Source organism: Pinus tabuliformis, chromosome 7 (genome assembly GCF_031772625.1).
Source record: "Pinus tabuliformis cultivar Carrire ecotype Pingquan chromosome 7, CPIR1, whole genome shotgun sequence".
Lineage (NCBI taxonomy): Eukaryota > Viridiplantae > Streptophyta > Pinopsida > Pinales > Pinaceae > Pinus > Pinus tabuliformis.
In genome coordinates this window covers 754,532,548-754,676,726 of record NC_142293.1, presented here as the reverse complement: position 1 = coordinate 754,676,726, position 144,179 = coordinate 754,532,548, and the positions used below count along the sequence as shown (strand labels likewise).

The 144,179-nt window shown below is 37.5% G+C and overlaps 1 pseudogene; it reads right to left on the bottom strand.

The window, feature by feature from the left end:
* Positions 1–33,797: 33,797 nt before the first annotated feature.
* On the bottom strand, positions 33,798–118,089 carry LOC149249718 (putative polygalacturonase At1g80170; annotated as a pseudogene).
* Positions 118,090–144,179: the final 26,090 nt, after the last annotated feature.

Genomic DNA, 144,179 nt, shown 5'->3' with positions numbered 1-144,179 from the left:
TAGACGGCATAATCAAGCATTAAAGCATAAAGTAGAGGACATAAAAAATCTCAAACCTTGATGTATCTCAAGGGAGGCTAACTTGTCTGCACAATCAATCTACTTAGCATGATATAACTTCCTAAGACATCAGCTCAAACACAAATAAGATCATGATATCCATAACATTAACTAACTACCATGTTCACATCATAAACTCATAAACATTTGTCATTCATGCATAACATTCACATATGTATGATCAGTCTAGATTGATACAACAAAATGTCACAAATAAGTTGACTCATAACTTAATGCCATAACCCTAACCATCTGCATAAGCAAATCATGATACATATAACATCAAGATATTAATGTTATAACCCTAATAATCAAGTTAACTAACATATAACAACAATAAGTTAACATATAACATACTATTCAACAACATATAACATAATCATAGAGATAACTACAAGTTAACATATAACATATTCATCAATGACATATAACATAATCATCAAGTTAAATATCATAAAACAAAATAGCCATGCATACAACCACAGGTTACTATCATTCATGATTATCCGATACATGTGAATATGACTACACTAATCAACTAGCATCCATCATGTATGTAACCATAACATCAATAGAATGAAGGCATACACATAAGCATAATGCATACAACAACCCTTAACCTAAATACCTGCATGCCCAACATACAAACATATATGAAAACATGCTCTTTCCTCGAGGTCCAATCTGCAACTTCACTCTAGTAGTCTGCATCTCCTGCTTCACCTCAATCAACACATCAGCATCATAACATACCAAAAACATCATGATGACCTGAAATGCCTAGAATGACCTCATAATTCATGTCTGGACTACCATACATGCATAACCATAACCATGAGAATTAATGCATAACAACATATAGACACTGACATGCATAAAAAATCATGTACAACCGACATGCACTCATAAATAATGCATCCCAACAACAACATCATCAACACATAACATCATGCAGGACCATACCAATAGTATATCCTAATCCCATGCATGACGAAAACGACCTTGACAACATCATACTTTTCCCATAGAGAGCGCAACCTGCTTTGATACCACTCTATAATTCCCTCCTCCCACATCTACCCAAGTAACCAACCAACCAGGGTAAACATGTGACAATAAGTTACTATGATATGATTTGACTCAATATGTGTCAATTAAGGAAGTGGAATCGATGGAAACACTGATGATGTAATCTAATCTTATTTTATTATTTCCACTATTATTTTAAAATTTCTTTAGGAGGCTCAATTTAGACCTCAAAATTCCCCTAATCCACTAACGATTATAGATTTTGGTAACAAAAGTGCTAAGATCACACAGAATGGAAAATTCAAAAATTCCAATGCAAACAAAAACCTCATAAACACATACAACGTTCACCAATCATTGTAAATTTTCTCTCTTATTTTTCAACCATGTCTTGTCTTTGCTAAAAAATACTCAATATACTATCAACCTTCTCAACGCTACTTACGCTTACATAAAATTTATTTGAAAATTAATACCATTTAAAGAGAATGTATGAATGTACAGAACAACTGTGTGTGAGATGGAAATGTTTGGAACAGATGTGGGAAGTGACAAATATGTATAGAGAGAGAAAGATGGAGAATAGACACCTACACATATTTACCTTCCACATTTCTCTTCTGCATCTTTAGCATCTCCCGCTAACATAACAAGGAAGGTGTTTTGATTGATAAACTGTAAAGGTAAATCATCTTAAGTCATGGTAACACAATTAACAAACTTGAATCATCATATGCTCAAAAGGAAAAAAATAAATGTTTCAATATTTAAGAATACTCACACCATACAAAATCAAGAACAACAATTGTTGAAGTGTCCATTATCTTTGACATTCATGATTTATTCAAAAGCACATCCTTGTTTCCAATCAAGCCTAAATGGAACATTCGGCCTATGTTAGTTGTTGATAACAAGGAATATAATATACAATGTACCAAAAAACCTAAAAATTTGAACATAGATAAGAGTTTCCACTAATCAAAATATGAAATATTAAAAAAAACATTATTGTGATATACTAAACTATTCACTTACAACATTTATAATTTAAAATACTAAACCCTAATTTGTCTCTACCTCCTCGCACCTAGATAATGATTTTCCATCAACAATGAATTAATATTTTATGCCAGTAGCTTTATGTTAAGCACATTCAATCCAATTGAGCTAATTTTCTCTTGTTTCACTAGATATGTTATACACCATATATTGAATTTCTAGACACACATGCCTTTAGTTGGAAGGAATGAACAGTTGAGTTGGAACTTTGAAAAAAATGAATAGTTATCGAATTTTGGTAAGAGAATTACTAATATCACACACACTAGAAAATTCAAAAATTCTAATGTAAAAAGAAATTATCATCAAATTTCTTCAAAATAAAACACCTTAGAGACACATGCATTATTCGCCAATCATTGCAAATTGCTTCTCTCTCTTATTCAATCAGCCATACTTTGTCCTTTTTTTAGAAATACGTAATCTACTATATAGCTACTCAATGATAATTACACCTAAATAAAGTTTAGTTTAAAAATTAATCCCATTAGAAACAATTCATGAATGTATAGAAAAGGTGTTGCATGAAATGGAAGTGTGCAAAAGAAATGTGCAAAGCAGTGAATATGTATAGAGGGAGGAAGATGTGGAATAGACACCTACACTTTTGCAGCTTCCACACAACACTTCTGTATCTTTCACATCTCATGTTGACATAACAAGGAAGAGGCTCTGCATGTAATAGATTGTAACTAGAAATTAGCTTAACTCATGGAAAATACTTCAATATTTAAGAAATATGCTCATGACATACAAAAGAAAGAATCATTATTGTTTAATCTTTTCTTGTCTTTCACTTTCAGGATATCTTCGAAAATACATCCTCAATTTTAAATTGAACTCTAATGGCATCTCCAACATATGTTAACTATCAATAACAAGGAACATCATAGTACATTCATATGCCATAATCATCTAGATATTACACTTTTGTCTATTAGGTCCCTATAATACTAGTTTAGTCCCCTTATTTTTATTGCTATTGTAGCCCCCTTATTATTATTGGTGCTCCCATGTAGTCATCATATTGTCATTGTTGTGCTCCATAGAAGCCCAATATTTTTATTGTTGTCCCCTTACCTTATTATTGGTATGTAGGCTTTGATTATATTGTGACCCCTTAGACTCTTATATATACCAAGGAGGTATCATCATTTGTATCATCGAAGAATTGCTCATTTATGTAATGTAAAGGTGTTACCCCCCTCAAAGAGGCTAATTTTCAAGTCATTTATCTATATTTTATTAGTTTTGTGATTTGGTTGGATAACATTGGGAATTAGAGCTTTAGATTCTAGTTTTTTGTTACTTCAAACTTGTCATCTTGGAGTTTTTTCTATAGCTTTTTTTCTACGAAGCTTCAAAAGATTAAATTTCAACTACGTGGATTTAAAATCTTGGTGAACTTTGTGTAAAAAATTTAGAACTTGGTTTGATATATTTTCTAGGTTATGATCCAAAGAAGTTAGGGTTTCTACATGCTCCAGAATTCAATCTTAAATTGGCAACCCAGGGAAAATAGTCATAAATTTTTCTTCAAGCATCAAATTTGAGTTTCATAAAAAGTGATAGAAATTACATGAAATATAGTTTCTCATGTATTTTAGGGTCTAAGGTGTTACTAGTGACACATGGAATTCCATACAAGTTTGCTCCATTGAAACAATCGATAATGAGGTCATCGTGTGAGATTTGGCATAACCTTATATTGAAGAATCCAATCTTGATCTCGCTTGTGGAAAAAATTGTGCATTATCTCATCCTTTTAAATCCAATATATGTGATACAATATTTATGCAAATAATTCAAAAGTTACATGGAAACCCAACAATTATTGTAAGTGATAGAGGTCCCATTTTTACTATAAATTTTTGGATGGAATTATTTTATTGTCTTGGTATTGAATTAGCTCATAGATTATCTTATCATCCTCAATCTGACAAGAAAATTGAGATAGTGAAAAAATGTTGGGAAGGATATCTTCGTTTCTTTGTATTTGATAAAAAAACACAATGGGTCAATTGGTTACCTCTGGTTGAATGGTGGTATAAGAATTCCTTCCATACTGCAACAAAAATAACCCCATTTATGGACACTTTATTGTTATCATCCATCGTTGATCACATAATATTTAAGAGAAAATTATAAGGTTCAAGAAGTGAAAGACCACATCGAGCATCAACAAAAATTTCTCCAACTATTTAAAGATAACCTCACTCTCGCACATAATTGAATGAAACAATAGGCAAATTAGCATTGCAATGAAGGAATTTTTGACGTAGGAAAATGAGTATTTTTACGGCTACAACCATAAGAAAATATGTCCCTCAAGAAATCTAAGAAGGATAATAAATGATCACCCAAGTATTTTGGTCCTTATAATATGTTACAAAAGATTGCTACTATGGCAGACAAATTTGAAATTCTTGCATCTTCTCGAGTACATCCATATTTCCATATTGTTTCATGCTTAAAGAAGGTTATCGGTAACAACCTCCTAGTTCAAACAATATTTCTAGAACTTGAAGAGGAAGGAAAAATCATAATGGAGCCTGAAGCAGTCACAAAAACAAGAATATGACAGCCCAAATTTGATCAATTTCAGACTATCTAATAAAGTGGAAGAACTTACCCGCTGAAGTTTCCACATGGGAGGATAAGAATTTTATACATAAGCATACATAATTACTCAAGCATTGAGGACAACACTTTTTCTAAGGAGAAGGACATTTTAGTTCCCTATGATACTAGTTTAGTCCCTTTATTGTTATTTTTAGTATGTTCTTGTTATTATTATTGTTGTTCCCATGTATTCCCCATATTTTTATTGTTGTGCCCCATAGAAGCCCACTATTGCTATTTTTTTCCCTTACATTATTATTTTTATGTAGGATTTGATTATATTGTGACCCCTTAGACTCCTATATATGCCAAGGAGGTATTGTAATTTGTATCATCCAAGAATTGTTCATTTATGTAATGTAAAGGAGGTTTCTCCCTTGAAGAGTATAATTTTCAAGTCGTTGATATATATATATATATATATATATATATATATGATCTAGTTGCATAACATTTTCACATAGACTTATTCCCTAGAAACCCCAATTTGTCCCTTACTCCTCACACTTGCATAATGATTTGTCATCACCTCTATCTTCATAAATTTGGATATCTGGGTAGTTTCCATGTGATAGTTAGAGATTCCATTCAAGCCCACTTGAAAGTCGAAGATGTGATGTTATGCGATGCTATATTTGGATATAAAAGTTTATGTAAGAAAACATAAGCTCGAAAAATACTCTTTTCTTTTAAACGCACTATGCAAAGAGAAAATCAACATTTTGGCAAACTAAACAATCAAAATTATTTGTACACTCAGATCCTCCAAATACCCCTAATACAGAGTCAACTAATGAAATCTCCTAACAATATGATCAAATGAGCTAATTGTATCATTGGAGATATCCTTTGCTAGTCATTTATGCTTTGTAATTAAAAATACTTTCTTAATCAATGACCTTCACAATGTTTTTTATCTATATATTTCTTGTTTCCCTACATAATTAGCATGTGTTACTATTTCACAGGTGAAATATGTTACACAAGATACATCATATACACATGTGTATTCTAAGTCATAGAAATGTAAAAAATGAAACAAATATGAAATATTTTTGTCAGAGAACAAGCCAACATCGATATTTTTTACGATCTTGATCCTCTACTGATGATTCCAATTTAACCAAACTCTATCTTCATTGACCAATTTCGCACTAGTCTGGGTATATCCATTTCCTCCTCACTTATATTTCTCATAAATAAACATGCCATTTCATTACAAATGTTTTCTCTATGGAATAATCTACAAACTTAACATAGGCACTAATAGGTTCATAACACCAATTTTCATCTTCATTGAAAATATAATTCCTATCCCATTACAACACATTCACAGAATGTTATAGAAACATTTCCAATAACCTATGATTAAAGTTAACTAGTGTATATGATTAATATAAAAGAACTCTAAAGATAAATATCAATCTTTTCGGCATTGAATTCGCCGAATGCATGCATGAACAAGTCATCTCCTTGCATTTCATTTACTCTTAAATGCTATGAAATGAGTATTGTTTTGTGAAATTATCAATAATCCTTGTAGTTGTAAACATATATCCTAATTGTGTTCTTTCTCTCTTTGTGTACTCATGCTTCAGGCTCTATAATACTTTTTAGGACTCAATTTAAGTTATTTGAAATAAATGTTATCATATGGAGACAAGAAAATATCATCCATGGATGTTTGCAATTGTGCTTCAATGAATAGAGGCAATGAAGAGAGTTGTAGGCACATATGATAACTAGAAAAGTTACATATTTTCATTGAATTAATATTCCTATAAATTTCCCATTATACTTTGTGTACAGTCATGTTAACATTTCAACTTTCAATGCCATGTACAGTATATAAAACATTTACAAATTCCTTAAAAAAGGTTATGTTTCCAATTTTCTCATGCTAACTTGTGAAAGCATCCTCTTGGATTGTTGTAAAGTTTGAGAGATTGGTCTCAGTTCAGGGCCTAGTGATCTAGTTTGGATTGGGGTGAATGCTGAGAGACAAGGAGACAAAAAATGCCTCATGGATAGTGAGGGATTTTGGATAGCATTCCAAGTTATATTTGGTTGTGTTCGGAGCATTGGTTTTGGTTTGATCACGGTTTAGTGAGGGTTGAGGTGGTTTAACGTTTGGATTCGCTTGGTTGTTCTTAGATTGGTTGTTCTATGAGATCCCACATTCATGCTTGGAATATGGCACGAGAGTGACTGGCTGAAAGAGAGATTTGGTTCAGCCATGTCTATGGTCAGGTGGTATGTGGAAGTCCTAAACTTGGTTGGGTTTTCCTATGATTAATAAAAGCTAAGTTCTCCTACTTTTCACTTATTTATATGTGGATTTAATGGTTGTCATATCTCTGATATTTTTTGGTTTTATGTTGGTTATAAGCATGGTTGAATGACTGGTTCATGTCATGGCTATTTCATATATTTACTTATAAATATTAAATGTATGGATGCGAGACATAATTGATGATGTAGTAGTTCAATGGAGAACGAGGTGATCCTTTTGGTTATGTTTCATAAGTTGTTTCAGTCATTTATGCTCTGTCTTGTCTCCTAGACTTGTAGGTTGCATTGATGCCAAGTGTTTCACAGAATGTCAGTCTCGATTGGGGATTCTTAGGCTTAGTCCTTAGGGTGATTTTTGATTTATCAACATTCTTATTATGTTTTTAATGAATTCTAGAAGTTACAACAAGCTTTGGGCAGACGCCAAGATTCTAGGCTATAAAAGTGGCTTAAATCTCAGGGTCACTGGCACAAAATTGGTAATTTTGGTCCACAGTCACTGGCAGGTAGGCCTGTGAGAGCGACTTTGGGTTTCTGGTTACTCCCTTGCCCATAGCATGAGAGTGTCTATGGCATAAGAGTTGTAGAATAGCAATCGGACCCAGTTACAGAATGTCTGAGTGGTTGACTTGTTTCCTGAGGTTTATGTTGATGATGTTGGATGATTGTAGGTGATGTTTCATCCATTCCGCTTCCTTAAGGTGACATGGGAGGTCAAATCTAATTGCAGTAGCATCTCTCCTCATGTTTACCCTGGTTGGCATGGCTACTTTGGGTAGACCTGGGATGGGGTGTTACACAACAACTCCATAAATCTTCTGGGATACTCCTTATCTGTCATAGAACCCATCCACAACTCATAAAACTCCTTAGCTTTGTCATCATAGTACCACTCAGACAAGTACTTCTTGAAGAAACTTTCACATGCATGCCAAATCAACTCATCGTCATGTATGTCCTTGACATTCTTCACGTCTTCCCACCAAATATCTACGTTACCTTTGAGACTGAGAAGGGTTATCCTGTCTTTCATGTTTTCTGAGTAATCATGAAATCTAAAGAATTTCCTCATGTCAAGAAACCAAGCCTCTGCATCTTGTGATTTCTTCATCTCTCCATCAAAGATAAGTGGCTTTGCCTTCATTAACTCATCTGGCAAGTATCCCCTATCATTCCTCATGTATGGATGATAATGATGACAAACATGATGTCTATCAGAACCATAACTAGAGTAATACTTTTGTCTGTCACCCCTCCTATCTGGAGTGTCCAACATCCTGCCATATCTTATAGTGTTAGATCTATTTGACCTATGTCTACTATGAAACCTATCAACCATATGCCCCATTAGTACTATCCTCATGTCCTATTGATGGTGTTGGACCCGCTAACATGTGAAGGGGATCTCCCTGGTAATAAGTCCCAATTAGACCTCAGACCATTTGGTGTAGGAGTCCCAGCAGTGGTTCGTAAGGCAATTCCTTGACTGTGATGTCACACAAAGGCAAGTAAGATAACTATGTCAGTAGCAAGGGTGTGACTCATGCAGTGAGTCAAGGAATGACTATGAGAGGTTCCAACACTTTAAAGGGAGAGGAAGGTGAAGGTGAGTTCTAGGTTGAAAGGGATCAGTCCCAACTTGGCTAGGAACACACAACACAAAGGACATGCACAGCTTCCAGCAGAGCAGTCGACACGGATGTGGCAATACCAACATACAAGGTAAGATAACATGAACAACACTCATGGATCAGTTCAAGACGAGTGTGACGGTTGATATAACCAGGTTCATGAGGAAGGTATGTCTGATGTCTGGAAGAGAAGTTGACACGGACGGCGACAACATTAATAACATATGAAACACATTAACGATAAGATTTATATAATTTCATGTGAATCAATTCATACACAAGTACGTAAGTTAAACAACATATATCATTAAGGAAACTAGAGAAGTCCAACTACAATAACAACATATGCATGAAAATGTGTTGGCTTTTATTATATAAAGAAGTGTAAGTCACAATCATACAATACACCATGTAAACCTACTATCCCTATTAGTAGAACGTTACATCCACATCCTCCTGCTCCTCCAAAGAGATGTATTATCTCCATGGAGTGGAGAAGCCAAGGCGTGTTACAATACTATCCAAGCCTTCTTCAAGATAGTCCTAGTAGAAGCTTGGCTGACCAAAAGCCTATACAATGATTTGTGAGGGATTATTTATAGCAAAGGGTGGGGTGACCCTTGACATTCCCCTTTGTGACATTTCGACTAACCTCATCACTCTTCACCTACTATATGACTATTTCATCCAACTGTTGACACTCGAATTACACTTGACATGATTCAATGTTACAATGCACATGTACTCATGCAAGACAACAGGGCTTGAGAAAGCCTTGCAAGACATCATTGGCACTCAGTCTGCTATGGTGATACCAACTCTTTGACATGCTTGTGATGGTGAAGATGGTGAGTTGATGCCAAGCGTGGTCATCCGTGATGATGTGCATGCACCTCATGGTGACATCGTACTGAAGCAAACTCTTGTCTCCGTTGCAACTGGTGCATTGGTTAGGCCCCTTCATCCAACTCGTCTGCTAACATGTGCATGGTCTTCTTGGGTATGGTTGAACTGGAAAAACACTGATGCATAGTGTCCCTGCTAATCTTCAAGTGTGTGTTGGTGGTCATGTGCATCAACTTGTTTAAGTGCATGTTCAGCCCCAGTTGGACTTGTTTCTTGTCTTCACCTTGGTGAGTGTGTTGAATGGGTTGGATTGCATGCATGCACTCAATGAAATGCATGTTGTTGGATCCTTTTCATGCGATAAAAAATAGTGCTCACTATGTTTGCTCTGTGTCCGCTACTGGGATGGATCCTTGACTTGTATTGGCACAGTTTCATGCGTGAATGTATGTTGCACCCATTCATGTTCATGTTCCTACTGCAACTCATTGGCCTGTCTATGTAACTTCATGTTCTTCATGAGTTGCTGCTTCGGCACATGCAACTCATTCTTTATTCCATCTTCTACCTTCACGCGATCTTCATGTCATGTCGTCACTTCATAGTTTGAGTCTACAAAGTTTCTTTCAATATCGGTGGATATGCTTGATATTGCAACTTTTCTCTGCCTCTATGTTTTCAACAACCTTCCTCTTGCATCCACTACATTCAAAAGAAATCTATCAGTCGAAAACCAAAATGAACATGAGAGCTGACCTACAACATGCCTAGGTGAATGATCGTGAAGGTTGTGCAATTTCGGCCGAGAGGTCAGGAGACCTACTACCAAGACTGCACAAGGCACAGTCTGGGCAGCTAGGAAAAAAACTAACTGCTGGAACTACAAAATGCACAATCCAGTTGGGCAGTTGGCTGTTAGGGTTGTGGAATGCGCGATTCTAGCTGGGAAAGACTACTGGCCTAGGGACATATTTCTGCAAAGTTTTGGTCCAAGTAGCCACTAACCTCAAAAAATGCATAATTCAATCTAGGAGGCCAGTGTTGGACTAGATTGCACAAATCTGGAGAGGAAGGTGAGCCTTCCTTCTCCATATTGTGCAATTCTTCCTTGGTGAAGACAAGGACTGGGCCAAGGTTGGCCCGACTCGCCAATGGGAAACTGAAAGCAACTAAATCGATGAAATGCATGGCGACACTAAGTGATAGCAGAAGTGATAAACAATGCATGCAAAACATGAATGGATGATTGAGAAAATGGATCAACATGCATGTGGATGAGGTCGTTCGCTGGTTGGGTGAACGTCCATGAAAAATAGTTTCATGCATGCGACAGTAGTGAGATAGCAATGAAAATTGAAACAGAGCTAGGAAAAGATAGAATATATGTAAACGATATCAGGCGTTCAAAGAAATCATGCAAACAACACTCGCACAAGCGAATACACAAAATCCAACTGAAATGTAGCACAAGGCATGGGAAGCAATCTTACCCCAAAATAGTTGAGCTGAATGTGCGAGTTGATCCTAGATGTGATGTGCGATGTCACAGCTATAAGGTTGATGTGAGGAATGGGCTCTGTATTGTCCATTTGATGATTTTTGATAACATCGAGGTTATGATGCTCATGACACAAATCTAGGAGGAAGCGACACTTGGAGGGAGGTTTTGGAATTACTCTTTGCATGTAACCTCCAACTGATAAACATAGATCCCTAAAACAAGGGATGCCTTTGCATGTAGCCTTGGAAGAAGCAACGTATGCATGCAAGTTTGTTTTACTCAGTCCTGGAGGGAACTAGTCAACTCAGCTACACATGCATGTGACTACTCGACTGCTGGAGAAAAATGCACATTTCTAACTGTAAGTTGGGCTAATTTCCCATGGATTGCGAAATTTCTAGGCCTAATAGCTAACTGCTACCCAAATTTGCGCAAATCCTGGGTTGAGCTGTCTGTTGATGGGAAAAATTACACAATTCATGCTGGGAGGGTTGGCTGGAAAGATTGTGCAATCCTGGAGCCTAGCAGGATGTCGGAGGGAATGGCTAGTTTCCCTCCAGAAATGCACAAATTTCACTAGGAAGTTGCTCAGCCTGTAGCTAGACCAAGTCCGAATGAGCAGCCCATGAATGGAAAAGATCAAACTGTGATCGATAGGCTACCTTTGAGAAAGAAAGACACTGAAGCTTGAGGACTTGACAAAGCAAGGCAAGCTGCTATGAAGGTTGGTAGGGAGGTTCCAAAACACGCTAAGGAAAAATTTTGGAGGGTGGTTGTAGCTGCTACAACATGTCCATGGCTGATCCGAAGAGGTCCCTGTCGCTGCAAATCTGACATAATTTGAAGTAATATCACATTCACCTATGCTTATTTCTCTTGTGCCTACATGATTTTGTCATTGTTTACTTTGCAACTCCTTATTTCTTCCTTCAAGCTTCTCAATGTGTCTGCCAAGTTAGAAGAGTGCCCCACACCACGCTGCCCATATGATGCATAGGGAGATTCTATGTAGTCTACCACCTTGCTAGCCATCTGGTCTCTTTCATGCAAGGCATACTACAACAACTAAACCAAACCACCCTAAATCAATGTACCTTAGCATACTCAGGGAGGATACCTTGTCTGCAAGATCATCAAATCAACGGATGCACGTACAACATAACCATAATAACATATAGACATATATCAATAAGTGCATCAAGGCATAACCATCATACTAACTAGGGTCTAGTCATCATTGCAAGTTCATATCAATAATGCATGCTATGACCTCATGCATGACAAAAACCAATATTGCAGTATACATATTTCCTCATGCAACTATCCACCTACATAAAAAAAAATTTAATCAACTACACATGTGCATAACTACATGTAGTCAAGCCTAAGCGATTAATTCTTGTAATCAACCTAAAATACTAATGCATATAATAAAATAATCAAGAATGCAACCCAAAATACAAGGATGTAATCAAGATACATATAATTGTATAACCATTCATATACCCATGACGATGCATTCCATAAAATTGGCATAAATTCCCTCATGATAACCTTGCTACTACCACGATCAATATGATGCAGTGCAACAAGCACATGGAATGCAAGTGTAAGAGCCACACATGCAATTGGAATGCATGCATGACCAGCACATTCACCCATACCTGTAGCACTAGATATGATCCAAAGAGAGAACAACCATGCTCTGATACCAATTTGTATCACCCCTTCCCAAGTCTACCCAAAGTAACCATACCAACTGTGGTAAACATGAGGAGAGATGCTATTACACTCGGACTCGACCTCCTATGTCACTTTAAGGAAGTGGAATCCATGGAACATCACATATAGTCATCCAACATCATCAACATAACCCTCAAGAGAGAAGTCGGTCACTCAGACAGTCTATCCCTAGGTCCCACTGTTATTCTATAGCTCATAGGCCATAGTCAATCTCATGTTTCAACAAAATAAAGTTAAAACAATTAAGACACTGGGTCTATTACAACCTTTATCCATTCCAGGCCAATGTTGGGAGGAGGTTTCAATGGATTTTATCACAGGTTTACCCAAGTATGAGGGAAAGAGTGTCATCATGGTGGTAGTTGAAAGACTTACCAAGTATGTACACTTTGCTGCATTATCACATCCATTTAAAGCCAGTACAGTTTCTACTGCATTTATGGAAACAATTCAAAAGCTACATGGAAACCCAAAGATTATTGTAAGTGAAAGAGATCCCATTTTCACTAGAAATTTTTGGACAGAATTATTTTCTTGTCTTGGTACTCAGTTAGCTCATAGCTCATCTTATCATCCTCAATCTGATGGGAAAACTGAGATAGTAAACAAATGTTTGGAAGGATATCTTCGTTGCTTTGTATCTGATAAATAGACACAATGGGTCAAATGGTTGCCTCTAGTTGAATGGCGGTATAACACTTCCTTCCATACAGCAACAAAAATGACCCCATTTATGGCACTTTATGGATATCAACCACCATCCATCACATCATATTTAAGAGAAAATTCTAAGGTTCAAGCAGTGAAAGATCACATCAAGCATCAACAAAAAGTTCTCCAACTTTTAAAGGATAACGCCACTTTGGTGCAAAATCGAATGAAACAACAGGTACATCAACATCATAGTGAAAAATGTTTTGATGTAGGTGATGGGGTATTTTTACTGCTACATCTCAAGCAAGCTATTTATGAGAAGGAAATGTTGGAAATACTACATGCACTTAAGAAATGGTGACCTTACCGAATGGGAAGACACTTCAAGGTAAAAATGGATCATGATAGTCTTAAATACTTTTAAGAACAACTATTATCTTTAGAAGAACATAAAAAATGTGTGACAAATATGTTGGGTTATGACTTTGACATCATCTATAGAAAATGGAACCAATATTTTGTTGCAGATGCACTCTCAAGAAAGGATGAGGATGTGGAAGCATTGTTCTGTGCTATTTCTATTATCCAACTGGATTGGATAAACAAAGCAAGGGATGAATGGAAGAAGGACGAAGAAGCATGGCCACTTATTCAAAAGTTGCAAAAGATCCCAATTCAAACAATATTGCCAGAAATTGAAGAGGAAGGAAAAATCATATTGGAACCTGGAGTAGTCACAGAAACAAGAACACGACAGCTATGAAATCGATCAATTTCAGAGTATCTTATCAAGTGGAAGAACTTACCCGCTGAAGATTCCACATGGGAGGACAAGAATTTTATATAGAAGCATCAAGAACTACTCAAGCGTTGAGGACAACACTTTTTGAAAGAGAGGGGCATGTTAAGCCACTATACTACTAGTGTAACCCCTTATTGTCACTAGTACAACCCCCTTATTATATTGATGTACCCATGCAGTGCCCATATTGTTATTATTGTGCCCCATAGAAACCCACTATTTTTATTATTGTGCCCTTACATTATTATTGTTATGTTGGCTCTGATTATATTATGACCCCTTAGACTCCTATATATAGAAAGGAGGTATTTTCATTTGAATCATCAAAGAATTGTTCATTTATGTAATGTAAAGGAGGTTGCCCCTTCGAAGAGGCTGAATTCTAAGGCGTTGATCTATCTTTTCTATCTTTTCTTGAGCTGGTTTCATAACACTATGGGAAAGGGAGCGACTAGAAACCCAAAGTTTCTCTCACAAGCCTGCCTTCCAGCTACTATGGACCAAAATTGTTAGTTCTATGCCAACAACCCTAAGATTTAAGCCACTTTTCTAGCCCAAAATCCCAGCCTCTACCCAGAACTTGTTGTAACTTCTAAAATTCATTAAAACATAATAACAATGATGATCAATCAAAAATCACCCTTACGACTAAGACTGAGCATCCCCAACTGGGACTGACATTTTTTCAAACACTTGGCATCAATGCAACCTATAGGTCTAGGATATAAGACAGAGCATAAATGATTGAAACAACTCATGAAATATAACCAGAAGGATCACCTACTTCTCCATTTAACTACTACATCATCGATTAGGTCTTACATCCATCCATTTCACAGTTACAAGTAAATATATGAAATAACCATCATATGAACCAGTCATTTAATCATGCTTATAACTAGCATAAAACCATATAAATATCATATATATGAAAATGATTAAATCCACATATAAATCAGTGCAAAAGTGAGAGAACTTAGATTTATTAATCATAAGAAAATCCGACCAGGTTCGGGACTTCCACATACCACCCAACCATAGACATGGTTGAACCAAATCTCTCTTTCAACCAGTCACCCCCATGCCATATTCCAATCATGAATGTGGATCTCATAGAATAACTAATGCAAGAACAACTAAGGGAATCTAGAGGTTAAACCGTCTCCACCCTCACCAAACTATGATCACACCAAAACCAGTGCTCTGATCACGACCAAACAAAACTTGGAATGTCATCCGAAATCCATCACTATCCTTGAGGAATTTTTCGTCTCCTTGTCTCTCATGCTTTATTTCAATCCAAACCTAGATCAGTAGTCCCTAAACCAAGACTGCTCCCTAAGGTTTTACCGTGTATCGCTCCAAAATCGGTCAAGGTATTCCTAGGCCTTTGGGAATGAACCTTGGGACCACCTCCACCCCAAATTATGAAATCCATCTCGCAATTCCAAAGCTATAAAACCAAAATAAACATCCCAACATACCATGGCATCTGGAAAAAGGCTAGGCTAGGCTCAAAACCAGTGTCATAACCCGACAATACCATGCCACCAACAACAAGAGAACCATACACCAACATGCATGTCCAAACCAACTAGGAAATCACACATGCGAAAGGTTACTTGCAAGTATGCATGTTAAAGCTGCTTGATCCTACTTTCCTTTCCTTGATCCTTTCTTTCTTTCCCTTTTCTTTTCTTTCTTTCCTTTCCTTGCTCCAAATTAGAGTGCTCCAAGAAAACTCTAAGTGACCAAGAGAGTGACAGAGAGAGAGAGAGAGAGAATAATGAGAGAGCTCCAAACTTGAACTTTACAAAAGCCATGAACTAATCCTCAGAAGCCTTTTTATGCATGAGGCCTCTAATTTCTTCATTTCCATTATTTTCCTTCAATTTCCTCCTCACATGCAACCTGTGACCTTTTACCTTCTTTTTCTCCTAATTTCCTTTATTTTCATAAATAAATGTGTCGAAATGCCTTTTTTTCCTTTTAATTCCTTTTCCTTAGCCTTTGCCAATTTCCTTATCCAAAACACACATCCAGTGATACTCACTAGGATATATTTGCCCAACATTGAGCTTGGAATAAGTAATCCTTGACCGTGGACTTATTTTTCCTTTATTAACCTTTATTAGATGAACTTTTCACCAGGGTTGTTACAGTGATATTTAAGATATAAACATCCAAACAACTATTAAATATTAAATAAGTCTTATTTTCTTAATTAAATTAAAAATTTGTTGGTGTAAACTGAAAATATTTGTTAATCATAGCCAAGAAAAGGTATCTTCATATTAGAGTTGTTTCATCTTAAACGAAATTTTAATGTTAAAAAAAAAAATCATATAATTTTACTTTTCAATCAATTTTATAAACGTAATTAAAAATTTATTTATTTTTTAAATTAAATGTATAATAATAATAATAAATTTGTAAATAAATATAATTTAATATTATTTTAAATATTTTATTAAAAGAGAAATCATGGTTTTAATTTTGTTTTTGTATTCAAGGAAAAAGTTGTAATCTTTTTTATGCATAAAAAGGTTACATAGTTGATGTCAAAACATTCTCCCAAATTCCTCACATATGAAAGGGTGAGGTAAAATTCAAAAAGGATTTGTATCATGGGGCCTCCATAGGCCCCTAAAATCCGAAAATATCAATACATCCATATATATCAAAAATATATACAAATACATTCCATCAAGTTGTCCCATAAAAAATTTCTAAAGCATATAAAATAAATAGCATGTAACTAACGTGTAGCTAAAAAGAAACAGACATATAGTAGAGAAAAGGGATTAGTAAAGAAGGAGATCAAATCTCTAAAAAGGATGGATTACGTAGTCAATTTTCGCTCCATCTAGATGCTCCTTGACCTTCCAATATCCCAAATATTTTTTGGCTCCCTCATTAGAGAGATTATTTGCAAGAACATTTCTTTCCATGTATATGTGAGCTCATGAAATAGAGTAAAAGCCAATTTCAGCTGCAAAATATCCCCTAAGAGTGTGGGAAGTGTGTGATTGTGACAACGTTGAGTGTAATTGAACCAATTCACAACACTCATACAGTCTCAAAATATCTAAATAAAGTGAACATCATGTTCCAAATCCCAACATGGTAAAATGTTTAAGGAGAAGGGATCACAAAATTTTTGGATCCATATCCTAATCACACTGCGGATTTTAGAAATTTTTTCTCCCTAAAAAATAGGGTGATTCCACCCCCACAAGAACCATTTTTTGTTGAGTCCCCATCAAAGAAGGCCCACATCCTATTGTGGTTGATAAACTCATCTACAACATGGCGAGGAACATGAACCCAGTCATTTGTGGGTAGTAAAGAAAGGATGGCATGGGCTTGTGCAGAAAGGAGTTCCAGGAGTAAAGTAGAATCTTGGAATATTAATTTGTTCCTGGAAAGCGACAATCCTCATCAGATGAAGTCATAATACATCTTACCACCTCATCATGTGTGGACTTCCACCAAGAAGACTAAGCATCCATGAATGAGGCACCCTTCCAGGGTAGGTTACAATTCAAAGAATTTTTAACCTTTCCCCAAACACTCATAGAGACATGACAATTTTCACCATTATTTTGCATACGATACACCATCCTGGCCCTTCCATTCTCCTCCTTTGTAGATTTTCCCATGTTCGGAATTTGTATTTCATAAGACACCAGAGAAAGAGGTGGGATTTTGATAGGAATAACAACTTACAAATAAGTTTGTATCATCATTCAAGAGCCACACCAGGTATGTATTTTATTTGAAGTTCATAACCAGCCTTGGATGTGTATATACTAGTCGAATCAAGAGCCTAAATTAATTGTCCTCCTTGTCTCTTATTTGGATATGAAACCTAACAAGGTATTGGATATAGTTTCCTCACATAACACCATATTAACCATCCAACTATAGTTGGTTAGCCCCCATCCATCCATGATTCCAAAAATAGGTCATTCCCACATCCACTACCTATGATAAGAATATGTAACCTTGATTATTTAGCAACAATACCAATTCCTTATGAATTATAAAGGCCTCTAAACAATCCACCTATGGATCACTCCCCAACCTCACATGTTCGTCATTTCCAATAAATTTTTCCAATCCGTTTCCTATTATTGAAAGGGAATCAATTACTGCTTTCCAGATTATTGATGGATCATTGGTGTGCTTGTTCTTCTTTCTTGTCCATTCCTCTAAAGGCAGGGGAAATATGTATTTCCTATAAATGACACAAATCCATAAGATAGACATAGATATATGTTGAGAAATGGAAACAAGAAATTACAGTTTAATTTTTCCTTGAATTAAACTGTGAATTAAAATCGAATTCTATTCTCATAGCAACTTTTAAATAGTTAATTAAGTAGTCTTTCTGTAGTCATTTATATGTTCTCCCTAAATTTTATGGGTCCAAAGATTAACTCAATTCACTGAGTTATTGTCAGTTAAATTAGTTCTAACTATTTGTGGAACTAATAGGGGAATAACAGTCATTTGGTACACGAGTGCATCCATAAGTTTTATTCTGGGTAACTGAATATTCCCTCATGAGAAACTCATGCATGTCAGTTCAAAGAAAGACCCAGTTGAGACTAGAGTACAGGGACAATGTACTATCAGTTGTATGATTTACTGAGTTGTCAATATGATGCATGCAATCAGAGAAGGACCTATGTTTGTATTGCACAGTTTTGGAAGTATGAATTCCCTTTAAATATGTGTTATTCATCCTATGAATTGAGCAAGGAACTAGGGGCTTGGAGAGATACAAAATAGGCTAAGGATTTTGCTTGAGCTAGCTTGTGAGCTGAGAGTTGATTATACTTATGTGGAATTGTTCTAGTGAGAACAAGATTTCTATCTTCACTCATATTTATGATTTAATGCAATACAGATAGACAGGGTTTTGAGTAGCATCTTTCCCCATGAAAACTTATTATGTTATGTTCCATTGATTTGTATTCTTCTTGTTCATATTATTTTCATCGATATATTGGCTTCTGTTGGTTGAAAGTAGAAGTATATTATTGTCCTATGCTTTAGTACATTGCATGAGCTTTTGAATCTACAGGAAATTCTACATGGCATCAGAGCTAAAGATAGTATACTAGAGGAGATTTCGAAGTTTTTTGAGTTTAGGGATACAGGTGAAATTTTAATTTGCATTACAAACTTCAGGATTGGCAGATGGAATTCCACGGTTTGCGGCTCAAGTATGTCTTTGATGGAATCTCGAATTATATAGCCTTGAAGGACAGGATGGAGGCCATGTTGGAGGATAATGGCTTAAAGGAATTCATTGATCAAGACATTCCTAAGCCACCAACAACGGATGCAAAAGATCTAGTCGAATGGAAGAAGTGTGTGGCAAGGATGAGGCGAATTATCCTTGAGGGAGTTCAAGACCATATTGTCTTGAGTCTCCATGGAAAGAAAAATTTGCATGCTATGTGGAAAGCATTGACGTGCCTATTTCAAATCAACAGTGACCATAGGAAGTTGGCACTGAAGGACAAACTTCAAAAACTCAAGATGGAGGCGGGCGACTCAATTCCAAATTACTTGACCAAGTTCACTCAATGTCAACATGAGCTTGGAAGTGTTGGAATCACTATTTCCGAGGATGATATGGTGAGTCTTGCTCTTGAGGAACTCCCAAAGAGTTTGTATATCTATCAGGACTTTGTCAATGGTTGGGAGAAGTTTCCAAATTAGGAACGACTGTGGTCAGATTTGATGTAGGAGGAGATCAGGAGCAACACTGGGGATGGCTCTTCATCAAAGACTGATGATGAAGACAATTTTTCCTTAGCAATTAAGGCGGTAAGGGGAAAGGGAAAGCTTCCCATTCCAAATCCAATTCTTGTCGTGTAGGTAAGAAGAAAGACATGACGAAAATTAAGTGCTTTCATTTTCATGAGATGGGCCATTTTGCTACAGATTTTACACTAAATAAGTCCAAGAAGAAGTCTTCAGGAGGAGCAGTGGGTGAGCCTTTGGCCTCTCAATTCGAATTGGATTTTTCCTTCATTGCATGGATGGTGTCATCAATTATCGGAAGTGTATGGTACTTAGACAGTGGAGCTTCATTCCACATGACTGCTGACAAGTTATTCAGTGACCTGGAGGAGAAATATCTCCAGATGCATATGGAAATGGGTGACGATGGGAGGTATCGTGCTACTGGATTAGGCACGGTTACTTTTCAGAGGGAGCATGGGGATCCACTCACCTTGAATAATGTTATGTATGTGCCTAGGTTGAAGAAGAACTTGGTATTCATTTCCATGCTTGAGGATAGAGGCTTTGATGTTATATTATCGAAAGGAAAGGCATCCCTTCAACACATAGCCATGGGTCAAGTAAAGAAGATAGGGATTCAAGTGAAGAATATTTATAAACTAGAGGTAGAAAATTGTATTTCTTTGAGCACGAAAGCATAGATGGTGTAGATCCAAGACATCGGTGAGTTGTGGCACAGGTGATTAGGTCACTTGCATCATGGGGCTTTGAAGATCATGCAGTAGATCTCCATTAGTTTTCCCAAAGGTACGCTAGAGCAAGTTGACACATGCAAGTGGTGTACTTGGGTAAATACACCAAGTCTTCCTTTCACGACAGAGACAAATGAGCAGAGGTTATTCTAGAGCAAGTCCATTCAAATGTGTGTGGACCATTCTCAATAGCATCCACGGCCAAACACAAGTATTATGTTATATGTGTTTATGACTTTTCTCAAAAATGATGGATATTTTTATGCAGAAAAAGGATCAAACCTTTACAAAGTTTTGTGAGGTTAAATCAATGGTGGAGAAAGAGTCGAGCAAGAAAGTTAAAGATCTATGGAGTGATAATGGTGTTGAGTATGTCTTAAATGAGTTTAAGAACTTATGTGTAGCAAAAGGGATTAAACGGGAGTTGACGGCACCCCATAACCCTCAGTAGAATGAGGTGGTCAAGAGGAAGAACATAAGCATAGTAGTGGAAGCGAGGGCAACGTTGCATGATCAGGGTCTCCCACTACACTTGTGGGCTGAGGCATGCAGCATAGCAGTTTATGTTCAGAACCGTAGCCCACATCAGATACTTGGGAGGAAGACACTAGAGGAGGCTTATTCCGATAAGACACTAGATGTTGGCCACTTCAAGATTTTTGGGTCATCATAATATATTTCCATGTGACCAAAGATGCATGGAAGAATCTTGAGCCGACATCAGAGTTGGTGATATTTGTGGGGTACACTGATACACCTCACAACTATGGGGTGTACCTGTTGGCTAGCAGGATGACGGTGGTTCGCAAGGATGTCAAATTCCATGAGGAGAAGGCCATGTGGACTTCCATTGAGATGGAGTTTTAGATATATGTAGTTGAGGAGATTTTAGCTCCTAAGTTTGAGGAGCTAAAGATTCATGTGGAGTAGCCACATGCAGAGGATTCTAGAGTGGATACATCCACTTAGGGTGAGTCTTCCAAAGATGGGATTAAGCACACCAAAGAGGCGAATAGATTGTTTTTAGATGCTAGAGAGAATGTGGGAGCACCCACATCACAACAAAGATATAGGTGGTCACCTGAAAGGTACACTGGATATATGGCTTTTGTGAGCAAATGTGTTGTGACAGAACCATCTTCCTTTGAGGAAGTAGTGTAGCAGCCGATTTGAGTTAATGCCATGGTGGAGGAGTATGACTCCATAGTTCGTAATAGTGTTTGGGATGTGGTCCTGAGACCGGAGGATAAGTCTGTGGCGAGATCCTGTTGGATTTACAAGGTAAATCAAGTTGTATATGGTAGTGTGGAGAAGCATAAGCCTATATTTGTGGCCCATGGATTTTCATGAGTAGAGGGGACTGACTATGATGAGACCTTTGCTCCTATTGCAACTTACTCATCGATCAAATCTATATTGGCACTATCAGTGCATATGGGGTGGAAGATACATCATATGGATGTAAAGAAAACCTTCCTTAATGGCACAATTAAGGAAGAGGTGTACATAGAGTAGCCTGGAAGGTTTTGAAACCTTCAACCATGAGTCCCATGTGTGACATCAAGAGAGCATTGTATGGGTTGAAGCAAGCACCTCGTTCCTGATACACCAGGATAGAAAACTACTTCACCGAGTTGGTCTTCACGAAGAGTGAAGAAGATGTTAACCTGTACTACATAGTGGTGGAAGGTAAATTGTTGATCAATGTACTTTATGTTGATGATCTCATACTAACGGGTGATGGTCAACTGATCAAATTTTGTAAGGAGGACCTTGCAAGAGAGATTGAGATGAATGACTTGGGGCTCACACATTACTTTATGGGATAGTTTCTTGGTACAGTAGGAAACATAGATTGGTTGCACTCAGTTCGACAGAGGCAGAGTACATGGTTGTTAGTCAAGAAACATGTGAGGCCATCTGGATGAGGAAGATCCTAGTTGGTATATTTGGTCATCAAAAGGATCCGACAGTGATTTACTATGATAATTAGAGTTGTATCAAACTCTATGAAAACCAAGTTTTTCATGATAGGTCCAAGCACATTGATATTCGATATCATCATCTCAGAGATTGTGTATTGAGGTGGATTATGTTGTTAGAGTACATTCCCATGGAGGAGCAAGATGCTTAGAGTTTTACAAAGGCATCGTCAAGGTAAGTTCAAGTTTCACAAAGATAGGATCAGGGTATCAGATAATCCTTTTTATTGAAAGGGAGTATTAAGAAATGGCAACAATATATTCCAGTTTAATTTGTCTTTGAATTAAAATGTGAATTAAATCCTAATTCTATTATCATAGCAACTAGTAAATAGTTAATTAAGTTTAATGAACTTAATTAGCTTAGTAATTTCGAGTTGGAAGTCTTTATGTAGTCATGTAGATGTTCTCCATAAATTTTAGGGGTCAGGGATGAGTTTATTTGATTTGTAACTAGATTAACTCAATTTACTGAGTTAAGGTCACTTAAATTAGTTCTAACTATATGTGGAACTAATAGAGGACTAACAGTCAGTTCATGTACTGGTGCATCCACAAGTGTTACTCCAATTAACTGAAGATTCCCTCATGAGAATCTCATGCATGTCAATTTAGAGAAAGACCTAGTTGAGACTAGAGTGCAGGGACAATGTACTATCAGTTGTATGATTTACTGAGTTGTAAATATCATCGATGCAATCAGAGTAGGACCTATGTTTGGATTGCACAGTTTTGGAAGCATGAATTCCCTTTCAATAAGGGTTATTCACCCTAGGAATTGCGCAAGGGAATAGGGGCTTGTGGAGCTGCAGAATAGCCTAAGGATTTGGCTTGAGCTAGCTTGTGAGATGAGAGTTGATTATACTTGTGTAGAATTGTTCTAGTGAGAACAATCCTTATATTCTCACTCATGTTTCCAATTTAATTCAATACAGATAGGTGGGGTTTTGAATAGTCGCTTTCCCCAGGAAAACTTATTATGTTATATTCCATTGATTTGTCTTCTTCTTGTTCATATTGTTTTCATTAATCTATTGGCTTCTGCTAGTTGAAAGTAGAAGTAGATTCTTGTCTTGTGCTTTAGTTCTTTTCATGAACTTGTGAATCTACAGGAAATTCTAGAATATAAGCCTTCAACCAAATTTTTCATCCAAGAACTTTGAAAACGTAGAAAGATATTTTAGTCCCCAACCTCCCCAAGCCTTTGGAGGAGCTATTTTGCCCCATCTAACCTAGAAAAATGCATGTTCATCCTTCTCTCCTACCTAAAGTAATCAACAACATAATTTCATAATGTTTTCCAATATACCTTTCAACACCCATGTCAGTGCCATCTAATACATAGGTATAACTTCTAGAACATATTTGAGTACTAGTTTTCCCACCTGAGAGAACCACTTGACACTAGTGATTCAGTGTTTTTTCTATCTTTGCCAATAACCAGAGCTAATCCATATTTTTGTAGGAGTTTGGCTTTAACATGAATCCTAGGTATTTAATGTTGTCCTAAAACGATTTAATATAAAAGGGAAGTATAGTATGAGAGTTATGGCTTTTAGCCCTGTTCATTCATGTACAAGTCAGAGTTGATTTTTGTAAGTTTATCAACATCCATGTAGCCTTCTTGAAAAGAGCCAAATACTCCTTTACAAAATTTAGATCCCTCCAGGAGCCATTACAGAAAATTAATATGTCATCCACAAAAAGGAGATGATAAATGAAAATATTTTCTACCACCTCTATACCCCATAGCTCTCCCCTATATTTCGTTGCATGCAACAACATACTCAAACCTTGAACAGCCAATAGAAAGACGATAGGTGAAAGGGGGAAGCCTTGTCTAAGACCTCTCTGAGCATTGAAAAAATGGGAGACTACTCTGTTAACCAATATATAAAAAAAAATGGATGAAATACAACTCATAACCTAGTTAATAAAATCATGGCCAAAACCCAAGTGTGTGAGTATCATACGCAAGTAGATCGAACTCACCCTATCATAAGTTTGGAGAGGTATATCTTTTCAATGCAAACCTTCAATATTTTTTGTTTCATGTTGTTGTTGATGGTGCTGGACCCGCCAACATGAGGGAATCTTCCCGGTATGAAGTCCCAACTAGACCTCACACCATTTGGTGTATGAGTCCCATCTGGTACAATGGCCCGGTTGCCATTATCTTAAAGATCTGCCTCAACTCTTGCTTGTTAGCACAGGAGAGTGGTTTTCTTTGTCTTCAAGAAGTGAGGTTCGTGTGCCTGGTGAGTGTAAGTGTCACTTGTGTTAATGGTTCTTTCACTATCGAGGGAGAGGGTGAGAGTGGGTTCTAGGTTGATTGGGAGCAGTCCCAACACTGCTAGAAACACACAACACAATAGGACATGCATAGCTTCTGGAATAGTAATCCACATGTATGTAGAAGTCACAACATACAAGGTAAGATAACGCGTACAAAACTCAACGGATCAATCCAAACAAGTACAACGGTTGTTACAACAAGCTTCATGTGAAAGGTATGTCTGATGTCTGAGAGAGCAGTCTACACGGGTGAGACAGCATTAACATCATATACAACACATTTCCATTAATAGATTATGCATTATAACAAATGAAACAATTTAGATGTAGAACACAGGTTAAAGAAACATGCATTACAAGTGTTAAAGATAAGTCTTATAACAAATACAATACATGTGTGAAAACGTGTTGGCATGTTAACGGGCTTCTAAATTAATCGAAAGTTCCAAGACACATCATTACACCATACATCACTAACCCCAAGTGTGGGGCATTAGAGCCACTACTTACTCCTCAAAGAAAAGATTACACTCTCTTGGCTATGTGGGAGGAGCTGAGGTGAAAAAGTCCTTTTCATGTACAAATGAGGGGGTATTAATAGCCAAGTGTGAAATTTATCGTTGTGGTTGTTCGACTACCCTCATGGCTATTTGGATTCCATGACTTTTCGACTTACATGACTCTTTGTTCAATAAGTGGGTCTCTTGGACTTCCACATTACATCACATTGATTGACAACATAGCCCATAGTGGAGATGTGGGCGACATGACTCATGACATGACTCGACATGATTTGACATGATAGTGCTGGTACATTCATGCTACTGCTGGAGTGCATGTCGAGCTACAATGTTGTTGGGTGATGGATGTCTTCATGGCGTATCACAGCTTCACCTCTGCATGGAAAAGTGCGTGGATTCTTTGATGGTCCTTGGTTTGCTTGATAAAGCTTTAGCATGTGGTTCCTTGCTTGCATGTTGGAAGGCTTGACAAGCTCATTTGTTCATGAAGGTGCATGTTTGCTGCATTCGTCTACTTCAAATGCTTCATTCGTTCGTCCGTTGGTGAACCTATCCTTCTGCATGTGCTCCCTTCATTCATCCCATTCATTGTCTTGCCATGGTTTTTGGCATACCTATACCTGCAGTCACTCATGACGAGACGACAACAAATCCAAAACCTCCTATTCTACCATGGCACATAATCATTTCAGATGCAGGTGACTAGGAGAGGTTGCAAGGTTTTGAAGCAAGATGATGGCTCGACGCACTATGCAAGAGTCACTGAGTGGTGGAGACAAGTGATCTTAGTCAACAACGACTGCCTGCGAGGTCTGCTTGACTAGGAGGAATAATTATGCAATTTTTTGGAGGGACAGTCTGGGCTACAGTAAGGCAACATAGGCATGGTCTATGCCATTTTAAAAACGAACAAGCAACAAGGGATAGGCAGCCAAATTTGCACAAGTTTCTAGAGGAATGGGCCTAGCTGCATGAAGGGTCAGCATGCAGAAATTGCATTGTTTTCAGGAGGAAATTCCCAGGAGACTAACAGCCAAAACTGTGAAATTCCCAAAGGGAACTCGCATTTGGCTGCTAGGATCGCTGGAAGGAAAAACTACTTAATTTCCAGAGGGAACTGGCCATTGGCTACTCAATCATTGGCAACAGAAACTAAGCAATTCCAGGAGGGAACTGGCAGTCTACTGCTAGGAGCTCCTAGCAGGGAAATTGCACTAAATATGGGAAGCCAGCCTGCTGATCATCTCTGTAGAATTTATGAGCTGAGTAGACTGCTAGACAATAGAAGTCCTTCTCATGAGAACTCCGTTATTTCTTGGATGAGCAGCCGGTGGACTGTCCAAATGACTAACTGGGAAAATTGCGCAATTTTCTAAAGGAGAGCGGGATGGGCACTTGATGTCTGTCTAGCCTGTCTCCACACTTTCCTCAGTTAGTTGAGAAAGTGAGGTCAGTGGCCTCTGCGTAATTTTTTAAGGGAGTCAATCCCGGGGTGACTGTCGGGTCCGATTGTTCGGGTGGTCAACATGGAAGTTGATTGAACTTCTTGCGGGTAGCGTAGCTTGAAAAGACTAGCTTGGTGCTTCTGCGTTGTTCTGGTTGACAGTCGATCGAGTTGATGGCAAGGTGATGGTCTGGCTCTTAGAGGAGATTTGGGTCATTAGGACTTCAGCAAAAATGACTAAGTGTGTGAACGATTGAAAGATGCATAGGTGATCATGCAAACACACACTCACATGACTCGATGACGAAATGACTCAAACCATCCAGACACACATGTTCAACATGACTGACCAATGGTGCAAGTGACAAGAGTGGCACTCGTGATTGACCGTTAATTGATCGAAATGATGCTTGCACAACAGTGTACGTGACTTTGTGTGTGAGTGCAACAGATGCTTTCATAGCAAAGATAACAATCACATACGAAGTGAAGACTTCGAACATAACCAAAACATGGTCGCAAGCATGACTTAGACACCAACATGCAGAAACTTGAATGAAATGAACAATCAAGGTGGATGTGAGGACTCACACAAGCTCACGAAGAGAACCCTTGTGTGTCCAATCTTCAAGTGAAACTCTCAAAGGAGTCTCCGAAATTCGTGCAGGCCAAAATTTTGGAGGGTGGTTGTAACTGCTACAATAGTTGTGTAATCTTTCCTGGGCCACACCAATGGCTTCATCAATTCGTGTACCTTCCAAAAAACTAAACTATTCCATTGATACATTCCTTGAGAGAATAGGACGCAGACGATTGTTGACAATTTTTGCTATGACTTTATATACATAGTTACATAGAGAAATGGGTCGGTATTCAATAAAGGATGATGGAGCATCCAATTTCAAAATGTGTTATGAAGGTAGATTTCATGGGATCATAGGTGCTACCTTTCCTTCTAGAGTCCTCAATTAATTTGAGCAAATCTCTACCAAGCACCTCATAAAATCCAAGAAAGAATGAACAACAATCTAGCCATGTTGTCCTAGGCTTTTATCTTCCTGCATTCCTTTCAGAGCCCCTTTCTAGCTCCTTTTTAGTGATAGGTGCCATAATGTCCCGATTATTGACATCTTCATCACAATGAGGAAATTATTGTGTCAAGTGCACCAATTCCATGATAGTGCTTTCATTGGGATCTTTGAAGAGGCTTCTAAAATGATCACGTTCAGTTGAAGAAATCTCCTCAAAATACTTATCCAAATTGCCATCATCCTTTCAGATTTCCAAGATAATATTGCAAACCTTTTGCATAGTTCTGGAAAAAATTAGTATTGTTGTCACCACTTTTCAACCTAATCGCCCTACTCTTGAGTTGTCACTGTTATCCATATCCACTATAATTTTTTGTTTAATGGCTTCAAAGTTGATAATCCTTCATTTTTTCCTTCATTATATCATATTTCCCTCCTTCCAAATAATTTAGGTAGCTCAATTTCTCCTCAACTAATTTGACCTCCTCATCATCCCTAAGTCTTTTCTATGTGACCCATGCCAGAATGGCTTGCTTAGTTGCCTTAAGATTTTCCATGAAATTTTTAGCTACAAGAATATCCAATGCATCACTGTATGGAATCCATGAGTCTTTAATCAACTATATGTAGATTTCATCATTTAGCCAAGAGGGGTTGAATTTGAATGGGTTTCCATGCTTCTTTGTCACCCTTGTAATCTCTAGAAACACTAGAAAATGATCTGAGATCCCACCATTACCAACCCATTATTTGAACATTTGAATTTTTTCAGACAAATCTTCTACCATTAACAATATATCTAATTGCTTGGCCACATGGGAATTCCCAGTCCTTCTATTTCTCCAAATTGGGGAAAGACAAATGGTATTTGTGACATTGAGGCTTGATTCTGTCATTAAACACATGAATAAATCAACCATTGAATTAGGGTAAGCCTTAGGGCCTCAAACCTTTTGATGCACCCAAGGAAAAATTGATATCTCCCCTAATAATGACATTGTCCTTCTTCGGAAATGACTTATTCATCAAATTTGACCCAAACAATCTTATATCATGGTAGGGTCCATAGAAAGTAACAAAAGTAAGGTCCATACTTAATTCAAACGAATATATATCAGCTCCCAAAATTGATGATGACCCCCATGTACTATTGAATTTATCATCTTTAGGTTGAAACCTAGAGCCACTCCTCTCGAGTGGCCTTTCACATCTATGGCACAAAAGTGCCAACCAGGAAAAAGTTTGTTAAGGGCTTCACTAATTCTATTCCTGTGACCTAGTTTTTCTTGCAACATTAGGATGTTAGGTTTCTCCACTTGTGTCATCCTCTTTAGGGTCATTTTTTCTTAGGGTTGGCTACGCCTCGGTAGTTGAAAGAAGACTAGATCATTATGAAACTACCACTGGGGCTCACGCCACTCCTGTCCCAATCAATGAATTATGTTTCCAATAGTTAGGAGCCAGAAATAAATCCATAATACGCATTTTTAATCTATGTTTCCAGTCACAATAAGGACCCACCATCAGGATAATAAGTTATTGAGAGAAGGAAAGTCAAAAATAAATAATAAATACAAAAGGAAGCCTAAGAAAATTGAAGGGAAGAAAAAGTTAGTTGCACAATAATAAATAAATAAAATAATCAATTAAAATAGAATATTAAAAGTAAAATAAAGTGAACAAAAATAAGTAAGACAACAAAATAAGAAGAAATAAAAGTACTGGGAATAAGTAAGACTTTTGTTTTCCGTCTACTATGTCAATTTCTTCCTTTATTTTTGCCTTAGAAATGAAAGACTTCTTACCCCTGGATGCTCCAGGGGGACCTTTTGGGGCAGTGGCACCCAAGCCACCAATTCCATCCACCAAGAAATATTGATGAGGTCAAAGGTTATATGGCTTCAAAGGTCGTTTTCCAATTTGAGATGAGGTCTCTAAGAAACTATGTGCACAGGAAGATGGAGATAGTGTTTTTGTGGACTTAATTGTGCTAACAATGGGTCCATTGGATATAATAGTGTTAGGAGAAATAGAATATGAGGTTTTGGATGGACCAGGCACCAATAAATCAAATGAAACCATAACACTCAGAGAGGGGAGATATTGTGGAGAAGTATATGTACCCAAGGAGAGAAGAATGATCCCATGGTTAAGGTCTTACTCTCGCTCAAGAACCGTAGGTTGGGACATGTTGTGCTCCACTATATTGTGAACCAAACCCACTACGTTCTCCTTCCTACATAGTTAGTTCATCCTCTACTAGGTCATCCTTAAAGCACCTGATCTCATTTCATGATTCCCTTGGCAACTGGCTCACCCCCTATTCATTGTCCAAGTTGGAACCAAAAATCATGTTTCCAATACAATGGCATGTGTGGCATCCAAATAGCATGTCCTTGTAAACCACTTACTAAAGATTACTTAAACCACTATATTGTATGTTAATTTACTCAAAAATCCCTTCTCTGGGGTCCAACTTGACCATAATACATGCCACCAATTGAATTCCTATAGCTCGAAATGATAAATTTTCTTCAAGGAAAACTCCCAACTCATTTTTGATTGCCCTAAAGACATCCATAGTCCATATAGTTAGAAAGGCAATGTAGGTAGCTTAACCCATACTCATATGGACCCCACCCTTTCCTACCAGGCATATTGAATATTGGAGTCCATAACATCAAGAGAAGATCTAATGCTAATGCTCCAATTATATTCCAATTATATTTATATTTTAAATTATATATATATATATATATATATATATATATATATATATATATATATAGCCCTAAAGAGATCCATAGTCCATATAACTAGAAAGGAAATGTAGATAGCATAACCCATATTGATATGGACCCCACTCTTTCCTACCAAGAGTTGAATATTAGAGTCCATAACTTCAGGAGCAGAGGAGATGATCTAATGCTAATGCTCCAATTACATTCCAAGTATATCTATATTTTAAATTAATTTCATATATATACTCGTACATTCATCAAAATTGTTAAACATTTGTGTAATTATCTAAATCTGTAGAGTGTTCTTTTCAACCATCATATCTAAGAGTGTATCATATTTTATTATTTCATTGTATTGTATTAATCTAAATTTTTGAATATATTCTAACGTTTCTAGTGTCAAAATTGACAGTTTTTGTTTCACTTTTACTTATATATATAGTTAACTAGTAGGGATTGTGTTGCATCCAATAGCACTAGTTCTTAGTAGTATTCACATATCAAAAGTAGATACCTTTTTTTCTCTTTAAATAATATAGCATCCTTAATTTTAATTTATCTATTACTAATTATAAACAGATGGTAGGGATTTAACCTCCATGGAATATCCTACATTTACTAGTAATATTCATAATTCAAAAGTAGATATCCTATTTTTTTTAATTAATTAGGACCACTGTCATCCAACAAAGCCAGCGTGCGTGTGAGGAGAATGGCTTTTTCCAGGTACAACCTTGAGGAGAATGGCTTTTTCCAGGTACAACCTTGAGGAGAATGGCTTTTTCCATGTACAACCTTCAATCTCCACTGCCCCAAGTGATGATTTCTTTTTCCTTGATTTATAGGGATTTGAAGTTTGAATCCCATGATAGCCCCAAATAAACTACCCATAGATCCACTGCCTCAATTATGGACATTAATTCTTCATAAATTTTCTCTTCAAGTTCAGTATTAATATAGTTGAAGCATGATATGATCAGATAGAAAAACATGATGGGAATCGCCAAAGAATTCTTTCAAATGCCGATGGAGGATCGTGCATACCTCTACTCAGACAATCCAAAGCAATTGGCTCGGCTTGCTACAAGCTTCAATATTCACAAAGATGAGGTCCTTAACTGGAGGGACTATCTGAGGCACCCTTGTTTTCCATTACACGAAGTCATCGACTCTTGGCCTAAAAAACCTGCAGCCTATAGGTAGCCATTAAACCTTATGTCAACCATTAATACAGCAATCATAACTCGTTTGGCTTAATATAATATTGAAGCTTTTGTTACAGGGAAATTGCAGGCAATTACGCTGTGGAGGTGAGGGCACTGTATTTAAGGCTGCTGGCTGCAATAGAGCATTAAACCTTATGTCAACCATTAAAGCAGCAATCATAACTCGTTTGGCTTAATATAATATTGAAGCTTTTGTTACAGGGAAATTGCAGGCAAGTACGCTGTGGAGGTGAGGGCACTGTGTTTAAGGCTGCTGGCTGCAATTTCTGAAGCTCTAGGACTCAACTCTGATTACTTGAATAATATTTTTGGGGAACACAGACAGCTGTTACTTGTAAATTACTATCCACCATGCCCAAACCCAGATGTTACCCTTGGTTTAAGAAGCCATTCAGACGCAGGTGGCATCACTGTTCTAATGCAAGGGGATGTGAGAGACCAGTCGGAGGTAATTAATTAGAACCGCGATCCAATAATATTATATTTTGGCTTTGAGATGTATTAATCATGGTATTAATATTGTGATTTGAAATGAATGTGAATATGAATAGGTGGTGAGCAATGGAAGATTCAGGAGTGTGGAGCACCGAGCAATAACGAATGCATACACTGCGCGTATATCGATCCCTACATCTTATGGACCTTCAGAGGACGCCATTATTGCCCCTGCGCCGTCCATGGTGGATGAACAGCATCCGGCTCAGTACAGAGGATATGAGTTTCGAGAATTCACGCAACTTTTCTTCAACCAGGGACTAAAGGGGAAGAGTGTGCTGGATCATTGCAAGATACGTCATCCAAAGCAATGACAACTGTTTATTCATTTCTCAGTAAATCTGTGTATACTAGTGGGTGGGAGAGAACTTCTGAAAGAATAGTCGGAGAGGACTACTTACGTACGTGAGTTTCCAGAATAATATATATATGTGAGAGAAATAATAAGAGCCACATTATGAAACAAATAGTTTATGTGGTGTATACAATTTTTAAGTGAAATAACGAAAATATTGCGTACCGTAAATAATTTGGACCATTTCATTTATACGAAGGTTAATTCAGAATATCAAACAGGCAGACCTGACTGCTTGAGTTTCTAGTTGTATGGTAATATAAATTTTGAATGGTATGTGTAATAATAAAATACACTGTTTGATTATCATATAGAATTTACATTTGACTTTATATTATATATAAATTTATCTATCATTCGCAAATTTTTTTATTAGATTGGTTTTGTACTAGCATATCTTTTTATGAAAACATTTTTGAAAAAATATTTATGTAAATCTATTAAAACAGATTCACTATTCCTTGTATTGTTTTTTAAATAAGTTTTTGGTTTTTTTAATAAGTTTTGCATATTTTAGATGAACAAAAACCAAACATATATATATTTTTCATTGTAAAGTTTATTTCAATTGTTTATTCAGCAAATATCTGACAATCAGACTATCATAAATGCTCCTCACAAAATATTTGACAATCAAACAGACATTTTTGTTCATGGATATTAAAATGCTCCTCCTTTATAATATAATAGAAAGCCTATTTTTCTTTTAAAAAACTACAACGCACTTGAATCTGACCGCTGTCGGGTACAGTTATTTTAACTTTCAACGGAAAACAAGATTTAAAACAATGATTTCCCAAAAACAGGAGTTGTGACCATTGAAGCAAATTTCATAAATATTTCCTTTTTATTTGTATTCGTTTACAGTAACAATTCAGAAAGTAGGTTGGTTTTAGAGGGTTACTGAAGGGATAATTTTCAAGTAATAAATCAATTTAAAACTACAAGGGGGATTATGAGAAATGAACGGGGGGAATGACTTGGCCAGCGCTAGAACCTTGCGCGTTTTCTAAGAAAGATGTGGCATCGTCTCCGTCATTCAAGGTAAGGTTTATATCCTGCAGCACAATATCTGTACATGGAACAGTGGCGCTACACTCGAGTTTTATTGCTGCTTGCGTTGCCGAAGTGCCGGTGATGTCTGTGTATCTCACGTCGCTAATACGAACAGCAGAAGTCTATAATCAACACAACAAAAGCGAGGCTGAATGGTAAGTTGTTACCGAATTTTCCATTATTTGAAGAAAATGGGGATCGAAAATATTATTAAACAATAGGGATACTTTACTGACCTGATTTTGGCATGACTTTGAAGGAGAACAATAATATTGGTCAATGATAATGGGATTCGACACATTAGTCATCTTGACATTTTGGAAAACGACTTGTCGTACATATCCAGAACCACCCTGTATCAACAATGTAAGAGATTGAGAATTTGAATGTGCAGGAATTTACATTTCTTCATCCGGTTCGTGCAATTGTGTTAGTTGTTTAAATAATTTGTAGATTTTGGGAATATTTCGGAATTTTATTATTTTATTTAAAAAAAAATTTGGTAAAATTTATAAAGGAGGAAATTTTGGCCAACTAGTTTCGAACTAGTGTGATTCATCATCAGGACCAGATGAAGATATAGATCATGGCATTAAGAAGTTGAGATCCTTCAATTGTAAACGTATAATACATCAGAGGCACTGTAATGTGATCAGTACTTAGAAGTTCAGATCCCAATTACCTGCCATGTTTTAATGCGTACACCATTTTCTGTCCCAGTGATAGAAGCTCCATTAACAAACACGTTTGAAACAGTGTTTTTGGAATTATCCTTGCCAAGGCTTCCAATGCTGCTCATACAAAAACATCATTAACATTTTCTTGCTATCAACGATATACTTTCGTTATGAAACTGGAGCGTATCGTTACCTTATTCCGTGTCCGGGTCCACAAGTTAGGTTATTGATATGAATATCTGAGCTTCCTGTAACTATCGAAACACAATCGTCACCTGCAGAGTTTGATAAGATTTTCATTATTACAGTATGGTTTATTTTTTTCTGGATAAATAGTCAATTATGGTACGAAAGAGAGAAAAGAATTAGTTATAGCAACCTGTTCCGGTTGTGCAATCCTGAATGGTTACATTTTGGGAGGCAGCCACGTGAATTCCATCGGTGTTAGGACTCTGTCCCGGCGCAACAATTTGCAAGTTTTCGAGTTGAACATTAGATGAAATAGTTATTTCAACATGGACCTGTGGACTGTTCTGGATATTCAAATCCTTCATATATACATTTTCGCTAGAAGCGATTACAAATGCCTGTAAACATGTCAATATAAGCAAAACAGAAAAAGCTATGAAGTTAAAGCATTACTTTTACTTCTATAATAAAATCACGAAACTAGAGGAGGAATGTTTTTGGCAAACTTACACTTGGGAGGCTGTGACAGGTCTGTGGTACACAAATAAAATGAATGTTAATAATAAAATCACTTTCTATAAAGTATATAAATAAAAAATGAAAAAGATATACTTTTGAATTGAGGCATGAGAGTTTTGAATCAGAGTGTGGTTTATCATGAACCACATTGGATAGTTCAAATCACTAAAAAGTTTTACTGTAATTTTTCTAATAAAAATGCACATTTTAAAATATGTGTATACATATTAACGTAAATTAAATGGTTAATATGAATAAACATAAATCATTAAGATATGTGTTTATTAATATATCTATCATTCCTAATATTGCTTGAGTGGGTCTAATGGTTAAGAGTATGAGCATGTGTAAAGTATGTATGTCTTTATAGACTTAGTCTTTTATGACTAAATTGATTGTTTTAAAACATTGCATAAACTTTATAATCTAGACTGATAAAATAGAATCAACATTAAAATGATTAATTTTATTTTGGTATGTTTTTATATAGTATTAATTAGAATTAAACAATTTTATGGTTGGTTAAGAATTTATTTTTATGATACAAAATTCAAAGTTTTTTATTTATTTATTTGTTATTGATTTTTTTTCTTTTTTTAATATTTAATTATTAATAAGTGATTTTAGATGAATAATGACTATAAGTCAATTTATATTGTGAAATTGAAATAATTAGATTGATAAATTTCTCTTTTATTAATTGGTATGTTAATCATTCTTTTAATCTATATATTTATTTTATGGTCATAAATAAAAGATATTCCTAGTTTCATTTATATTAATGGATGGAATTTCAAATGTTAACTACATTTTATGTCCAAATTTATATTTACTATGTCACAATTTTTTTTTGCAGAAGAATAAAAAGAAACATGTCATCACTAGAAATGAAGATTGTTTTACATTAGCATACTTCTATTACAGGTCTTGCCCAATCTACTTCCCTGGATTGTTAGCTCTAGACTATAAACAAAATCCTACTACTGATATGTCATCATTACATCATTATGGGACTGTCATAAAAGATTACTCACAAACAAAACAATTAGCTCTAGACTATAAACAAAATCCTACTACTGATATGTCATCATTACATCATTATGGGACTGTCATAAAGATTACTCACAAACAAAACAAAGGTAGACAAAAAGAGTACAAAAAATTCATGGTAAAAGCATAAGTTATGAAAAATGCAAAAAAAAATACAAAAAATCCTCATAAAAGATTAAGTTATGAAAAAGGCAAAAAAAATTCAAAATGTCTCTCCTTCAGATCTCAAAATAGTCTTGGCCACAAATGATACTATCAACCCTGTATTCATTAAACGTATGCCCATTTACTATGTCACACTTATTTAATATAATTTTGAAACTACTATGCAAATTCTCAAATTGACTTTGTGTAAATCCATGCCTTCTCACATTTACCTATTATAATTATAAAATTACCATATAAATTAACAAATATCATCAATTTAAAAAAAAAAAAATTGAAAAATATAATTCATATTAATCGCATTTACATATTTATTAAATATAATTGTATTAATAATTAATAATAGTTATTCTTACTTAAATTATTACAATTTTTTAATTATTTAAAATATAAAATGTTAACTAAATTTCTCCTTATAAATAATAAAAAACAAAACAAAAACAGAACAGAACAGCAGATACATTAAAATTGCTGGAAAATTAAGTTATAAATACAAATAGTTAATTTGCTAGACAATATCTTCTTACTTGGGCCCTCTTGCAGTCCCACCATTTCTGGCCTGACCCGTCGATAATGCCGCCGCCCTGGATAGTTAATCCTTGCACCGTGGAGAATCTAAGCCACCCACTGGCGTATGGGGAATTCCAAGTAGAGGGATCAGCTGGAGCAACAACGGTTCCGGATATCTGTTACATATTCATTGATATTTTATGAGTATACATTTAAAAAAATGTTTATGTATGCAACTACGAAAATGTATACTGCAGAATGAGAAAAACCTAGACTATTACCTGGGCAAACAAATTATCACCCTTGCAAGGACCACTCAAAATGATGGGTCCAACAAGGTATTTTTTTCCCTCTGGAACCAGAAAAACAGAACCCGAACTGGCCGCGCATGTTGCATTCCAAGAAGCGAGGAAGGCCTGATCAACATAATGCAGTTATGAGGATGGTTATTATTTGTAAATATAAGCTAATTTATTTTGTCTTATTTAAATTAATTTATTTTATTTTGGGTTAGATAAAATTACTTTAATGCCAGAAAAACAGTTTTATATGATAAACTAATTAATTTAGAAAAAAAAGTATAATAACATTACTAAGATTTTATAGACTGAAATCAACTAATATGGTTCAAGACAGAAAACTTTTAATCATTTTACTTGACTGTCGTCAGAAGAACCATCTCCCTGGGCTCCATAGCTATCCACGCTAAAAACTGCAGCACCATCATCAAGATGCAAAAATTTTTGAAAACGATCTACTACTCGCCTTTGGTCAAAATTGGCGATTAATTGTTTTTCTGCTGAAAAATCTGCAGAGAGAAGTAGGCTAACAATGCATAGTAATATTGACATTTTGAACTCCATATTTAGAAGTAATTGATAAAACAAATGAATAAATGTACACCGTGGAAACACAAAGCCGGGGGACATGTCATATATATTTATCCCTGGTGATAATTAGGGTTGAAGAAATTAAGACTAAAACAAGGAAAAAGCAGCAAAAACAAAAAATTCCAAATTTGAAAAGGAAAAATGAAATGAAAAACAAAAAAATTCCAAATTTGTAAAGGAAAAATGAAATGAAAAACTGCAGGCAAAAAAAATTAGATTTAGAAAAATCTAAAAAATATATAACTTATACTAAGAAAAATATAAAAGTTAACTAATATTAGAAGGAAAGTATTCTATTTTCAAATGATTTTTTCCATGTTCAAAATATTGTTCAAATTTCTCAAATTGTGTTACCTCCCTTTTGTAATTTAGTTAATATGAAAAATTCAAAACTAAAAGACAACTTATGTAATTGTTGCCTAATATTCTTTGCTAGTGTCACGAGAGGTTCATAAGCTATTGTTTTTTGAAATGTGCCTTATATATTTATAAATACATATATATATTGTGAGAAATTACATAACAAGTTGGTAAATGTAATATAACTAAGAATATGATTGAAATATTTTTTAAAGATAATTAAAATAGGAAAAAGGTTAATTGTTTATGAAATTTAAAAATATGTATAACAGTTTATTGAAAAATTTTAAATATTTTAAAAAGTTATTCAATATTTTAAAAATTAATTGACATGAATAGTTATAATTTGTAAATCAGATATTGAAACTATGATAATAATTAAATATATTTATATCATTTTATATATTAGTTATGTAGGTTAAGTGGGTTTAATGGCTAAAAGCATGTGTTTTCTTTTAAAAAATCACATGTTCACAACTTGTCTCACAAACTAAAGAGTCTTATACACCAATTTGACTTTAAAATTGGATAATAATAATACTAATTATTAATATTGTAAAATCTTAAGAGATATAATTATTATGCAATATTCATTAATATTATATTATATACATAAATATATATAATGATAAAAAATATTTATATGTTAGAAAAAGACAATTAAAACACCTTATTCTACTAGTGATAGGATTTTTCCTTAATAATTTTTTCCATTTTTATTGCCTTTTAAATTTGATTTCTTTATTTCAATTTGTTTTTTCTTGTTTTTTAATTCTTTCTACCAATGAAATGTCACAAAAAAAAATTAATATAAGAAAAAAATTCACTACTCATATGTTTTTCCTTAACCATTTTTTTCATTTTGTTTTTTTTTAAATTAATTTGATTTCTTCATTTCAATTTGTTTTTTCTTTTTCTTTTAATTATTTCCATCACTAAAATGTCAAAAAATAAAATTTTAATATAAAAAAATAAATAAAAAATTATGTTTAACATTTTCCATCTTAACTCTTGATCTACCAAGTTAAGATGGTTCTAGGTTAGTTTAATTATTAATTATAATTATAAATATAAATGTAATTATTAATTTTATGTTTTTTATTTTATTTTTACCAAGTCAAAATATTAAAGATTACAACATCTCTAGCATACCAGGATCAAATGTTTACATAGGAGTTAAGTTTAGTTATGAACCTCAAATATAAAGAATTTTTTTAATAAAAGGTGAATTAGGTGAGGGGAAATCTTGGGTAAAATATAATATTACAATATTTATTACTACCCCCACCGAATAAAAAGTGGCTAGGGCCGGAGGAAAATACTAATTAAAATTTAATGTTATTACATTTTACCTAATATTGGGTAAAATGTAAAATTATAATATTATATTTTACCCAATATAACCTAGTAAAAAGTGGACAGAGGTAGGCCAAAATATCAGATAAATGTAATAATTAAGTTTTTCTTAATATTCTCCCACCTCTAAACATACCCACACAAATAATTAATGCTAACATCAAACTAAGATGGATCTAAGCTAGTTTAATTTCCCCTTGAAATAGGTTATATTCGACATAAATACCATGGGTCAATACAATGGATTATTAATACCATGAGTCAATATCATGGGTCATTTTTATTTTTATTTTTATTTAATTTTTATAGAGTTATTTTTATTTTTTATTTTTATTTTATTTTCACTGATTTAAAATTGCTACATTAAGTTACATTACACATTTCTAGCATACTATAGGCGTTAGATCTTGGCTCAATAAATGAATTATATATATATATATATTGGAAGCTTTTCCTGTGATGGGTAACCCCTACACAATGGAAGTACCCTAGAGGTTTTTCAAGGTGTTGAATCCATATATAGTCAAAAAACCAGTTTAAATAACACAAATCAAGATTTCACCTCAAATTTTTTCCATATATATATATATATATATATATATATTGGAAGCTTTTCCTATGATGGGTAACCCCTACACAATGGAAGTTCCCTAGGGGTTTTTCAGGGTGTTGAATCCATATATACAGTGAAAAACCAGTTTAAATAACACAAATCAAGATTTCACCTCAAATATTTTCCATATATATATGAAAATATCTAGAGTCAATGTATAATTAGGTTAGGAAAAAAAAATATTCAAGTCTCTTCTAATCTCATATGCTCATGAAACTTCTTAGACTGAAAGGGAAATTACAAGTGAATGTGGATACCAATGAGCCTAGGTATTGCAACAAGAATGTTGCCACTCACAGGGCCACCATCTTTACTTATCAATCCCGGGTTCGTACAAACTTGAAGGTGACATTGCTATATGCATAAGTAAAAGTGAAGGTATTACCTGTTGTCAATGCTCATCTGGCAAAGAGACCCCATGGGTTCCAAGCCAGACTTCTATAGGGTCAGAAGAAGCTTAATTCTTTGATGGAAGAAGAGAAAATCTATTCTAAGATGGAGCTACTCTATTGCAGTAATGAAGAAAACAAAATGTAATGCTAAACCAAACCATAACCTAATTAACCAATTAAACAACTATGCTAAGCAAAATTTCTAAATCAATCACTAACCTAATGCTGCTATCTAAGCTGCAGAGGTAAAGAGCATCAAACTATACTAAGGTGTAAGCAAAGAAACTTACGCTAAATCAGTTTTCAAGCGGAAGAGCAATTGGAGGTCGAAATCAGTGAAAGGAGGACGTAAGGAAGTAGTAGTGCATAAGAACCGTTGGATTAGCCAACGAATAGAAGAGGAACGGTGGAGATCTTATTGCGAAGGCTTAAGTGACTAGATGGATGAACAAGGTGAACACATAAGATGAATGACTGAGGTCTTATCACGAAGGTTAAGTGGATAGATGGACGAACCGGATGAACGACAGAGATCTTATTGCAGAGATTAAGTCAAGATATGGATGGAAAAGATTAATTGGAGGATGGATGGTGGAGATCGTATCGCAGGAAAAAGAAACGTGCGGAAATTATGGAGCGGGTTTTGAAGGCAGTAAGTAGTTTCTCGCGCGCCCTCAAGGTTGTAAGCTATATTTTGAAATTTCACGCAATTAGCCTAACTGCGTGACACGTAGCACGAGAAAACCACTTTTCCCATGTCCTCTCGGGTAGATAATGGTCATGCAAGGATCTGCATGAGATTGCGTGATATCCATCGAATCAAGCTAGATAGATCAACAGTGGAGATCAGCCAAGCTAGTTAGTGATCGGGTGATGCGATAGCCATCGGATCAAGCAAGGCAGATCGACAGTGGAGACTTAAAGTGCATAAAGTAAGTGGAAGACTTCATGCGAGGCAGCAGTTGGATAAACAAATGAATCAGACAATGATTGGGAAGGTTTGTTGTGGATCAGACAGTAATGAAATGATACATGAATAACGTGTTGAAGGCGGTTTCAAGTGAAAAATGACAAAAAAACCAGTGAGGATGGACAAGTAACTGCATCAAACTACAAACTCCATAGCTCATGTGAGAACCAGAAACCTATGTTTTGGGGTTGTTGAAGGGTCTCTTCCTCAAGTCATGGTCCCAGAGGGAGGAGATGAGGCTGAGACACCTGCGCACAACCTTATGGTGATCTTTTCCTCCTAGCTAACCTGTGAACTGAAAGAAGGCACAAATGGAAGTAAACGAAAGTATAACCGATCTACTCTACACTACTATAAGTGGAATGTAGCTACTTAAGTAAATGAATAGTTAAACCATAAATCTATGCTATATTGTTGTAATGAAAGTGCAACTACTTAAGCAAATGAATAGAAAACTAGGAAGCTACTTAAACAAATGAACAGAACCAGAAATATATGCTAGCATACATGTACAATAAAGAGGAGCTTTGGCTGCTCGGGTTGGGCACCAACCCAAGAGCTTTAGCCCTCTGAGTTAACTCGGAGCTGGCTCAAAACGAAACTCATTCTCATTATCAAAACCATGGATTACATAACAAACTGTCACAAGTCTTGTAGCTCATAAATAAAGCAGAGTTTTACAATAAAAATCTGAATCCTACTAAGGTCCTAAGCCTCTCTATTTATACATCTGAAGTCTCCAACGAATTCCTTCCAATTAGAGAGGCTAGGCTCCCCACTCAAGATAAACTGGTTTCTGTCACTTTCACTTGCTTGGTTGTCTTCTAGTCTTCAAAGTGATGGTTGTTTGCACTCCAAGTTGATGGAGGAATATTCGAATGGACGGGTAGTAAATGAGGAGGATTTACCTCCTATAATTACTCTCCTTTGTCCCATTCGAGTTTTTACCCTGGTCTTTGCCACAGTTCCGTGCTTTTACCCTTTATTCTGTTATTCCTACATTTTTCCTTGCTTTTATCCTTTATTCCTGCATTACATGCACATTAGAGCACAAAGAAAAATATCCAACTTCAACTCATCTCATAAACAAAATATAATCAAAAGTATGCAATAATTTGTGAGAATAGTTGGTTTGACTAAGCTAAGAGGTTAATTAAGGCCAATTAAGTCCCATATAATTATCCAATGATGAGGCTCATCATCACCCCCCTACTGAAAGTGTTTCTCATCCTCTGAGCAACTTAGTCAATGTCCATATCCTTCATGGCTCTAGTATCCTTTCTGACATCCCATGCTTCTATTGTGGTCTCTTCTTCTTGTTCATAGAAGTATGCTTTCCTTTCTACTTCGTCCCACTGCCTCTTTTCCTCTTCTTATTTTCTCCCTTCTAGCATCCCTAGGAGTAGTGGTGGACTGAGTTTTAGGCCTATCCAATTGACCTTCAACCTTTGCATTGATTTCTTATACATAGGTGTCTTGTTTAGTGCCTCTCTCAACCTTTGAGGGGAGTGATATTAGTTGATCTTCAAGCTATGTGGCAGTGTGTTCCATCTCCTTTAGCAAGTATGTATATTATCATCTCTTCGCAGCCTAAATATATCCTCAAAATCTGAAATTGCTTGCTCTTAGGCAGTAAGATATCTAGGTTCCAGTTGAGGATCATTTTCAATTAGAATATGGGTGTTGATTATGGCCATGGGATGTGATTGTTCAGCTCCAATGAAAAAAAAGGCTCATTTTTCTCTCTAGCCAATATTCTTTTCATCTCTGCAGCCCTTGACTTCTCATGGTTCATCGATGATGCCAAAGCCATTGATTGTAGATCTCCTAGCTCTGTAATAGGATCCCAAATATTCATGTCTGTGATGGCCATGTTGTGCAAGTAAAACTCAACCATTTTTGTCCTATCCTCTAGTGCACTTTGATCACAAATATCAATAAACTGCCTGCAGTCCTGAAATGGCATGGTGCCCCTTTGTGCTAGTGTTTTAATATGAAATTGCAGCCATTGTTTTCTGAGGTAAAGAGCATAGGATTTAGCTGGCATCCTACGCTGGATGGCCTCTTTATGTTCTTTCTCCTCTATTTCAATGCCTTCTTCCTCTCTATTTTTCTTATCTTCTTCCTCTTGTTGTTCTTTCTCCTCTGTTTCAATGCCTTCTTCCTCTTCTGTTTCAGCATCATCCTTCTTCTCTTTTGCTTCATCATGTTCCTTTGTGGGTTCTTCACCTTCTAAAAAGAATTTCCTTTTTTCCACCTGACTGTCTGCTTTGTCATCTTTTCTCCATGCAATTCCTAGGGGAAGTGTGGTGACCCTACTGATGAACTCTAGGGTGAGATCTATAGTGAGCCCTCTAATTATAACAGTGGCATGAATTCTGCTGTGTGGAGTGAGGGAATGAACAAATTCTTGAGAGAATGGAGTTTCTTGTGTATGTAATCCACTAGCTTTTTAGAGGACTTGTAGTTCATTTGCTTGTAAATGAGGATGGATTTTTAGATCCTACCTCTTTAGAATGGTGGCTCTGGACAATTCTCTTGATATTCCCTCTTGAACCCCTCTCTGCCTATCCTGTAGACTACATTTGTGTATCTTGTAGACTGTTCTTTTAGGAATTCTCTTGTAGAATGATGGATCCTTGCTTCTAGTGGGTGGCCAGAGTTATGAGAGCTACTTGAGTGAGGGAGTTTCAAGGAGGTGGCATGCATGAATGCATGAAAATGATGTTTTGTTTCCCTTTATACCACCTCATCATTCCCACTCCTTGTAATCAGATCCCATAGTTGTTAAATCCATACTTAACCACCTCTTTTCCTACTCCTCCTCTGTTCTTTGAGTTGAATGTAGCCATGTGTGAGAGGACACCCTGCTTTGTATGTGGTGACTGAATGAAGGTGGCCAAGTTAACTAGCTACCTTTTCACTTACAAACCAACTACCTCTTAACCTTTACAACTTTTGATCAAATGATGCATATGAGTGAGTGAGTGGGATACTTACCTGTGGTCTTGATGCCATGCTGCAATTGTCAAATATTAGAGGTTTTGCATTGTCTATTTGTTGCATGGTCATTCTTCTTCCTCTCATGTTGTCTGTTGATGCTTTCTTGGCTTTTGGAGGTGTTTGTGATTGGAGATCTAATGTTGTTGTTGTTGTGGAGCTCCTGGATTACCACTTGGCAATGTTTGGTGTCTCCCTTAGAATTTCTTGATCATGTTGCTAGTTGGTGTTGTGAGCATGCTATAATGAATGGACAAAGGGAGTAGGAGTGTGTGTGGATGCAGGGATGATGGTAACGGATGAGGTGATTGGTTAGATCATTTCTAGTATGAGTTTTGGGGACCCAATCAATCTACCATTCAGGGGATCTTGTAGAAAACACAATCTTTACCTGAATTGAAGAAATGAAGTGAAAAAAAGGGAATTGATGGAGGGATGCATGGTAAGGAGTGGAGGAGATGAATAAATGTGAGGCAGGGTTCCCTTTGGATCTTCTCTTTGCTCCTTGATTGTCTTTCTCACCCACCTGCAAATAAAAATTGTGTTTTTTTCTTTTCTTATATATATATATATATATATATATATATATATATATATATATATATATAAAACACCTTGGTCACCTCAGAGAGGTTTTCACCCTAGATATCTTCCCTGGGCGCCTCAAGGAAGGTTCTCACCTAGGGATCTTCTTACTCTTTTTCATTTTTTCTCATCCTTGGGCCGCCTCACGATGTTTTCAACACAAAGATGGGACTCAGGCGCCTCATGGAGATTTTCACCTGAATCCTTATTCTTTTTTCTCTCTTTCAGTGCCCTGATGAGGGAGGAGCTGGAAATTGCTCCACCATCATCACTGTCTTATTGGTATTGTCAATGAACTCTTGTTTTGATAAAGGCCTCTTGTACATTTTCAATCAGTGTCCATTAACAACTAGTGGGATGGCTTCTTCATCTATAGTTCTGATTTGCACTGAACCATTATCATGGCATCTTTCCACAACATAAGGTTTGAGCCATCTTGTCCTTAGCTTGCCCTTAAAGTCTTTATACCTAGAATCATATGACAATTCCCAATCTCCCTCTTGAAATTGCTTCTCCTTAATATGTTGGTCATGCCAAATCTTCCTCTAAAGCTAAACTATCTCTGTATGTAGGAGGGCCTACATTCTAAATTCATCCAAGCCATTCAAATGTAGCAATATTTATTTCTGTGAATGACTAAGATCCAAATCTAGTTGGATTGCCATCCTCAATGTGTTATATTCAAACTCAATGGACAAAAATTCCTTTTCCCCATATACCAGCTCATAAGGTGTAAATCCAGTGGTGTTCTTCCATGTTGTATTATAGGCCCAGGTGGCCTCAACTAGTCTCTATGCCCAATCCTTCCTATTGCTGCTCACTACCTTGGTTAATATGTTCTCTAGTGCCCTGTTGGTCACCTCCACTTGCCCATTAACTTATGGATGATAAGGAGTGGAGGTCCTATGCTTGATTTTGTGATGGATGAGTAGTTCTTCAATCATGCTGGAGGTAAACCGGCTACCTTGGTCTGTGACTAGCTCTCTAGGGTACCCAAGTTTGTAGAATACATTCTCCCTTAGGAACTCAGCCACTTTCTCTTCTGTTGCTGCTTTAATTGCCTTGGTTTCAGCCCACTTTTTCAAATAATCAGTGCACACAATGATGTGCTATTTTTGCTTTGAAGGAGGTTTGATAGGCCCAATGAATTCTATGCCCCACTTGTCAAATGGCTCGAAAGTCACTTGAGGTTGTAGGGGAATTTCATCTCTTGAAGTAGGCTTTCCCATCCTCTAGTGCCAATCACACTGACTAATGTACCTTTTCACATCCTGATGAAGAGTAGGCCAACAATAGCCTGCTTGCAACACTTTGAATGCTTTCCTCTTTGCTGCAAAGTTGCCTCCACAAGGCCCATCATGACATGTCAGAAGGATGTCAAATACTTCCTCTTCCCTTACACACCTTCTCAATATTTGATCTGGGCCAAGTTTGAACAGATTGCCCCCAATCCAATTAAAGAGGGAGCTTTTCCTGACTATCTTGCTCTTTTCCTTGGAGGGAAAGTTTGGTGGGAACTTTGTTGATACCAAATAGTTTGCTATATGGAGAGAACTGAAATAGCAAACAAATGTTCATATGGTAACTGGTCATCCACCATTCCTTCTTCACCTGCAGGTAGATTCATCCTAGATAGAAAGTATGCAACAACATTTTCCTTACCAAGCTTATCAACAATAGTTAGATCAAACTGATGTAATAAAAGAAACCATCTTATAATTCTAGCATTCACATCTGGTTTGTTCATTAAATATTTGATTTCAGCATGATCAATATGCACAAATGTTTGATAGCCTGTAATGTAATGTCTGAATTTGTTTAACGAATGCACAACAACTAGGAGTTCCTTTTCAGTCACAGTATAGTTTAGCTCAGCCTTTGACAGGTTCTTACTGATAAAATAGATGGCATAGGGAAATTTCTCCTCTTCCTGACCTAAGGTTGCTCCTATGGCTTTGTGTGAGGAATCAACATGAATATGAAAGGGGAGGGCCCAGTTTGGGCCTCTACGGATTGGTGTAATGGTTAACTTACCCTTTAGAATGTCTAAGGCCTCTTGACATCTCTTTGACCATATAAACTCAGAATCTTTAGCTAACAACCCAAACAAAGGAGAGGCCAACTTGCTGAAGTCTTTTATGAACCTTTGGTAGTATCCAGCTAACCTTAAGAAACTCCTGACATCTCTTTGCTTTTGTGGAGGTGGGACCCTTTGGATGATTTCTATTTTGTTTGGGTCCACCTGGAGTCCTTGCTGAGATACTGAATGACCTAGCACGGTCCCTTCACTCATTAGGAATTCACATTTTTCTGGATTGAGAGACAGGTTCATTTCAATGCATTTGTGCAATACTTTGCCTAGATTAGTCAGGGCTTCTTGAAAATCATATCCATAAGGTGTAAAGTCATCCATATAGATTTCCATAGCATCATGTACTAATTCAGCAAAAATACTCAATATTGCTCTTTGGAAACTGGCAGGAACATTACATAAGCTAAAAGGAAGGACCCTATAGGAAAAATTACCCCAAGGACAGGTGAATTTGGTCTTATCCTATATTTCGGGTAGATTTGGATTTGGTTGTACCCACTGAATCCATATAGGAAGGAAAAAAAACTTCTTCCCTGCCAGGCCATATAAAACTTGGTCAATGAAGGGTAAGGGAAAATGATCCTTCTTTGTGGCTTTGTTCAACTCCCTATAATCAACACAAATCCTTCACTTACCATTTTTCTTGGGAACTAACACTAAAGGAGAGACCCACTCATTGTCTGAGATACGGTAAATGAATCCTGCATTTATCAGTTTTTACAATTCTTCTTTGACTATGTCTTTAGGAGCTAGATTCATCCTTCTTTATGATTGCCTAACTCACTTGCAACCTTCTTTGATGTATATGTGGTGAGTACACACTGAGGGGTGTACTCCCTTCATTTCCTTAGAACTCCAAGCGAAGGCTTCTACGTTTTCTCTCAACATGTTGCATAGCTTTTCCTCCTCTAAAGTAGAAAGAGATGGATTAATTTTCAAAGTTTTCTTTGGGCCAAATTCTATGGTTTTGACATGGAGTGGGTTGGAATTGGCCAATCATAAGTCAATTGGATGATTTTTCTGGGTTTCCCTTACTTCTTCTAATGGTAGTGAACTAGGAGTTGGACTTTGGAGCAGGTATTCAATTAAGTCATCCTCATCTTGTTGTCCTCCTCCTATGGTTACTTCCAAAGCATAAAGTTGAGCAGAACAAACCTCATCTTCTTCCTCCTCCTCCAACCATAAAGGTAAATCATGCTCTAGGGTAGGTTGAGCAGGAGGGTATAGGACTAACTGTTTGGACATATGCCCATTCTTGATGGTCATATTCCCAGCTCTGCAGCTAATGTAAGCATCAGTTGTGGCCAACCATGGCCTCCAAAGGATGAGAGGGTAACCAGTAAGCTTAGCCTTAAGTTGGAGAACTAGAAAATCTATAGGGTACTCCCAAGAGTCAATGGAGACCATCACATCCTCCATAATTCCCTTAGGGGTGACTGTGGAATGGTTTGCAAGTTGCAGAACTATTATGGTCTTCCTCAATGACCCTTGGAGGTTGATCTTGAGCATGGCGTCCTTGGTCATCACATTAATGGCAACCCCAAGATTAATCAGAGTGTGTGGGACAATGGTTCCATTGATGTGCACATCTACTACAGGGCTTCCAGGGTCCAAATATTTTGGACATATTACCTGCCCCAGCATTAAGTCAGATAATTGCCCAATGACATTAATGGTAGGGGCATCCATTTTTCCTCTTCCTGGATGCTTGAAGAACTTCTCCTTAATCAATTTATTGTAAATGGAAACATCTTTGATTGCCTGGAGAAGGGGGATCTTTACACAGAGTTTTTTCAATTCTCCCAGAAGTTCAGTTTCTTCTGGGGTAGACTGGAGTGGTTGGGCTAATCTCTTAGGAAAGGGTGGATTTACTTTAAGGTTTCTCTCCTCTATTTCTTCCTCAACCTCCCTATGTGGAGAGGGAGGTTGGTTATCAGGGAGAATTCTCCCAGATCTTAGGTTGATCTCCTAGATTTTTACATCATAAGCTAGGTATGATGTCTCTCCATTGTAGACTTGTTGAGCCTGCCTATTTTTTGGGTTCAGATTTGGTTGGGCAGGCATATGGTGTTGCTTAGGTGGAGCAGAGTGCAGGAGTTGTGGTTGGGTAGGTGGTGGAGGCAATAAGGCTGGAACATTGTTGAATTGGGGCCTCCACCCCTGGAGTGGTGTATTCCACTAAGGTTGTGGCTGAACATAAGGTTGAAATGATTGGCTGGCTGGCTGGGAATGATACTGAGATGCATAGGACCAAGGAGGGGGTGTAGACCAGGAAGGATGAGTAGGGGGTCCCCAAGAAGGTATAGTTGTGGTTTGGTTGGGGTTGTAATATGCATGGGATGACCCTTGCATACCCTACTGGTATGGTCTAGGCCCAGGAGGCCTCCTTTGGTTGATGTAGAAAATCTGCTCAGTGACCCTTTCATCTCCTTGATATACAACTTTAAGTTCAGGTAAAGAAGGGCACTTGTCTGTAGAGTGGTTTTCTTCACAGACTGAGCAAATCTTAATATAGTTCAATGGACATTCATTCCTAGGATGCCTCCTGGTGTATCTAGGACAAAAGATGGCCAAGGCTCTCTCTGCTTCCTTTTGATGTTCATGGTGTCCAATTGCAAGGCAAGGGTTTGTAGCATATCACTTTTGAATTCTTCCAACATATTTCCAATTTCACCCTTAATGGATGAGTTGGAGGATGATGTACTGGCAACAGGTTGACTACCCCTACCCTTTTTCCTAGTTACCCTAGAATGGTTTCTAAATATGGTCTTAATATCATCATAGGGTAATTGGTAGATATCTCCTCCTTCTATCATATGTAAGGTATCTAGAAGATCCTCCCTTACTCCTCTAAGAAGGGCTAGCTTTAGTGACTCGGGGTCAAGTGTGCACCTAGACCTTTTATAACTGAGCTGGAATTTTTCTTCATAATCTTCTAAGGATTCTTCCTAGACTATGGTCATCCTGAAAATCTATTCTTTAGTGTCCTTTGACCTACAGTAGTTCCTATATTTGTTGTTAAAAGCATGTTGCATCTGAGCCCAGTTTGTGATGTTATCTCTAGGTAAACCCATGAACCAGCATAATGTTGCATCCTTGAGGGTATATGGAAATAGTTTTAACTTTTGCTCATCATCTATATAGTCATAGGTTCAGCATATAACAACAAACTCAAATAGGAAAGTGTCAGGGTCCTCTGTGGTCAGGCCATGGAAATGAGGTAGCACAGAGGGGCTTATATTTTTCATCTTAGTGTCCCCATTGGTTTCCCTGATGGGGAAGGCACCCACAATTCTCTCTCTATTTCCTCTGTCATTTTGGTTTTCATCCATTGGTTCAGTAGGAATGGGTTCTTCCTCTTCTTCTTCCCATGTAGGTTCCTCAAATATGTAAGGTTGCTCACCTAAAGGGTCTTCTAATTCACCGTCACTGAAGAAGAGAGAAGGTTCATTGTTGGATGCAGTCGCAGTATTTGACAAGAATTTCCCTGAATTGTCTCTATTCCTACGAGGCATGAAAGGAAATGTTTTTGGGTTGGTTTTTGTAAGAATTTATTTTTTTTTTAAGCTGGAAAGTACTCTGCAGAAAGGAAATTGTTGATTAAATGAAAAACCATTAACAAGAAAAATTACTTGTTGAATTGAAATTCTACTTGCATAATGAAAAGGAAAGAAGATAATGACAAATGAAATAAAGGAAGCTACTAACAAAGAAACTACTTGCTAAGTTGAAACTCTACTTGCAGAATAGAAATAAAAGCAGATAATGACAATTGAAAGAAAGGAAGAAACTAGATTACTGTTGCGGAAATAAACTAATCGAAGAAATTTGGAGACTGGAAATAAAAGAAAGTAGTAATCACATTCTACTTAGACACCTCCCCGGCAATGGTGCCAAGAAGTAATGAGCCTTGGTATTGCAACAAAAATGTTGCAACTCCTAGGGCTACCAGCTTTAGTTATCAACTTGGGGTTCATACAAACTTGGAGGTGACAATGCTATATGCACAAGTAAAATTGAAGGTATTTCCTATTGCCACTGCTCATCTAGCAATAGACCCCGAGGGTTCCAAGCCAGACTTCTATAAGGTCAGAAGAAGCTTAATTATTTGATGGAAGAAGAGAAAATCTATTCTAAGAGAAAGTTACTATGCTGCAGTAACGAAGAAAACTTCATGTAATGCTAAACCACACCATAACCTAATTAACCAATTAAACAGCTAAGCTAAGAAAAATTGCTAAATCAATCACTAACCTAATGCTGCTATCTAAGTTGCAGAGGTAAAGAACATCAAACTATACTAAGGTGTAAGCAAAGAAACTTAAGCTAAATCAATTTTCAAGCAGAAGAGCAATCAGAGGTTGAAATCAGTGAAAGGAGGACGTAAGGAAGCAGTAGTGCATAAGAACCATTAGATCAGCCAAAAAATAGAAGAGGAACAGCGAAGATCTTATCATGAAGGCTTAAGTGCCTAGATGGATGAATAGGTGAATGCACAGGATGAACAGTTGAGATCTTATTGTGGATGTTAAGTGGATAGATGGACGAACCAGACAAATGAACAGGATGAACAGCAGAGATCTTATCATGGAGATTAAGTCAAGAGATGGACAGATAGGATTAATCGGAGGATGGATGGCAAAGATCGTATCACGGGAAAAAGAAACGTGCGGAAATGATGGAGCGGGTTTCGAAGGCGGTATGTAGTTTCCTGCAAGCCTTCAAGGTTGTAAGCTGTATTTTGAAATTTCACGCGATTAGCCTAACTACACAACACGTAGCATGAGAAAACCACTATTCTCTCGTGCTCTCGAGCAAATAACAGTCATGCAATAATGCATGTGAGATTGCGCGATAACCATCAGATCAGGCTAGACAGATCAACGGTGGAGATCGACCAAGCTAGTTGGTGATCGGGTGACACGATAGCTGTCGGATCAAGCGAGGCAGATCGACTGTGGAGACTTAAAGCAAATAAAGTAAGTGAAAGACTTTATGTGAGGTGGCAGTTGGATAAAAAAATGAATCAAACGGTGATTGGGAAGGTTTGTTGTGGATCAGACGGTAATGAAACAATACATGAAGAACATGTTGAAGGCAGTTTCAAATGAAAAATGATAGAAAAACCTGTGAGGGTGGACAAGTAACTGCATCAAACTACAAACTCCATGGCACATGCAAGAACTAGAAACCTATGTTTTTGGTGTTGCTGAAGGGTCTCTTCCTCAAGTCATGGTCCTAAAGGGAGGAGATGAGGTTGAGACACCTGCACACAACCTTATTGTGATCTTTTCCTCCTAGCTAACCTATGAACTGAAAGAAGGCACAAATGGTAGTAAACGAAAGTACAACCAATCTACTCTACACTACTATAAGCGGAATGCAGCTACTGAAGCAAATGAACAGTTAAACCATAAATATATTCTATACTTTTGTAATTAAAGTGAAACTACTTAAGCAAATGAACAGAACCAGAAATCTATCTAGCATGCATGTACAATAAAGAGGAGCTTTGGCTACTTGGGTTGGGCCCTAACCCAAGAGCTTCAACCCTCTGAGTTAACTCAGAGCTGGCTTAAAATGAAACTAATTCTCATTATCAAAACCATGGATTACATAACAAACTGTCACAAGTCTTGTAGCTCGGAAATAAAGCAGAGTTTTACAATAAAAATTTGAATCCTACTGAGGTCCTAAGCCTCTCTATTTATAAATCTAAAGTCTCCAATGACTTCCTTCGAATTAGGAAGGCTAGGCTCCCCACTCAAGATAAACTGGTTTCTATCACTTTCACTTACTCGACTGTCTTCTAGTCTTCAAAGTGATGGTTGTTTGCACTTCGAGCTGATGGAGCGATTTTTGAATGGATGGGTAGTAAATGAGGAGGATTTACCTCCTATAATTACTCTCCCTTGCCCAATTCAAGTTTTTACCAAGGTCTTTACCATAGTTCCTTGGTTTTACCCTTTATTCCTTTATTCCTGCATTTTTCCTTGCTTTTATCCTTTATTCCTGCATTACATGCACATTAGACCAGAAAGAAAAATATCCAACTCTAACTCATCTCATAAACAAATATAATCAAAAGTATGCAACAAGTTGTGAGAATAGTTTGTTTGACTAAACTAGGAGGTGAATTAAGGCCAATTAAGGTCCATATAATTACCCAATGATGAGGCTCATCAACTACTTAACTTTTATTCAGGTGGCAAGCAAAATCACTAATTGGGTGATGTTGGGCACACCTGTGGTTGTACCATGCTTGTTTTAGTATATGAATAATGTGGATATTTATTGGCACATAAATATGATGTTGGGAAGGGTTGTTCTAGAATGTAATGAATATAAGGATGAGATCCTCCCTATTCTTGACGAACTTAGTTCTCTATGCATGGTTTGGATAGACAGTTGCACTAGATTAATGTTCATTTGGGCCTCCCTGTAGACCCAAGATTCTCACTAGGAAGCAACAAAAAAAAAATTTAAGAGAGGAATTAGACTCCCCAAAGACTGCACAATGGTTTCTATTTACTTTCCTTTTACTCATTTTCCATGTTTCTCTTCTATTTTTAGTTCATATGGCTATATGCCTCACAATAGACATGGTGTAATTTGATATTTAAAGAGTTTTTCAAGTTTTGGATTCTTAAAATACTTAGTTTTGTCATTGGTCTAACTTTCCTAGCGGTAGACTAAGGTAAAACACATTTTGTTTTTATGATTGGATTTAAGAAATGAAAAAAATTGCTTATATAACACTCTCTCCCACCCCCTTGTACCTTCTTTGGTTACGGAAGGTGTTACCTATGACTTTAACCTGAACTCTAAGATTTTTTTATGAATATGGTGTTATAGAAATCCTTTTATTCCAACTTCATCAAAACACAAATCAATTACCACCATTACATTGAACTCTATTGAGAGTTTCCAATCATATAAATTTGTCTAAATCTGACTCTCGGATTGAAAGTTATGTCCATTTAAAGTTTAACTAGTTATGTGTGGCCACATGAGCAAAGATCTGCCCCATGGCTCATGTTTTTCCTATGTGACGTTGTGACATCAACATAACATGAGGTCCACATCCTCATGAGTTCCTACGTGGCCATCATGTGGTCCTTATTAGGACCACATGGCACTGCCACATCAACATAGGTTATGGGGTCCACCATAGTCCCTTACATTATAATTTGTAGCAAATTTATGTTATATATAGGCATAGATAAATCCAAGTTTTCATGCCATTATCCACCATTGACACACCCTCGACCTTAGGATATTATGGGGCTACATAAGGGTGCAGTTCTTATCAGCCCCATATCTTTATTCCCTAGATGTTATGCAAAAATACAAAAATTGGTCACTACCTTATCCAAGACATCTAAAATGAACATAGCCTCATCCACATCTAGATCCCCTAGATCCCTAATGTGGTTTCGACATCATGAGAAAATTTGGTCCTTGAAGAAGTGAAATGCCAATGTTGGGCCCACCCAGATGTTCAGTTATAAAATACACTTATCACTAAATCTAGTCTAAACTAAATCTAGACTATTTCTAATGAGTTCATGCATTTTCTATCTGGATTCCCATATCATCAGATGCATCCATGAATGAGATGTTAAATCCACCCCCTCGAGTATTCAAATAAAAATGTCACTTGGGAGATGAGAAAGTATGTGGCCCAGTTACAAAGTACATTAAGTGGGGAACTCGATCCATAATGAGTTTCATATCGCTGCTAAAGCTTGCAAAGAAGTAAACTCAAGGGAATTTACCAAGATTTCTTGAAGAACAAGTGCCTCTACTGAGACACCAAGTTACTGAGATAAGAGTCAAGTCTGAAGAATAGGCTATTAAAGATGTTGTGCCATGTCCAAAAGAGTTCAAAGGTGAAAATAGATCTTAGTTTCCCATATATCCCGAGAATAACCTTCATAGCTATTGAGCCATGTCTAGAGTAATAAAAAGAGAATCAGTAGGACTTGATTTTCATTAGATCTGGAAAAAATAAGAGGCATGTCTCCAAAGGCCAAACTACACTAGTTTAGGCACTCTAGCCTAGCTAGTTATTGTAAACTAAATAGTTTCTTTAGTTAGATAGGAATTTTCAATTCTTATCAAGAATACATACCAACTACATGTTTACACAATAAGGGTAAAGATTTTGTTTGAACAGTGTCTCAGAAAATTACAATATCTATGTGTGCGTGCGTGCATGCATAAGCTCATATAATTTATCATGCCACCCATGTTCTAAGTGACCATCAATTCTTCCTAGGTATTTAATTAAGCTCCAACACATAAATAAATCTCAAAAAATGTAAGACAACTAACAATATTGAGTATAAAAGTAAGTTGCCCAAATCATAAACATTTAAAATAACTAAGAGCTCATAAATTCATAGGTTAACTGAATGACTTCAAATGATTTGTTACAATCATGTAATTTATCCTGCAATCCAAAAAATAACATTCAAGAATTCATTACCACCACAGAAAATTAAGGTGGTTACCCAACTAGAAATATATAGAGATTCATGAATTCAATCTTGAAACATACATAATCATATAGTAGTCACTATCATGTTAAGCATAATCATCATTTAGAAACCATATATGCATAACTCATCATTCTTATCTTAGTGAGTTAGATTAACTCAGAGCTCGAGGAGGGAATTCCACTCTCCACCCAACCATAGGCCAACTACACTACAAACTTTCTTAAAGTTGACCACCGCTAAGCCAATCGAGAGTCTGAGGAAATGCTTACATAAGGTAAATTTACACCATGGTTTTGGTCATTGATTAAGCTCCATACATACCACACAAGTTTATACATGGAGCTCCATGGTCTTAAACATAGTCACAAGGATTGACACCCAGGGTCACAGATCACAAACCCAAGGTCAAAAAGTATCAAGTCCATGTTATAAGCTCAATAACCAACTCCAACACTACCTAGTCAATTATACCATGCCCCATAACTACACACTACACAAAATCAGTATTGAATGCCTCTCAATAGAGAGTTAAAGTGATATAGAAAACTAGAGCGACTCCACAAATCCCATGTGTTCCTTTTCTATATGTGTATACATATCATTCTCTCTGTCTATGCTGGTAGAGCTCGACTTGCCTCTTCATTGTGTTGTCTCATTGATATAAGAGAGGGAGAGGGGAATGAGCACTACCTGCCTCTCTTTGTAACCAATCCAATCTCATATATCTTCTACCAACTTGTAGCTTGACAAGCTGCATCACTTAATTCTATTAGATGGCTTCTTCTAACTGGAGGTTTTTTTAGACTTTAATTCAAGTTGATCCATTACTTCATATGGCACAAAACATGCTTTACCCTAGTCTTATCTCATTCACTAACTGCCAATAATCAAATTAGGGCTAGATTATGCTCTCAAGGAAAGCAAACTCCCTTAGACCAAGGATTTGTAAGCCTATCTCTTGCTTAGCAGTGTTAATCAATTAATATTAAATATTAATTTATTTACTTTTAATCATAGGTTCAACCAACTGTTGTGGTGTTTTCTTCTCAACGATGTACGAAAAGAACCCACCTAAGATCATGGATGACAAAAGATCTCAACAATAGAGATGACTGCTTAACATTGTAGATCTCCAGCTATTGATAGAAACAAACCTACCAAAATGATGATCTATGCTACGATCATAGTTAAACAGTGAAAGAAAGAGTAATGACACCAATTATCCAATGGAAACCAAATATGTAAAGAATAATTTTATAATAACAGCTATGAAGGGAACAAACATATGTTACCAGTCCCCCTCTATGGGATGGGTTATTGGCAATCCTCAAACGTTTTCAGCTTCTGTAGAGTCTCTCTCCTCTATAATGCATAAACCCAGAAAAAATATGGTGTGCAACAATGAAAATAATCAGAGTTACAATAGTGAGTGCAACAATGAAAATAATCAAAAGTGAATAATGAATGGAAAACCCTCCTATTTATAACAAAATATTGAGTTATCCTCGAATAATGAGAAATAATAAAATATTATTGATCCCATTCTTGGAATTACCACTTCGAATATTTTATTATATTTGTTTAGGAGGGAAAAAATATTTAAACTTTTATTTAGAAATAATAAATAAATAAATGATTTATTTATTATCTCAAGGAATTAGTTAAGGAATAATAAACAAATAATGATTTTTTTAATTATTCCTACGGGATATAGTCAAACTTAACAAAGGATAGTAACTAATTAATGATTAATTAGTTATTCTTAGAGAAAAATAAGATAAATAATGATTTACCTATTTACTTTTTGGTCAAATTTGACAAGAAATAATAATAAAACAATGGTTTAATTAATTATTCCTAGAAGAAAATCAAATAAATAGTGATTTATTTAATTATTCTTCATGGGTTTAACTATAAATTACTTAATAAAGGTGGTTTATTAGGTAATTTCTCACACTGAAAGCAATTTTACTATGGTAAAATTGGCTTTACATGTACTTCAATCCATCTAGTAAATTAGGCTAGATGATCAATTTTTAGATGATAACAGATTGACCCCCAACGTACAAGTGTTAGGAACAAAACGTATGACCGAAGTACATTGTAAAGACACAATCACTAGACAACACAGGGGAGTCAAGGAGAGAGAGAGAGAGAGACCAATGAAGCTGAAGCTGAGAGAGGATAGTGATAGAGGGGGTGAGACTAATTCAAGTCTCCTTTTTTGTTGTGGTAGCAGACCTCAATGAGGCAGGGGAGGCATACCCATACCTGCCAAGATAACTTAGTACAAAAATAATGGTTCACCCAGAAATATGAAACTGAGTGATAAAGTACATGCTGAATGGTACATTGCACGCTAGCATAACAGAGCCAGAAAATAATACAATGTGTCCCATATACATAATGCACCTGGTAAAAATGTGAGCCAGGACTGAATACAATAATATCTGAGTACATGAGATACAATTCCCCTTCCCTTAAAAAATGGGTGGGAGGGAGGGTAGAACAACCAAATAAGCCCTGTCGAACAAGGAGGGGTTCTGCAAAACTGAATTGATCATCTGCAGGAGACGTCCATGCTATGAATACTGCAATCAGCAGGAACCGAACCCAACAGCTCTGTAGAACTGCATCTGACGTTGTAGCATAGTAGATATGTTTTCATGCATGTGGGGGGCTACCTAAAGGGCCACCCCCTTATGAGGTTTGGAACATCTCACACATGCCCGAGAATCACTGGTACAATCTATTGTATCACTGGACCATCAAGTGTATGGATCGCGAACATGAAAAGACTAAATCAAAGGGAAATAATGAGACCCTCTGCTCGATCCAAGGTGTCGAACAAGAGTGGAAGCTAGAACCAAGAGGGAAAATAGTAATGTGACTGATGGACTAACACTAGGGATAATGGGGAAAGGGGACTGAGGGACAAACATATGATTTCCCTTGTCAGAGCATAAATTGCATGGTTGACCTACCAGCAACTGACTCAACTCCGAAGGGGATGGGGACAGTATGACTAGAGGCCGAAATGGGCAACACAGGATGAAAGATATGCAAATATGGATGGAATTCTATGACATGAAATAGACTCCAAGAATGCAAGGGTGACTCATCGCAGATGCTCTGAACAAGGGTGACTCGATGACACTGCCACACAGATTGGGCCCAATGAGGACCATTAAAACATGAGTAAATGATGGTTACTCATGACGAAGATTGACATATGGTACAACAAGTATTGAGAGGAGGTGGAACTCAAAGTACCAGTGTCGCTTTATGACGAAATTCAATTTTAAGAGGCGACGAAGTGACCCTGCTTGGAAAAACAGCTTCCTAGTGAAGACTCAATTCATCAAAAACTGAGGAAGACCCATTATAGAGCTCAGTGAGAGATTTTCAATGGTGTTGATGGTTCATCAAACTGAGCTATGGTCTAGTCGCAATGGGTGACATAAAAACTGTGGGTTTTCCTATAAAAGGGCATTTTCCCTCCAATTTGGATTCATTTTCTAAGTGAGCTTAGGTGAATTTGGAGAGGAGGAAAAGGCCCCTAAATCTTGTGGAGATCGTAGCGAACAAACCAACCATTGGAATCAGGATCTGTGACTTTCAGGTGGGTGGCCTTACTCATCTCTTCAATTTTAATGGTTTATTTCCTGATTTTTGGCACCTAGAATCTCCCTGAGAGAACCTTGCCCTTGCTCATGGTCACATCACACTTTCTGGGTCCAAAAGTGTGATCTAGCTCACAAGAAATAGCTGGAAACCTATGAGCTCACACTTTCTAGGCTGAAAACTACAATTTGTGGCTGGAGGAAGGGTTGGTCTGCTGGCCTGGTGGGGGTTGCAGGTTTATCACTGTGGTTGGTTGTTTTCTATTATGAACTGACAAGACATGTGGTGTTTTGTAGATATGGAAGAGCTTAAAATCAACTAGCGTGAAAAAGACTTCGACACTCTTTGATCCAATATCCAAGGGGATCAGGTGGTTCAAGGGGCATTGGCTTGTTATGGGGATCTCAAGTTGGTAGAGAATCCACTTATGAGGGAAGGTGAGACCTTGCTATCAAGAATTATGAGCTATTGGGATCCAGACCAGCAGATGTTTGTTATGTAGGGACACAAGATCGAGCTCACATTACAAGATATTTACTTCTTGATTGGTATTCCTCCCCTTGGAGTGGTGGGGTATATGCATCCGGTGTTACCTCGTGGGAGGAACATTACTAAGTTCGTGGAGCGCCATTGTCGATGGGGTGTTTGTGTCAAGGGCACAACTATCCCACTTGTGGATCTAAATAGGTTAGAGACACAGGCTATTGTCACAGTTGTGCTATGGGTCTTGGGTAGTCAAGCATTCCACCACATCACTGGAGGGCAGATCATGTTAGTTGAGAGTGTTCTGGCCAGGACCTACTATGGGTGGGCCCAGATGATGTTGTCATCGGTGAAACTACAATTGAGTCTTTGTAGTCCAGACAGGTGAATCGTGACTACGCTTTTGGTACAATACTATGTGCGTTCTTCTTTGAGAAGATACCCACTATCTGTCCTCATGTACAGATCTGGGATGGGGGCCCATGAGCCAAGGATGCACCACTGGGGGCAGCTACTATGGACAGGAGGAGGAGGGGAAGTCGGACAGGTGTTCCGACCCTAGTTTTGCACACTGGGACCAGATGCCTCTTTACATTGACGACTACCCTTATAGTGGGATGAACTATCAGGGGGATCCTGACTTGCCACTTCCGCCCAGGTGAGCATGGGGACCAGATGGTAAGTGTTAAGTTGCTATGTTTTATGGTGAATTTTATATTTATGTCACATGTATATGGTACTGAGTGTGAAATATGGTGTATGTAGACATAGCACCAGTGAAGTCGGCAGGATATGTAGGCTGAGCCGTAGCACCTGGGGTGGCAGATCAAGGGACATCATCGTCACAACATGGTCCAGAGGATACTGTGCTGCTTGCAGATTTTCATCGTAGGTTTGATGTACTCTTGATCAGGGTTTCAGAGTGCGGATGGCATGAATTAGAGGATCAGTACATAGATGAGTGCATTGGTCTTCCCTCATAGTGGTGAGGTATCGTGCGGCCTGTGGCGATGGCAGGTCAGGTAGTACATGATCTATGTGTAGGTGGAGTAGAGCCTTTAGCATGAGATCCATGGGACAGTGACTAGATGTAGGGACATGTGGGTCCCTTTGATTGTGATTTTGGTAACATAATATCGACATGTTGGATGTAATTAGAGTTATGGCTCCAAACACTTTTATGATACATAATATGATTATGCATTTTATATGACGATGATGGTTCACCATTTGTGTGGTTATATTTTGTGGTATACATGTGATAAATGCCAATCTAGAATGTTGTTTGCAATGGTATCTACATAGTGATTTTGGGCTCTAGGTACATGACTGAATGTAATGGTTTCAAATTCACGTACTAATAGCTTCACTCGTAGATATTTTCTAAATAGGACTTGGTTATGCACATGATACACACCATTCAATTGCATGACAAGTAGCAAGGAATCTAAATGAACATGAAGATGAAGGATGCGATGAGCAAGGGCATCGACTAAAAAACCTACCACTGCGTCATATTTGGCCTTATTATAGGTGGAAGATCCAATGCACACACCATTTGAAAGGACTAACGTATGCAAGGGGGTAAAAATGGCCCAGGCTTCCTGTGGTGCAGGTAAATTCTCGATGTCGAGAAAGAAAATTCCTCTAGCCCGAGAGAGTAGGTCTAGCCACAAAAAAACAATCTATGGAAAACTTCCTTAACCTAGAATCAAATAAGAGGACCTACCTCTTAGAACAATATTCCACTTGGTGATGATCTTGCTTCCTTACTCTAGCTATCTTTAGTTTCCTTCCTTCGAATAACTGAAACAAGCAAACAAACAACAACAACAAACGTGATAGCATAAAAATTGCATTCAACCTACTTAAAAGGTCAAGGAATATTAAGCCATCAAATGTAAGATAACACTCAATGTAAGAAATCAATCAATAGTTGTATTCATATAAGTTCATAAAGAGATTACAGCCAATGCCTTGACGTTGCTGATCTCCTCCAACATATCCGGTTTCCCACACCTTCGCTAGAATCTAATGGACAGTCCCAATAATGGAAGTTAAGGCTCCTTCCCTTTAGTCTCAAACCAAACCAAACACATTATTCTCCCTCCACAAACGTAAACTAGAAGGTTGCAAGCTATGATATCTTGTTGGGTATTCAAGCTCCAAAAATACTAAGACTGAAACAAGTTTATCTTGTAAAAGGAGGGGTTTATATAGCTTGGATGGAGGGGAGATGGTTCCTCTTATCATGGGAGAGGCCTTATCTCGTGGGTTTGTTCCATCTTAATAGGGGAAAGGAGCCCAAACTGACTTCCTCAGCTCCATCCAACCTAACCGGTTACCAGATTCATTATGAAGCTTCTAGACCTAGAAGCTTCGACTCCATATTTAAAAAACTTTCCAAAAGAGGATCCGCGCGACTGAAAAAAGGCTCAGTTGTCCATACAATTCTAGGACCGATTTAAAACTCTACAATTCAGTGTGAGGGAATGGGTCATTGCGCTGGTCTTGTAAACTGGAGTAAAAGGAAGATCATGGGGAAATGATACAAAAGGGAATTGCTATGTTCATGAAGAAAGAGATAATGGGAGTTTCGTCATGATGGGAAAGCATGTAAGGTTCACTATAGAGGTCCTCTAGGATCGTGCGATGGGGAGTACAGGGACAGTGACAAAACATTATGTAGCAAATTCCCCCTAAACCATGAAGGCCGAACTAGAGTTAGGGGTGAAATGCTTTACAAGTAGATGTGGGGAACTGGAGTCCATCATCAGAAAACCTGCAAGAAAGCATAGATACATATACATCACTGAAAACTCTGACAAATGATACATGAATGGTGGTATGGACACAACCATCTAGAGAATGATCATGTAAATGGATCTAAGGCATGGGCACAACCATCTAGTAAGGAGGATCATATCGAAACCAAAGCATGGTTGTAGCCATCCAATAACGAGAAGGATCACATATGACAACTCATGGTATGGTCACATCCATCCATCTGAAAGAGACATGTATATCAACATGATCATGTCACATCGTCTTGCAACCTGGACTTCTGTAATCTGAGCCAAGGATCTTGCGCATCAACACGACCTAATCGAAGTACACATTCTAACATGCGAATAAATGTATTGAAGTCGAACATGCTAGAAAGTCGCTTGATTATTGGTCAATGATGCAAACAATTAACAAGCACGTGAGGAGACACCAATAATGACAATGGCTTTCAAGGTACTAGTAGCACAATCCATGGAATGTGAATAAAGGAACTGAATTCAAACACCTGTGAAATCACCCGATCGAAAGCCAATGATGTGAACTTGTCATCAAGTGTGAAGAACTTGCCATTAGGGCATGCAAGCTCTAAGGTACTAGAAGGGTTTCTCTCGACCAACTTCTTGGATAAGGAGTTGAAGTCGATAGGAAGTGACCATGTCAAAGGAGGGCCATGATGTATCCCACATCATCGACACGAGACAAAGGGATGCAATGATTTCAGATGATATAGAGAATCAAAAATGAGTGTAACTGCAGAAGGACAACTCTTGAACATATTGGTGACACAACCCTGGAGTTTGGCAGCTTTTGGATCCATAGGATCAGAGGTCATGATGACATGGCAGAGATCAAATGGAAGGCAATAATGAATGGCCCAACCTGGGAAGGTCAACAATGAAGTGAGGATATCCCAATCCAACATGAAGCAGAAAGTGTCATGTTCAAGAGTGAGCTGCTGACATAACTAATAGAATTTCCCATTTCCCCCAACCATTTATGGTAGGTACCCCAATTATTTTTTATTTGCAATCTTGAAGGGGATAACATGTGCTTTCATTATAATTCCATCCTTCGAATGAATATGACCTAGTAATATTAATAAGCTCCAGGAAGGAGAAGCTCATGTTCGTCATGGTGACGAATCCGATGTCGTTTAATGTTTTAACGAGTTCAAAAAAGGTGTAACTCAGTATCTTTTCCATGTTTAGAGACTTAGAAAAAGACACAAAAAAGAAAACTCCACATGGTCCCTGTTCGTACATTTCTGTCTCTCGATCCCGAAAAGGTAGAAAACGATACTTGAGAGAACCACTTGACCATTTTAGTCAAGGAGTAACTTTTTCGTAAATAGTTTATCCCAACACGAAAAAGGGGTAAACGTATACTGAGTAAATGATGTTTTGCAGCTTTTAATGAGTTAAAAACGACAAGAGCTCAGCAATCTTTTCATGTTTAAAGAAAAAGAAAAGAGCTCGAAAGAAGACCCCCCATTTTTATTCTCTTTAACAAGTCAAAAAGAGAAAAATACTTGACGATATTTTCATTTGAGTTTTATGAGTCGAGAAAAGAGCCTAAGCGCGACTCCAGTACCATCATCAGCAATCTATCACTTGTCACTGCACAAAAGGTAAATGTATTATCCAATCCTTGAGGTAAAAATAGATTAAAAATGCCTCTAAACCCTAATATTTCATGAAAAATGAATAAAATAGGGAAAAATAAATAATTTTTACCATTTCACCTTTTTACTTTGTGTGGAGAAACTTTCACCCATTTGTGCCCTAGATTTTCAAGAGCAAATTGTGGCAAATCTAGGAGGCCATTCGACGATCCGTCAGTTGCACATAAGAGCTGAGACCCTTAGCTTTATTTTTATGCTTGTTTTGCCTATTTTTAACCATTTTTTGGATTTATGGAGGAGAACTTAGCAAAAAAACTTCACCGTCGGTCGATGTGATTTCCGGGCATGGAATCACGTCAATCGAGGGTTATTAACTCAATCAAGTGCATCGTTAGTGCTACTGTTTTTAAAACAGTCACGCTGGCACCGTGAACACAAAAATTTCAAGTTTTTTCCCAAATTTCTCTGCTTTGATCCAAATTTCTTTAGCCAAGGATGAATGTTGACTTGATTTTATGGTTTTTGCAAGGAAAACATAGTGAAAAATGGTTGATTGGAAGGAACGTGAGCATGAGGCAATTGATACATAGGCATTGGCAGACCCAAACTATTTAAATGCCCTGAGGAACTATGGGCTCCTCAAATTCTTCCTCACACCAGGTCTTCGGGCTCAACCCGAGTTGCTGCAATATTTGATCAGCCTTTGGGATGCCAATCGGGAAGCTTTTGTAATCTGGGACCAAGAACTGGAATTGGAAACTTCTGAATTCTATTTCATCACTAGACTATCCCAAAGAGGGGAACCAATCAATCACTATGGATCCAAGCCTATCGAGGCAAGTGTGAACATGTTGCTCGCGGAACATTTCCTAGAAGCACTGAAATCAAAGAGCGACAATATAGAGATCATGATTGTTCGGGATCTTGTGTTGAAAGTTTTGTTTTTTACCATAAACAGAGTGGTTGGGGCTCAGGCATAGTATGAGTTCAATAAGTCCAAGTTTCAGTATGCTATAGACTGTACGGCGTCGACTATCTTCAACTAGGTAGAAGCCATGAAGACAAACATGAAGCACCATCTATCCAAAGCCAAGGCAGGAAATCTGAAGCAGTTCGGATATGATTCCATTCTAGTGACCTTCTTTTTGGAGCGGATCCTGCTATTTCACTACCAGATTTTTGAGGTGAATCCACCATTGCCACGAGACCCACGGATGGTCTGTTGGAGTGAACTAATGGCTAGAATCACTAGGGGCCAACATATGTCATATAAGCCCACCTTCTTTTCGTGGTTGAGACGTCAGTTGTTCGTAGTAGATGATTGGCCTTATAGCGGTATTGACTTCCGCAGCAATTGAGATATGCCACTCCCAAAGTGAGAAGATTATGATGATGGAGGTAAGCAAAAACCATTTTAATTTTTTATTTTTATTGTTTTTGAAATATATGCATTCATGACATTTCAATTTTGAAAATGCAGATGTGGGACCAGAGCGACCTACTAGGATGTCCCCAATTTCCAAGCGCATTTCTCGGTAGTTTGATATCACTCCTTATCAGGAAGGATTCGATAATGAGGAGAAAATTGTGCGGAACCTTGAGGGATTGACTAGAGGTATCCCAGAGTATACCCAGGTGGGTGACATCTCACACCAGTATTAGCGGCACACAGTGGGGGCATCACACTGGATCCACCGACTGCTGACTCGTGTAGTACGAGCAGTAACGTGCTATCATGATCACCATGCCGAGTAGTCCATAGGATTACATTTTACATTTTTGAGGCCTGCGAGCCACGAATGTACTTGAACACATATATTATTTTTGGGGTCTTGATGTATGACACTCAAACATTGTCTACATACATATATATATATATATATATATATATATATATATATATATACATATACATATACATATACATATACATATACATATACATATATTTTATATTTTCTGCTTACTATGGTACAAATGTTTTTTTTTTCACATATTTCGCAAATGTCTATCCAACACATAATTAGCTAATGCATCTGTGAATGTATTCATATGTCTATACGCAAATACGTTCTCAATATCTGAGGGTTTATGACAGAATATTGTCAGTTGAGTTAAAGAACGGCAAGTTGTGAATCAAGGTTGACAACCAATTCTCAAATGTCAAGAGCAATGGCTCTTGACAATAATTTGATAACTGCATTACAATCAGGAATATTATTAGTTTTTTGACCTAGACAAATACCTTAAAGATTAATTAACTCACCATGGGGGTCATAAATGACCCATGCAGCGGATGGTAGATTCAAGGTACTATGGCAAGCACCATCAGTGAAACCAATGTGGGGAGTCACAGACATCTACAAATCAGGCGAAGACATAATAAGCAGGAAAGTTGCTTGAAAAACAACACACCAAACCACAATGCACAAAAATGAATAACACACTATTGTACAAAAGTAGCCATGCAAGATGACTCAGGCATAGTACTTTTTGAGATAAAGCCCATTACGAGGCTTGTCTAAAGGATTGCCCTCATAATCAATCAGCTCATAGGCCCCTTTCTGTAACACATGTTTAACAATGTAGGGCCCATGCCACATGGGTTCAAACTTACCTACCCCCAGCTTATCATTAGCTTGATCATAGGGTAAAACCAAATCACTCTTAGAAAAAGCTCAAGGAGAGATTGACTGGTCAAAATGGGACTTGACCCTTTTTTTCTGTGCTTCAATGACTAAAGCAGCAAGATGACGAGTCTCGTCCAATCATTCTAATTACAAGAGGTTCTCTTCTTGAGGCAAAGTCTCAGGGAGAATTTCGACATCTAGCTTGAGTGAGGGAATTTTACACTCAATCGGTAAAGTTGCTTCTAGACCATAGACTAGCTGGAATGGTGTGAATCTAGTTTCATCTTTTGTCGAGGTTTGGTAAGCCCACAGAGCTGAAAAAGAGCATTAGATGCCAATTTGACTTGTGCATCCCAATGGTGTGTTGAAGCATCATAACCAAGACTTTATTCATAGCTTCAACTTAGTTGTTGGCCTGAGGGTAATACCGGGTTGAGCCATCGTGGCGCAAGCCCAACGTCGAAGTCAGTTCAGCCATCATGTAATCTTGAAAATAGGAGCCATGGTCGGTGACAATGGCCTGAGGCACTCCAAACCTAGAAATAATGTGATTGAATAGAAATTGGGTCGTCATTTTATTGTCAACAGAGTATTTGGTTATTGCTTCGGCCCATTTGGTGAAGTAATTTGCAGAAACGATAATATAACCATGCCCCCCAGCCAAAAAAGGGTTACATGTCATATAGTCAATGCCCCATTTGGTGAAAGGACCAATGGTAATAACGAGGTGAAGGTGAGCAGGTGGGGCGCGTATTTTACGTTGATAAATTTGGCACTCATGGCATTTGCGAATAGTAAGGATGCAATCCTTGAAGATCAAGGGCCAAAAATAACTAGCAAGGAGTATCTTTTTATTAGTAGCATATCCAGATAGATGATTGCCACATGCACCAGAATGGCAGTCATTCAAGACTCTCCCATCCTCCTCGAGAGTTAGACATCGACGAAGAATTGAATCAAAACCGATGCAGTATAAAGTATCTCCTATGATACGATAAGGTTGATATTGATGTTGAATGCGTCAACAATCATCCTTGGTCAATGCAGACTAGAAGGTGGATGTCTAGAGATACACGATGATATCACCATACCAAGGGTCAAGAGTGCTAATCAGAAAAAGAGCCTCGTCTGAGAGCTACTCTTCAGCACCAGCAGGAAGAGAGGCAGAGGGAAGAGAGCAAATCAACTCAGCGAAGACAATTGATTTCATAGACTTGGCAGTAGTAAACAACAAATTGAATTCTTGGAGGATGAAAATCCACTTAGAATACTTGCCCCCTAGCAACTAATGAGTCAGTATGTAGGTCATGGGGTTACACTTGGAAATCACAGTTGCTGATAGTGATAAACAGAACCAATACTAGTCTATATCTCTTTCTACCATCAGTACTAGACCCATTGATATAAAGCTACATGACATGTAATTACGAAACAAAGGGTGCTTAGTTAAGATAAGGAAATGGACGTGCTTAACCTGATAGTGATAATTAGGGATATGATGCTTATTACACTATATTGTATGGGTTATACATGTTACAAGCTTGTTCTATTCAATCCTTATATCATATCTAATTACTGTAATCACTCAATACGTATGCTATTAGAGCCTATTCCATTACTTTAAGCAGAATCTAATAGGTAACTGCCTTATACTAGCTTCCATATGTAATCTGAGCAAAGGTCATACCCTTGTTATGATTCACTCTACTGCTAATCTGAGCTTACTCGTTCTAAGATGAGTATCAGTAATGAATACAGCTACATAGTATAACCTAATGAAACATGATCACTGATTACAAAGAGAACCATATACGTAATGAACTTACCTGTACCAATAGAGTGACAAGTATGATGAAAAGAGACACGTACTAGTTATGCTTAGTTGTAAGTAGATCCATATTAATCACAACAGTATCTAACATAACACTAAACGTATAACAAGCTCATGTGAACTCGATACATATTGCTAACAGTATATGAGTTAAGTAGAAGCATATTAGCAGCTATTACTATTCATATACAAGCTACACGTTGAATCACAGAGATAACATGGACATCATAAGCTCAACTTCATGTTAATGACAGTCAATGGTTACAACTATCACATCTATTGAATACGGGTTTACAATTCATACACGACATACTGATAGGTTAGTTCTATTCCCAGCTTGATCAATGCTATCATATGTAAGTAATGGAACCGATTCACTAGTAACATATATGGATTGACTTGAGCTTAAGCAGTGTCCTAGCTCTTATCTCAGGAACAGGTCTGAATAAGGGTAATCATTATGACATAAAGGATAGATCAAATAGCATGAGTAATCACTATTGATATGACAAGCTATGAAAACGGGAACAAGCATATCTAATAGTTACGTAAATGAGGTGAGATCATGTTCACGATGAGATTAGCCTACCTATTCTCCGTAATGAATACAGGTTCTGCTTTATGTACTAGTATGTAGTTGTAATGGGTATTGCTTATCCTGTTACATTAACCATACGTGTTATAGCAAATATCATGTTAGTTAACTATAACTAGTACCTTATAACGAGCTTTGTTCAGGTTACTAGGCTTTCATCATCATAACCTTTACAGTACTAATACCATAAGTAATGACTATCTAACCTATTACTAATAGTAACAAAACAGAGAACACTATGCTTGTTTGAATCGTAATGGCTCGTATAACTCTAATCAAAGTTGCTACTATGATTACCCAAGTAAGTGAGTGAATCTCCTCGACCTCGTCTTTCTTCTCTCTCTCTAGCTAGGAAATCAATATCATTATATATGTCATTACGCCATCTCGCCCCAGTTGAATAAGCATCTGATCTATCTCTATTTTATGAAGCCGCAACTACCACATGCTCATATATAACTACCACCATAACAAGGAGCCGTAAGGCCGCTCGACCATAAGGTCCGTCAGGGGCTCGACTGATAAGGATGCGTAAGCAGGCTCGACTGTTAAGGAGAGGACCCTTTAGGGGGGTCGACTGATAAGGAGAGGAGAGGATGCGCAAGCAGGCTCGACCATAATGACGTAATTACGTATATAATGAATGACTGGAATCACTGGTCGAAATGAACCAAGGTCCCGGAGGGGCTTGCGCTTCCTAGTGCAAGGAGACACGAACTAGTCTTTCTTCTCCCCGTACGGATGGTTGAGCCTTAAAGCGTAATGACATATATAATAACAGTGATAATACACCCTGCTTTGACTCATTCCCTCCTAATTGATAGCCTGGTTAAATGGTGGTAGTTAGTTATATATGAGCATGTGGTAGTTTAGGTTCAGTCACTTTCGTGTCTGCTTGACTATAAGGTAAGACCCCAATGACCCCAAATAGATATTGCTGCTCTGGAAAGGCAGAATGACATATCTTGAATGACGTAATTACGTATATAATGAGAGTGATTTCCTAGCTAGGCAGCCTTGAGCAATATATAAACCCCCCAAAGAAAGAAAAGAGAGATAGATCGAGTAAGTGAATCGGTCTACATTGAATTATATATGTCATTATGAATCAAAACCTTCGCCCACGGTAAAAGGTCCAATCTCGTAGGGAGAAAGTCCTAAACCGCCGCGAGAAAAGTAAAGTGCCTTGGTTAGTTCAAACGACGCCCAAAGTACTTCTACGCGAGGTAGGTATTGTGGAGAAGAATGTAATGCCGAAAGCGCTGAATAGCCTGAATGACAGCCAAAGCCAACTTCTCGACATGAGCATAACCTATCTCAGTGTCGAGGAGATTGCAACTGAGGTAGTAAATAACATTTTCATTACCTTCGTCATCATCCTATACCAGCACCATAGCGATGGTACTAGAGGCTGCAGCTAGATAAAGGAAGTAATCGTGATGATAGTTCGGAGGGTGCAGCAAAGGAGCATTAATGAGGACAACTTTTAAGTCATCGAAAGACTTTTGGGTAGCCTCATCCCAAACGAATGGTGTTCCTTGCTTAAGCAACCAGGTGAACCTTGAAGCTAACTCAGCATAGTTCGGTACAAAATGATGGAGGAAATTTTCTTTCCCTTGCAGATTCTGTAGTTGATGCAACGAAGATGGAGGGGGTAAATTAAAAATAGCCTCAACTTTAAGAGGATCAAGGCAAATGCCTTATTTCGAAAAATAAATCCGAGGAGTCATCTAGATTCAACACAGAAGACACACTTATGCAGATTCAACTGAACGTTGTACTACCTACAGTGAAGAAAAATTTTCCGGAGATGATCAGAATGATCATGGAGCTTACATGAATGAGTGGGAAGGTCATCCAAATAAGGATGAATAATGTTTTGAATGTCGTGGAACACATAATAAATTTCTCTTTGAAATGTAACCCCAGCATTCTTAAGGCCAAAATGGAGATTTTTATACGCAAAGGTCCCCCAAGGACAAATAAAGGTTGTCTTATCTTGATAAGCCAACACAATGTTTATCTGGTTGTAACCAGAAAAACCATCCATAAAGGAAAAGATTTCACTCCCAGCGCATTCATCAATGATCTGATCTATGAAAGGAGTAGGGTAATTATCCTTTGGATAGGCACGATTGAGATCACGGTAATCGACACAAACACGAATAGTGCCTTGATTTTTTGTTACTGGTACGATATTAGACACCCAATCTGTAAGAGGGATTGGATAAATAAATCCAGCTTTGAGAAGTTTTTGAACTTCACCCTTGATGGCGGCCACTTTTCTAGGGTGCATTGTACAAAGTCATTGGCGAACGGGCTTTGCATGAGGGTAAGTCGGAATTTTGTGCACGACTATACTTGGGTCAATGCCAGGCATTTCTTCATATGACCACACAAAAACATCTCAGAATTCCTGAAACAGATGAGTATAAAGCTTGATCTCATTAGGAGAACAAGTTACCCTGATACGGACATTTTCAACAACACCAGGTTTGACAAAAATATCAATTGGCATCATTTGGGTAATGTTACCCATGTTCCCTTCCGACCAAAATTCATGAGTCATGATCGTCCTATGAAGTGGTAGGGTTGCAAACTAAGAAGAGAACTTCTCAAGACAAGTAGACATGATCATCAAGCCAGGCAAGAACAAGGAATGATGATGAGTGTCATTCCAAGGTACTTCCTCCAAAGATGTAACTTCCATGATAGTCTCATCAGAAAGAAAAGCCTTGGCTAAGGGATCATGAGATTCTGAAGAACCAAGCCATGGAGATTGAGAATACATATCAAGAGATGCACTCAAAACAAAATGATTAGAGGGTAGCAAAGGCGAAGCCAGAACAATCTCCACATAGTTAATTTTGGCAGGGCTTAGTGGCATAACCTCGCCCCATGTATCAACAAGATCTAGTGAAGGAATGACCCAAGGATCATACTTGACCAAAATCATGTTTACAAAGGCAACATGCAGAGGCGGGGGCAGAAAAATACCCATCAAGGTGGGATCTTTAAAAATTCCTACCCCCACACTCTCATAAGGAGCACTGGTGTGCTTGACATAAGGAACATTGCCATCCGAAGAGGAAGAGGCAAAGAAGGACAGTTGGTCGACCTTGACTATCTTCCCTTGATGGGGAAAGTGAATCACACAAAAAAGGGAGGAGGCTGCAGCATGCATGGCATGGGTCCAACTCCATCTGAGTAGAAGATTATAGTTTAGATTGGTGTCAACAATCTCTACTTCGATGTGAATAGTCTTGCCCTCCAAAGTAATGGAAAGGCTAGGGAGAACACCAAATGGTTGTGAATCACGTCCGTCAAAAGCTTCCAATGTGTTAGGGGACTGGTTCAGAGAAGGAGAACCAATTTCCTTCCAACAAGCGACAGACATGATGCAGGTAGAAGCACCTTCATCGATGACAGTCCTATGAATGGTTTTCTCATTTATGATCACCTGAATGAGAAAGGAAATTTGATGAGGTAAATGTGAAACGTGGTTTTCCAAATCAAAACAAATGAGATTAGAGTTAGTTGGATCAATATCTCCAATATCCGACAGTAATGATTTCCGCTGAGAAGGAGATCTTTGAAGGACCTTGAGAGCAAACATAGTTGATGGCGCTTGGGCCAAATCCTCAACAATGTTATAATTCTAAGTAGCTCGAGCATTTTGATTGTACGGGGACTTTCATAGCACACCTTGAGAAGGTGGTCGAATGGTGGAGTCAAGACTAGGTCGCTCTATATGGAGAGGACCAGAACTGGATGGGATAGAAGAGGAAGGGGTACCTTCATTCTCTTTCCCTACTGTTGGGGTAGGTGTTTGATAATATTTTGATCTGGTAACCACATTGATAGGCGTATTCATCATGAACACTTGGGAACTTGAAGAAGCAGATGATTGGGGTTGATCTACCATTTGGGTCTGTTGGGACAAAAAGGGCTCTTTCAAGACAACTAGGGTCCCTTTGAGGAAAAAACTATCTTCGAATCGTCTGGGACAATCTTTAGTATAGTGATCCTCCTCAAAGATGAGGCATGGATACTTAGGCTTCTGTTGAGAAGCATCACCAGTAGATGACTTAGGAGGGCCCTTTTTCGAGGCATCGACTTTACCCTTGCCTTTGCCTTTCTTTTTTTACCTTTAGAGTATTTTTCCGCCGCATTAGACTAGACAACGTGAACCTCTAAATTTTTACTAGGACCAGGGGAATTGCAAGAGGAATAATTGGAAGTAGTGTTGGAGACTGACTTATGCTTGGAAGAAGATTTTGTGGGGGCCTGAGACATTGAACCAATTACTCCATCAACAGGAGGTGTAGCCGAATACTTGGATGTCACCAGATCAGATGCTGGTCTGGGTGCATCGGGTAACATATCATATAACATGCCAGATTGTGAACAGAAGAGGTCTAGATACTGGGCACACGCGATGGCTTGTTTCTCAGTGACACACCCACACATAGAAATGTCCTCAAAAACAATTTTGACGAATGATTTGGTGAACCATTCGGTCAACAACTGATCAACAATCTCAAACTTGATTGAGCGACGCCAACGTCTCCATTCATGGATTTGATTAGAGATGTGGGTCGCAATGTCTTGCTTGAGTGACGTAAGGAGATGGGTGTCAGTTTCATAGTGAGCCGACAGCTGGAAATGTGTGAGAAATGCCATGGCAAGAGTGTTGAAGTCATGATAGGTACCTCGAGGGAGTTTGATGTACCACTTGGTTATAGCACCTGCGAGAGTTCATTGGAAAAGCCAGAGAGGAATGGAATCATCAAAGTAGGAATTCAAGGAGCACCAGAGGTGATATGTCATCACGTGGGCTTGTGGATCCTCTTTCGCTTTTCCTTTAAACTTCAAAAAATCGCTCAGGATCTTGGACGGAATTGGAGGCCAGTATGGCGAATAAAGAATCAGATCATTCGTGAGTCTAGACACATCTGGAAATTCCAATGTGGCCAAGAATGATAATTGGGTATTAAAAGGCATTTCAGGCCTATAAGTGGACCAGGCATGTGGAACCCATCCCTGCTGGTAAGGATTTTGTCCCCATAGTGGAGGGTTTTTTCCATATGGCATTTAATTTTTCCCCCACTGTAGGTTACCTTGTCCGTAAGGAGGATTCTAACCTTGAAAGCCTTGAAAATGTCCAGCCATAGGCTATTGATAAGCAACATATGGGTTAAAAGGTTGTTGAGTCTGTTGACTTTAGACAAATGGATTTTTCACCTGCTGCCCCTAGGCGTAAGGGTGTTGAACCTGCTGCCTCTGGAAAAAAGGGTTTTGGACTTATTGTCCTTGGACATAAGGATTCTGAACCTGTTGCCCTTGGACATTAGGATTTTAAGCCTGCTACTGCAAAAAGGACTTGACCCTGTTGATATGAGTATAAGGGTTGTTGCTACCCGAGTTGACCTTGTTGCTGCAAGGGATGACCTTGTGGCTATAAAGGTTGTCCTTGCAGCTGTAGAGGTTGACCTTGTGAGGACATAGGCTGGGAGGGTTGTTGAACACACTGCACCCGTGACTGCAAGATTTGTTGCGACTATTGAAAGGGTTGACCTTACGGTTGTTGCAGTTGTCCTTACTGCTACACTATCCTCCCTTGTTGCTGCATGTATGGCCTTTGCTACTGCGAAGGTTTCCCTTGTTGCTGAAAAAGTTGTCCTTGCTGCTGCAAGGGTACTTGGATAGTTCCCAGAGTGACACCTTGAAAGTTCCCAAACTAGATCTAGCCATATCCACCAGGCGTGGCGAATGGACCAGGATGAACATGAGGTCCAGCTTGAGGGACGTAAGGCAAATTTACCATCACTTGTGAACCATATGGAACATAAGGAGGTTGGTATTGAACTTGAGCCACATAAGGCTACTAGTACTGGACGTTACTTGACCCAGATGGACCATTAGGGTTCGGTTGTTGGTATTGGACATTGCTCGATCCAGCAAGACTAGCATGGTTTGGAATGGCACCATAAAAGGGATGGTTCATCCCAACCATGTGAGTTTGTGAGCCACTCACATTGGTTGTGCTAGACATCATACAAACATTTGGGTTTTTCCCCTAGGTGGTTGTACAGTATGTCCACTTACTGGAGGGATTGAAGAACTAACAGAGACATGACTCGAGACTGTCGATTGAATCGAAAGGGTTACTTGGACTGACGAAACAAGAGGATTTGGAATGGTGGTTTGCACCGAAATTGAAGTAACTACAAAATGCACAATCGACTGAGACGTTGGGTTCTAAATGAACGGACCTAAAGTAGGCATAGCACCAGATGAACAGATAGGGTTTTGATATAACGATGAGACACTAGGCGTACATGAAACCAGCTGAGCTAAAGTCACATAATTACTTGGTAACTTAGGATGAAAACTGGTCAGAATGCTTCCCATGTAAAGGAAACCTTCAGGAGGGAAATGATATTCCTGCTCGTCGACAGTGTGTGGAGTGTGTGTAGCAGAAACCTCCAAGTGACCTGGAGAGGAGACTGGGATCTCACCTTCTGATTCCATGGGTGGAAACAAACAACGATGAACCACTGAAGATGTTTTAGGGGATAATTCCAAAGGAATACCCAACTTATCGTACGGATTGTACAGACGCTATGGTGATACCATAACAGGATTGAACAAAGGATTTGGAGGATAAACAACTAGTCCTAGCTGACCTTCAGGAGTCGGCGGACTCTCGAGAATCTAGATAGGATTATCCAGAGATTCTGGGCCAATATCATAAAGTGACCCAATATCTGAGGGAGGAGGAGGATGAGATGACAAGGGTTGAATACTCAAAACAATTCCAAGTTCAACACCTTGGTCCCCAAGTGACTATGGTAATTCGGGAAAATGCTCCTCAAATGATCTTTCAAACAGAGGAGGGGAAGAGGAACTAGGTGAACCTAATGGTTTAGCCACGATGACTTTATCTCAATTAAAAAGAAGAGAAAGATTAATTCCAAGGCTTTTAAAATGTATTTAAAGGTATACACATGATGTGGTCTAGAAAAAGACTAACAGGAATGTTATGTGATCATGGGAAACAATTTTTTAAGACGCTGACTGGTGCCTTTTCATGTTTTCAGAGTCGAGAAAAAGAAAGAGATGACTCTATCACTTTTGATTTGAAATGAGCTCAAAAGGCCAAGTGCTCGAGTGACCTTTTAATTTTAAAGAGTCAAAAAGATCAAATGACTACTCAGGATAATCTAGGAAAAAAGGATTACCAGGTAACCATGAACTACATAATACCTCCTGGAAAACTGAGAAGTACAGGTAGGAAATCTACCCGAATATTGTGTTCGGTGTATCAAATTTACAAGTCAGCAGACTCATCTTCTAATGGATAAAGGATTGCAACCTAGTGGGGTCTCCATTTATATACTCGATGGTACGAGGAGCACAAGTCCGTACTAGTGATGTCTAGTGCCGAAGCGAACGACAGCTACTAGGTTTAAAGACACCGGAACATGTCTCTAGCCTAGACCTTCTAAATGTGATCGTTAGGTTTCAAATGCGCCTTAGGTTAATTGAATACATTTTAAAGTTTATCTTGAAATTATGTCTCAGTTTTCAGGCCTTATCGATGTGACTCGAAAAAAACTCCTATATGCAGCTAATATGAGACAAAACCCTTTCAATTCAATGAATGTTTACACTAATGAGAGTAGAGAACACAATCAATGCAACAAACAAGCAACTGAAAGCAAAATGACCTTTTCACTACTTCGCTTTTTGAAAACAAAATAATGAAAAACTCTTTCCAATTCCTATCTTTCCTATCAAATTCACTTCAAGTAGTCCTTTCAACAGTAAAGAGAATTCATTTCTTTTCAAATGCAAATGATGATGCAACTCTAGTCTTCAATGATGCTAGCTAATGTAACATATTGATCCAGCAGTTATGTATTTTTCAAGGAAATGACAAAATGAATCTTTCATAAACACTTCAATGAAAAATATAAAAACAATCAAGCTCAATCAAATGCAAAGCACAAAATAGTATTCCTTCCAAACTAATGATGCAACGATTCAATCAAGAACAAGATGAGAAATGTAATCTATGCCTGAAAAGAGACGCTTAAACAACAAACGAAACTTTTCAAACTTGTTTAATTGAAATCAAAGCAATAAAAGGACTAAGAAACAAAATGCAAGGAGAAGCTAACCAACAACTTGACTTGTTGAGCACACAAATAGCTGAATGGATGATGACCTAGATGCCCTAGGGCCTCAAACCACCCAAAGACTCAAAAAATCAAGTAAAGAGAAAGCAAACCAAACAAGCACACAAACCAAGAAAATGAAGCTTTCCAGTCAGGGAGAACACAGGCAAAACAAGCTAAGAGGCAGAAATGAAGAGGGCAAGACACACTGGTTATGATCTAGGGGAAACCCTAATCTTCACCTACAAGAATCAGTGTGACTGCCTAACTAACAACAAGCACCACAAGGGGGTCAACATGATTGTTTTAGAGAAACTCGCGTTGATCGGCACGACTGTCAGAAAAATAAACGTGCTGACCGAGGATTTCAAGGAAAAAATAAAAAATTTCAAAGGCTAAAACTAGACCTACCACTGTAAATTTCAGACTCAAAGCAGTAAACTAGGAAAAGCAGAGAAAACTAAAGGGAAAAGGTGATACTAGAAAATTTCACACAAAACCATGAAATGACAATCAATCAAACAGGAGGATTGGCTCCCCAGTGGAGTCACCAAATTGTGGTGCAAGTAAATTCTCAATGCGGACAAAGACAACTCCTCTAGCCCGAGAGAGTAGGTCTAGCCACAAACAAGCAATCTATGGAAAACTTCCTTAACGTAGAATCAAATAAGAGGGCCTACCTCTTAGAACGATATTCTTCTTGGTGATGATCCTGCTTCCTTACTCCAGGGATCTTTCATTTCCTTCCTTCGAATACCATAAACAAGCAAACAAACAACAACAACAAATGTGATAGCATACAAATTTCATTCAAACTACTTAAAAGGTCAAGGAATATTAAGCCATCAAATGAAAGATAACACTCAATGTAGGAAATCAATCAATAGTTGTATTCATATAAGTTCAGAAGGAGATTACAACCAATGCCTTGATGTTGTTGGTCTCCTCCGACATATCCGGGTTCCCACACCTCTGCTAGCATCTCATTGATATTCGCAACAATGGAAGTTAAGGATTATTCCCTTAGTCTCAAACCAAACACACTATTCTCCCTCCACAAACATAAACTAGAAGGCTATAAGCTATGGTCTCTTGCTGGTTATTGAAGCTCCAAAAATACTAAGACTGGAACTAGTTTAGATTATAAAAGGAGGGGTTTATATAGCTTGGATGGAGGGGAGATGGTTCCTCTTATCATGGGAGAGGCCTTATCTCTTGGGTTTGTTCCATCTTAATAGAGGAAAGGAGCCCAAGCTAACTTCCTCAGCTCCATATAGCCCAACCATTTACCAGACTTCCATTACGAAGCTTCTAGACCTGGAAGCTTTGACTCCATATTTAAAAAACTTGCCAAAAGAGGATCAGTGCAACTAAAAAAAGGCTCAGTTGCGCCATACGGTTCTAGGACCGGTTTCAAACTCTGCAAATCGGTGCGATGAGGGAATGGGTCATCTTGTAGACTAGGGTAAAAGGAATATCCTTGGGAAATGATGCAAAACAGAATTGTTTCTGTTCATGAAGAGGAACATAATGGGAGTTTCTTCATGATGGGAAAGCATGTAGGGTTCACTGTAGAGGTCTTCTAGGATCGTGGTACGGGGAGTACATGGACAGTGAAAAAATGATGTGTAACACTACTGAGGCTAGATTCTGAGAGAAGCGACTCGCACCATCAGCATGGCCGATATATGGTGTGGATGATGGATCCATCTAAAAAGTACAAAAGACAATGGATGAGATGATGCAATCTACCTAACTATATGGCAGAAATAAAGACACACAAATCAAAGGGATGTGTTGTGAGCAACATTTTTGGAGGTAGAGCACATTGGGAGAACTAGGAAGGAGATGGCCTTCGAAATCCTCGTGAAGGAATGCCCCCTTACTCAAGTGTAGGGGTAATCAGGGGTAGACATAGCTTCCATGGTGTCCTCATCAGGCTAGGAGATGGGTGGACGGGAGGAAGTCTGACTACATGATGCGGCAGCATTACCTGGTGCATCAACCTGAGGAATAAGGTTCACATACGCATCATCTTGGATGGCAGACAACAAGTTGGTAGATGGAGAGTCTACTGATGTTGAGACCTCAGATTCTGTTGAAAAAGGTTCGATAGAAATGCACGCAGCAACCTCAGGAAGGTTTTTCGGCGAGGAACTCAAGGATGATGACAGGTAAATAATGGGGCATGTGTTGTCCATCATCTCGACATCGGGGGAGGGGATCACAATAGAGGGGCCAGAGTTTCCCTGTTCTAGTTGACTGGTGGTACCAGAATCCATAGGTAGAGGAGTAGCGGCTCTACTACAAGTGGCCTCGTATTCACGAATTGCCCCAAGGCAATCGCAAAACTCATCGAGATGAGGGCAATAATGGGAATAGTGACCATGAAGATCACAAAGGGCACAAGGATGGTTTGTGTGAAGCATTTTGAGTTTCTTAGGTGGGACCGATATGTCAACATGGACTTCTGGAATATTTGACTCAGGGAATGCTTCCTGAACCAAAGGTTTGAGTTGAGGGAGTTCAGGACAATTGTTGGTGGCATGCCCAACAACTTCACACAAAGTGCACGACTTTGGGGACTTAGGGGCTAGAGGAGCTTTGGGAGCCTTGTCCTTTGAATCTTTCTTTTTGGATTTGCACCCCTGGCCACCTACTTTCGCAACAAGAGTTGGTTCCTATTGAGGTTGTGATGGTACTGAAGCAGCGGCAGGGGTCATGGGGACCGGTTGAACCGGGGTCAAAGCATGATATGGTCATGGCTAACCAGGTATAATTTTTGCAGGGGGATCAATGTACCATACCGGGATCCTGAGAGTCATGTTAGGAAGGACCAGCAAAGCCATGACAGGTACAGAAAAAATTCCCAGAGGGGGGAATAAGAAAGGTATCTAGCTGGCAAGATAATGTCCTGGTAGAATAGCTCTTGGATGGTTAAGACCTGGAGGAATAGTTCCTGGAGGGAACATAGGAGAGGCACCCACAAATGGAGGAGGTCCTAGGGGAGTGGCTCCAGAGGGTTCAACTGGAAGAGCAACAACAAGATGCTAGGGAGCTGGTTGTTGATCAGGTGTACCAGACTGCTTAAGGGCAGCCAGTGACGCTTGTAACATGCAAACACTCATGGAAGTAGGTTCAAAAATGGGAGGGGGAAGATCAAGGAAGGCACCTAACAATGAGGAATATTTATAGACTCCATGTGAGACACTGGTACAAGGAGTTAACGATTGTTTATCAGACACCAACGAGATGATGGAATTGGGGGAGGTCACGGATGTCAACTCGTAGTAAGTCAACTAATCTATGGTGACGATCTTCCCTTCATGGGGGAAGCACATCTTGCGGAACACCGTAGACGCGACAGTTGACATGGAATATGTGTAACTATGACCTAAGAGGATTTTGTACTCCAAAAGGGAATCGATGACTTCGATATCGACATGGATAATCTTGCCCGCAAGGGTCACTGGACAGTTTCGGTACATTCCAAGGGGTTAGGAGGAGTGTCCATCCCACTCACGCAAGGTGATGGTGGAGGGGGACAACTCAGGTGACTTGAGTTGTTTCCAAATAGTAGCAGACATTACACAGGTGGATGCACCTTCGTCAATAATGCATATGGAGATGATGGCATTACAGAATCTAACTGGTATTTGGAAAGCAACAAATGAAGGTAATGGGAGGTGCTTTGATGTATTAACTGGGAAGAAAATCAAGCGATCATTGGAAGGATCCACTGCACCCAAGGTAGTTATTAGAGTCTTATTCTGGGAAGGGCACGACTGGAGGACTTCCAGTGTCAACACAGCGGCAGGTGATTGCGCCAAGTCATCTACTATACTATATGTACAGGCAGCTCCATTAGAAGTTGCATTACGGCGTAATGGTCCCTTTGGGATCTTAGGAATGGCCTCAACTTTGGGTTGAGGGAACTATAAAGGACCATTTGGTGTCGTAAGGGGCTTAGCGGACACTTCAGTTTTGGACTCGGCAGCTAACGAAGTGGAGGGCTTGTCATATTGGAGCGCCCAAGTTTATAGGTTGATATTGGAGGGGTTAACCTCATCAGAGTTCATCATCAAGATTTGGTAGTCACCGGGGCCAGAAGGTTGGAGGAGGTGGGCTGCTTGTCCTGGATGGGGTTGAGTAGCAACAAATACTTATTGAGGGAAAGGATTTGTGACCACGGTCGGTTGAGGTGGCACAGGATTTTGAGGCGATTACTAACCTCGAGAAGTTGCTTGAGCTTCCCATAGTTGGCACATATGGGGTAAAAGGGGAGACTCATGTGCATAGTGGCCATGTACACCACAACTTGCACAAGGCTTATTCATACGAATAGCCTTGTTTTTCTTGGTCTGGCTGCCCTGTTGCTACTTGTTGGTGTTAGGCTAGTTCCCCTGGGATTCACTAGGTTGGTTACCTTGGTTACCCTGGTTACCCATGTTACCCTTCCCCTTATTATTTTCCTTCGAATTCTAGGGATTTTTATCACTCTGTTGCGCAAACACCTGACCCTGAGGGGGTGGTGGCTGCTGGGGCTAATTATTTTCATTGTGAATAATGAATGGAAAACCCTCCTATTTATAACAAAATATTGAGTTATCCTCAAATAATGAGCATTATAAAATATTATTGATCCAATTCTTGGAATTACCCCTTGAAATATTTTATTATATTTATTTAGGAGGGAAAAAGTATTTAAACTTTTATTTAGAAATAATAAATAAATAAATGATTTATTTATTATATCAAGGAATTAGTTAAGGAATAATAAACAAATAATGATTTATTTAATTATTCCTAAGGGATTTAGTCAAACTTAACAAAGATAGTAATTAATTAATGATTAGTTAGTTATTCTTAGAGAAAAATAAGATAAATAATGATTTATCTGTTTATTTTTCATGATTGGTTCAAATTTAACAAGGAATAATAATAAAACAATGGTTTAATTAATTATTCCTAGAAGAAAATCAAATAAATAGTGATTCATTTAATTATTCTTCATGGGTTTAACTATAAATTACTTAATAAAAGTGGTTTATTAGGTAATTTCTCACATCGAAAGCAATTTTACTATGGTAAAATTGGCTTTACATGGTGTAGTTCGATCCATCTAGTAAATTAGGCTAGATGATCAATTTTTTAGTGATAACACCAGCCATGTTTTTCCCATATCCTAGTATTATATTCACAAGTATCATAAGAAAATTAGAAGTAGAATAGGGTATGTTAGAAACCCCACCCCATTAAAGGAACATCGTCCTTGGTGTTCTATAACAAAGAATAGAAATATCCCGGCTTTGCACTATAGCTCTTTACATCAACGACGTTTTCTATGTCTTCAATTTTCTCATCCAACAAACTCAGGTCATTGCTTCCTTGAACACACCCAATGCATTTATGATCCCAATGAGTATGTGACTCCTTGAAAACTAATTTACTTAGGTTTCCTCTTCATTGTAGTCACACAACTTCCAAGTTTAGGCATCCTTTTCTTTGTCTCCCTACTCCCTTGAGTGATCCATTCCTTGGAAATTATTACTTGCATAAGAAGAGTCTTAATGGAGTCTCATAGATAAGGAATCCCTCCATATTTCTCTAATAAAACAACATATTTGTCACAACATACCTCATGGTGATCAACGCATATCATAGGGTTCTAGTTTCACCACAATGTCCTAGTCCCTAAGGTCTTCATCTTTAGTGTCCTTCCACTGTGTCATTATAATATTACCATGTTGATACGACTCTAATATTTCTTTTGATTAGCATCATATATCTATGTTGGATAGTTCAACAACTCTCTTATATCATAAGCAAGAAATTCTTATGGGAATAACCATATAAATCTTAAATTGAATTAAACCACACATTCATCAATACATTATTTAAGCTAATATCTATATTTATGGTTTCTATTTTCTTCCTTCATCTTCATATGTAATGAATCCAAATTTTCCTTTACCAAGAAAGCTTCGTATTTACCAAACAAGCTCCTTCTTTATTGAAAACGATCCATATTTATTGGATAGCCATCATTGTGCTTACATCTCAGTGAGCATGGGACATATTTTTTCTCCCATTAACTACTTTCTCATCCAAGCCTAACAAACCCCCATTACGGGAATTCTTCCTATCCAGGGGTTTTCCTGCATGGGGTAATAATTATAGTCTTGAAGCCAAGTGTCGATATGGAATGATCTAATGTCATGTGCATGGAGTCTTATCACTAATTGATTATATGGCATGCTCCACTGCACTACTCATGGAGTCTTATAGTCGATGTATTAGTTATTACTCACTCCCATGAGGTAAAAGAAGTGGCACGGGATTGCCATGTCCCCGCAACAGTTTTCTTCTTGAGCTCCATGCTCCATTTTTTCACATGTGTCACATGATTTAATTTCCATGAGATATAATAATAAAAAATCAAAGCAGAAATTTCCATTACCCAACTTTGCTTCATTCAAAAGCCTAATCTCATATGAATAATACTTTTAGTCATGTTGTTGGGCTCACTTGCAAGAGGTGTTATTTTATCATGGTGGCTTCTATCTCACACCCCATTCCATCACTCTACCCACCATATGATCTTTCAATCATCCAAACAATTGTTAGTGTTTATACATACAATCTCTTTATTGCAAAAACTCACAACATCCTAAAGTGAACATAAACATTTATTCTAGAAACCCAAACAACCAAAACTAAGAGGCATATCTTTAAACTCGCAAGTAATTAGTTTTCACATTGGTTTTTCATGTATTACAAAAGTTATTGAAATATTTTCATGGAAAAGGATTATTTCCTTAATCATACCCCTTCTTGGGCATCCATGCAAAGCATTCGTGGATTTGGAAACCAAAAGATATCAATTTAGTTAGAAGAAATTCTTACCAAATTCTTGGCCTTTACCTTTTTACCTTTTCTTGATGCTTTCTTTACTTACTAGATTTTCATCGCAAACATTCTTAGTTGAATTCTTTTCAAGGAATCCAATTGGATTTTAGCATACCTACTTTTGTAATATTCAGTGATTCCTGAAAGTATCTCAACTTCACATATTATTTTCAACTCCATTAATTCAGTTGTTTGTAGGTTTCAATGAAACTTCATAAATGCATTCACATTAGGCATCCAATTTAAACACGTCTTCATCCATGCTCCCAAACCTACCATATTAATTTTGAAAAGCATGTGTCATACATGCACATGTTCAAGGCAATTCATATGCTAGTATTTTTAGAGTCAACTTTTAGCCACTATTGTTTTCATCCATTCATAGAAAAATATCATAATCATAAGCATAAGAACATTAATAATGGTAGATGATAGTATGGAATTCATTCTTTCACACTCACCCAATGGATATTCCATGTGAGATCGAAGCCATTAAATAAATTCACCCTGTTACCCAAAACAAGGCAAGTTTAAAATTTTTATTTACATACCATTTACATAGCCATAATCGTTTGATAATTGAATCATTTATCTTCCTACTATGATGGTTCTCAACAACCTCCCTTTTAAATGGAATGGAATCATTATACCTTTATCTTATTTTCTCATTTTTCACATATTCATAAAATATAAAATATATATTAACCAAGAAGAATTTAGGTTAAGGGAACTTCCGTCTTATACCATTTTCATAGCTACCACATTGCAATCCATTTTGTTCATGTGGACTTAGCTATGCCCCCTTCGTTAATCTATTATCCTCATCTGCCCTATATTGCAATTTATAGCATGCGAATATTTTCATCAAGGCCTTAAACTTGTAGTTGTATTTTGTTCAACTCTTCTCCATGATCTTATTTCCTTTGCTTTCCCACACCCAAAAACCAAACCAAGGCCAAACAAAGAAGGAAAGAAAAATCAAAACCAAGGAAAACCACAACACATGGAAAACAACACAAGGCATGGCCTTGCTCAAAGGCAAAAAAAATATACATGTAGCCAACAAGAAACAAATAATTGCAAGACATTTTGGTTCACAACACATCAAAAATTCCATATTTACTTCAACGAAATAACTTAATGTACTAGAACATGCACAAAACTTTAATTAGAGTCTTTCCCTAGGTCTATAACAATTTTCATTGTTCTGAAAATATTTCTAAATGGTTCAAGGGGGACTTTTCAATATTTGGGAGAACTCATAGATACACTCCCTCATATCTCTTCCTCTTTGAGTTACTTCCTCTAGTGTTGTTGGTTATCGGTTCATGTGTCTAGAGTTTACATGGGTTATCCTTCTTTTGTTGTTTGTAAGGGAATTCATGGATCAGGAGCTCTCCTCCACAACCCAAACATGTCAATAACTTTTTTTCTTCCCAATATTTGTCATATGTTGTCATCATGGTACTCTTCCATATCTCTATAGGTTGGTGCATGTTGTAATAACTCTTGCATGTATGATAGATGTTGTAATAGCATTGTGTTTATTTTTGCATGTTCTTCTGTTTCCTAATGTGTCTTTCATTCTCTACTATGTAGCTCTTCAATTTAACTCTCAAGCTTATAATTGTATCAGTTCCATTAGGGGAACCTTCTTTTTCTTACTCAGGAAGGATTTGGTACATACCATGCTATACCACATTGTTGTCCATTCCTCTATTTCTTAATGCAAGCTTTATATTCTTATGTGTTATTACACACACACATACAAAGTTGTCATTTATCTAGCATAAACTTAATAATTCATTATCTTGGCATGCCAAGACTAAGCATGTTGATATGATGTTATTCACACATCTAAAACCCATGTTAGTTACATAAAATGAAAAGTCATGTAAACATTTTATCATGCTTAGAAGCCACAACATTTGTATGTTCAAAGTGAGCATATATATATATATATATATATATATATATACATATACATATATATATATAGATATAGATATAGATATATATTATCAAAATAATTTTTAATCATTTGTGTGTGAGCCTCTTCACATCTAATGTTGAACCTAAGCTTTGATAATACCACTATGCATCAAAACTTCTAAATTTATCTTTCAAGGCCCATCCATCCCAAGTGTTGAACCCTTGTTTCATATGGTTTATATATGTCCCTCCAATCCCAATTTTTAAACCTATGCTCCAATACCACTCTGTAACACTCCCTCCCACCCCCTTGTATGTTCTTGGGCTATGAAAGGTGTTACCTATGACTTAAAATCATACTTTAAGTTATGTTATGAATATGGTGTTATGAAAATCCTCCTCTTCCAACTTCATGAAAACCAAAATTAGTTACCACCATTACATTCAACTCATCGAGATATTTCTGAAAATATAAATTTTACCTCAATCTAACTCTTGGATAGTTATGTCGATACACAATTTCCCCCTCTCCTCCTATAAAAACCCTTCTGCTCCACATTTTTAAAATTTTCTTTCGATTTCCCTGTGCAAACTCCTCTTGCCATTCGTCTTCTCTGTAACACCATTTAATTACTCAGTTGGTCTGAAACTCCCCTCCAACGTCATTTTCAGTTGTTGTCAGGACAACTAGGTAACTTTTCAATCCCCTCCACCCAAAAACTATTTTAATATTCATTAAAACATGACGAAAGTGACCCCTGAGACTCCTAAAGCCTGGGAGCTCAAACACTCCTCCAATGTCGAACCTCTCGTGGACACTGAGGCACAGATTTCATATCCCTTGTGTTCTTACCACCTTTCAGACCTCTGGTTTGACATGTATGGCCACCATAACAGAGGAGAGGAATCACTCAATGTAGTCGACTCAGGATTGTATTATCAAATCACCCCTTTTGTACATCACTTCCCCTAGTTTGTTTCTTGGTTAACTACAAATTATATAGAAGAGAATAACTTTTTTGTTTCCCCCATTAGAGCCAAAATCCTAGGGGTGACTCTAGAGCTAATCCAAAAGTCTTTGATTTACCCAAGCTCCCCTAAACCCCAACAATTCATAGAAACCACTCTAGTTTATAATTATACCACCCTTCTAGCCGCTAAACAAAAATACTTTTTGCAAATGGTCTTAGCCCCTGGTTTACAGTCCTTACCCATTGCTGTTAGTTTCCCAATAAATATCTTTTTTCAGTTTGTGCAACCTATCATGTCTATGATTACTCACCCTTTTGGAGATGAAAACACCAATATGGCCAACAAAGCATACCTAAGGTTTCTTAGGGAGATGATGCAGTCAGGTCATTTATTTGACATACTTTCTTAGTTGGACGAGTCCATAGAATTCAAGTTATGACATTTTTCCACCACCTCATGTTATAGACATATTTGGGCACATCAACCCCAAACTTATATGTCAATGTATTAGGGCTCATTAACCCCTAAAAGAACATAGTCATCTGAATACATCATTGCCCAAAAGTTCCATCTAAGAAACCATCTAGAAATTGCTTAAATTGAACCATATTAATTGCTCCACTGGTAAGGTGCGATGCATACTGAGTGGTACACTACCAGGATGTGATGCATACTGATTAGGCCTTCTATAGGGTGCGATGGGTGAAGATGGACAAATTTACGGGATAGTTTGTTAGGTGGTTGCTCTTGGAATCTTCTAGAAACTTCTCCTGTGCCACTTCCCTCTTTGAATTTTCCCAAGGATGAATAAGGGATCTAAGAAAATCCCCAATCCCTTCTCTTGAGGAACCAATTGTAACAAGTGGAATGGCACTAATCAAACCCCATGGATGACTCACACCCTTGCACACATCTATAAATGGATCCCTCATCCAAGAGATCTAGAGGCTGAAATGTTGTGAATGGCAAGGAAGTGCTGATAGTTTGTAAGTGAGGAGAGAGCATTATATTCTTGTTGGTGTGATATTGCTATTTCATGAGGTGAAGAAGGATTGAAGCTGGGAGGATGATCTTGGATCAAACAACTGGGTTGTAATTCTCCCTTCTATTAATAAAGCTCTTCAAGTTTTCTTCCATATGATTGTGCAATTGTGAATGTTATCATTTGTGAATGCTATCATTTTTTCATTATATATCTAATTCCGTAATGTTTATGTTGTAATAGATCACGATGCTTTGACTGTTCTTTGTTTCTATACTTGTGCAGGTACTCTCCAAGCGTGTTAAGTATGGGGAGGAGTTGCAGGATCTGTCAAAGGGGAGAGAGATCAAGCAAGGGATCAAGTGGAAGTTCCAAGTTGGTTCCATTATCTTTCTCTTATTTGTGACACATAGAAGAAATCATTGAATTGCTTTAAATTGTTGTTTCTAAGGTAGCTGCCAAACCTAGAGGGCTAGCATTCTTTAGGAATACTAGTAGAGTTTCCTATAACCAGATGGAAGTTGTCACGGTGAAGTAGGATGGTTATCCAACACTCTTTTGGCTTCATCCAAAAAGGGAAAAAGGTGAAGGGAATGATTACCTTCACATAACCTACATGGAATCCTGATCTAGTTGATGAACTAACTGGCCAAAATCAACCGTCGGTCAAAACCACTCTCTCTGAAAGTGAATCCAATGAGTCTATACCCGACCCAAATCAACAGGTCAAAACAAAAGTTGACTTAATTTCATCTTCAGCAAATCGTACCTTTTCCAAAGAGAGTGAAAATGATACCACTCAAGTTCTTTTTGTTACTTCGAATTCTAATGAGCTTGGGGGTAATCCACCTGTTCCATCAAGGTAGGAGGAAAATTCTTCAGTTCTCGTAACTCAAGGGGTTAATTCTTCCATTTCTATGGTACCCTCTCTGAGTAGTCTAGTCACTTCCTTTAATTGGAATCGACTGGCGAGATCCTGCCTTCCTTCTTATGTGCCTTTCCAGATCATAGTACAAGTTTGTGAAATAATTGTATCTGGCACTATTATAGATGAAGGTGCATCAATGAGTATCCTTTCTTCAACTGCTTGGAAAGCGCTTGGTTCACCACCGCTTGTGCCTATTACATAGAATTTGTTGGTCTTTAACAGAGGAACCAGTCGATCATTAGGGGGCATTGGAACCAGATTTCTCCTTCACGACCTCTTACGAGTTGTGATCAGGGTAATCGAGGATAGTTCCTTCTCTTGTGTCAACCTCATTAAAAAATGAAACCATGGAGTATGAGGATAGTTCTTTTACTGTGTCAACCTCATTTAAAAATGAAATAGTTCTTACGAGGATAATTCCTTGTCTTGTGTCAACCTCGTTAAAAAATGAAACAAGGTCCCAAGTTCAAAGTCAAGTCTTTCGCTTGATCTCGTAAAAGAACCTTCATTCCATCCATTTGATAGCCATGAGTCATCTACTTAGGTGAATGTAATGAAGCTTGGGGGGCATACACCTAATGGTAAAGTTAAGTTTCCATGTACGTTATATGATTGGCCTATCACACCATACATCTTTGTCTATCTGAACGAAGCCAAATAGGTGTTGGATAATCGTCCTGTTTCACCGCAGCGACTTCCATCTGGTTATAGAAGACTCTCTTTTTCATCATGCTAGGGGCATGTAAACCAATTCAAGCATATTTTTTCATTTCAAGCTTGTGTAAACATGAAACCGAATCCAAGCATAGTTCTCCATGGTTCAAGCTTGTCTAAAAATGAACCCATTTTCAATTTTTAACCCTTGTGATTGCCATTCTATCAGCCTTTTGAGCCTTGTTTGTTTTCATCTCATCACCACCATCTCTTTGGCCGACCATACACTTTCACTTGGTTGTTTTACCTTTTTTGAGGAACAGTTGCAATGAGTGGTCTTATTAGCCAGCCTCTTCACATAAATCAACATGTTTTGAGAAGTTCTAACATCACCAGAACAAGTTGCTATCCTAGACACCACTCGTTCCTCAAAATAGAGTCCTCTTTAAACCCTTTTTAGACTCATTAAACATGAAAAGATTGTCAAGCGCTTGTCCTTTCTAGCTCGTTAAAGTATTGGAAATGTCATCCCTCCTGTATTATTTTATCCTTTTTTGGACCTAAGGGAATATTTTACAAAAAATAACTTATGGAGTTTTCCTTTCGTCCCTTTTTAGACTCTCTAAACATGAAAAGGATTGAGTTATCTTTGTCGTTAAACTCGTTAAAATAATAGCGACAAACTTTTCCATCTAGATGAGACTGAGTTTCATTGTCGCTAGACTCGTTAAAATATTAAATAGTGACAGGTTTGCTCGAAGAGCGAATTATAGAACAAGCATATGTTATCCTCCTCAATCTTGAAAAAAATAAAGAGGTACTGGTCAGCAATGACTGGGGAATAAAAAAACTTGTAGAATTTATGGTAGCAAGTCGCTCTTGAACATGACACTTTCACTTCATCTCCATTATTGAGTTGGGTTGGGTTATTCTGTTCACCGGTCATCACACCATTGGTCTTTCATACCATCCATCTTTTGGGATTAACGCTACCAATTCATCTCAGTGTCACCGACATGTTCAAGAGAATTCATTCAGTTGAGAAGTCATCATCTAGTTAATGTCTCATACAGTGCAATACTTCCAACCTCCATTTTTCATGACCACCATTCCTGAACCTTGTGTCATCAATTCATTTTCACCTCCAGAATTCGTTTGCTTCGTTTTGTGTCATAGATGTGGGATACATCAAGGCCCTCCTACAACGAGTCACTTCTTGTCGACATCAGCTCATTATCCAAAATGTTGACTTAAAAACAACCCTTTCAGTTCTTTGAAGCGTGCATAAATCAATGGCAAGTTTCTCACTTCCGGCAACAAGTTGACGTCAATGGCCTTCGACCGAAATATTTTGCATGGTGTTCGACATCGGATCATATATTCACACCACATGAATTGTACTGTAGTACCTTGAGGATCATTATCATTATCGGTGATTCCTATCGTGTCTGTTAACAGCTCACATCATTGGCTGGTAATCAGGTGATGTCTTTCCACGTTCGACTTCATAACATCTCTTCACATGGTTTGACTTGTACATCGAGCGGAGATTGAACGAGTTTGAAGACCCCAAATCTAGTTTCATCCATCCAGACTGCGATATATTCAGGGATATAAAAACATCAAATGTACAAAGGCTCTACATAGATGGTCATCCTAATCACGGATTGCGACTCTATTTCTGTAGAATCACGAGTATGTGTCTGTAGACGACTATCTAATCTATGTACATGAAATGAAATTTATAAAGCTGAGCATGGGAATGCCTTCCTTAGCTAGATCATGAAAATCATATTATGATAATGTATTGTATTGTAACTGATGCAGGTCACCTTCCAGTTCGAAACTTCGGATCCTCATGAAGCATTTCACCCAACATGAATATTTATGACCTCATGCTTTAGGATGCAACTATTATAGACATATTTGGGCACATCAACCCCAAACTTATATGTTGATGTATTAGGGCTCACTAACCCCTAAAAGAACATAGTCATCTGAATACATCATTCCCCAAAAGTTCCATCTGAGAAACCATCCATAAATTACCTAAATTGAACCATACTGATTGCTCCACCGGTAAAGTGCGATGCATACTGAGTGGTACACTGCCAGGGTGCAATGCATACTAATTAGACCTTTTATATGGTGTGATGGGCAAGGATGGACAAATGTTTGGGACAGTTTGCTAGGTGGTTGCTCTTGGAATCTTCTAGAAACTTCTCTTGTGCCACTTGCCTCTCTGAATTCGCCCAAGGATGAGTAAGGGATCTAAGAAAATCTCCAATCCCTTCTCTTGAGGAACCAATTGTAACAAGTGGAATGACACTAATCAAACCCCGTGGATGACTCACACCCTTTGTCACATCTATAAATGGATCCCTCATCCAAGAGATCTAGAGGTTGAAATGTTGTGAATTGCAAGGAAGTACTGATAGTTTGTAAGTGAGGAGAGAGAATTGTATTCTTGTTGGTGTGATCTTGCTATTTCATGAGGTGAAGAAGGATTGAAGCTAGGAGGATGATGCTGGATTAGACAACTGGGTTGTAATTCTCCCTTCTATTAATAAAGCTCTTCAAGTCTTCTTCCATATGATTGTGCAATTGTGAATGTTATCATCTGTGAATGCTATCATTTGTTAATTATATATCTTATTTTGTAATGTTTATGTTGTAATAGATCACGATGCTTTGACGGTTCTTTGTTGTTGTACTTGTGCAGGTACTCTCCAAGTGTGTTAAGTACGGGGAGGAGTTGCAGGATCTGTCAAAGGGGAGAGAGATCAAGCAAGGGATCAAGCGGAAGTTCCAGGTTGGTTCCATTATCTTTCTCTTATCTGTTACACATAGAAGAAATCATTAAATTGCTTTAAACTATTGTTTCTAAGGTAGTTGCCAAACCTAGAGGGTAGCATTCTTTAGGAATACTAGTTTTCCCAGAAACACCTCATACTTCAGGTATTATTCTTTTATGTTCTATCTATTTGTGTACACCCATGTGGAGGCATTTGATTGTGTGGGTCTCAATCTGGTGTCCCCAAATAAATAGAGGAAGTCTATTTTTGATTGGAACACTATTGTTAGGAGGAAACTTGAGAATGATGGCTATTCATAGTTCATTTCCTCTTACATGGCCATTTCCTATAAAATTATACGTAATGTGTCCCCTCCAATAATCATCCCTCAGTAGAAATAAATCCTTCAACTGACCAAGGATACCAGGTTGGGAGAGTGGTATTTGATTGAGGATTACATATAGATTCAGGTCTATGGATGTGAACTTCCTCCATACCACTTGCCTCTATTCATACTTATGAGAATATTTTCCCTCGAGTTCATTAGACATAGTCTCAATGTGGACTAGGTGCACTTTATCCCTACCAAAAAGGGATATATGTTCAAGCTGGATAAGCCTATAGGGTATTTTATTTTTAACTTTAGCCAAGCCTTCCTAGGAGCTGATGGATTACTGAAACAAATACATTTTGATATGGGAGATGTGTGGCATTAAAAATTATGATCCTCATGGGGTCATTTCAAAAAAAAGGGAAAGCATAAAAGCTTCAAGTTATGAGCATGAATATAGGGATGGGCTTGAATGGAAAGCTAACCTTGATGGATGGCCTATTAACATAGAGATGGAGGTCGAGACTCCAGCAGTAAAGGACTATGCATAGAAAAGGATCGTTGATGAGACATGGGATGTAGAAATGGAGGATCTGCAAAGTAGCAAAAATCCCAAGACCCAAGAGATAGAAGAAGAAGACATCAAGTCTAGGTTGGTAGAGACAAAACCAGACCAACTAGGCTTTCAAGTGACTTTCAAAGACCCATTATAATTTGTTTCCTCATCATCCTCAGAGGTAGCCATTCTGAGTTCAATAGGAAGTACAACCATAGTTGAGCCTAGTTGGCCTACTGGAAAGTCCATTGAAGAAAGGAACAAGAAAATAAGGGAGGAGATGCAAAAACAAATGGAATCCCATTCAATACCATACCATATCAAACTTCTGGTTGTTATGGACTTGGAGAGAAATCAAATGAAATTTTCATTGCATCACCCACTAGCACAGTCACTACCATCAAGCTCCCAGTTCAAGGCCCTGGATGTCTCCTTAGACTTGGAAAGTGTCCCTCTACCTGATAAGATCAACTTCCATAGGAAAGTGGGAGAGATGCTTTATAGTGAGCTTAATCGAAATGAAATGACCATAAGCAAGGCTAAGAAACTGTTGGAGAAGGCCGCAACATGATTAAAGAAGGAAAGATCTAATAGATAGAAAGAATGAGGTGGTGACTCTTAAGTAGCAGGTAGTAGAACTTCAGCTGAGAATAGACACTCACATATATGCAGTGTTGGTAGTTGAGAACCCTTAGAATCCCATCGGACAACTTAAAAAGACACTCACCAATCTCCAACTCTCAGAAGGGGAGCTCAAGAAGGTGAATAAGGACTTAGACATGGATCAGTGAGCCTTGTCACAAAAACAAAAGTAGCTTTAGACAACCAGAACCAATGCAGATCTGATCAGCAAGAACCTATAGGCATCTAATCAAGAGATTGTTGAGCTCAAAGGAAAATTGAAAGGAAATATGTCCCTCCTGTAAACTAAGAAACTAGTATGGGATGAAATTATAGCCGAGATGAAAAAAAACTAGGAACACATAACTCTGGTGGATGAGCAGAAGATCATGATCAAGGACTATGAGTTCTTCATCCTAGATACCAAGGAAGAAGGTGAAAAGAATTCCTAGATTGCCAAAAAATTCATCAATTTTGTAGATGAAATTTCACTCAGTGAAGTGAGGGTCATAGATGTGGTGGATAGAGTGTTTGTTATCATGGAGATCTCCAAAGTAGTCTAGAAGCAGGATGACATAGACAAAGTTGAGGAATTCCTAGACGTAGTGTTGAAAGATGTGCATGCCTTCAACTCTGAGTTTGATGAGAGAGTCAGAGAAGGGTTTCCTATCTACTAGGATTTTATGGGAATGTTGGTCCCATGGGAAAAATACAGTTAGATGTTAGTTGAGGCCAAGAGCAAGGCAAATTCCTCCCATGAGAAGACTGCCACCCTTAAAGGTAAAATTGTGGTTAATTATCTGAAAAAGGATTTTTAGCTGTTAGGATTGGTGAAGGCCTTGTTCTGCCCTAGGTTCAACTATACACGGCTCACAAATCTCAATATTTCATATGAGTCATTATTTCACACTCCTCTACTAGCTCTAGCGTTGTGGAAAAGATGTGAATAACTCATCAATCCTCCAATGCTCTAGATCCTCAACCTAGGGACTCTACCTCCTGAACCTATCTATCATAATTAAAGATATTGTTGATTGTGTTGATCATGACACTTTGATCTTTTCTGTTTTATGTAAATATTCTATTTTCAAAGACTCAATGCTAGTTAGTTAGGATCTGGCTAGTACAGTTGTGCCACTAGAGCATGCTGATATTTTGTTATGATGATTCACTGCCAAATCAAGAAAGAATATTTTGTAATGGGTTCTCTCCGTGAGGCCCTATAAAAAACAGTTTATGATATAGAACCAAGGGTTCGAAATTTTTTGTTTCCAAAAGAGAAGCTCTGTAAATTTTCAATGAAATGTATGCTTTGTTGAAGTTTAATGAAAGTTTTTGACAATTTTGGCTCATATGAATGTGTAGTATGTATTCTTTCTTGTGTTTGTTCCATATGTTCTCACTCTTCTTCTCATATTACATGTAATAGCAGTTGTTGGATATGTTTTCATGGATTTATGGATTCATCTATGTCTAACACTAATTTAAGATGCCTATAACTGATATGAATTATTATCCTTAAAAATGCATTCCATGTATCTTAGCACTTCATTTAAATGTTTTTCTCATCCACTTCATGTTGAACTTCGATGCACTAGATTCTTAGTTTAAGCCCTGTGCATTGGTTTTCTTTCCTCCTTGATTCTTCTATCCAATATACTACAAATGACTAATAAAATTGCATGTTCATGTAATGTTAGCCACTAGAGTCAGATATTAATGCTTCTATGAGTAATATTTTGCATCTGGATTTGTATTTCTCCTCTTAAGGAAAGTTCTGAATCAATTTTATCTCAAATATGTTAAATAATGAGTGCAATAAAAAATCTCAACAAATCCTGCAAGAACCCATCAAGATGTCCTAGGCACTGGCCTCTTCGCAACCTAGGGGTTGTCTCTAGGAGTTACAACATCTTATGGCACCATTGTTGGGGAAAAATCAGAATATTTTCCCTAGGTACGACATTTTTACACCCTTTGGTAAGGTGAGCAAGAAGGGGTGTGGGTTGAAGATCTCTCACCTTGGTGACTCCATAGTTTGAATCTCATTTTGAGCATCTTAGCTTTCAAAAAGGCCACACACTCACTCTAATACTTCACAATAATCAACTCCTCCTGTGTTTGACCTTGAAAAGTTAATATCTAGGAGAGTTTGGAAAGAAACAACTCATGTCACTCTAGTTCTTGTGACCTATTTCCCATTAGTATCATCCTCTAGCCCTCAAAAGGTTGTGATAAATTACTATGGGTCTTCCTCTAAATTTTTTGAATATCCTAAGGAATGTTGTGCACTGTTTGACTCATTTTCCTCAAGAGTCAAAATCGAAGAAGCTTCTCCCATCTCACCTCCTTTCACATTTCATACCTTCCCAGAACCTGAAGAATTCAAATATATTCCCATAAATAGCCCAACCCATAGCATCAACATTTTTCTATCTCAACTCTAGTTATCTACAACTCATACAGCTCCTCAACATGGCCCTATTATAAACCTCCTACCACCTCCCTTGCAAAATATGGTTGTCCCTAGTTTTCTCCTAAATAAATATGCTCCACTAGACTTTCCACATCCCCTAAATGGTATACCACAATATTATCTTAAGCTCTTGCCAAAATTCACTGGAGAAGATGATATCTCAACTCAAATACATATAGAAATCTTTTGTGCATTTGTTGGAAATCTAAATGTAGAACACTTGGATGTGGTGTTAAGACTTTTTGTCCAGTTCCTAGATGGGGAGGCCATGAAATGGTTCAAATCCCTCCAAAATGCCTCAATCACTACCAGGGACGAGATGGAGAAATATTTTATGCAAAAATGGGGAGAAAAAAGGGACCATCGGTACATACTCACTGAGTTCAATGCACTGAACAAAAAACATAATGAAAATGTTTCAAAATTCATAAAAAGGTTTAAAAAATTATACAATAGCCTTCCAACTGAAATTAAAACCCCACAAGCTGTTGCTAAAGAGGTTTTTATTGGGGCTTTTGAACTTGAATTTGGTTTTACTCTTAGAGAAATAAAGTCATGTACCCTAGACTAGATTCGAATATATGCTTTAGAAGTTGAGGCAAATTTCACATCTACTGGGAAATGGAGAGTCAAACTTGAGTATGGTGATATGAGGAGGGTAAAAGAGGAAGCCAACTCCTTAAGAAATGGGAAGGAAACCCAAGAACGGAAGCTTGAGGATATAAATAGGCTAATAATAAATTTGTCTAATAAACTTGTAAAACTGGAGTTGGAAAATAAAAATCCTCCTAGATATATTTAACCATATCCAAAACAAAATTTCAACCCTCAATATAGAAAACCACCCTTGAAAATCTTGCAAAGGGAGAGAAAGGAATGACAATATCATATTCAACCACCTCTGTATTTGAAAGATGATCCAGAGAAACATGTTGAAGAAACTTTAGAGGTTCAAGAAAACCATTTATCTTCTCTTTCTGATGAGGAACATGAGATAGAAGCACATGAAAAAGAAGGAGATAATTCGAATGCCCCACAAGATGATGGCGAGATTGAAAATTATTATAAATAGATTGCTAACTTCATGCAAGTCCAATTACATAGAAAATATGACCTCGGATCTTCTAGGAAAATGTCTAGAATACAATATCAAAATGAAGAACCTCCCCACTCAAATTCCCCAGAGTAAGTAGAGAGAGGAAAGAAACCTCTTCACCCTATCCCACCAAGCAAGAAGGAGTCATCAAATCCTATTCCTCATAAGCTTGAAGTCCCCAAAATAGAGCAATTGTATCCCCAAACCAAGTCAGCATGCACTAAGGAGAAGGAACCCGTGGAAGTTGCAAAATCTGATAGGAAACCCTATGTCTTTAATATTTATAAAGAGTTGGAGAAGGTCAAGATATTTGTTCCCTTAACTAAATTGTTAAAACAACCTAATTATAAAGCTCAAGTATCTCAGTTCATGTGTCCGCCTACCATAGCTCTAATGCAAGATAACCTGAACCTCCAAGAAGAAAGACCCACGGTTGTATTTGGACCTCATGTTGAGGAGGAAGACTCTTCCACTGCCCCTTTCTGTTATGAAACCAGCTCAAGAAAAGATAGAAAAGATAGATCAACGCCTTAGAATTCAGCCTCTTCGAGGGGGCAACCTCCTTTACATTACATAAATGAACAATTCTTGGATGATACAAATGACAAAACCTCCTTTCTATATATAGGAGTCTAAGGAGTCACAATATAATCCAGCCGACCTAACAATAATAATATAAAGCCACAAAAATAACAATAGAGGGATTCTATGGGGCACAGAAATAATAATATGGGGGTAATAGGGGCACAACAATATAAATAAGGGGTATAACTACAATAGTAATGGGGTAATCACTAGTATTATAGGGACCCAACATGCCCCTCTCCTTCAAAAAAGTGTTGTCCTCAACGCTTGAGTAGTTCTGGATACTTCTGCATAAAATTCTCATCCTCCCATGTGGAATCTTCAGCGGATAAGTTCTTCCACTTGATAAGATACTCTGAAATTGATCGATTTCGTAGCTGTCGAGTTCTTGTTTCTGTGACTGCTTCCGGTTCCAATATAATTTTTCCTTCCTCGTCAAGTTCTGGCAATATTGTTTGAACTGGGAGCTTGTCGCCTATAACCTTCTTTAAACATGAAACATGGAAAACTGGGTGCAATCGAGAAGCTGCAGGAAGCTCCAATTTGTATGCCATAGTACCAATCTTTTGCAACACCTTGTACGGACCATAATACTTTGGTGATAATTTATTATCCTTCTTAGCTTGCTTTAGGGACATTTGCTTATATGGTTGTAGCCGTAGGAATACCCAATCACCTACATCAAAACTTCTTTCACTGCGATGTTGATCTGCCTGTTGTTTCATTCTATTTTGTGCCAACACGAGGTTATCCTTTAAGAGTTGGAGGACTTGTTGTTGATGTTCGATGTGATGTTCCACTGCCTGAACCTTAGAATTTTCTCTTAAATATGATGTGATGGATGGTGGTTGATACCCATAAAGTGCCATAAATGGGGTCATTTTTGTTGCTGTATGGAAGGAAGTGTTATACCACCATTCAGCCAGAGGCAACCATTTGACCCATTGTGTCTGTTTATCAGATACAAAGCAACGAAGATATCCTTCCAAACATTTGTTTACTATCTCAGTTTGCCCATCAGATTGAGGATGATAAGATGAGCTATGAGCTAACTGAGTACCAAGACAAGAAAATAATTCTGTCCAAAAATTTCCAGTGAAAATGGGATCTCTGTCACTTACAATAATCTTTGGGTTTCCATGTAGCTTTTGAACTGTTTCCATAAATGCAGTAGAAACTGTACTGGCTTTAAATGGATGTGATAATGCACAAAAGTGTGCATACTTGGTAAGTCTGTCAACTACCACCATGATGACACTCTTTCCCTCAGACTTGGGTAAACCTGTGATAAAATCCATTGAAACCTCCTCCCAACGTTGGCTTGGAATGGATAAAGGTTGTAATAGACCCGGTGTCTTAATTGTTTCAACTTTATTTTGTTGGCAAACCAAACATTCCGCCACAAACTTTTGAATATCTGATTTAAGGCCATCCCAAAAAAATTCCTTCTTAACCCTGTGGTAAGTTTTTAAAAATCCTGAGTGCCCTCCTAAGGGAGAAGTGTGCAATTCCATAAGAATCTTTTGTTTTAGCTGGGAATTCTTACAGAGGTATAAGCGATCTTTGTACCATAACGAATCATTTTTCCAGCTAAATGTATCAGAAGTACTGGAATCTTGTTGTAGCTTTCGAATAAGTGCCCACACTTCTTCGTCATTCTTCCATTCCTCCTTTGCTTCGTTTATCCAATCTGGTTGGATAATAGAAATGGCACACAACAATGCTTCCACATCCTCATCCTTTCTTGAGAGTGCATCTGCCACCACATTTTGCTTCCCTTTTTTGTAGATGATTTCAAAGTCATAACCCAACATCTTTGTGACCCACTTTTGTTGCTCTTCAGAGGATAATCTTTGTTCTAAAAAGTATTTAAGGCTATCATGATCCGTTTTTACCTTGAAGTGTCTTCCCATTAGGTAGGGTCGCCATTTCTTAAGTGCATGGAGTATTGCCAACATTTCCTTCTCATAAATAGCTTTGCTTAAAAACTTTCCCTTGATTGGACGACTTTCAAAAGCAATGGGTCTTTCATCTTGCATTAGAACAGCACCAATTCCATTTCCTGAAGCATCACATTCCACAATAAAGGTTTTTGTGAAGTCCGGTGTAGCTAAGACCGGTGCTTGGCACATTGCCTCTTTAAGATGTTCAAAGGCCTTTGTTGCTTCCGGAGTCCATGAAAATGAATCTTTCTTCAATAATGTTGTTAGAGGTGCTGCTATTCTCCCATAATTCTTAACAAACTTGCGATAATACCCTGTCAACCCAAGAAATCCTCGCAGATGCTTTATGGATGTGGGGATTTTCCATTCCTTAATGGCTTTAATTTTGCTAGGGTCTACCTTAACTCCTTCATGAGATACAATATGACCCAAATATTCCACCTCCTGGACTCCAAAGAAACATTTGGATCTTTTTGCATATAATTGTTTCTCCTCCAATAGTTGTAGCACCTTGTCAACATGTTCAACATGATCCTTCCAAGACTTGCTGTAGATTAGTATATCATCAAAAAATACTAACACAAATTTTCTAAGGAATGGTTTGAAAATTGAATTCATCAAACCTTGAAATGTTGAAGGTGCATTGGTAAGGCCAAAAGGCATGACCAAAAATTCATAATGACCCTCATGAGTTCTAAATGTCGTTTTCGGAATGTCTTCAATCTTCATTCTGATTTGATGATATCCTGAACGAAGATCCAACTTGGTGAAGTAAATTGATCCATGCAATTCATCCAGTAATTCATCAATGACAGGAATGGGGAACTTATCTTTAATAGTGAGCTTGTTGAGCTCCCTATAATCTGGACACATGCGCCATGATCCATCCTTCTTGTGCACCAATACTACTGGAGCTGAGAAAGAACTTTGACTCGGTTGAATTATACCAGCCTCTAGCATTTCTGCAACCATACGTTCAATTTCACTTTTTTGGACATAGGGATATCTGTACGGCCTGATGTTTGGAGGAACACTTCCTGGAATCAGATGAATAGCATGATCATGATCACGCATAGGTGGGAGACCTTTGGGAGTCTCAAATACCTTGGAATGATTGTCCAGGACTTTTTGGAGATCTGGAGAAATAGATGATTCCAATGTGGAAACATCTAGCGAACATAATTGTGCAATTACACCTCTTTGCTCCTTTTTTAGAAGCTTTGTCATGCCATTAGAGCTGATTATCTTTCCTGGTTTCCCTGCAATACCCCTTAATTCAACTTCCTTTCCTTCCACAGAAAATTTCATGAAAAGTTCTTGAAAATTAAAAGCTATTGTACCCAAGGATTGTAGCCATTGGACTCCTAGTACAACATCAGCACCTCCCATTGGAATGGAAAGCATTGGGCTAGTCAATACATATTCTCCCATGGATAGCTTGATATTATGGCACTTTCCAGAATAATTTATTGTTCCTCCATTTGCAATCATCACTTGACACTCTGGTGCTGGATATAGGAAGCAATTCAATTCTTTTGCTACCCTACAATGAATAAAATTGTGGGTGCTTCCTGAATCAATCAACACTATTACCTTTTTCTTCTTGATTTGTCCTTCTATCTTGATGGTTTGAGGAGTGGTAATTCCCGCCAATGCATTACAAGATATGGTCGGATTTATTTGTTCTTCATCTAGGCTTTGTTCCTGGAATATATCCTCTTCTTTTGACCTTTCTTGCTCCTTTTCTTCTTCCTCTTCACAATCTATGTAGAATAATTTCTTCTCAGCACACTTATGACCTTTTGTGTATTTGCTATCACAATTGTAACAAAGCCCTTTTGCTCTTTTTTCTTCCAATTGTTGTGGTGTCAACCTTGTAGGTTGTGGAAGACTATGGGCAACAACACTTCCGTCTTTATAGTTGTGAATGGTATGCTTCCTAGTTGCCATAATTTTGCTTTCCATTTTTCTTGCTAACCTGAATGCCTTCTCTAATGAATCAGGTTCCCAAAGGCGCACATCATGTTGGATATTATCCTTTAAAGACCCTATGAACACATCAATCCTATGCTCCTCTGGAATATCTTTTACCCTTATGTTCAATTTTTGGAACTCCTCAATGTGCTCCATTATTGAACCCTTTTGTTTGAGACTTATCAATTGGCTAAAAAAAGTGTTGCTTTTTGTATCCTCATAATGTGCTATCAATTCTTCCGTAAAAATTGCCCAAGTGATAAATTGTTTACGAGAACAAAGCCATTGATACCATACAAACTGATTTGGTTCCAAATATAAAGTTGCCATACGTACCTTTTGTGTGTTTTGCACATTATTGAGATCGAAGAATTGCTCCATCTGTAATATCCATGTGGCGGGATCCTTGCCATCAAACTTCCTCATATCGATTTTTGGAATATGGTGATTCTTCGATCCAACATTAGCGTCTATGGAATCATGATTAACATTTCTTTTGTTCTCATCATGAGTTTCCTTTACTACCTTTTCACCATTAGTAAGTATTTCTTGTAGAAAATTAGTCAAATTTGTCTTCAAATCTGCCATGCCTGTCTTCAAATTTGTGTTCAAATCTATCTTCAAATTGTCCATCTTAGCTTCCATGCCATTCATCTTAGCTTCCACGCCATTTATCTTAGCTTCCATGCCATTTATCTTAGCATCTGTTAACTTTTGTGAGCGTGACATTTGTTGCACTTGTTCTTGTAATTTTGATATATCATGTAGCATTTCTTCCTCTTCTTCATGAGTCATGCTAGAGCTTTCAGGTTCCTTACTAGGTGTTTGCATTTTCTTTCCTCGGGGCATCAGTTACCGATAATAATGCTCTACTATGCCCTTTGAATTCCTTCAAAATAAATTTTCAAACCAAGCTTAAGCAAAAATTTAAAAAAATCTACACACCTTTTTTCACTTTGTAGGAGCTCGATATTGCCTCTGATGTATCTCTGTACTTTCTAGTCATCTAGTTCTGAAATTGTGACTTGTAGTAGCTCTCTGTGTCCTCTTTCCAATGCCACAAGTCTGACCCAAATTGGATTCTCCAAGGAAGAGTTATGCGAAATCTCCCACAGTGACTTGATTATAGACTAGTTCAGTAGAGCGAACTTGTACGACGTGCCACGAGTCACTGTTTCGAACTTTGGATCTAAAAAACACCCACAAGAAACTACAGTCCGTCCTCTTTCTGTACCTTTCTACGAAATTTCAATCCGATCCTCAGAGAGAAAGTTATGACGATTTTCCCCAGGTCACCTGTTTTGAATGTAATTCAGGAGTCTGCAAAAAGACCAACTTCCTCAGATCATATCTCCGAAAATATCGCGCGAAAAGCTCTGAAATTTGGACCCAAGGTTCAGCACCAATTTTTCTCAAATGGGTTTTTTTTGCGACTTCTGAAACGTCACAGAAAAAAGTTATAGCGAAAATGCCACGATGACCTGTTTGGAGCAGCGAAACCCTAGAATCCAAAGCTCTGATACCAAATGTTATGAAACCAGCTCAAGAAAAGATAGAAAAGATAGATCAACGCCTTAGAATTCAGCCTCTTCGAGGGGGCAACCTCCTTTACATTACATAAATGAACAATTCTTGGATGATACAAATGACAAAACCTCCTTTCTATATATAGGAGTCTAAGGAGTCACAATATAATCCAGCCGACCTAACAATAATAATATAAAGCCACAAAAATAACAATAGAGGGATTCTATGGGGCACAGAAATAACAATATGGGGGTAATAGGGGCACAACAATATAAATAAGGGGTATAACTACAATAGTAATGGGGAAATCACTAGTATTATAGGGACCCAACACTTTCTATGTTACCTTGGTAACCCATGAGATTCTACTACATAAATGTATGGTTAACTCAGGAGCTTCTCATAATCTGATGCCCCTAACTATCATGGAGAAGTTGGAGCTGCAAATAAAAAAACCATATAAATACATGTACTGCTTTGACTCTAACAGAGTAAAATGCCCGAGGATGATTAAATACTTGGTGGTCAATTTGGCCCAGATTCCTATAAAAAGTGTTGTAATGGATATTGTAGTTGCTGACATCCCTTCAAGGTTTGGCATGCTTTTGTCCAGGTTATGGGGATAAAAAAATTGGGCGATATATCCAACTAGATTTGACATATGCCACCATTCCTATGTTTGGTGGAGAGGAACACTAAGTGTATAGAGAATTGATATGTGTCAATATAGTTACAAGGGCTGATTGTTCAAATAATGATCTAGTGTATGGTAAAGAGAAGAATTTCTCTTATTTTCTATTAGAGGAAAATGATCAAATCATGGATGAAACACAAGCGAAATTTTTTTTCCATGTAAATAAAAAATCACTAGAGTGTAATAGAGTATGGAAGTTATAATTTGATCGTGTTTATTCCAAGGAAAGAAATGGGGCTAGTGTGTTGTTGGTATCTCACGAAGGTAGCCTGATTCCTCCTTCTTTCAAGCTAGAGTTTGAAGCCACTAATAATGTTGTTGAATATGAAGCTTTGTTGTTAGGGCTGCAACCTACCAGAAATCTCAATATTGGGTTCTTGGCAGCGTTTGGAGATTCAGAGCTGGTGGTGAAGCCAATCAGAAATCAATGCCAAGCTAAACATCCAAGATTAAAGGATTACCAAAATAAGATATGGGATCTAATTGAGAATTTTTTCTTATATCAAATTTTTTACCATAGATAGAAATCAGATGGCTAACTCCTTGGTTGTAGCCACTAGTAACTTCAAGCCTCCTCAAAATCCCTTACTCAGATACAAAGTTGAAGTTAGCTACAAACCTTCAATACCAGACAATGCCAAATATTGGCAGGCTTTTGAAGATTAGGAGCAAATAAAATGCTTCATGGAGGTTCTTGGAGAGATTTTGAACTCAGTGATTGACCAGGACGATGAGGAAGAAATATATGAACAAAAAGCTAGCTGGGGAGAAACTATTATTGAACATAATATTTTACAATTGAAGGGTAACACCATCCCCAAGGGTTTTATCCCATTGGGGAGGTTGTTTAACTCAAATGATGTTGATGCCAAGCCAATTGAGCAAGAGCTTGAAGAATAGGTGGAAGATTGTAACATTGGTACAAAGAAAGACCCCATGGTAATAAATTTGGCTAAAGTAGTTCCTAAAGAATACAAGCAAAGGTAGTTGGATGCTTTCAAGCAGTATATGGATGTGTTTTCTTATTCATATAATGACTTGAAAATGTTTGTCACTACTATCTGCAATATAGTATTTTGTCACTCTCCTCATCTCGTATCCTGAAGTGTCAAACTTTGTGTCGTTAATTCCACAAATGATGGAATTTTTCAATGTATTCACCATGAAACATGTTCAAAACAATCCCTAAAGAAAAGAAGAAGACTTTCCTTGAAATAATTCTGAATAAACTTGTCAAAAAACTTATTTTTTAGGATCAACACATTTTGCATAACTAGTGACCCGTGTTGGTCACTTATTGCATCATACTCCCCTAGTGCTACCAACGCAAATTTTATCAGGAAAACCCACACTGATCCTCTTCGGTTATTTTTTACCAAATTGTTGGAGAAGCTTCTCTGACTAGAAGTCTCAAGAATGAGGAGATGCTTATAGGTAAATGAGGATCGGAATGAGACCTCCCATTCTTGGTCATTGATCCTACTTTCAAGGATCTTTCCCTTGAGATGTGGAACTTCTCCCTCCTTTCATGGATCCTTAACTCCCTCTCCTTCCCTATAAATGAGATCCCTGCTATCCACTAATGGTTGGCTTATGATTGGTTGCCTTCCTAGTGTTGAACTATGTCCAATTGCTACCCATTTTTCTAAGGAGAAAGGAGTGCTTGAAGGTTAAGGCTAGGACTTGGAAACTCACCTAAAGGAGGCTTCCAACATCAAGGCTTAAGTGGTTGTAATGCTTCCTTTACCATCTATCGATAATAAATTATGTGTTTGCTTTCCATAAATGTGCAATTATTACTCATTTAGTGTAATACTCCTTGATCTGTTACATGGTTTATTGGAATGAATTTTTCTATGTATGTGTTTGTTTTCTCCATGTGATCTTCCTTGCAGGTGTTGGGGCAAAGTGATTGTTTGTCATTTAATTTGTCAACCCGAGGTTTTCGTAAACTTGTGAAGCATGCGTACACTGTATGTACTAGAGATTATCTTTCAGTTTAGATCAATCTAACTACAAAATAACAAAAACCAATTCATCTAATCTATGAAATCAAATAATGAAAATGAAATTCAACTAACCTGTGAAATAAAAAACAACTAATGTATACTTAGTTACTCCAACATTCAATTAGGAAGTGTTACCTTCTTGAGATGATGTGTAAGCAATTATTTATACTTTAACTTCTAATGTCCTAGAAAAGCAAGTAAAGTGTGCAGAAAATAACTCAGTAATTGCGTGTATTAAATATTCAACCATTCAATTTTGAAATATGATTAAATCAATTTCTTAGAATGATCTTTAGGAATATCAGTTAATGTAATTAAATGAGGATCTTAAAAGAAAATATAAAAGCATGAAAAAGTAAAGCTCAATGATTGTATAGGTTGAACATTCAATCACCCAATTTGAAGTCACCATCTTGCCCTAATCTTTTATTCAATTATACAATGAATTGATAGTTTGATCTAAGAAAGTAAATAACAAAACATGAAAGGAAACTAAATAACTATGAGCTTTTGCCTCAAATGTAATCCAATTGGAAAATACATAAATATTTCATATTGAAATGTTTTTCGAAAAGCGAAGATTACAAAGTCATTCTAAAACTAATACTAACAAAGCAAATGAACTTTAATCTATAAAAGTAATTAAATCTCACACATTTTAGGTAACTGATCTAAAAGTGTGAGAGGTGGTAAATTGAGATGCTCCATATGTAAGAAAAACCAAGTCAAAATGAAGGAACATTCATGAGTAAGGTGCCACAATCTAATTCTATATTCAAATCTTGAGCATAACTCCAATTTTATACATGAAAATGATAGGAGAAAACTTCCCCTATTTATACAAAAGGATGAGAAGCTATCTCATTAATAAAAGTCCATGAATCTCTCTCCATATCTTTAGAGTTACAATCAAAATAAGAAATGATAAGACACATGTCTTCTTAGAGTTTCAATACAAATAGGAAATGAGACACATATCCTCATGATCCTATGATCTTCTCCACTCAAATTCGAATTTGGTTTTGGGAGACCACATAAGGGTCTTTTAGAAGCTTCCTTTTGACCTACACATATCAGCAATCTCATCCCACTTGTTAGGTATATGCATATGCACATTATTTTCTAATTTTTAACCATAAATTCACTTAAAAATGCTAAGAATTAATAAAGTTTGGGAAAACATAAATGTGACCCAATAATGATAATGGTAAGGTAAATGTAATGAAATGGAGGTAAATGTAATGAAATGGAGGTAGAGTGAAGATGACAATATGTAAATATAAGTGAAATTGTAATGGAAGTGAATGACAATTTCAAGGCCCAACATACCCCCCAACTAAAGCTATTGCATGTTCTCATGCAATCTGTTACATTAACTCTTTTTGATCCTTGAGCTTTGGCTTTACTTTGCATGATATCTTTTGATAACTTCATACTTTTGCAAAATCTTTCTATTGAAGTGCAACATGGTTGGTTCTTGTGTTACAACCATATTTTGTTGCTGTATTCATTTTTTATCTTTGAAATTTGCGTAATGATAATTTGATTATTGTTGCAAAGTATATCTTTATTGGATTGCATCATAGTTGGTTCTTGTGTGACAACCATGATTGTGTTTGTATCCAATTATCTTTTTAGTACTTTTGACAAGCCTTTGTATGCTCATAACAATAATGTAATAGTTAATATCTTTTGAAAGTATGTGGGCTTTTGAATGTGATATGAATATGGCAAAATATGAATATGAATGTATCCCCCCAACTGATGATATTGGCAATTTTATGAGATGAGGAAGAGAAATGTTTTTTCCAAAAATTATCATTCTAGATTTTCAAGGAATTTTATGGTAAAAAATTAGAAAATGACATACCTTAACTTACCCTTTAGAAATGGATGAGCTACATGTGTGGTGGCTGCAAAATTCTAATCATAATCTTCTTCATGTGGCTAGACAAGTCATGGAGAAAAGAGTCAAGATGACTTTTTATTTTCTTTTATTAAAACTTGTTGAATCTATTGTGGAATAATGTTGATTCTGTTGTTGTCATTTGATTCCACAACTGTTATTTGATTCTGCAACTGTCATCTGATTCTGCAGCTACTGTCTGTTTTCGCAATTGTTATCTAGTTCTGTAGCTGTTGTTTGATTCTGCAGCTGCCATCTAGTTTTGTAGCTGCATATCTTCTACATTTGCTCCAAAATGTTGAAAATGATAGTCTTCATGTCTTCAAAACTCATTGGCACAATTCCTGCTATGTGAATAAATGTTTTGATGTCAAACATAGCAGGAAATTGTTGAATTAGTGGTCATTAATGGATGCCACTAGTCAACACAATAACTCTCACCATTGATGAAAATGAGAGTGAAAATGCCCAAACACATCTTGCTAAGTACGAATAATTTTGTTATTGTCAAGTACCTAGAAGATCTGATGAACAAGGGACATTGATGTATTCCCATTGTTTGTCGGCATGAGGACTTGCCATTAAGGCATGCAAGCCTCAAGGTGTTTTTGCAAGGATTTTAGACTCAAAGGACTATGGACTCAATAATTTGCATTGAAGCAGGGTTTATTTGCGAAATGAAAAAGGATAGGAAAAGAAAAATGAAAATGGAAGATGACAATGGAAAATAATAATGGCAATGGGCAATAAGCATGTAAGTGAGCTTCTTGCTTTTATTTGTGGATCAGGCGAAAAGTGTATGTGAATAAAGGAAAATGAACAACTGACTCTTGCTGGGAAAAACAATTGTGGTTTGCTTTGAATTGCTTGGTTGGATTTATAATTCAAAAGGGAGGAAAGGTAATGGTTTTGGTAGATATGGACATGGACTTGTTCTTATGTTTCTCATGGAATCAGTCCTTCGAAGACCAATTGTGCACATAATTAGTTTTCTTCAATGATCATTTGATCATCCCAAACCTGCAAAAAAACTTGACATAAAGAACATAAGTGTGTTCGAAAAAGAATGGCCAAACTACTTTTTGATTCTTATGCAAAATGTAAATGTCAAATAAAACAGATTAAGGAAAATCAAGTGTTATATTCAGTGAAATTCATGATATTGATAACAATCCATTTTTAAAAAATAACCATGAAAATTAAATAAACTCCCTCTTGTCAGATGACTTCATGCACTGTGCTCAGTAAAACAATTGGCATCACAAAGATTTGTTGTGCTCTGCGAGTTGAAACTTCATAGAAAATACACAACAACAATATTAATGCCAAATGTTCATAAATCATCTAAATAATTTTCCAATTGTTTTGCAAGCCATTATTGAATCATCATTTGTATTGCAAAAATAACATGATGTCAAAAATATTTGAAGCGGCAAAAATATGAAAAAGTACTTGTACAAAAAAAAAAGTATTTCAATCAAATTTTGCAAGTATTTTTCACTTTATAAATTGCTTCAATAAATTGATTGCATATGTATTAATCATCACATTTTTTTTATATATTATATTAAAAAAAAATTCACAAATAAAATGATTTCTTTCATTCAATCTTTGAAAATTATTGTTGTTTGCTTCATTGCTTCAGAAGTAGGGACCTTTCTCATTCTAGGAGTTGGCGTTCCTGGCCTTGGATAAAACTATGAAATGTGAACATGCGGAAACTTGTATTCTTTGATAAGATTAATAGTGGCCTCGAAATTATCTTCCTTTTTTTCGCCTAGAAATCCACATCTCACATTAGTTGATATCTGCATGTCTGGCACAAGTCACATTAATGTATCAACCACAAATCTGAATTCACTAATTGTGTATTCACGATTCATAACATTCAAAATAGAATTACTCCCTAATTACATTGGCACGTGACGAAACGAGTATACACATGGGTTCAACATTAAGTTAGCAATTTCTTCCAAGTGTTCAAAGATGTAAGGAGGGTAAATCTATTGAAATTTTGTAGAAGAGCAAGAGTCATTTCTTGATTATAAGTCTTAGTGAATTAAATTTGTTATTTCTAGCAAAACCTCATGCATTAAAAAAAAAATCTGTTTTCCTCACGTAGTAACCAAACAAGGTCCCGAAGAACCACGATTTTCTCCCGAATGGTTAGGTATCCAAGGAAAATATTTCTAATTTATTAAATTCATCCCGTTACAGAAAAAACCCATGTCCCAGTTTTTTCAAATTCGCCCTAGTTTGCTCAAAAAATTCATTTTAAAATCAGGTGTCAAGATAGTTTATGTTTTCTGGCAATTACGTTTTCTGCAAAAATCAATTTCGGATTTCTCCTAAACGGTTTCAAAATATAGAAAATCGCTCATGTTTTACCTAATTTCCCCCATCCAGAGAAAACCCATGTCTCATTTTTGTCTAATTTGCCTCGATCTGCTCAGAATTTGCGTTTTAAAATCATGTGTTTATGCTGCTGTGTTTTCTAGAAATGTTCCAGTGATTTTTGATTTGCAGGTTTTGAAGGTTGGGCTTGTGGCTGCGTGGATGTCTTCCAACAAAGGAAAATGGAAGATCTAACTATATCAATCATCTTATAGACAATTCCTGGGGACTCTAAATCTAGAATAAGATAAAATATGGGACACTGCTTTGAAAAAATCTAACCGCATCATTTTTGTAATCCCACAGAAAGCTCTTGCATTACAGAGGTAAGGATTTTTGCACATGGATTTGCAAGTCTTGCAGTAACTAAATAAATTTTATGATATACTAACAAAACAATTTCTTTTTCTAATCCTCCAGGTCACACGAAGTGCAGAAGGAGATCATTCCCGAGAGATTTATTTTGTTAGCATAGTCAAGATTTTATCAATTGATTCCTCTGTAAATTTTGCAAAAATAAAATGAAAAGGCTTGATCTCATACCTTAAATTATCGTTCCTGATCTTTTCTTGCACTCCTTGTTCTCAACCATTTGTTTTATTGCAAATTTTTCCTACAAAGGGTTAGTAGATGGGTGGTTCTTACTGCACCATAAAACATCAAATTTATCCAAAAAACTAAAAAAATATATATATATATATATATATATTTTTCCTATCTATCTAAATTTTTTTTTTTTTTAAGTATATTCATGCTTCCAATGAAGCCATTTATGGATTATAATTTTTGAAATGCTCATATCCAAACTTGAAAAATGTACCTAATTGTTTGTAAGGATATGCAAAATTGACTTGACCTTTCAATTTGCCACAAGGATCTCTTGAAGAATTGATGAATATTGTGGCATAACCGCTTTTTGATACTATTCCTCAATGTATTCTTTGGGCTACATTCTAGACCCTTCGTCCATAAATGGTTAGTAAAAAAAAATACACTCTAATCTGAAAGCTAGTTCCTATGCACACTTCCCTGACAACGGTGCCAAAATGTTGGGGCAAAATGATTTCCTGTCATTTAATTTGTCAACCCAGGGGTTTCGTAGACTTGTGAAGCATGTGTGCACTATATGTGCTAGAAATTGTCTTTCAGTTTAGATCAATCTAACTACAAGATAACGAAAACCAATTCATCTAATCTATGAAATCAAATAATGAAAAATAAATTCAACTAACTTGTGAAATAAAAAACAAATAATGTATACTTAGTTACTCCAACATTCAATTATGAAGTGTTACCTTCTTGAGATGATGTGTAAGCAACTATTTATACTTTAACTTCTAATGTCCTAGAAAAGCAAGTAAAGTGTGCAGAAAATAACTCAGTAATTGCATGTATTAAATATTCAACCATTCAATCTTGAAATATGATTAAATCAATTTCTTAGAATAATCTTTAGGAAGATCAGTTAATGCAATTAAATGAGGACCTTAAAAGCAAATATAAAAGCCCGAAAAAGTAAAGCTCAATGATTGCATAGGTTGAACATTCAATTACCCAATTTGAAGTCACCTTCTTGGCCTGATATTTTATCAAATTATACAATGAATTGATAGTTTGATCTAAGAAAGTAAATAACAGAACATGAAAGGAAGCTAAATAACTAAGAGCTCTTGCCTCAAACTTAATCCAATTGGAAAATACATAAATCTTTCCTATTGAAATGTTCTTAGAAAAGCGAAGATTACACAGTCATTCTAAAACTAATACTAACAAAGAAAATGAAATTTAATCTATAAAAGCAATTAAATCTCACACATTTTAGGTAGCTGATCTAAAAGTGTGAGAGATGGTAAATTGAGATGCTCCATATGTAAGCAAAACCAAGTCAAAATGAAGGAACATTCACGAGTAAGGTGCCACAATCTAATTCTGTATTCAAATCTTGAGCATAACTCCAATTTTACACATGAAAATGATAGGAGAAAACTTCCCCTATTTATACAAAAAGATGAGAAGTTATCTCATTAGTGAGTCCATGAATCTCTCTCCATATCTCTAGAGTTACAATTAAAATAGGAAATGATAAGACACGTGTCTTCTTAGTGTTTCAATACAAATAGGAAATGAGACACATATCCTCATGATCCCATGATCTTCTCCACTCATATTCGAATTTGGTTTTGAGAGGCCACATAAGGGTCTTTTAGAAGCTTCCTTTTGACCTACACATATCAAAAATCTCATCCCACTTGTTAGGTATATGCATATGCACATTATTTTCTAATTTTTAACCATAAATTCACTTAAAAATGCTAAGAATTAATAAAGTTTGGAAAAACATAAATGTGACCCAATAATGATAATGATAAGGTAAATGTAATGAAATGGAGGTAAATGTAACGAAATAGAGGTGGAGTGAAGATGACAATCTGGAAATATAAATGAAAATGTAATGGAAGTGAATGACAATTTCAAGGCCCAACAGCAGGTATTCATCCATAACAGTGAAGAGGAGATTGAGCTTGGAAACAAAAGATTCAAGGACAAAAACAATGGACGTTAGCATCAGAGTGAGGTAGGTCATTTATCCTCCTTTGTGTTTTCTAGTATAAACTAAGAAAGTTTAAACATATTTGTCTTCGTTTGTTGCTAGATGCTCCCATAGGACTAGAGGGATCGTTTCTGTCCGCAGAAAGGATTTCCTATACAACAAAAAGGTGACTCCACTGGGGAGCTTATAACCCTTCAAACCTCCTTTTATGTTTGGTATTTTTTATTAGTTTGGCCAACCTCCTAGTGATCTGTAACTTAGGTTCATTATGGGTCTGCATTCTGAGTAGTATGTTCTTTAGAGTGTCAAGTCTGGATCTCTCTTTGAGTTTCTTTTAATTTTCCTAAGTCTTTCTCGCCCAACACGTTATCTTAAGAAACAATTGTTCTATCAACGGTAATTTTACCCAGTACAATCATGTTTGTACCTCTATCTCACACTGTCTTCTCGCATTGATCCACAAAAATCGATATTTTTTAGGGTTTCTACCTGAAAGGTCTAGTGTGTCTTGATCTCTGAAGTGTCCTCCTCCTCTGTGTGCATAGAATTTTCCATTATTTATGTTGATTTCCTGTTGGTTTTCAAAATTTCATCCCATTGTTTGAAGTAGTGAAAGTGAATTTTGGTTGAGTCTTTAGTTATTTGGGTCAACTGAATTTACTATTTTCTACTTGTATGTGTGGAAGGAATATTGATTTGATGTTGGCTAAAGTATTATTAGTTCTTTTAAAAACTGTAAAAGAAATGGAATTTTCATTTGCTTAGCTTTCATCTCAAAGTTTACTTTTTGAAATTAAATTAGACTACATTGCATTGAAAAGTCATTTTTGGGATTATCATTGAGCATAGATTACATTACTTAGTGTTTAAAGATGAAAAGTGCATTCTCATTCATTGAAAAGAAAAAGTGAAAAAATCCATGTAGGTGCATTTTAGTGAATTGAAATTCATTTTAATTTTGGTGGGTGTATTGGAACAGTGAAAGTGAAAGATCTAGTTAGGAAGATTTGTTTGTTGCATACTTGGTTGTTGTATCAATGTTTGAACTTCTTCCCTACACTAGATAACTTTCATTGAAATGAAAAGAATCTATTTTTCATATTAGTTGCATCATAGGTGTGTTCAGGTGACATAGATTTTTGAGCCTTGAAACTGAAACTTAATTCAAGATCAACTTTAAAATCTACCTCAATTAACCTAAGGAGAATTTAGAACATTAATGAAAACATCTAAAGGTCTAAGCTAGAGACATGTTCCGGCATCGTTAAACGTAGAATCTATCGTTGTTTTCCAGCATTCCATGCTAGAGGTGAAATATCATTCCACATACGGAAGTGTATAGGACTGTTCTCCATTACTTTCGAGTATATCGGAGGTGCTCCACACATGTAAGTATATGGGAACGCTCTCATTGAACAGTTACACATTAAGTATCACTACTATGGATTGCACTCCCACGTCACCTTACATATATTTTGGGAGTCCCCAATAGGTTTTTATCCATCCATAGGTAACCGAGTTTGTCGCCTTGTATACTGTGATACATCAAACACAACATCTGGGGGGATTGGTTGTCATACGTTACGTCCTTGGTTTGCCAAGGTGTATATTGTAGTTCACAGTTGCTTGGTAAACCTTTATGCCTAGTTACCCATTTTTTTATTTATTTTTTGTTGATTTATAAAATTAATTGATCACGGAATAACATCTTACCCGTAAAATAACTCCTTTTGTCGTCAAAATGAATGGTTAATTGTAAAAACCAAATTAAGCCAAAAGTATTCACCAACACAAAATTAGTAATTGATTTCATGAAAAATACATTATGGAAGAACCACCAAATCATCCACCGTGCCACGTACAAGGTTCACCTCCCATATCCTCTTCACATTTTGAAGCTGATAGGTTACAACAAGGAGTCCAAAACGAGACCCCCAATACAAAACACAATATCTATGGAGATTCTAATGCACCTGATCCACCTAGATTTGTAGATTATGATATTGTTGAGCCTGAGAACCTTGAGAACCAATTTTTTTAACTTGGTATCTTCCTCAGTGTGCATCCCCTTTCTCCCCAACCACCGCCTCAAGAGTTGGTCACTTCATCTCAGGACTCTCCTCCGGCTAGTCCTCAACCTACTTCAGAGTTCTTTCTTTTTCCTCCCAATCCACTCTTTGATCTGGATCATGTTTATCTATCACCTCTGCATCTGTATAGCCCTTTTGATACTCCTAAGATACCCTTGGATTCTTCTCCTAGAGTGTCTCAGGTTCCGATTCGAGAATCGTTCCCAAACATGTTGACAAATAGTGATAACACATATGTAGAGTCAACACCCCATGGTGTTCCTTTGGAAACATCTAAAACCCATGTTCCAGGTGTTGATGTTAATCCTATATCACTCCTTCCTCTTGACAGCTTCCCTTCTGTTTCTCTCCCTACAATATGACAAGTGGGCCAAGTACAACTCCTACTTACAGTGCACCCTTGCAGGGAAAATTTTAAGAACCCCCCCTAGATTTATAAATATAATAAATGGGCGAATCTCCATGGTATATAGGAAAAATGGAAGGCGATTTTATCAATAATATAATATGTGTATATAATTTTTTGGCGAATCTCTCACCAGGCATGGCGAATACTTTACTCAATTATAAAATCTTGTAAGATCTTGGCGAGTATTTCACTAAATAATAAAACTTTGTAAAGTCCTAGTGAATCTTAGCATAGGCTACATGCTGGTTTAATTCCCCCATTTAAATAGGCTACATTCCAGGTGAATACCATGGGTCAATACCATGTGCCATTTTGGTGAATACCATGGGTCAATACCATGTGCCATTTTTATTTTTATTAATTCTAATATTAGGGTTAATAATGGTTTCTTGCATGGTATTAATAACAATCTAGTCCATGGTATTTGTTCCATAGTATTTTGGCCATAGGTTTCACCTAAATATAACCCATTTTTTGAGTGTTCGTAAATATAAGGTGACTTATGGAGTAAATATAAAAAATGTTTTATTTATTTACGATACGTCTAGTTTATTTATATTTTTATTTATTTACCATACCTTTTGAGTAAGTATAAAAAGACGTTTTATTTATTTACCATACCTCCACTTTACTTATATTTTTATTTGTTTACACCCTTACATGTATATAAGGTGACTTATGGAGTAAATATAAAAAATGTTTTATTTATTTACCATATCTCTCATTTATTTATATTTTTATTAATTTACCATACCTCTTTTATAAATATGGTATTTGGCCCATAGGATTCACTTAAATAAAACCTATTCTTGAAAATTGGCGAATGGATTCACTTAAATAAAACCTATTCTTGAAAATGGGCGAATGGAAGGTTGTAAGTCCTAATTTCAAGGGCTAAATTTACCTTTTTTACCCTCTCCCTTAAAATAAGGTGGGCTATTTGAGGTGATTTGTAAAAATGTACTATGATACAAAATATTCGCCCACTAAAAATTTAAAACACCTTAATTTCACCAAAGGGTGAACATTCGCCCCTAAAATTATCCTTGCACCCTTGGTCCCGTTGGGTTATAACTCTCTCAAGAATGCTTTTTTCGACACTTCTGGTGCAACTTAAATGTTTAATAACCCCATTTGGTCATCTGGTGTCACCCCTAGTACTGGCTCGTTTGTTGCAAACGTATCAGCACCTAAGAAAACCCCTACCCAGCCTACGGTAACGATAGGTCAAACTCAGGTTCCTCTTAGGTCTTCTACTCCTTCTACCATAGCCATGGTAACCGCGATCCCCACTCAAAGTGGATATCCTATGAGTTCATGTATTCCACTATATGGGGTAAAATGCCTCCACCCTACATACCTCCTGCTTCTAGTGGAAACCATGTGAACTATGGACCCCCTCCTCCCACATCGGGGGTAAATCAACCCACTAGTGTTATTTCTAACCTGGGTGGAATGTCAGTTCCATCTGTATCAAGTACTGTCACGGGGAACCCCTTGCAAAGTCACCAACTCCCCTTGACTCAACCTTCCTACCAACAAACATATGTTCCTACTGGATCTCAACAGCCTCAAATTCCACTATTGGGAGTTCCTCCCAATCAGCAGGCAGGTCCCCAAATGTAGTATGGCCCCAATCCTTCGTATCCTCCTGGGACTAGTAATCCCCCTCTGCAGTCACATATTCTTGTCCAACTGTAGCAAGGAGCTTACCCGCAACTGCAGTCGTAGGTTTCCTTCCAATCCCAACAGGGACCTTACTACAAATCATAGCTACAGGTTCCTTTTCAATTACAATAAGGACCTTACCAGCAACTACAAACATGGTTCCTTTTCAATCACAACAGGGAACTTACCAGCAGTCGCAACCCCAAGTTTCCTTCCAATCCCAAAATGGACCTTACCATCAGCCGCAGCCGCGTGCTCCCTTTCAATCACAACAGGGACCTTACCAGTAACCACAACCATAGTCGCAGCAAATACCCTACTAGCAACAGTGTGGTTAGTTTGTCTCATAGACTCCGTATGTTCCATATGGTCTTTACTAGACTCCATACGTTCCATATGGTCAACCTCCTTATGGTTAAAACCCACCATAGTAGGGGCAAACACAACCTCCTTATGGTCAAAACCCACCACAGTGGGGGTAGACCCAACCTCAGCAAGGTTGGAATACTCAGTTTGGTATATATTAGAGACCTTATACCCCATATAATCCACAACTTCCATTCTTGGCAATGTTGGAATTGTCAGGTGTGTCAGAGCTTACAAATGACCCAATACTACACTCATCTTATTGGCCTTCGGTACCAACTAAAATACCAAGTGACTATCCTAAGTTCAAAGGTAAATATGGAGAAGACCCTCAAGCACATGTTATGACTTACCACCTTTGGTGTTCCTCTAACTCTTGGGTTGATGATTCAATCTGGTTGCGTCTTTTCCAATGCACTTTGATGGGTGCTACCGCTAAATGGTACATCAAGCTCCCTCAAGGTGCTTTCCAAGATTTCAATTCTTTGGCCATGGCTTTCCTCACCCATTTCCAATTGCTTGTCTGGTACGATATTGGAACCCATATCTTAACATCTTTACAGCAGATGACCTCCACTCATATCTCTGATCATATCCATGAATGGAGACATAGGCGTCATCTCATCAAATTTGACATCTCGGATCAGCTTTTGACTGAATGGTTTACTAAATCATTCATCCCCCCTATCGCTAAATACATAGCCATGGGTGGCTATGTAATTGTGGAACAAGCTATCCCCCATTCCCAATGTTTGGATCTTGTCCATTCACAATCTGGCACGTTGTATGAACTGCTACCTAGTGCCTCACAACCTTCAACTAGTCCTGCATCCTCAAGACATGAAGATTCACCACCTATTACTAGTGTCATTGGATCTAACTAGTGTCATTGGATCTGTGGCTTAGCGGTCTAGTAGTACCCCGACTCCTTATACGAAACCTAAATCTACTCAGGCCACTGCAACCTCCAATATTGTAGACAACTTAAAGAATCATGGTAAAACCTCAGAGGTAAATGATGTCCAGTCTAATGCAATAGATAAATGCTTGAAATGAAATAAAAAGGGTAAAGTAAAACCTAAGTAGGATACTCACAAATAGGATTCCCCAAAATCGTCAGCTGACAATTCATCAGAGCAAAAGCCAAAATATCCTTACCTTATTTGTGATTAGGATCATTACACTAAGGATTATCCCCAACGTGCCAAAGTAAATTGTCTTCTAAAAGGCACCTCAAGGATTCCAGTTGTTCTAAAGGAACAATTCTCATATTAGCAAATGCAAATGGTATATAAACCCCGAGATCAGACCTTTGGAAGCTCTCAAGTGTTCATGAGTGGCTCGGAACCTATTTTCGTAGCTACCAGATCAAGAGAGTATCCAACTCCTGAAAGACTCGTGGTGGAGAAAGATGCCATTGATATACCCTCTTCATCCACTTCATCTAATTCTAGTCCTATCCATGTCAAGAAACCTAGCACTAATTCCATAATCTGACCACCCCCTAAAGGTGTTCTTTAGAAATCGTCTTATAATCCAAATGTGCAAGCTGCACAACACTACAATATGGTAGAGGATTTGGCTCAAGCACCCTCGACGATGCCAGCCTTATAATTCCTCCAAATGTGTCCATCACAATGGAAAGTTTTTCTATCTACCATTAGAGGAATTGATCCCACGGATTCCATCTTAATCACTTTTGATCTTGAAAATCATGTCCCTTGCCTACCACTGCAACTTGCTTTTCTCATACAAGTTGTTGTTATGGTAAAAACTATTCACCAAACTATTTTTGATGAAGGAGCCTCTACCTGCATTATGTCCATATCATGTTGGAAAGTCCTTGGCTCCCCTCATCTCAACCAATCCCTGAATACTTTGGAAGCTTTTGATGGCAGAGGTTTTCAACCGTATGGTATTCTCAACTCTTTACCCATTCAGTTAGAAGGAAAGACTGTAAATTTGGAAGTAGAGTTTTTTGATGCAAATCTCAATTATAACCTTCTATTTGGGCATAGATGGACTCACACAATGATTTGTGTACTTCACTTTCCCCACCAAGGGAAAATTGTCACAGTAGACCAATCGACCTTCTTTTTCTCTAACTCTTCAATTGGTAATGTACCTTATGTTGGGAAAAACACCATTCCTTATGAAAATGTTGGAGTGGGTCTTTTCAAAGAATCTTCTTTAATGGGAACTTTTTCCCTTCCTCCTCCCACCAGTGTTGCTTCATTTAATATAATCTTGTCTAGTAACAGCCCTTGGATCATCCCTAGCCCTAATCAGATTGATAATTTTAGTGACACCATGTCGCTCAGCCTCGTTCCATAAGCTTATCAAGTTGTCCTTTTGGATTTCGCAGCTGCATCTGAAACCAACGATCAATTAGGTATAGTCCTAAACTTGTATTTTCAAACTCCTTGGCTTGGTTCCTCAGATTATGAAGATCCTTTGAATGAGACTTTCCTTAATGACGAAAGCATCATTGAATTCATGTCTCTTGAGGAAACCCCTTGGAATGATATCCATCATCGTTCCTCTTTTCTTCCTAGCCTTGGTGTGATTCCTACCTATCTAGATACTTTAGTTTCCCCTGCAACAACTGCTCCCTTTTAAATGCCCAACTTAGTTCATGTGGTGTTGTTTGAAGGAAATTTGGGAAACATTTCAGCAACCTTGCCCATTGACATCTCTATGAAACCAGGGATAGTCGAAAACATTTACATAGGGGCCTCTTGTTCTTCTTGTGAGATTAAGATCAATACAGCCCTATTTAAAGAATTTCACAATGTCTTCTCTTGGACCTATGAAGAAATGCCTAGAATTGATCCAAGCATTGTGGTGCATGAGATCCCAATATACCCTGAAGCAAAATCTATTCGACAACTTCTTTGTCCGGTACACCCAAGGAAGGTAGTTGTCACTAAAGGTGAAGTAGAAAAAATATCAAAGATGGCTTTATTTACCCCATACCACTGACATATTGGGTTTCCAATATCATTCTAGTGACTAAAAATCAAGGAACCATACATGTCTATGTTTATTATAGAGATATTAATTGAGCTTTTCCTAAGGATAATTTCCCTACTTCCTTTATCGACCAGATTATCAATGAATGTGCTGGGAGTGAAATATTTTCCTTTATGGATGGATTTTCTGGATATAACCAGATTAATATCCTTCCTGTTAATCAACATAAGACTACCTTTATCTGTCTTTGGCAAACTTTTGCTTATAAAAATATTCCTTTGGGCCTTAAAAATATTGGTGCAACCTTCCAAAGGTCCATTTCTTATGCTTTCCACGATATCAAAAATATAGTTCAGCCATATCTTGATGATTTACCCGCACACTCGTCTAGACATCAAGACCATCCGGCTCACCTTCGAGTGATTTTTATTCACTGCCGAAACTATAATATCCATTTAAATCCTCATAAATGTGTCTTTTGCATTGAATCTAGTCATCTCTTAGGATTTGTAGTGTCCAAAGAAGGCATCTGAATTAATCCTCTTAAGGTGGAGGCCATTTTCAATCTACCACATCCATCTTCTTTACATCAACTTTAGATTTTTCAAAGGGAAGACAAAATTTCTTCGTCACTTCATCCCAAACTATGCTGAGCTTGCCAAGGGTTTTACTCACATTTTGAAGAAAGGGGTCCCATTCATTTAGGATGACATTGCCCAGAAATCCTTTGATGCTTCAAAGACCGCACTCATTAGCACACCTTTGTTGCATCCTCCTAATTACCATCGCGCTTATTTCCTATACGTGGTCACTACTAACAGTACCATTAATATGGTGTCATTTCAAGATGATGACGACGTAAATGAACATGTGATATACTACCTCAATCGTAATCTCTTTGATGTTGAGACTCGGTATGCCCATGTAGAGAAGTTGGCTTTGGAAGTAGTTCATGTTGTCCTATGTTTTCACCACTACATCCTCTTACACAAAACTATAGTGATATTTGATTGTAACCCCATGACTTATATTTGTCTCATCAGTTGCTTGGGGGAAAATACTCCAAATGGATTTTCATCCTGTAGGAGTTCAACTTAGAGTTCACTAAAGCTAAGTCAAAGAAATCACTAGTTTTGCTAAATTGATTTGTGATCTTCCCTCTACAGACACAACTACTGTATCTGATGAGTTGATTCCTGATGAATCTCTCTTCCTTATTAGCACCCATGATCCATGGTATGGATATATCATCATATATCTCCAAACTCAGACCTTTAGACCATAGTTATCTCACTCTAAACGATGTTGAATCTAGTACCAATCCCAACCCTATTACATTATTGGGGATACCTTATACCGCCTTGGTGTGGATTTAGTCCTTCGACGGTGTTTGACACATGAGGAATCTAAGAAATATTTAAATGATTGCCACTTTGGAGGTTGTGGCATTCATATGTCAGGATACAAAAAAACTCAAAATATCCTTCGCACCGGCTACTTTTGGCCTTCCATCTTCAAAGATTGCATTCTTGCAGTCCAGAAATGTCACGCTTGCCAAATCTATAACCAGAAATAGTGAACCCCACCCACTCCCTTACACCCAGTTATTATCATTGGTCCATTTGCAAAATGGGGCATTGATTTCATGACTTGTAACCCTCACTCGACCGGGGGGCATGGGTACATCATCGTTGTCATGGATTATTTCACAAAATGGGCTGAGGTGATGCCTACATATGATGTCGATGGTAAAATTGCTACTCTATTCCTTTTTAATCATGTCATAGCTCGGTTTGGTGTTCTAAAAGCCATAGTCACCAACCATGGCTCCCATTTCCGTAATTACATGATGACAAAACTCACTGCTCAGTTGGGCTTACATCACGATAGCTCAACTCCATATTACCCATAGGCCAATGGTCAAGTTGAAGTTGTCAACAAATTTTGGTCATTATGCTTCAACGAACTATTGGGATGCATAAAAGGAATTGGAATCTCATGCTTTTTTCAACCTTATGGGAATATCGAATCTCTGATAAAACAACAACCAGATTCACATCTTTCCAATTGGTGTATGGTCTGGAAGCCACTCTACCCATTGAGTGTGAGATCTCATCATTTAAGCTAGTTGTCAAACTACTTCCTGGTACTTCACCTAAAGAATAACGGTTGCTTTACTTAGAATGCCCTGACAAGACTTCCCAACTTTCCACATTGGTAATTGAGACTCAAAAAAGACGAGGTAAAGCCTAATATGATAAAATTGTGAGCCCTCGTGCATATGTGGAAGGTGACTTGGTCTTATTGTACGATCAAGCTAACAATAAATTAGGAGCTGGAAAGTTCGAACCCATGTGGCATGGACCCTATATTGTCAAATGTGTATTACAAAAGGGTGCATATGAGTTAGTTGATTATGATGGAAATCAGTTGTTTGAGCCCCACAATGGGCTCTACTTGAAAAATTATTATGCTTAATCTTGCGTAGATACTTTGTACATTAGTGTGTGTTTCATTAGTGTGTTTTATTTTGGTGTGATTGTTTTCATTTTTGCAAACATGTTTTCCCCTGCTTACTGCGTGTTCCACTTGGTTTTCATACGTCGACAAACCCTCTTCCTTATGTCAGTTTCGTTGATGGTGCTTATTGTAGTACATAGAATCTGTCTTCCACTCCGTGGGCACTTTTTGTTATCGATGAGGAGTTAGTGAGTTTACAAGGTATATGTCTAGGGCACAAAACTAACAATATAGCAAAATATAGTGTTGGCATCGAACTATTGTTGGAAGATAATGCTCTTGGTATTAAAGCATTGGTTGTTAAACTTCATTCACAACTCATTGTATTACAATTAAATAGTGATTATTCTGTCAGAAACCCTAACATTTTAAGAATGTATTTGTGTGTTCGTCTCTTGGAAAGAAATTTTGATTACATAAGATATCAACACATTCCAAGACATCTAAATACATTGGCAGATGCATTAGATAACCATGTTTTAGATCAACATTTACAACATATGTAAAAAAAAAACATGATACAATAGGAAAATTAGGTACATAAGGTAAAACATGTATATATAGATCACCATATAGAGTTTGCAAAATGTTTTTTACATCAAAAATCAAAATTTGTGTTCTGAGACACATGGCTCCTCAAGCCTACATAAGTGAAAAAATAAGACTAGAGACATGTCTATCCACCAACATGATGCTCATGATAGCATGATATAGCCCTAACAACTCAGTCGAATAGTTGATGCAGTCTAGCTGATAACCCCATGGTATGCCTCTGATACTAAAGTGGCACCTCATCAATAGTAGCATAATCTAGAATGCCTCTAGTCAAGCCCTCCATATTGTGCTTCACCTCCACCATAGGATCGACTCCCTCGACATAAGGTGAATCCTCAAGTTTTCATCCCTCTCTCCTCACTATCACAGAAACACTTGGAGGTATCTCTAGTCGCACATCTACAAAATATCACGAGTCTCGATCTCAGTTCACATAATTTAAAAAATAAAAATAAAACCATTAAACAGACTTGGAAAACTTAAAAAATAGTTATTTACCTGAGTCATTCCACTACACTCCAAGTGGCAGTGGGAGATCAGGATCTCCTTGGAAATATGTCCCAACATAGGCCCAATCATCCACCATGATGAGCTACTAACGTAGCCATACAAAGAACACAGGTGGAAAAGACATTTGTTGCCCACCTCCATGACAAGGCATAAACTCTCCCCACCGCAGTAAACGTGGATCCTAGGTCTAGGAGCTTCTACCTACACCCACTGATATCTGAACAGCAGAACCTGCTCTAGAAATAACATCACCAAAATTGATCTGTAGCCAAATTGTTTGAGTTTACCTGTCTTGCACTTGGTGAGCTGGTCTTTCATATTGACCAGTAGTCCTTCACACTAGTTGAACACGGTCGGACTGAGGCAATCCACTGCATACTAGAATTGGGATTTTCTCACCTCATGTAGAGCTTGGACCCCAACCATTCGAACTATGGTGTAGAGAATTTTTCTTAATGGAATATTTGTGATGGTTTTGATGTCTATCTTCCCACTTTTTGTCTTGCGGGAACCATGGCAATGTCTAGCTATTAGCATGTCAGTGCTTTCTCCTCCAACATGAGGACTAGATAATTGAACTTGTTGTCCTCTCTTGGACAAACCAATGATGAAGTATATGTCTACAACTTCTATGTCAAGCTCTTGGTCCCCTATTATAAACATCTAACGGTCTACATCCCACCATCCTATCAAGTGTTGCAATAAATCCACTTGGGCTCTGATCCCAAGGGTACGAAAGAATTTAAGAAATCCACATGCATGAAGAGCCCTTATGCAATTAGGATCATGTGATGCTTGATGATCTTCCGCTTCATGGCCTCTTTCTTTCCACTCAATAGCCATTTTCTCCAACAAATAACCTGTAAAACATCATTGAACAAGGTTTTAATTAGATTCCATGGAGGAAAATTTGCAAAACAATTAGTAATTTTAGAGATCTATTGAAAAAAATTATTTCACGATGCCAAAATCTCTATCCCTAATTTTTTTTGGGCTTCCAGCATGAGGGCACCGTTAAGCTCAGGGAGGGAACTGTGATCTCGATGGGTAAAATTGACGTTGACCGCCTTCAACTCAATTTTTCTTCAGACCCTCTTAGCTACCTATTCTATGGGTTAAATTGCTTGAAATTACTATCAAATTGTAGAGGAAGGACAAATCTCTTACCTGTGACAGAAAGTTTATTGAATGGTGTCCTGGATCGATCACACTCCTCGCTTGAAGATGGGGTAAATTTAGGGTAAAATGTGCTCTCCAATTCACAAAATGACAAATGGTAAATTTATTTTTACTTTTGGAGTTTATATAAACTTTTTTTAAGTATTTTTACCATTTAGGGCATATTTTTTGCTATATTTATATATTTTTCTTGAACTGGGTAACATTTGTTCACATGTGTAGCAACAGGTTATTACTAATTGCCAATGGTAATTGATTTTATATGAACTATCGAGTTTTATTTTATCACATTTTTCGACTCGTAAAAATAAACAAAAATGGAACCCCCTTGGTGTTATAGACATTTTTGTGCCTTACAGCATTGAGCATGAAATGTCCATAATCTAAGGGATCCAAAGTCCCTAAACATGTTGTTCCTACCCCTAGAGGAACAAGGCTAACAAACCACAGCAATTCACAGAAGTTCTCCACCAGAAACTGCTCAAAAACAAGTCAATTCAGGATCATTTCAGTGGCTACACTAGCTGTTTGCGCTGAATGTCAAAGCCAACACTGGCTACCTGCGTTGAATGTCAAATGGAACACTGGCTACCTGCGCTGAACGAGAGTGGACATGTGGCAGGCTCATTTCTCAAGGTGTCAAAACCCAGGAAGCTTCCAAAATGACACTTGCCTCAGGGAATTCGACTGGTGATGAGTAAGAGGTTCCAAATCTCCAAGTGGACTCAAGAACTGATAGAGGGAGAGGACACTAGTCAGATCTCAAGCTGACTCATCCTCTCTCCAAACATCTATATATGGATCTCTCCTCCATGAGATCTAGAGGTTGGAATTTTTTTATTGCAAAGAATTGTTGTTGGTTTGAGATTGGAATCATTGGGTGCTTAATGCTTTGAAAGGGGCGAAGATAGGAATTCCATTTGCTGGGAAGGAGATGCTGGATTGGAGCCCTCTGGGTTGTATCTCTTCCTGAACCTTGTTATTCATCAATAAAGCTATCTTGGTTTCTCCTATATGTTGATGTATTTTTGATGTATGAATGCATTAGTATGTTTAGTTTATTTCTAATCCTAAACTAGTTATGAATGTGAATATCTGTCTTTGTGTAGTGTTCTTCTCTTGTCGCAAGTAGCTGTTCTCTTGTCGCAAGTAGTTGTTCTCTTGTGATCTTACAGGAACCCGTTGAAACTGGACAAGCAAGAAGGCTAGCTGTTCTCTTGTGATCTTGCATGAACCTGTTAAAGCTGGGCGAGTGAGAAGGCAAGTAGCTGTGAACTCCCAAAGAGAAGAGAGACCGGATCGAGGGACAAACGGAAGACACCGGTAAGTCTATTGATCTCTCTTCTTTCACATTTCATAAAGGAAGAAACCAGCATAGCTATCTCTGTTTGTCGCTAAGGCACTGTCACACCTTAGGTGGATAGGATCGTCCTGCATAGGCATTTTTCCCCACAACAAATTGGTGACTCCACTGGGGAGATCTGTTTAGTCATTTTATTTGTGTTTCTATCATTGTTTGTTTCATAGACTTGACAGCAACAATCGAACTGCAACTGCTTTTCCTGGATGCAAAGTAGACAGTTGCTGCTTTGATCCAATCACTGGACTTGTCTATGATCTGAACAATGGACTCACAAATGATTTGATGATCCTTGTGATAGATCTTAGTATCCCTCAAAGCATCCCTTTGATTACACCTTGCTTGTTGCTTTTATTTGGCCTAAAACAGTGAATTAAATAGCAATCTGTGACCCAGAACCTGTGGGAAACGAGAGTTTCTGCTTCAGCGCAGACCCAGTGAAGGGATTCTGCATTTCAACGTAGGTCCCGTGAAGGCTACCTGCGCTGAATGTCAAAACCCCTATGTTGAGGTTGCGCTGAACCAGTTTGTCCTTGTGCATCTGGGGTTCTCTGCTCTGTTTTGCCTTGTTTTGATCTCTGATTTTTGCAGCCTGTAACCAGCATAGGTACCAGTCTGATAACTCCTTTTCTCTGCTTAGATTCCGCCTCCTTTTGTACAAAACGACTGTGAGTGTTTTTATGTGTTTGTGGCATCACTTACAGTTTTCCTTTGCATGAGTAAAATAGTCATCCTGTAGCCCTTGATTCAGATCTATTGATTGTGATCTTAGGAGAGAGTTCATTGGCTGTTTGCAGTTGATTATACATTTACTCTTGCTTATTGGTTTGAGTTTGTCTCTTTTAAGTGTCGAAACAAGTCTTTATTTCGAAAATCGTCAAGTGTTGTAATCTCTTCTATCTTCTCTGATTTCGAAAAAGTAAACTTGTTTGTAATTGTCATTTAAAAGCAAATTCAAAGTTGTACAAAAAGCTTTCTTTGTAGGCATCAATACTAAGAAAGCGGAAAACAAACACCTGCATTGTGCATTTGCATTTGATAGTTTGCATGTTGGATTTAGGAAAAGTGCATTAGAGTGTGTTGATTGCTCTTTGAGAAAAGATGGTGTCTTTCTTTTCCCTTAGTAGCTAGAATTTTCAAAGTTGAAAAGATATAAAGCTTGCTTATCATCTTTAGACTGCATTTAGGAATTGTATCATACATCTCGTGGTGAACCTTGAAAGGCAAACTTCTAAAAAGATCAACCTAAAATAAATCGAATGAACTTAACAACGCTTTGCAACATAACGCACAACACAGAGGTCTAGGCTAGAGACGTGTTCCGGCGTCGTTAAGCCTGGTGACTATCGATCTCGTGGATGGTGGGTGATTCCTCCTGAGGGACGATAGCGCTAGTACGGATTATGCTCCCACGTACCGTCGCGTATATATTGGGAGACCCCTATAGGCATAAAACCTTTATCCTTAGGAAGCCATGTCGGCCGCCCTACTAATCGCAATGCACTGAACACAGCATTCAGGAAGATCGACTGCCCGTACCCTAAAAAGTATTCTGCAGTTTTGCGAAAAGTTTGGCACACCCTCTGCCTAGAACTCCAGAGCAGTTCCTTTTGGCCTTTTTCAGACTCTATAACGGAAAAAGTCCATCCGAGCATTTCTCACTTCGGGCTCGTTAAAACATCGAAGGAGACTAGAGTCATATTTAGCTTTTTCTCGACTCTTTAAAACTGAAAAAGCAAGTTGTGTCTAAGCGTCGTTAAAAATTTATTTTAAACGGAACAATCACCCTTTAATTCCTGCGTTGATCTTTAGGTTGAAAAAATGGAGCACACCAACCAAGGAATTCCCCTTGGTGGAAATCCTAGTCCCTTCTCCTCTTGGGGAGATGTTGGTGTGCCCCATATGGCCACATTGTCACTTCCAGGACTGACAATTGGCCTGCCGGTCTGGCTCTTTTCAACCAATGTCGTTCAGAACACCACCATTCCTGAACAGTCGAGTCAACAGTTAGACCAGACCAGAGTTGCCAACCAGCCTTCTACCTCATCTAACTCTTCCTCTCCTCCTTCCTCTTCGCTTGACGGAACTGGTAAAACAAAAAACCAAGTTCCTAAGGAGAAGAAGGAAAAGAAGAAGAAAGAGAAGAAGAAGAAGGAGCCAAAGGCGACTAGGGGCAAACAAGTGTCGTCTGACAAAAATCCACACACAGCACTGACCAGGACTAAATCTCCATGTGTCATATGCAAGGGAGACCACTTCCACAGAGATTGTCCCTGCATCCCTCGGATACTAAGGGACTGGTCTCCCCGTTTGCACAATTCGGTAGCATCAACCTCTGATAGCCATGTTGATTGCTCACCGTCGACTAGTGAAAGAGAAGTCCCAGGACAGAGAAAGAAAGCTAGATTTCCCTACAAACTGTGTGAAGGTGATCACGCCATCCACCGTTGTCCCTTCTTAGACGAGGCCAAAATAGTTTTGGAAGATCGCCCGATTTTACGAGCGCAACTTCCTCCTGGATATCAAAAACTCCTGCCAAGTCCTTCACTAGTTGAGAACCCGGCTGGCCCACCCAGGTGGTCAGCCGAAGCACCTATCATTGAAGATGAACCGTCTGGATCCATGCCTGATGAAAGTCAAAAGGTTGAGACGGCAGTTGACCCGGTTTTGCCTTCAGAGGCTCTATCTTCGAATGATACCATCACAGAGGAGAATAAAGACGACACCGTCCAAATTCTCTTCATCAACACTGACTCTGATGAACAAGGGGGAAATGCCCCCATTCCTTTATCGCAGGAAGGAAGTTCGTCCGAGCGATATCCGGCCATCTATTCGGTCCCACCACCAAGCAACCTGGTTGTCTCCTTCGACTGGAACCAACTAGGCAGACCCCGGTTGCCAGCAAGCATACCATTCAGAATTATCGTTCAAATATACAGAATGGTAATGGTTGGCACTATCATTGATGAGGGGGCATCTGTGAGTATCCTTTCCTCTATTGCTTGGAAAGCGCTTGGTTCGCCAGCGCTTTTGCCTGAAATGAGAAATCTATCAGGCTTTGATAAAGGAACCAGTCGACCTTTAGGGATCCTCCCCAATGTGCCTATAACATTGAAAGGGAAGACCGTTCAAATGAACGTGATGGTCGTTCAAGGACCCTTGGATTATAACCTACTCCTTGGACGAAACTATATATATTGCATGGGAGCTATAGTCTCCTCACTCTTTAGAGTAATGTGTTTTCCGCATGAAGGAAGAGTGGTCAAGCTCGTGGACCAACTTTCATTTCCTGGATCATGCATCGAAAATAGTCACATACCATCCCTAAATGGTCTATTCACGCAAGAAGTGTCTCAACCCACGGTCCGTCCTCCTGATGAGCGCGAGTAATCCGGGAGGATATGACTGGAACCTAGGGGGCATGTGTCTTGGCCTGCTTCGGCAGGAAAACGTTGGGTATAGGGTAGGTTTCCGCGGGAGAATATGACTAGTCTGTACCCCGCCCATGAGGGAAGAGGGTTATTCTGGAATAAGATTCTTTTGTCAAAGTTATGTGTTTGGCACTCGTTGTCACTCACCTTTGTCTATTTCGGTAGACATTGCCGAGGAAGTGTTTTGTTTGAAAGATTAACGAGACAATCTTTGGGTAACCTGAAAGAGGTAAGCCTCTCTCTTTAAAACAATTGTTTTGAAGGAAAAGAAGTAGAGGTAACCTTGAAATCGTACTTTATACCTGGGGGCATGCAAACCTTTTGGAGTGCAAGCAAAGAGCGGTTATTTATCTGTTTTTTTGGGTTAGCCGTTTCCTAACTTGCATAAAGAAAGGATGTGGGGCATAGCTTTGTGAGATGAAGCTCCGTAAAAAAATAGAATCTCAATGAGACACTCTTATCATATGACTGGTATATCGAGCAGTTTTAGCACAAAGTTCATGCTCGTTAAAAAATAAATGCAAGATTCGAGCAGTTTTAGCACAAAGTTCATGCTCGTTAAAAAATAAACGCAAGATCCGAGCGGTTTTAGCACGTAATTCATGCTCGTTAAAAAATAAACGTAAAATCGAGCAAACGTTTCCACCCGCATTTAAGCTCGTTAAAAAATGAACTATCCCGGTAAATAACCACCGTGAATGTAATGTCATCAGCCATTAAAGCCTTGGTCGTGTTTGCACCATCACCTCCACTTTTCCATTGGCCGATCGTTCACCTCCATATGATTGTTTACCCATTTTGAGGAACAGCTGCGAAGAGTGATTACACCTAGCCATCCTTGTGACACTGCTGTGATTGGAAAATTCCAACCTGTACCTGGAATCAGCTGCTAACCCTGTTTATCACTCGTTCCTCAAAAGACGAGTCTTCTTTAAGCTCTTTTCAGCTGACTCGTAAAATATGAAAAGATTGTCGAGTCCTTGGCCTTCCAGCTCGTTAAAAGGACAGGAAGAGTTATCCCTCCTCTAGATTTTAATCTTTTTGGACCTGAGGGATTATTGCACAAAAAGATCGAGCGCTTGTTTTATTCGGCTCGTTAAAACTATCGAAAACTCATCCCTTCTGTATTGTTTTATACTTTTTTGGACTTAAGGGATTAGATGACGAAAAAGGAATTTTGGAGTTAACTTTATGTACCTTTTTAGACTCTCTAAAAATAAAAAGGACCAAGTTATCCTTGTCGTTAGACTCGTTAAAATCATTAAATAGCGACAAACTTGTCTTTAGACGAGAACGAGTTTCACTATCGCTAGGCTCGTTAAAACATAGCGATGGGCTTGCCCGAAGGGCAGGTTATAGAAAAAGCATATGTTATCCTCCTCAAGCTTGACAAAAATAAAGAGGTACTGGTCAGCAATGACTGGGGAAAAATTGGGAGAAACTAAAGAAAACTTTGATGGTAGCAAGTCGCTCTTGAACATGACACTTTTCCTCCGTACCACAATCGGGTTGGGTTGTTTCATTCACCGGTCACATCCATGGTCTCGCCATACCATCCATATTTTGGGTAATGCTACCGATCCATCGTATCAGTGTCGCCATATGTTCAAGAGAAGTCGTTCAGAAAAAGTCAACCGTGTCCCATCCACTGCCATACATTATCCTTCATCTTTTCATGACCGCCACCCTGAATCATATGTCACAGATCGTTTTCACCTCCATTAAAATCATTAGCTCCGTTCCATGTCACTGATGTGGGATTCATTAAGGCCCTCCTTTGACGGATCGCTTCTTGTCGACATCAACTCATTATCCAAGAATTTGATCTAGGAACAACCCCTTCAGTACTTTGAAGCTTGCATGCCTCAATGGCAAGTTTCTCACTTCCGGCGACAGGTATACATCAATGACCTTCGACCGAAAGATTTTGCGTGGTGTTCGATGCCAAGTCCTTTATTCACACCACATGAATTGTACTGCAGTACCTTGAGGGTCATTATCATTATCGGTGATTCCTCTCACGCTTGTTAACGGTTTACATCATTGACCGGTAATCAAGCGATGTCTTTCCATGTTCGACTTCAGAACATTTCTCACATGGATCGACTTGTACTTAGAGTGAAGATCGAACGAGTTTGAAGACCCCGGATCTAGTTTCATCCATCCGGGCTGCGATATATATTCAGGAAAGATAAAGACATTGACATGTACATCATTGCAGCAGATAATCATCCTACTCAAAGGATGATAATTTCATCAAAATTATTAGTCTACCACCAGACGATTGTCTGTTCTATGTACAGAAAAATGAATTTATGAAGCTGAGCATGGGAATGCCCGCCTCAGCTAGATCATGAAAGTAGTATGAAAAATAATGTATTGTATTGTATTGTATTACAGGTCTCCTCTCAGCATTGGATGAACTTCGGATCCCCCTGATAAAGCATTTCACCCGATAAACAGCCTCATACTTTAGGGGGCAACTGTTATAGACATTTTTGTGCCTTACAGCATTGAGCGTGAAATGTCCATAATCTAAGGGATCCAAAGTCCCTAAACATGTTGTTCCTACCCCTAGAGGAACAAGGCTAACAAACCACAGCAATTCACAGAAGTTCTCCACCAGAAACTTCTCAAAAACAAGTCAATTCAGGATCGTTTCAGTGGCTACACTAGCTGTTTGCGCTGAATGTCAAAGCCAACACTGGCTACCTGCGTTGAATGTCAAATGGAACATTGGCTACGTGCACTAAACGAGAGTGGACATGTGGCAGGCTCATTTCTCAAGGTGTCAAAACCCAGGAAGCTTCCAAAATGACACTTGCCTCAGGGAATTCGACTGGTGATGAGTAAGAGGTTCCAAATCTCCAAGTGGAAGCAAGAACCTCCAAGTGGACTCAAGAACTGATAGAGGGAGAGGACACTAGTCAGATCTCAAGCTGACTCATCCTCTCTCCAAACATCTATATATGGATCTCTCCTCCATGAGATCTAGAGGCTGGAATTTTGTTATTGCAAAGAATTGTTGTTGGTTTGAGATTGGAATCATTGGGTGCTTAATGCTTTGAAAGGGGCGAAGATAGGAATTCCATTTGTTGGGAAGGAGATGCTGGATTGGAGCCCTCTGGGTTGTATCTCTTCCTGAACCTTGTTATTCATCAATAAAGCTATCTTGGTTTCTCCTATATGTTGATGTATTTTTGATGTATGAATGCATTAGTATGTTTAGTTTATTTCTAATCCTAAACTAGTTATGAATGTGAATATCTGTCTTTGTGTAGTGTTCTTCTCTTGTCGCAAGTAGCTGTTCTCTTGTCGCAAGTAGCTGTTCTCTTGTTCTCTTGTGATCTTAGAGGAACCCGTTGAAACTAGACAAGCAAGAAGGCAAGTAGCTGTTCTCTTGTGATCTTTCATGAACCTGTTAAAGCTGGGCGAGTGAGAAGGAAAGTAGCTGTGAACTCCCAAAGAGAAGAGAGACCGGATCGAGGGACAAACGGAAGACACCGGTAAGTCTATTTATCTCTCTTCTTTCACATTTCATAAGGAAGAAACCAGCATAGCTGTCTCTGTTTGTTGCTAAGGCACTGTCACACCTTAGGTGGATAGGATCGTCCTGCATAGGCATTTTTCCCCACAACACTTGGAGTAATCTTTTAGCTCTTTTCTAACTCTCAAAATATGAAAAGATTGTTGAGCACTTTTCTTTTCGAACTCGTAAAAGTAAATGAAAAGACATCTACTCAGTATAAGTTTAACCCTTTTCCGGATTGAGATAGACTAGTTACGAAAAAGGAATACCTTAGTCGAACATGGCTAAGAGGTTCTCTTGTGTATTGTTTTCTATGTTTTCAGGCTTAAGAGACTATCTACGAAAAGGAACATCTAGAGTTTTCTTTTTGCCACTTTTTCAAACTCTCTAAACATGAAAAAGACGTCGAGTTACCCCTCCATCGAACTCGTAAAACTAAAACAATGAAGGACTTGTCACCATGAGGAGATCGAGTTACTCCTTCCTAGGGCTTGTTAAAAATACTAGGATGGATTCATCTGAAGGATGAACTTATACGACAAGAATATGGTATCCTCTTCAAGCTTGAGATTAAAGATACTCACTAGAAATAATGGGGAAAAATGGAAGGAAACATATATCCTGTATTTTGTATAAAAGGCAGCATGTCGCTCTTGAACATGACACTTATCCATATCTCGCGTCGAGTTTAGGTTATCCTCACTTCATCACTTTCCTTAATGGGTTTTGGGAATCCATTTGCCTCTCAACTGATTATATCCTATTGTCACTAAAACCTTTGATCATATTTTGAGTCAAATGTTGCCAAATTCTGGAGTTGTGTTGCCAATATGTTTAAGAGAAGTCCCATCTACAATTCAAACCACCTATACCCTGTTTGAATTTTCTGAAACTGTCCTGAATCACTCTTACCAACTCTACAAAATATTATGTTTCATGTCGATGATGTGAGAAGAATTAGGGCCCTCCTTCAACGGATCACTTCATGTCGAGTCCAACTCCTTATCCAGGAGGATGATCTAGAAAATCTCTTTCAATACCTTCAAGCTTTCATGCCTCAATGGCAGGTTCTTCACATTCAATAATAGGTTCACATCACTGGCCTTCAATCAAATGATTCTGCGAGTGTTCAATTTCAGCTTCATTGTTCACACTCATCGATTGTGTTGCTATACCTTGACAGCCATCATCATCATTGGTGATTTCTCTCGTGCCTGTTAATGATTTACATCATTGACCGGTAATCGGGTGGTTTCTACCATGTTCGACTCCAACACATTTATTCGCATGGTTATATTCATACTTTGGTTGGATTGTGACAGAGAAGAAGACCCTAGGTTACATCTGTTAAATCCAGGCTGTGTGGAGTTATTAAGTATTCATAATTTTACATATGATCCCTTTTATTTGGATGGTTGCGTCCATGCAATGGATCCATAAACATAATCATTTCTATTCGGATGGTTGCATCCATGTCGTGGATTCATGTATTGTTAGATGCCTACTCAAAGATTTATTATTAGGCATACTTACATCAGAGATGTCAAATATGTTATATTATGTTTGATTTGCAGGTCCCTTGATGATGTTTCTCCAAGTCCTTGCCTTGGCTTGTAAAGTACTTCAACCATCACTTCCCATTTTCCCTTCATGCTTTAGGGGGAATCTATTATACAATGCATCACACTCCCCATCTCATATCTTGAAGTGTTAAACTTTGTGCCATTAATACCAAAACTAACAGAAGATGTCAATGCATTCACCATGAAACATGTTCAGAAGCATCCCTAAAGAAAAGAATAAGACTTGCCTTGAAAGAATTCTGAAGAAAATTGTCAAAAACTGTGTTTTTTAGGATCAGTGTGTTTTGCATAACTAGTGACCCATGATGATCACTTGCTGCATCATACTCTCCTAGCATTTCCAGCGTGAATTTTATTAGGAAAACCCACATTGATCGTCTTCAGGTAGTTTTTCCCAAAATGGAGGAGAAACTTCTCTTAGTAGAAGTCTCGAGAATGACGAGTTGGTTACAAGTGAATGAGGATTGGAATGAGACCTCCCATTCCTGGTCCTTGATCCTACTTTCATGTATCTTTCCCTTGAGATGTGGAACTTCTCCCTCCTTTCATGGATCCTCAACTCCCTCTTCTTCCCTATAAATCAGATCCCCACTATCCATTAATGGTTGGATTACGATTGGTTGTCTTCCTTGTGTTGAACTATGCCCAATTTGTGCCCATTTTTCTAAGGAGAAAGGAGTCCTTGAAGGACTTGGAAAATCACCTAAAGGAGGCTTCCAACATCAAGGCTTAAGTGGTTGTAATGCTCCCTTTACCATCTATTAATAATACATTATGCATTTTCTTTCCATAAATGTGTTAATTATTTTTCATTTACTGTAATACTCCTTGATTTGTTACATAGTTTATATTGGAATGAATTTTTCTATGTATGTGTTTTTTGTCTCCACGTGATCTTCCTTGCAGGTATTCATCCATAACAGTGAAGAGGAGATTGAGCTTGGAAATGAAAGAATCAAGATGACACGAATGGATGCTAGTATCAGAGTGAGATAGGTCATCTATCCTCCTTTGTGTTTTCTGGTATAAACTAAGAAAATTTACATATATTTTTCTTCGTTTGTTGCTAGATCCTCCCATAGGACTAGAGGGATCGCTTATGTCTGAGGAAAGGATTGTCTGCACAACACTATCATTCAACAAAAAATTCCTTTGAAGAGTGGGGTGAGGACATATAAACAAAAGATTGAGAAAATTAACCCTCTATTACTTCCATCAATTGAGAAAGAGGTGAGAAAGTTTCTCATGGAAAATTTTAGGGTCTAATATTCGCAGGTGGGCTAATTTTCCAAGATTAAAAAAAAAAAGATTCATCAATTTCCATTATTTCTAAAAATGATTCGCCCAAATTTTACAATATAAAATTATTTTACCTTAAAAATTGCCAATATTATATAGAGAATATATATATATATATATATATTTGAATAATTTTACAAATATATCAATAAAATTTTTATAGTTTTCATATTAGGGACTAGAGAAATTCGCCAATGTTTTGAAACTTCAGATAATTTTCCATCCTTAAAATTTTCCCTGAAGTTGCCACAGGCCAAAATTATTGTACATTTGAGGTATTCAGATTGGGTAGCAAATTTATTCCCTATCAGGAAGAAGAAGGGAGAAATAAGGTTATGTGTTGACTTCAGGAATCTAAGCAAGGCATCACTAAAATATAATTACACTTTTCCTAAGGTGGATTATATTTTATAGAAGGTGGTAGGGTCTGCTCGGATGTCCATGATAGATGGTTTCTCTGGATACAACCAAGTCATTGTGCACCTAGAAGATCAGAAGAAAACCACTTTCAATACACCCTGGGGAATGTTTATGTATGCCAAAATGTCCTTTGGACTCATAAATGCAGGAGCCACTTTTCACAGAGCTATGGATATATCATTTATGGGAGAACGGGACAAATTTGTAGTAATTTACCTAGATGACATCACTGTTTTCTCAAAAAAATATGAAGAGCACATTAAACATTTGCTCTCAAATTTTGTAAATGTAAAAAATAGAAGTCTCCCCTTCTTTGGGGAGACGAAGGAACTAAGGTTGGGGGAGATGTTGGAGGGGTTAATTTACTTATTCGACTAGGCCCATAAGTTGAGATAGATAACTAGACTTTGTAGTCAATATGTAAGTTGGGTTGACTCTCCAGTCGAATTGACTTTCTAGTTAGATCAACTTCCTCGTCAAGTCGATTGATTGAATTAGTTAGGTAGTTAAATATGTTTCAACTATTAAGATTTTGATATAAATATAGATGTATCTTACAAGAATGTAAAAAGGATGATCATGGATTAATACAAGAGGTATCATTGTTGGTCTACCTCTAATTTTTTTTCTCTCTTTACTCTCTCTTATAGATGTGATTGCATATCTATCTTTACTTAATATCTTCTTGGTATAAGGATTTGTTGGTAACCAAATGCATACTTTTCACTAGGCTACAACTCTAAGGATGAAATGAGCCAAGGAAGCAAAAAAAGGGAGGTTAAAATCTCCCACTTTCATAGAAAACTATTGAGAGAATGACACCAATCTAGAGAATACATCAAATTGTACCAAGAGACTTACCATACTACTAGGAATGTTGATAAACCCATCTGGTTATGTACCAACTTTCAATCTTTGGCCCCACCGTTATCCCACTACAATTGTACCAAAATAAAAGAGATGCATTTAATTATGATGAATTGAGGGGATTTTTGCATGGAGAGGTGGGTTTCATGTGTCCTTGGGTTACCCACCCCAAGGAATCACCAATTCACATCTAATATTTGTTTAATGTTTCAATTAAATGCACTTGATACCTACTTAATCAAGAATTTTTGGGATAAATGTAAATTATTGAACCCCACATTTTTTTACTAAGATGCCAAGATTAAGCTTACATGCTCATTTTTCCCATTGATCTACCTCCTAATTCGAGTCTCTATTTATGTGGAAGAAAAAGACTCTAACAAAAGCGTTGGTTGCATGCTTGATTCTAGAGATGATATTTTTTAGTTTCAATCCTTCATGCATAGTTTTGTGAATCATTACTTTGATGATGATCATTGAATCCTTAGAGACTAAGAGAGTCATAATATTTGTATCCTTGGCTAAATATAGGTCATAGAAGATGGTGTTCACCTCTATTGAATTCTTGGATAAATGACAAAGGCCTCAAGCATATGAAATCATTGAAATTCCTTTTTGATCATGGAGACTCCCTAGCTCCTCCAACTGTGTTAAATGTATTCTTGACTACACATTCATCACAAATTTCTTCAAAAGTTCAAATATTAAGAGTGTTTCTCTAATAGGACCTAACGAAGTTGCGAGACATTATATATTTTCATTTTGTGGCAATAAGGATGGTGGTTAATATACACAAATCATAAATTTCATTTTCAAGGTTGGAGGAGGAGGAACAAGTTTTAGCTCTCTCTCTCTTTTTCATTTTTTGATGGTGGATTAGTAAGATGGGTTGAAATGCTTGGGGTTCTACATAAGTCCAAATAACTATTTGAAACAAGGTTTAAATTTGCATGTAGTTAAACTGGAGAAATGGCTAGCATGTTGGAGTTACAAGTGGTTGTCGTGGGGACTCAGAAGACTTGTTCTTGCTAAATTATTCTTGAGAAATTTTTCTTCTACTAGATGGCTATGTCGTTGATTCCAAAAGGGATTCTTGAAAATATTATGAGGATAAGTTTTATTTTTTGCGGGGAGAATCGATTGAGAAAAATGTGATTTTGTGGGTAAAATGGCAGAAATTGGTTCTACCAAAGTTATTGCGAGGATGGGGCTTTAAGAAAATTTTCCTTTTCTCAAAATATTTGGCTACTAAGTGTTTGAAGGCTTGTGGTGTCAAGTAGTGACTTAAAAATACATGTGTTCATACTCAATGGAATATTGGATAAGGAGGGTTGAAAAATCTAAGCATAAGATTTCAGTGATGTGGAAGGTAGATATGAATGATTTTCCTTTGATCAGGAGGCCCTATCTTGGAAGGTGGGTGATGGGGCCTTGGTTAGGACTGGGGAGGATGCATGGCTTTGGAGTGTAAGAGACCACCCATTTCCACCAAAAATGATTCAATCACCAAGGGACAAAGAATTTTGCATGCTTTCCCACATGGTAAATACACTTTCAACTTTTATATGGAGCAAAGGAGGCATTTGGTAGACACATTAGGCTTCATGTGAAATGAATGAGATTTATGGAATTATTTTTTAACACATTTAGAAAGGAATCGTGTTCAAATCCAAGAACATTAGGATGATCTAGCTTGGTGTTTCTCTCCTTCGGTGGTTTACTCACATAGGCTTGGATATATGTTCTTAAGTAGAGGAAGGAAGAAGAGAAGTTGAAAGGTCCTTCTAAAGCAAAGTTATTTACGAGGTGTTTATTAATGAACAAAATATTAGCTTGGGACAAATTACATAAGAGGAATTGGGAGGGGCTTGGCAGATGTGCTCTTTGAAAACTTATTGAGGAGACAAATGGTCACTTAATCATGGATCATGAATATTCAAAACATGTGTGGCTAGAATTGGAGGTACTAACAATATTGAAATCTACATGGTCAAGGGATTCTATTGAAGTGGGTATGCGGAACTGGGCATGGAGTCCAAAAACAAAGTATTTTAAGGTTCTTCCATTATTAGTGGTTTGGGAGATATCATTGGCTAGGAGCCCTTTAATTTTTGAATAAAAATACATTCATCATATATGGTTAAAACCATGGGCTTATCATATCGACTCATTTTTCATAAGAAAAGGAAGAAAAGTCAATGAGGTTTGCAGTTCAAGAATAAATTGATAGGAGTTTTCTTTGGGATTTTTTTATGTGTTATCATAAGGGGATCCTATTGTATGCAAAGGGGGGAGGATATTATTCTTTCCATATTATCATTCCATTAGGTATAGGGTGGGATGAGGGGATGGGTGGTCAAATAATTGTGTAGAAATGATGGCATTAAAACTAGTTTTGTTGTTGGCAAATGAAAAATTAATTAATAATTTGCACATATTTCATTATTAGACAAGAAGTTGTCATCAAATGGGTAAAAGATGAACAAAGTCTTGGAAGAGGTCAAATTTTTGAGACAGTATAATAGATATAATAAATTGGAATTCAGATGCGTAGTGGTACATGGATTATAGATGAAATACAAAATAGGAATGGGGAAATATAGAAATTAATGGTTTATCTAAAGGTTGAATTCAACATCATGGTAGTGGATAATAGATAATAATAGAAAATAGGAATATGGAAATATTTTAATATTATCACCCTCACTTTCATGAATTAATGGTGGGATTAAGATATGCTTAAATATTTATTATATCTAATTAAATATTACTCTTTAGAAATTTTAATCATACTATTTACTCTGTTTATAGAAATTAAAGTCATTTATCTCAAAAAAAATTTCCCTCCTTATCACCTTTGTTCTTCTTAGCTTGCCACCCTTTTTATTATGCCTCTTAGTTTCTCTCTTTCTCTTTTGTCTCTGAGCTTCTCTCTCTTCACCCTCCCTCAACTTTTCTTTCTTTTCATTTTCTTATTTGATTCTTCTTCTCCTCGCCTTCCCTTTGACTCTTTTCTTTTCCTCTAATTTATTGCCACTTTCTTCATTAATATATTTCTTCCTCAATGTTATTATTTTCTTTCTTCCAACCCAACACTCTTTCTTTCCTTTTCTCTTATCTTAACCATCAATATTGTCATGTCTTAATTCCCATATCTTAATTCCCCCTATTCCTTGGAGTTTCTTCACTTTGTGAATTTGATACTCTTATAAAATTAACTCCCAACACTCTATTAACATATGCTTTTAAAGTCTTCTCCAATCCCTCATGATAGGTGGAAGGTACACTAGAAACATACCTCTCAATATTAATATGTCTTAATTCCCCTTATTCATTGGAGTTATTTCACTTTGTGAATTTGATCCTCTTCTCAACATCTATAACTTTTTCCTTATAAAATAAACTCCCCAATACTCTACTCACATATGATTTTAAAGTTTTCTTGCTTTTAAAGTTTTCTTTTGTCCTGTTGGCATTATGACACAGGTTTGGCACTATGGCACAGGTGTTTTCCTTGATGGCAACTCACTCGGCAACTCACTCAGATGATAGTTCAGGCTCACAGACTCACAGAATAAAGGAAAAGGAGGTATACGCAGGTTCCCTTTGACCAAGCCGTGTATACACACGGATTCACAGACCAAAAGGCGTGTATGCGTATACACGCACTTTCATGCACAGAAAAGCATGTACAGTTTTGAAAACTTGGTTTTGGTCCTTGGTATTTGGACCTATGGTATTGGTCCATGGTATCTTGTCTGAAGTGTTGAACCCAGGTATTTGGACCCAGGTATTGATTCTAAGTGGTTTTGGACCATGGTATTGAGTAAGGCCTAAGACTATAAAAGGGGAAGGAGATCATTAGGCAAAGGCACTCAAGTATTGAATATCTAATGAAGAGCAAGATCTAGAATACTGGTGATTGGGTTATGGTGCATAGCTGGATCTGAATCAAGGAGGAACCTAAGCACTAGAAGAAGGATAAGTTCTATTGATGGGTCAAGATCTTAAGGCTTGAAGAGAAGTATCTTTGTGTGATTTTGATCCTTTATATTTGGCGCATGTCTTGATCTGTAAATCTGATGATCTGGGTATAACTGATGTCTAAATACTTGAAAAGGGTTAATTATCTTTTACATATCTATACACAAGTTTAGTATAGAAATGGCACGTATACACGTTGTTTCGGTAATTCAAAACAGCGTATACGCAGGTTTTCCTTAATATAGCAACGTATGCACACAGGTTCTTCATATTGAAGTAGCGTACATCTCATAAAATATGTTTTAGCTACTTCTGTTTATTGTTGCAGTGTTCTAGGTTCAGGATTGGTTTCTGGTTATTGTTACTGTATTCTGGTTACAGCATTCAGAGAAGTGATTATTTGATTCAGTTTTTGGTTGGTGCAAAGGAGATTGGTTGATGCAGAAATATTTGATGTTTGATTGATGTTATTGATGGATCCAGTCTGAAAATTTATGAAACGTGGTCCCTGGAAGAAAAGAGAAGGTTGTAGCCTTCTGTAGGTCATCACCTACATACTAGTACATCAGCTAGTACAAGAGCTAAGGGGGTTGTAGCTCCCTTCCAGGAGAAGCTGGAGAACGAGAGAAGGTTGTAGCCTTCTGTAGGTAGAAGCCTGCGTACTGGTATAAGACTGCACCAGTATAGAAATATTGTAAAAAGAAGTTTCTTATTAAAAGAAGATAGAGACGAATTGCAGCATGTGGTTTTCACCCACATTGGATTTCCACCTTATATCTTGTGTTCATGTGTGTTATTGCTTGTACTGTTTACTACACTTGATTACTGTTTTATGGTTCTCATACATAGATTAAGATCAGCTAACTAAAGTATAAGTTTGTAAGATATACGTGGTTTTCTCTAAACACAGTTGCGTATATACACAGGTTAAATTAACAAAAGTAGCATATATCAATCTGTTTATGGAAATGAAAAATTGTTAAATTTCTAATACTGATTCACCCCCCCCCCAAGTATTATTTCCAACAATTGGGATCAGAGTAGGTCCTTCAAAATAAGCTTGATCGCTTGAAAGAAGATCTATCATCATGAGGAACTATGAAAAAGAGGCATCCATCAGGCCACCAATCTTTGATGGGAGCAACTTCGTCTATTGGAAGGTAAGAACCACAACCTATCTTCAATCTCTTGGAACATAAGTTTGGGATATCGTGGAAGGAGGATACACATTTCCATCAACAACTCCTACAGATACGGTAGGTAAAAAGTAGTATGAAACAAATGCAAAGGCGGTCAATACTCTATTGGGGAGTCTATCACAATCAAAATTCGTCAAGGTTATGTAGCTCAAAACTACCAAAGAAATATGGGACAAGATCATTCTAAGCTATGAAGGAGACGATCAGGCAAAACATGCAAAACTGCAATCTCTCATAATTCAATATGAAACTCTCAGAATGCACAATGATGAAAGTGTAGCTAATTATTTCTTACGTATAGATGAGATTGTTAATCGCATGAAAAACTTGGGTGAAGAGATAAAAGAAGTTACTTTAGTTGAAAAGGTTCTATTATCCATGTCTTCTAAGTTTGAATCAAAAGCTTCTGCCATAGAAGAAAAGCAGGATCTTTAGAGTATTACTATGTCACAACTACACGGAATCCTAACTGCTTTCAAAATGAGAAAAGGAGGTCCATTAGACAAGAGAGAAGCCACATTCAAAGCTTCAGGAAAAGGATAGTACAATGAGTCAGGACATACGTCAGAAGGAGAGGAAGAATCAAATTTTGTCAAGAACCTTCAACAGGGTTCTAGAAGAATCAAAGGTAAGGTACCTTTCAAATGCTTTGCTTGTGGAAGAGTCGGTCACTATGCAAACAAATGTCCTCATAAAGATAAGCTTGATAAATGTAAGGAACCGGTTAAATGGAATAGAAAACAAAGCGTAAGTAAGAAAAGCTATTATACACATGAAGAAAACAATGGATTTTCAAATAGTGATGAAGATGAACATGGTAATGATTATAGACCTTTGATGGCTTTTGAAGATGATGATTTCTTGGATGCTATAGAT